This window comes from Atractosteus spatula, chromosome 6, assembly GCF_055471065.1.
Source record: "Atractosteus spatula isolate fAtrSpa1 chromosome 6, fAtrSpa1.hap1, whole genome shotgun sequence".
Classification (NCBI taxonomy): Eukaryota; Metazoa; Chordata; class Actinopteri; order Semionotiformes; family Lepisosteidae; genus Atractosteus; species Atractosteus spatula.
This window is the reverse complement of record NC_142711.1, coordinates 15520062-15662320: the sequence shown is the minus strand read 5'-3', so window position 1 is coordinate 15662320 and position 142259 is coordinate 15520062. Positions and strand designations below refer to the sequence as shown.

The window sequence follows — 142259 nt, the reverse complement described above, 5'->3', positions numbered from 1 at the left end:
AGTGTGGCTGTACCTGTCACTCAGTGTGCCTGTACCTGTCACTCAGTGTGCCTGTACCGGTCTGTCAGTGTGCTTGTACCTGTCAGTGTGCTTGTACCTGTCAGTGTGCCTGTATGTACCTGTCAGTCAGTGTGCCTGTACCGGTCTGTCAGTGTGCTTGTACCTGTCAGTGTGCCTGTATGTACCTGTCAGTCAGTGTGCCTGTACCGGTCTGTCAGTGTGCTTGTACCTGTCAGTGTGCCTGTATGTACCTGTCTCCTCTCTCTACGGTGGGCTGGTGGGACAGGAGACCTGGCTGCTGCTCCCACTGCAGTGCGTGAAGCTGTACGCGCAGATGGACACCTGGGAGGACAGGACCAGCGAGGCGGGGGGCCGGAGGGGGGCGTGGGGAGTGTTCCTCCTCTGGCCTCGGCTCGACCTCTCTCCCCCCCCGGAGCCCCCCCACGGGCCTCCCTCCTCGTCCTCCACCAGCAGCCCCTCCAGGACGGCAGCCAGCGACTGCCGGATGCGGTGGCAGAAGTCGGGGCAGCTGAAGACGTAGAGGACGGGGTTCAGCACGCAGTTGAGGAAGGAGAAGGTGGTGGCCACGGGCAGCCCGATCTCCACCTTGGGCCGCAGCGCCGGGTAGCGGTGGGCCATCACCTCCAGCAGGCACATGGCGTGGTAGGGGGCCCAGCAGCAGAGGAAGACCACGATGACGGCCACCACCAGCTTGAAGAAGCGCGCGGACGAGCGGGCGGGGCCCTTGCGGCGCACGCGCTGGCGCAGCCGGACGCTCACCAGGGCATAGCTGCCGCCGATGACGCAGAACGGGATCAGGAACGCCAGCAGGAACTTGGACAGGGTGGTGGCGTCCTGGCGCAGCCGGCAGGTCTGCTCCAGCGCCCCCGGCGCCGCGTGCAGGGCGAAGTTGTGGTAGCACAGCCGGCGCCCGTCCTGCCGCGGGATCACGGAGCGGAAGACAGAGTACGGCACGCTGTTGAGCACCGCCGCGGCCCACACCGCCGCGCACACCTTCCAGGCGGCGGATACGGACCGGTGGTTCTGGCACCACACGGGCCGCAGCACCAGCAGGCAGCGGTCCAGGCTGATGGAGGCCAGCAGGAAGCCGCTGACGAACATGTTGACGAAGAAGATGGTGGACTGGACCTGGCACAGGCGCTGGCCCAGGTCCCAGCTGTGCGCGGACGCCAGGTAGTGGGTGAACAGCGGCAGGGTGAGGGTGGCCAGGAAGTCGGACAGGGCCAGGTTCAGCACCCACACGGCGATCACGGTGCGCCGGATCCGGAAGCCCACCACCCACAGGATGAGGGCGTTCTCCAGGATGCCCACGGCGGACACCAGCCCATGCACCGCCACCACCGGCAGGTTGACCCGCGTGTCGTTGTTGCGGGAGTGGTTCAGCATGTCCCGGATCAGGGGGCAGAACTCCGACAGGTTGAAGGAGGACAGCTGAGACATGGCAGCAGGAGAGCTGAGGAGAGACAGACAGGGAGAGGGAGAGAAAGCGGTTAATACAGCTCAGAGAGAGAAGGGTTAATACAGCACAGACAGAGAGGTTAATACAGCACAGACAGAGGGGTTAATACAGCTCAGAGAGAGAGGGGTTAATACAGCTCAGAGACAGAGAGGTTAATACAGCACAGACAGAGGGGTTAATACAGCTCAGAGAGAGAGGGGTTAATACAGCTCAGAGACAGAGAGGTTAATACAGCTCAGAGAGAGAGAGGGGTTAATACAGCACAGACAGAGGGGTTAATACAGCTCAGAGAGAGAGGGGTTAATACAGCTCAGAGAGAGAGGTTAATACAGCTCAGAGAGAGAGGGGTTAATACAGCACAGAGAGAGAGGGGTTAATACAGCACAGACAGAGGGGTTAATACAGCACAGACAGAGGGGTTAATACAGCTCAGAGACAGAGAGGTTAATACATCTCAGAGAGAGAGGGGTTAATACAGCACAGACAGAGGGGTCAATACAGCGCAGACAGAGGGGTTAATACAGCACAGACAGAGAGGTTAATACACCACAGAGAATGTGGTCATTTCACAGAGAGAGAACTAAATGATCTGAAAATCCGGAAATAATAAAGATTTTAAATCACACATTTGGAAAATTACCCTTGACATCACAATTAAAAAGAATATAATACTAAGAAACACTCAAAATCGAAAGTGTTTTGGGTTGGTAGAGATTGCATAAACATCAGACAAGCACTGTAAAAACCTTCAAATAAAAAACACAGCCACCTACACAACACAGATCTGAGCCTCAGATAAAGCTAGATGGAAAAAAATAATCTAAACACACCCTTGAAAATAAAGAACCACAGGCAGCTCTCAGGAATCAAAGAATCAATTAGTCTAATCGGCTTCTGGGAAAGGTGGAAATAAATCAAAACCCTAAGAACTGGCCATCCAAAATGGATCATTCTGGAAACCCCATTTTAAAAGCCTCGACCAAAAGATCCCAGATACAGTAGCATTAGAACAAAGCCACATACAGCATGTGAAAAACTAAAAATAACTGGAATTGGCTGTAAACGCCGACGAAAACCCCTGAGACTCCCCCGTCCCAGAGCAGGAGCTACTGGACAAACTCCAGGCCCTCAGACCATGAAAGGTCTGTGGCCAAGATGAAGTCAACAACGAGATGCTGAGATACAGCAGCTCAGAGCTGCAGCCAGCCCTGCTGAAACTTCAGCCTCATGCTGAGGGCTGGGTGTTTCCCTGAGAGAGTCAAGAGCACACACAAGGCCCTCCATCCATGTGTGTGTGGAGACAGACTGAGGTGGGGAAGGTTTTCTGCAGTATCACGAATTCTCAGACACTGGCCTTCCCTACTGAGCACCAAGTCAGATCGGCTTCCTACCAAATCACCGCACATCTAACCACATTTACACCCTACACACACTTATGGACAAACATATCCATCAAAAGGCAACGGAAGACTATTTGCCTGCTTTATTGATTTCAATAAAAGCATTTGACTCAATTTTGGCACGAAGGACTGTTTTACAGACTTCTTCAAAGTGGCGTAGGAGATAAAGTCTGTGATGTAATTGACTCAATGTACTTGGAGAACAAGTGTGCAATGAAAATTGGAAACAAAAGGACAGAATTCTTTCTTCAAGTCATGGTTGAGACAGGGCTGCAGCCTGAGACCAGCACTGTTCAATATCTTTAATACTGAGCTTGCAACGGGGAAGCAGAATTCACTAAGCATTGGACTGCTTACACACTAACAGGAAACCTGGACTGGGTTTAGACTGTCATGAGACAGGTTAGTTAGTGGTGTATATGCTGAGGTCTCTAAGTCATAATCCCACCCAAAAGGAGGGAACAGTCAGAGCTCCTGGCCTACACTGATCAATATCTCTATCAATGAGCTAACAGAGCTGTGGGAACAGTCAGAGCTCCTGGCCCAGCACTGATCAATATCTCTATCAATGAGCTAACAGAGCTGTGGGAACAGTCAGAGCTCCTGATCAACACTGATCAATATCTCTATCAATGAGCTAACAGAGGTGTAGGAACAGTCTGAGCTCCTGACCAACACTGATCAATATCTCTATCAATGAGCTAACAGAGCTGTGGGAACAGTCAGAGCTCCTGGCCCAGCACTGATCAATATCTCTATCAATGAGCTAACAGAGCTGTGGGAACAGTCAGAGCTCCTGATCAACACTGATCAATATCTCTATCAATGAGCTAACAGAGCTGTGGGAACAGTCAGAGCTCCTGACCAACACTGATCAATATCTCTATCAATGAGCTAACAGAGCTGTGGGAACAGTCAGAGCCCCTGGCCCAGCACTGATCAATATCTCTATCAATGAGCTAACAGAGCTGTGGGAACAGTCAGAGCTCCTGATCAACACTGATCAATATCTCTATCAATGAGCTAACAGAGCTGTGGGAACAGTCAGAGCTCCTGATCAACACTGATCAATATCTCTATCAATGAGCTAACAGAGGTGTAGGAACAGTCTGAACTCCTGACCAACACTGATCAATATCTCTATCAATGAGCTAACAGAGCTGTGGGAACAGTCAGAGCTCCTGATCAACACTGATCAATATCTCTATCAATGAGCTAACAGAGCTGTGGGAACAGTCAGAGCTCCTGATCAACACTGATCAATATCTCTATCAATGAGCTAACAGAGCTGTGGGAACAGTCAGAGCTCCTGACCAACACTGATCAATATCTCTATCAATGAGCTAACTGAGCTGTGGGAACAGTCAGAGCTCCTGATCAACACTGATCAATATCTCTATCAATGAGCTAACAGAGCTGTGGGAACAGTCAGAGCTCCTGACCAACACTGATCAATATCTCTATCAATGAGCTAACAGAGCTGTGGGAACAGTCAGAGCTCCTGATCAACACTGATCAATATCTCTATCAATGAGCTAACTGAGCTGTGGGAACAGTCAGAGCTCCTGACCAACACTGATCAATATCTCTATCAATGAGCTAACTGAGCTGTGGGAACAGTCAGAGCTCCTGATCAGCACTGATCAATATCTCTATCAATGAGCTAACAGAGCTGTGGGAACAGTCAGAGCTCCTCAAGTTCAAGTTCAAGTTCAAGTTTATTGTCATTATACTCATATACAGGTATATGGTATAACGAAATGCTATTTAGCTAGCTCTCAGACAATACGTAGTACAAAAAAACAACAACAATACAATTGTATAATAAAAGAAAGACAGAGACAACAGGCAGTGTGCAAAAAACAACAACAGGCGATGTGCAAAAACAACAACAACAGGCAATGTGCAAAACAGCAAAAAGGTAACAGGTTATGTGCAAAAACATGCATCAGCAGAATGAAATAAAGGGATAGAAATTATGGGGAGTGAGCTTTTTGACATGTAAGGTAGAGGTAGATTTCAATGTGTGAGTCTTTGGTAAGAAAGAAGGCACTGTGAGGTTCAGATCATAGGTGAGAGGTGGAGTGAGAGTGAGAGAGGCTGGGAGTTTCACAGTTTGATAGTGCGGGGGTAAAAACTGTCTCTGAGTCTGGTAGTCTGGGCCCGAATGCTCCGGTACCGTTTTCCAGATGGTAGAGGGTCAATCAGTCTGTAGCTGGGGTGTGTGGGGTCTTTGATGATGCTTAGAGCTTTCCTCAAGCAATGTCTGTCATAAATGTCCTGGATAGATGGGAGGGCAGCCCCAGTGATGGACTGGGCAGTTCTCACCACCCGCTGTAGGGCTTTGCGGTCAGCAGCACTGCAGTTGCCATACCACACTGTGATGCAGCCTGTCAGTGTGCTTTCTGTAGTGCATCTGTAAAAGTTAGTGAGGATCTGGGGACATATCTTAGCCTTCTTCAACCGTCTGAGGAAGTACAGGCGCTGTTGCGCTTTCTTGATCAGACAGGTGGTGTTGAGAGACCATCTGAGGTCCTCGGTGATATGGACGCCGAGGAATTTAAAGTTACTGACCCTTTCCACTTCAGTCCCGTTGATGTGGACAGGGGCATGTCCGGTTTGCAGTTTCCTGAAATCAACGATCAGCTCCTTGGTTTTGCTGATCAATAATGTTCAATATCTCTGTTAATGAGCCAGCCAGGGGGGTAATAGAGTTCATACAGAGAGATGGATTAATGCAGTACAGAGTGGAGGGAGTGAGAGGGGCTGACAGATCACAGGGAGAGGGTACTGTACAGTATCCTGTACGGTATCTGCCGTATTGTTTGTTTAATACAACAGTTCCTGGATCTCTGTTAACTATCCATCTCGGTCTGCTGCTCCCTGTTATTGTGTACCCGTTGGATGTGTGAGGTATTTCCATATGGAAATCTGCTGTGTGGTATCACTGCTCTGATCACTCCCAGTGCTGAGCAGGTCTGTGTGGTTAGAAGTGGAAACAATTGACTACTGTGTGCCTGCTCGCGCAAAGAAAGAAACAGCTCCAGTCTTTCCATCTCCTCTCTCTCTCTGCATGACTCTCTTTACTGAGTCTCATTTACTACTGAGGGCTTATATTTCATCTGTCTCTCTGTCTCCCTTCCTGTTGTGTGTGTTTATTACTCTGTTGTCTCCTCTCTCCCACTGTGTCTCCTGTCCTGTTGTGCATGTTTATTACTGAGTGTCCAGTGTCTGTATTAACCCCTCTCTCTCAGTGCAGTGTTCATGTACTGGAGTGTCCAGTCAGTGTGTCTGGACTGTATTAACCCCTCTCTCTCAGTGCAGTGTTAATGTACTGGAGTGTCCAGTCAGTGTGTCTGTACTGTATTAACCCCTCTCTCTCAGTGCAGTGTTAATGTACTGGAGTGTCCAGTCAGTGTGTCTGTACTGTATTAACCCCTCTCTCTCAGTGCAGTGTTCATGTACTGGAGTGTCCAGTCAGTGTGTCTGTACTGTATTAACCCCTCTCTCTCAGCGCAGTGTTAATGTACTGGAGTGTCCAGTCAGTGTGTCTGTACTGTATTAACCCCTCTCTCTCAGCGCAGTGTTAATGTACTGGAGTGTCCAGTCAGTGTGTCTGTACTGTATTAACCCCTCTCTCTCAGCGCAGTGTTAATGTACTGGAGTGTCCAGTCAGTGTGTCTGTACTGTATTAACCCCTCTCTCTCAGCGCAGTGTTCATGTACTGGAGTGTCCAGTCAGTGTGTCTGTACTGTATTAACCCCTCTCTCTCAGCGCAGTGTTCATGTACTGGAGTGTCCAGTCAGTGTGTCTGTACTGTATTAACCCCTCTCTCTCAGTGCAGTGTTCATGTACTGGAGTGTCCAGTCAGTGTGTCTGTACTGTATTAACCCCTCTCTCTCAGTGCAGTGTTCATGTACTGTACTGCAGTATCAACCTCAAGTCTCTCTCTTTCTCTCTCTTGTCCTGGTTCAGACAACTTGGGGTGGATTAACGAACAGGCTGGCATAAACTGTAGCCTAGGAGCCCAGATTGATCAGGGGCCCCTGATTGGCCAGAATTGTTTTGTTTTATTTTTGTAACAGACCTGTGGGCCCCCATTGGTCCATAAAAACGTTGAATGATTTGTGAATCGACGATCGGTTAGATGCAATGGGTTGGCCGTTCAAATTTATTTTGGTGGATTTTATGTCACTGTTGTGTCGCTCTGTGGGTCCTCTCTGGTGCAGGTTTACAGTGGCTAGCCTCAAAATGTGTGATGGAAAACGTCACAGCAGGTTCAGGTTCGCAGGCTTGTACCCTCACCACATGGGCTCGAAGCCAGGTCTCCAGCGTTGCCCACAGGGGCCTTGCCGGCTGAGCTAGGGAAGACTCTCACTAACCCGGCTGGCCAACATGCCTGTTATGCGCAGGAGAGTACAGGGCGGTGCCGTCTCGCACTCGCGCAACCCGTGTCAGCCGTGTTACTTACAATATGGTAGTGGGGCGCAAAACCGAAAAACCACAGCGGTTAGAAGAGCAGCGTGACTTAAAAAGACCCCCAGATTAACTGGTTATTTCAAGTCTGCTGGATCGTCGTCCAGTCAGCCTGAGCCAGACCCCGAACCCGCGTTTACGGCTGACGTTGCAGCCACCGCTACAACGGCCGCGGTCGACAGGTTAGCTGCGGCTAGCTCTAGCCTGGGCTGGGCGCAGACCGCATCACCGCCGCTCACGACGACGAGCCAGCGCGCAGACCGGCTGGGAACCTGATTTATTGGCTGCACTTACATCACTTTACAGGCTATGGTACTGTGTGTGCGTGTTCCCTGCGTGTGCCGCGTCATATTCCGTTTGAATCGGCGGTAGCAGGCTCTTACTCCGAATGCGTCACTGAATTATTACAGTATTTTCTCTCGCCTTTTTTCTGCTAATTGGGATGGGTGGGGCCTCTGATCACCTTAATCCACCCCTGCAGACAACAGATCTCAGTCTCAGTTGCAGAGAGTAACAGCTAACCTTGCTTTTGCCTTTTTGGGTTTTTACTGATTTTACTCGTCTTATCAGATCCTGAACCTTCTGCATTGTGCCTGACCACAACTGCATTGTTGCTGGTGCAGCAACAGTCTGATCGGAGGAGCAGTTACTGTTGTCTCGGAGCTCAGATAAGAAGAGGCAGGTCTGCTGCACTGGAGATAGATCCCTATCTGCGACCCCGATAGCGCACAGATGCTGACTTCCTGTTGTGTAACTCGGTTATAACCATTTCCTGCTCCCATCTCTCTGACCCGCCAGGTCTCCTCCTCCTGGAGTCCCGCAGGTACCTCTGTCTTCCAGACTCGAGCGACTGTTTGCCCCGCAGCCTGACCGTCAGACCCCCCATGGTCAGCCCTGGGATGGGGGGAGACGTTCCCAGGAAATCAGGATGCGGGCTGAACACGAGAACGTCCAACCTGTTAGAACCGAGAGGAGGCTGTTCAGCCCCCCTGGACCATTAGCTGATCTCAGGATCTCATCCAGCTGTTTCCTGAAAGAAGCTTCAACAATAAGGCTGGGCAGCTTGTTTCAGACTCCCACCACCCTCTGTGTAAAGAAGTGTCTCCTGACCTGAAAGCAGTATCTCATCCAACTGTTTCTTGAAGGAAGCCTGGGCATCGTCTGGGCAGCTTCTTCCAGATTTCCCTTCCAAGGACCAGTAGTTGGCACTCTGTCCCCTGGAGCACAATTTCACTGTGCGGCCTGAGGTGCCATCCTACAGATCTGACATTAAACTGAGGTCCTGACTACTTGGGCATTAAAGACACTAGGGATGTGTGTTAACCTCAGAGTCCTGACTAAACTACACTCTGTAATCCCACAATCCCCCTGGTTCCTGTCTGCTGCCCTGATCTGTGTGCAGTGGGGCTGCTGTGTGTCACTTCACTGGGTGAAGTCCAGTACTCCAGATCACCCCCAATCCCCCTGGTGCAGTAGTTCCTCTCTGCTGCCCTGATCTGTGTGCAGTGGGGATGCATATCAGTAGGGGGTGAAGGATGCAGGATCTCCTTCTTTTGTGAAGACCACTGGGGTCCCTCAGGATTGACAGTGTTGTTCTTTGAGAGGTGATGCACAGTTTTTAAGTGGAAACCTCAGATATTAAAGGGGTTCGTCTGACCTCGTGTTTAAGGTTTGAGGCGCAGCCCCAACCGGTTACTGACCGGCCTTGTATCCAGACCTTCGGCCACAGCACGCAGTTAACGAGCTGCAGGCTCACTCATTCAGAAAGATGCTCATACCCCCCATGACTTCCTGTGCGAGAGAGAGCGTGTGCGCGCTTCTGTCTCTTCGATTTCTCGGAAATGTGAACTGCTGTAGCGATGGTCCGATCTTGTCACTGCTGTTTTGCAGACGCAGTGAGCGGTGTCTCTGCAGGCTCAGAGACAGCCTCAGGGTGCCCCGCCGTGTCAGTGGCTCTGAGGGGGAAGACTCGCTCGCCCACAGACATACACACTGATACTGAGCTCGCTAGCGACAAACCGGAGCAGCCTCACAGTGGTCCGGAACGCATGCGTCTCACTCGCGGCCCGCAATCCGTTTTAATCCGGCCCTTGCAAGACTTTTCCCCTCTCCAGCAAGAACTCCAATTCCCGAGAGCCCCTGGCTCCAATCGCATCACACAACAACTGGGTATTAATGTCCCCCCCCAGGAGAAAAACTAATTTGATTGGCTACGTTTACACAGATCTCACCGTGAATCTAGTAGCAGAACAACCGCCATTATCTTGCGCGTAACTGTGGTGATGGCTGGCGAGAAGAGAAGAAAAGGAGGCAGAGAGGGTGGGAAAGGTGGGAGAGAGAAAACCTGTTCGTTGAACACAGGGGAAACTCGTTGTGTCTAAAATGCCAGGAGACTGTGGCCGTTGTGAAAGGGTTTAACATGAGGCGCCATTACCAGACAAAGCACTGAGAAAAACACGAGGGCATACGTACTGTGGAAAGGGAAAGAAAAACGAGTTAAAAAGGGAACTTGATTATCAGCAGAGTCTGTTTTACAAAGGCCAAATCCCAGACTGAAGCATCAAGTTTTATCATGGCTGAAGAAATGGCTAAATCTGGGAGACCATTCTGTGAGGGCCGGTCTCTAAAGCAGTGCCTGGGGAAAGTCAGTGAAGCCGTGTGTCCAGAGACAGGGTCTGCTCTTGCGAACATCACTCTCACTAGAAGTACGATGGCTACTCCAGTGGGCGGGATTGCTAACGACCTACAAGGGCAGCTTGCAGAGAAAGCGGCCGAATGTATCGCATATTCACGTTGCATTTCCGGATTTTATGCCCGGATTAGACTTTTCTTGCATCAAAGAAAAGAGCTCAGGTTTCTGGCTTGGCAAAGCAACAGCAGGCTAACAGGTAATAGGTTTATTCCAGGCTGAAATGAGAAGAAAGAAAACACAACGTTTCGGCCGTGGAGCCTTCTTCAGGTGTGTTTCCACGGCCGAAACGTTGTGTTTTCTGTCTTCTCTTTTCAGCCTGGAATAAACCTATTACTTGTTCCTTTGCTGCCTACGCACGCTGACACAGCTCCCCACCTGAACTACTACAGTCGGCTAGCAGTTTGTGATGTAGACCTATCCTTATTTGTGTTTGTTTGTTTGTTTGTTTGTTTTTATTCATTTCAATTAATGTATTTATTTCAACTCTTTTTGTGCAATATAGTTACATTGCCAAAAATTACCTAAAATGTTTGATCTAATTTTTATCTTGAATACATTTTCTTTTATGAAAAATGCTCAACTATATTCTTCAATAGAGGAATACTGAAGCAATACTTTGTTTGTATAGGCTACATTCACTTGCATATGTGGAAAAATGTCTAACAGAACTGTAATCAGTATTTATCTCTGCATGTGTGGTCCGCAACACGATTAAATGTTTTTAGTTTGGCCTCCCTTAAAACTGAGTTTGACGTCCATGATCTAGAACATAAGACAGACCACAAACAAGGGGAGGTTCATTTGGTAATTAGGAGTTAATTGACTCCAGGATCCCATACAGATATTTATGCAAAGAATTGTTCCACACTTCCACCAACCTTTGTGTAAAGATGTACTTCCTCTTCTCAGTTTCCTATACACTTCTGTGATGTTTACAAATCCTATGGCCATCTTTGTTCCAGACTGAAGAGACTCAGTTCCTTCAGCCTGTCAGTGTGGGACACTCCCTTCGGACTAAAGAGACTCAGTTCCTTCAGCCTGTCAGTGTGGGACACTCCCTTCGGACTAAAGAGACTCAGTTCATTCAGCCTGTCAGTGTGGGACTCTCCCTTCGGACTAAAGACACTCAGTTCCTTCAGTCTGTTAGTGTAGTTCAGAAACGTACACAGTAGTCTAAGTGAGACCTTACTAGTTTATTACAAAATTTGAACACAACATCCTTTGATTTCAGTTCTGTGTTGGTATCCTGACTATGCGTCTCAGTCTTTTCCTGACTCCAGCCTGTTCTGGCTCAGCGCTTGCCCTGCTGTGTCTACACTTGGTCTGGAATGGTGTCCCAGTTCTCCCTGCGGCCGAGCGTACGCGGTGCGCTGGGGCCCTGGCCACGCCTGCGCTGAGATGAGCCCTGCACACTGCCACGCGCACTGAGGGCTGAGAGTGGGCCTGCGGCACACTTCATTACAGCCCATTCGAGCTTGTTCCACTGCACCCATCCCCTCTCAGGGCACGCAGAGCCCATCCTGGCTGGGCTTGGCTCTACCGTGCCCAAACCCGGGGCACAGCAGCAATGGAGAGAGTCCAACTGGAGTCACCGGCTCGTCTGAGGGAAGACACCTCAGGAGACCCCCCCCCCCACACAGGAGGCGACATGCAGGCTCCACAGAGAAGGACCCCAGCCTCCGCCCTGACCTGACAGAGCACGGGGGGGGGGGGTATCTGACAGCTCGAGTGGGCGCTGGCACACACGGCTCTCGCTCTGCCGAGGATCCGAGGCTGAGGTTAATGTGTCGGTGCTAAATGAGATAATTCCACCGCCAGGTACCCGTCGCAGGGCGCGGCAGTCATTATCCGCTCCACCCCGCTCCTCGCCCCGTGTCGCCCCGCCGGGGACTGAACAGCAACCCGAGGCGCCGCGCGACCTGTCGACCTCCCAGTTCCCTCGAGGAGCCCGCGGTTCGCCCGTTCCGCCCCGTGACCGGACCGCCCCGGGCTGACCGGGGTCCACAGACACGCGCCGGCGGCACTTCTTACCCGAGTCCGTGGGCAGGAGAGAATCGAGAAAGACCCGTCAACCGGTTCCTCGCGGCGTGGAAGTCGAGCTCGTGTAAGAATAATAATAATAATAATAATAATAATAATAATAATAACTGAAGGTTGTCGTCTCTCTCGCAGTCTCGCCTCACTGTCCTGCGCTCCGGAGCTGATGTAGAGTCGCTCTCTGCAGAACGAGAGAGAGACCGCGAGGGAGGGTTACTGGCAGCTCGTGACGCTAATTCACGCCTCGCGGAATCTCACCCGTGAGAAACGAGGTGTGTTTTCAGTCCTGGGCCCCGATAACGCGCTGAAAGTGCGCATCGGAAGTTCACTGCCTCACCGTGATGTTTTACGCCTTATCGGCCCAGAGTCACCACATCGCACCGGAGCACGCTAGTTTTCCACCGCGGGCTGTAGTTTACAGGTCTGATAAACCTCGCCTGCTGCCAGATTTGACCACGGTTCGTCACGATGTCTGGGTTTGCAGGTGTTTTTTTGGTTTTTTACCGTCACCGTTCGGCTGAAGCGTGCGAGGTGGCTCTCCGTGGAGTCTACATGTTCCGTCTGTATCTGTGCGGGTTTTCCTCCTGGTGCCCCAGTTTCCTCCTACATTCCCTCGGATGACTGCTGGGGGGTTGTTATCGGGGTCTCTGTCCCCGCGACCGGCGCTGTGTCCTCGCGGCGGAGCCGTTCCCGCGTGCGCGCGAGCAAGGGGCACCGTGGGTTTATAAAGCGCACAGACCCCCCCTGACGCGCCCGTGCCGAGTGGCGCGCCCCCGCTGTCATGAGACTGAGCCAGGGGTCCCCAGCCCCGACTGCCCCCCCAACCGCTCGGTACTGTCGGCGAGAGCACGCCGGGACATTGTGGACCGGGACAGTGGGGAGGGACAGTGGGAGAGGGACAGTGGGGAGGGAGGAGGGAGAGAGTGGACTGATGCCCTGGACCGCGGGAGCAGGAGCTGGACACAGCTGGGGTGGGAACACCGGGAATCTCCGACCCAGCGTGTTGATGTCACCACAGGTGGCCAGAGAAGCCCTTTGAATCCACAGACAGTCGGAGAGTGGGAGAGCAGTGTAAATCCTGGAGCGGATCAGACCGCTGTGCAGTGGGAGTGTGTCTGAGAGCAGTGTAAATCCTGGAGCGGATCAGACCGCTGTGCAGTGGGAGTGTGTCTGAGAGCAGTGTAAAGCCTGGAGCGGATCAGACCGCTGTGTAGTTGGAGTGTGTCTGAGAGCAGTGTAAGACCTGGAGCGGATCAAACTGCTGTGCAGTGGGATCATGTTTGAGAGTGAACTGTCTGTCCCACAGGCAGCAGAGGCATTCCTAACCCCTGCCAGAAGCCGTACAGTGTACACAGTGTGGTCCGAACCAGGGAAAGCTCAGCTTGTCCCTTCTGCTCTGGACACTCCCAGAGCGAGGGGGACTCCTGCCAGCCCACACAGGACACTGCAGTAACCACAGGGCTGCAGCAGTGCTGCTGGCGCCCCCTACTGAAACAGACTGTTATTACCTGGGCGTTAGTTAAATACATCTCCCTGCATGACACAGAAATAAAAAACCACCCGCAGTATAAAAGAAATGACTATTTATTTTGTGCTCTCCAGGAACAGTTATTCAGCCAGGGAAGATACCGGGTCACTGTGTGTCCATCAGAGTGACCGACTCGTCCACGACGTCCAGAGACAGGGGCCTGACCGTCTCGGTCAGCACCGCCGTGGTGCCGGGCTTGTATCGGTACTGACCCTCCCTGAGAGAGACAGACAAGAGCCCAGCAGGCACAGTCACCATGGGCTGTCTGCCTACACGTTACTGACCATGAACATGTGATCTGTTTCTATTCTCCACCCTCCCCTCTCACCCCTCTGTCTCCTCACACTCTCACTCTCTCACCCCTCTGTCTCCTCATACTCTCACTCTCTCACCCCTCTGTCTCCTCACACTCTCACTCTCTCATCCCTCTGTCTCCTCACACTCTCACTCTCTCACCCCTCTCTCTCCTCACACTCTCTCACCCCTCTCTTCTCACACTTTCACTCCCCCTCTCACCCCTCTGTCTCCTCACACTCTCTCACCCTTCCGTTTCCTCATACTCTCTCACCCCTGTCCTCACACTCTCACTCCCCCCTCTCACCCCTATCTTCTCACACTCTCACTCCCCCTCTCTCACCCCTCTGTCTCCTCACACTCTCACCCCTCTGTCTCCTCACACTCACTCTCTCACCCCTCTCTCTCCTCACACTCTCTCACCCCTCTCTTCTCACACTCTCACTCCCCCTCTCTCACCCCTCTGTCTCCTCATACTCTCTCACCCCTCTGTCTCCTCACACTCTCACCCCTCTGTCTCCTCACACTCACTCTCTCACCCCTCTCTCTCCTCACACTCTCTCACCCCTCTCTTCTCACACTCTCACTCCCCCTCTCTCACCCCTCTGTCTCCTCATACTCTCTCACCCCTCTGTCTCCTCACACTCCCCCTCTCTCACCCCTCTGTCTCCTCACACTCTCTCACCCCTCTGTCTCCTCACACTCTCACTCTCTCACCCCTCTGTCTCCTCACACTCCCCCTCTCTCACCCCTCTGTCTCCTCACACTCCCCCTCTCTCACCCCTCTGTTTACTCTCCCACCCACCCCTCTCTCTTTCTCATGCCTCCCCCCTCATCTGCCCCGATGACTCACTTGCGCCCCTTCTGGCCGGGCTGGTCATAGCCCCTCAGGTACTCGACCCCGCCCGCTGTGATCACACACAGGTCCACGTTGCTGCCGGAGCCCAGGTCACAGAAGATCCCGGCCACGATGGCGTCCCGGACCAGCTGCTTGGCCTCCTCCAGCTGGGAGAGGGGAAAGGTCAAGGGTCACGGCTGAGACGAGGTCATGTGACCCAGCACGCTCGTAGGGTGCCTGTGAGCTTGCCGATTCACAATCTCCTCTGGCTACTGTATGTCTAAGGGACTCCGAGAAATCGGACCTGTTCCTTCTACTGGATCGTGTCTCTGTGTCCTGACTAAACTCCACTCTGGGCTAGCACAGTCCGATCTCTACAGTCCTCCCATAATGCACTTTGTGCTGCAGTGTCAACTAAGCTGCACTGCTGCTACTAAGACCCGGCTCCCGGCCTGTCATGGCTGCAACTAAGACCTGGCCTGTCATGACTGTAACTAAGACCCGGCTCCCGGCCTGTCATGGCTGCAACTAAGACCCGGCTCCCGGCCTGTCATGGCTGCAACTAAGACCCGGCTCCCGGCCTGTCATGACTGTAACCAAGACCCAGCTCCCGGCCTGTCATGACTGTAACCAAGACCCGGCTCCCGGCCTGTCATGGCTGTAACTAAGACCCGGCTCCCGGCCTGTCGTGACTGTAACTAAGACCTGGCTCCCAGCCTGTCATGACTGTAACCAAGACCCGGCTCCCGGCCTGTCATGGCTGTAACTAAGACCCGGCTCCCGGCCTGTCATGACTGTAACTAAGACCGGGCTCCCGGCCTGTCATGGCTGTAACTAAGACCCGGCTCCCGGCCTGTCATGGCTGCAACTAAGACCCGGCTCCCGGCCTGTCATGGCTGTAACTAAGACCTGGCTCCCGGCCTGTCATGATTGTAACTAAGACCCGGCTCCCGGCCTGTCCTGATTGTAACTAAGACCCGGCTCCCGGCCTGTCGTGGCCAGTTTTGGGTCTGGCAGCTGTAACTGACAGGTGACAGGCGGGTGGACTCTGGAAGGACCCCAGCTCAGGACGCTGGGGGCCCCAGGTGGTCACTAAATGAAGGGCGTCAGGGGTTCCCACTCTTGGCTTCCTGCAGCATCACGAGGGGTCCAGGTCAGGTCAGGGGCGCCGGGGAGTGGCCGAGGGAAGGCCAGGACCAGGGCGGTCTGTGGTTCGAAAACGGTGACGAGATGGGGAGCTCACCTCCATGTCCTGCTTGTAGCGATCCTCGAACACTGCGATGGCAGAGGCTGCTCCAGAGCCTGCGGTCACATGACACAACACAGCAGCAGTCAGCAGCAGAGCACACTGCGGGCGCAGGGCCATACAGGGGTGCGCAGTGATGTTCTGGGCCATACTGAGCTACACTGGGCCATACAGGGGCGCGCAGTGATGTTCTGGGCCATACTGAGCTACACTGGGACACAATGGGCCACATTGGGCCAGGCTGGGCCATACTGGCATTTAGAGTGGCACCGGTGCCGTGGCTCTGTGGCTAAGGATCTGCGCCTGTGGCTGGAAGGTTGCGGGTTCGTATTCCGGCAGAGGAATCCTACTCCGTTGGGCCCCTGAGCAAGGCCCTTAACCCCAACTGCTCTAGGGGCACCGTATAAATGGCTGACCCTGCACTCTGACCTCAAGCTTCTCTCCCTGTCTGTGTGTCTCATGGAGAGCAAGCTGGTGTATGTGAAAAGACAAATTCCTAATACAAGAAATTCTACATGGGCACTAAAGTGATCTTATGATCTCTTATCTTATTATAATAATTCCTCACACTTCCAGCTCACACTTCCAGCTCTTTTCTGGAAACTCCAGTCATAGTGCTTTACAGGTAATGGGGATCCCCTCCACCACCACCAGTGTGCAGCCCCACCTGGATGATGTGACAGCAGCCATAGTGCGCCAGTACTCTCACCACACACCAGCTCTCAGTGGGGAGGAGAGCAGAGTGATGAAGCCAGTTCAGAGATGGGGATTATTAGGAGGCCATGATTGGTAAAGGCCAATCACAAATCTGGCCAGGACTCCGGGGTTACACTCCTGCACTTCTGCTAATCTTCTACTCCTCCACTGAATGGGGATCTAACTACGGGGACTTCAAAGAAAGAGTGCTCCTGAATTCTGCCTCCTCAGCCGGGCCAAGGCTGGGATCTTGATCCATGGAGAAAGAGGGCCTGCAGTCCATGGCAATGATGATAACAATAACTAATTACTAGAACACTCTGCGGCAGGGAGCAGCGATGACATCAAAAAGCGCCGTACCCATGGTAACGAAGGGCAGCCTGTCGAAGGAGCCGTGAGGGTAGATGCTGTAGAGGTGGGGTCCAGTCACGTCAACCCCGCCCACTATCAGGGAGGAGCCAATGTGGCCCTGGTATCTGCAATGCACAGGGGGTGATTGACAGTCAGTAAGACACGCCCACCCAGCCATACACAGCCTTTGTGTGCAGAGTGTAACCCGCTACACCAAACCATGACTCTTCCGTACGAACACACAGGAATAGGAATGGTCCCGCGCATGGCAAATCTACACTCTGCTATGATACTGCACTGTTTTATACCATGATTTAAAACTGCATTGTATTACAACATTCTCTAATACTGCACTGTATTACACTGTGCTTGTAGTACTGCACTATATTACACCATGCTGTATTGTATTACACCATGCTCTAGTACTGCACTGTTTTATGCCATACATAATAATGCACAGTATTACATAGGGCTCTAATATTGCACTGTATTGCACCACACTAATACTACACCGTATAATACCATGCGCTCACACTGCATAGCACTACATCATGCTCTCATACTGCACTGTATTACACCAGGCTCTATTACTGTACTGTATTACACTACACTCTGATACTGCACTGTATTACACCAGGCTCTATTACTGTACTGTATTACACTACACTCTGATACTGCACTGTATTACACCAGGCTCTATTACTGTACTGTATTACACTACACTCTGATACTACACTGCATTACACCATGCTGCAATACTGCATAGTAATACACCATGATTTAATACTGTATTATACCATGCTCTGAAGCTGCATAGTAATACACCATGATTTAATAGTGCACTGTTTTACACAGTACTTTAATTCTACACCTAATACTACACTGTATTACACTGCGCTCTAAAACTGTACGGCATTACACCACGCTTTATACTGCAATGCATTGTACTGTACTTTACTGCACACTATTAACTTTATTAAAACATACTCTACTGCACCACACTGTAGTATACTGTACTATATTGTTTCATATTGCACTGTACTACATGCTTCTGCATACAATACCCTTCATTACTGCAGCTCCGCTGTGCTGATTAATGTGAAAGTCACGTCACCGCCCCCTGCTGTCTCCTCACCTGAACAGCATCTGTTTGAGCTGCCTGGTCACCGTGACGACGCGAGGGGGCCGGCCAGTGGAGAGCGCGTGTAGCTCCACATTCGACGACATCATCTGGGTGGTGATTTCTGCATCCGCAGCCACGCCGGCCCCACAGCAGCTAAGGGAGGGAAGAAGTGACAACCCTTTACAGCCCGGAGACCTGACACAAGTGTCATGAACCAGAGGGCTCAAGTGGAAACTACAGGGAAGAGCATCAGAAATGAGAACAAGAGGTACTCTTTACTCAGAGGGTGGCAGGAGCGTGGAACAAGCTGCCCAGCCATGTTTTGAAGCCGATACCCTGGCTGCTTTTAAGACACAGCGGGGTGAGATCCTCTAGTCAGGACAAGAACCACTTCTTTACACAAAGTGGGGTTGGAGTCTGGATCAAGCTACTTACAGTAGCCATGTTGCTGAAGCTGATACCCTGGTTTCTTTCCTTAAACAGCTGGATGAGATCTCTGGATCAATTAACTTCTAACAACCAGACTGCATTTCTTTCTTATGTATTGCTCAACTATAAATACAACTCCAATTACAACTAAAAGTACAGCTACAGCTACAATCATAACTATGACTATACAGTTACTATACCTTGATTGTTCACCAGAAAGAGCCATGTAGAGGATCAGTACTCACTAGATGTTGGGGGCGATGTAGTGGATCTTCATACAGTTCTTATCAGCAACAACCATATCGTCTGTGGCTCGAGTGTCTGCACCAAGGATAACCCCATCCTGAGAGACCACAGGGAGAGGACATGTTAATACAGAGAGGTTAATACAGTACAGGCACACTGACTGACTGGACACTCCAGTACATTAACACTGCACTGAGAGAGAGGGGTTAATACAGTACAGACACACTGACTGGACACTCCAGTACATTAACACTGCACTGAGAGAGAGGGGTTAATACAGTACAGGCACACTGACTGACTGGACACTCCAGTACATTAACACTGCACTGAGAGAGAGAGGGGTTAATACAGTACAGACACACTGACTGGACACTCCAGTACATTAACACTGCACTGAGAGAGAGGGGTTAATACAGTACAGACACACTGACTGAACACTACGGTACATTAACACTGCACTGAGAGAGAGGGGTTAATACAGTACAGACACACTGACTGGACACTCCAGTACATTAACACTGCACTGAGAGAGAGGGGTTAATACAGTACAGACACACTGACTGGACACTCCAGTACATTAACACTGCACTGAGAGAGAGAGGGGTTAATACAGTACAGACACACTGACTGGACACTCCAGTACATTAACACTGCACTGAGAGAGAGGGGTTAATACAGTACAGACACACTGACTGGACACTCCAGTACATTAACACTGCACTGAGAGAGAGGGGTGTTAAGTCTGATCAGAAATGACTCACCTTATACATGACCCCAGCAATGGTGGTCCCAGTTTTCCGGGCTTTGGGGGCCTTGTACCCCCGCTGTGTGAGCTCCCCCTCCAGCACTGCATTTCTGCAGGACAGCGTCAGGAAAGACTCAGAGTCAACCAGAGCCCAAGAATCATCTGCCACATGTCCGCCATTATCACAGCCGGGGAAATGAGTTCACATACCAGCGACATAAACAGGTTATATACCAATAAACTGCTTCTGGATCTCCTGCTCACGACAAAGAGCTTCCTGTCTGCTAGGGCAGCTGGGAATCCTAACTGTAGGAGCTGGGCAGTGAATCAGTGTGACACAATAACAGGGATTTCTAGAAAACAGGACCCTACAGGAAAGCAGAGAGTGCAGGGCAAAGAAGTTTTATTAAAACAAGAATCCCAGCTGTTACATGTCCAGTCTTGATGTGATCTTGGGTATCTGGTGACTGACCACACACTGTTCTTAGTCTACATGTCCGGTCTGTGATCTTGGCCAACTGGAGACTGACTGCACACTGCACTGAGTCTACATGTCCAGTCTGTGCCAGTCTGTGATCTTGGCTATCTGGTGAGCACACACCCTTTTAAAATTAGCTCCTGTATTGGCTCAAAATTGGCTGGAAGGGAAAGTCCAAGACTGGAAAGTGTGGCGAGAGATGGCCTATAGAATCGCCGAGAGTCGGATCCGACTGACCGGATAACGTCATCATCATCATTGGCACAATATAGTCTTGAGAAAGACTGCCAGACTGATCAGATCTCCATCACTAAACGGACCCTGGTCTGTGTGGCTTTCTAAATAACTAAAGTTAGAGAGTTTATCCGAAAACGTCCCGTTTCTATTCCCTATTGGATTCGCTCTGGCAGGGAGAAGCTGTTGCTATAGAAATGTCCCGATGCGATATGGGCAGCTATCAGACCGTCGGTATTGGACACTTCAAGTAAGGGATTCACGATTCAGAGAACCGATTACAGTTATTTGGAGGTGAAAACGACAGGGTAACGTTGCAGCAACGCAACTATCACGTAGGTTTACAATCGTGGCCGTGGAAAACGACGATTACGCTGGAGAAACCCCACGAGATTTCGCTTAATCCCTGTGTGTGTCGAACCGCGTCATGGTCCGAACGGATAACGCACAAGACGATATGCATGTCCCCCTGTAATTACATATGTGTGTTTCCTCCTCAGTACACCCAGTACACGATGAGTAGAGAGTGAAATGCTTCATAATCCACGATTTTTAGCTCGAAACGGTGATAACTCTGTGGCCGATTTTTTTCAAACAAAATATCGGACTACCGTTTGTAACTACACTTTGTAAAGCGCTTCGAGATGCCGCTTAGACGGACCCCCCCTCCCTCAGTTTTCTCGTCAGTGCCCCGGTCGGGGCCCTCTAACTGAGGCCGAGGACCTCGAACTCACCTGCGGGCGTTCTCGAAGGAAAAGCCGCCGGTCTGGGGGAGGTCGGGCCGCTCACAGCGGAGCATCGTTCCGGACAGCGCGGAGCAGGGCGAGATGTTGGGTCCCCACGGTACGGCGGGCAGACGGGTTTTCGGAGAGGAGAGCGATAGTGACGGCTTGGGTTTCTCGGCCGCTTGCTCTGTAGCTGGACGCGGTCGTGCTCGTCTCGGGTCGGCAGTGTGTCAGCGTTTTAGCTCGCTGAGACGCCGAGACTTTCGGTTTCATTTCTGGCACATGGGTACGCTGATGGACTGAAAGTTATCGAGGAAGAAACGCTGTAGTGAACATTTTATTTGAAAATACGGTGTTCCTGAAAGAACGCTGTTCTTTTTAAATTAATATCAGCTTTACAACAAGTATTGACATGACTCTTCTCTCCTTTATACTCTTTCCACATCACTAGACGCGCTAAAGTTGAGAAAGAATACACGCTTTGTCTATTTTAAAAGTGGAAGAACAGTGTTGAAGAAACACCTTACAATCCCTTTTAACCTACAGTTAACAGTCTGGTAAAGCGCATGTACAGTCCAGTAAACTATTGTGAGATCAGGGTAAAAGCACAGTACGGTGCAGTAAATCACAGTGAGATTGTGGTAAAAACACGGTAGAGCGCAGTAAAGCCCAATGAGATCCAAGTAAAAGCTTAGTACAGTGCAGTAAATCACGGTACAGTAAATCACAAATAGATCAAGGAAGAATCACAGTACAGTGCAGTAAAACCCAGTGGTGTTAGGTTAAATATGGACAGCAACAGATATCACCCTGCAACTCACAGCTGGCAGCCCACGGAAGCTCAGCAAGTGTGAACCTGGTCAGCACCTGCCTGGGAACCTCCTTAGAAAAACCAAGGTTGCTGCTGGAAGAAGTGTTAGTGGGGCCAGCAGGGGGCGCTCACCCCACAGTTGGTGTGGGTCCTAATGCCCCAGTTTAGTGATGAGGACTCTATACTGTAAAATGGCGCCTTCCTGCGGATGAGACGTAAAACTCAGGTTGCGGCTCTCCAAGGTCATTAAAAATTCCCAGGCTTCTTCCCGAAAAGATTGAGAGTATTACCCTGGCCAAACACCCTGGCTAAATTTCCTGTTGGCCTGTACCAATCATGGCCTCCTAATAATCCCCATCTCTGAAGTGGCTTCATCACTCTGCTCTCCTCCCCACTGAGAGCTGGTGTGTGGTGAGCGTACTGGTGCACTATGGCTGCTGTCGCATCATCCAGGTGGGGCTGCACACTGGTGGTGGTGGAGGGGAGTCCCCATTACCTGTAAAGCGCTTTGAGTGGGGTGTCCAGAAAACTGTTATATAAATGTGAGGAATGATTATTAGAACTAGAGGCCACTCAGTGCATCATGATCATTTGGTTACTGGCCTTGCTGGGAACACCCCCCCCCCCCAAGTGTGTAACCATAAAAGTTTTAAAAAGGTTGACAGCAGCCATTAAAATCTAATTTGCATGTCTTTTTGGGTGAGCCATGGGAGAACATGCAAACTCCACACGTACAGGAGCCCAAGACCAGGCTTGAACCCAGAACCTTAGAGGTGAGGCTGCTGTGCCAACAGCCACACCGCAGTGCTCTCAGATCAGATCCCGAGAGCCGGCCACAGCTCTTATTACGTCCTTACACGGGGACGTGCGTGAGGAGTTTAGGCATCTTGTAAAAATCTTGGGCTGCACAGGCAGTAAAGGAAGGAGGGTGAAAAACACGTTTACTTCTGCAGTGACTCACAAGGACCTGTGAGGGTCAGGTCCCTGCAGACACACTGACCACCCCTGTGGTGATAAAAGGAATAATTCACAGACCTGTGGCATTTTTTAATTTAGAAGACATAAAAACAGAAGAAAACACCCTAACAAGCGGAGGCCATTCAGCTGGTAGTTAGTAAGTAATCTGTACAAGCTGTGTAAAGGCTGGGTAATTGCAGAATCCCTCATCCCTTTGGATAAAGACGTGCCTGCTGCTGTCAGAATGAAAAGCACTTCCACGTCATTCAGATCACCGGACTCAAAGTAAGTAAGACAGAGAGGCGGATACAATATCTGCGACAAAAAGGGAAGCCAGCCATCATCATAAACTTTATTTTATATAGAAATACCTTTTAAAATTGGCTTCGCAAATCGTTTTATAGATAAAAAATACAGAGTGTGAGAAGACAGCAGAATTACAGTTACAATAAGAGTTTGGAATACAGTAGGAAAGCAAAGGAGCAGACACAGAACTAATAAACTAAGACGAGTACTGAGGTTCCAAGCCATGATGAGCCTTATCGGTGAGGAAGAGGATTTTGAAGTTGAGATGAAACCTGACAGGAAGCCAGTGGAAGGAGTCCAGGACAGGAGTTACTGTATGTGATCACTTGCACTAGACCTGCTCAGGCCGAATTCTGGACATACTGTAGTTTGTTCAATGTGGGTTTAGATACCCCAGGAAGCAGGGCTTCACAGAAGTGAATCTGAGAAAAGGATAGAAAGAGAACCAGAATCTGAAGCCTTAAGAAGATTGTTAGTGACTTTAACCAGGGCAGTTTCTGTGCTGTGTAGTTGTCTGAAACCAGACTGAAGGGGTTCAAAGAGGTTATTTGTAATGGCTATTTAACTGAAAGGTTACAGCATGTTCTAAAATTTTTACAAGAAAGGGTGGGTTAGATATAGGGCAAAAATTGTTTAGTTCAGGTGGGTAGGTGCGTCAGCATGCGTAGGCTGCAAAGGAACATGCAATAGGTTTATTCCATGCTAAAAGAGAAGAAAGAAAACACAACGTTTTGGCTGTGGAGCGTTCTTCAGGTGTGAGTAAAAAATCGTTGAGGTTGCCCAGAGCCGTATTTGTTGTTCTTTGGCTCAGCAGAGCCCAGATGCTGTCCTTCGTCTTCGTGTTCGTGACGAGCAGCTCCCGCTGCTGCCTGACAGCAGCCAGAGGCCGGTGCTTGCGATCATGAAACCTGCTGACCACGGGGCTGCTCCTGGCCTGTTGAAACCCGAGAGAGAGAGACACCGCACACCGGGGCTCAGCGAGGACGCCCCACGGAGAGGGACACAGCAGACAGATGAACCCGCTGCCGGCCGAAACAGCAGGAGACGGACAAAGAGCCAGACCGACCACAGCCGCTGGAAAACAGAAGAGGAGAGTTGTTCCTTGTGGCTGAAGTGGGTTTTTCCTTCACGGTGGATGACGAATAAAAGATTGCAGTGGAACTTAGAGAACCTCCTCTCTGTCCTGCTGTCTGATGCAGTCACCTGCAGAATTTGTGGGTAACAGCAGGAAAACTGCCCCAGAGGGTGTCGTTAACTCCCGGGTAGGAAAATTCACACCTGCTTCTTCCTCTACATTTGAAGCAACAAATACATGTGTGAGTATTCATCCTGAAGATGTCCACTGGAATGGCTTTGTCAGTGTCTTTGAGGGGTTTTGATACATGTTTCGGATCAAGACTAAAGAGACTCAGTTTCTTCAGCCTGTCAGTGTGGGACACTCCCTTCAGACTGAAGTGACTCAGTTCCTTCAGCCTGTCAGTGTGGGACACTCCCTTCAGACTGAAGAGACTCAGTTCCTTCAGCCTGTCAGTGTGGGCCACTCTCTTCAGACTAAAGAGACTCAGTTCCTTCAGCCTGTCAGTGTGGGACACTCCCTTCAGACTGAAGAGACTCAGTTCCTTCAGCCTGTCAGTGTGGGACACTCCCTTCAGACTCGGTCTCTGGACTGAATCAACAGCTGTAGTGTATTTTCTTTTTATAGAGCTGTGAGAACAGATACAGTAGAGAGAGACACTTCACACACAGAGCAGGGTGTGTGGACCACAATGTGACTTCCCTCTTTCCCTGTGTCATGACGTCTGTCTTCTTCCTGTGCTGCTGGTGCCTGTATAGCTAACACTGAGACACTTACCACCATTTTAAGTCGGAGGTAAGGTGGGCTGTTCACTAACTAGTGCAAGGGTTAATTAGTTAATTAGGAGATGGGTCCTGCATCAGAAGCCATGAAGCTGATCTGGTGTGTCTTTCTTGTGCTGTCTGGTCTGAGCAGAGGTATTGTATCAGAGTTTCTGCTGTTGTTCCTGGGGTGTGTCAGCATGTTCTTAATGTCTCCGTCCAGATTCTCAGTGTTAATGTTGCTGCTGCTGTTACTAACCTCAGTGAAGCAGTAATAAGTGTGTTGATTGGTGTTTTTATTAAGACTGGGTTAGCAGACTCCAACATACCAGCAGTCTGGCCCTGCACCGTTGTGTAGAGCTTCTTCTGTGTTTGTCAAATCCTGGAGTGGATCAAACTGATGTGTGTGGGAATGTGTTTGAATATACTGTAAAGCCTGGAGTGGATTAGACTGCTGTGCAGTGGGAGTGTGTTTGAGAACACTGTAATGTTCGGACTGGATCAGATTGCTGTGTAGTGTGGTTGTGTTTGAGAACACTGTAGCCTAGAGTAGATCAGACAGACAGAGCAGTGTAAATCCTGGAGTGGATCAGACCGCTGTGCAGTGGGAGTGTGTCTGAGAGCAGTGTAGATCCTGGAGCGGATCAGACCGCTGTGCAGTGGGAGTGTGTCTGAGAGCAGTGTAAATCCTGGAGCGGTTCAGAGTGCTGTGCAGTGGGAGTGTGTCTGAGAGCAGTGTAAATCCTGGAGCGGTTCAGAGTGCTGTGCAGTGGGAGTGTGTCTGAGAGCAGTGTAGATCCTGGAGCGGATCAGACCGCTGTGCAGTGGGAGTGTGTCTGAGAGCAGTGTAAACCCTGGAGTGGATCAGACCAGTGTGCAGTGGGAGTGTGTCTGAGAGCAGTGTAGATCCTGGAGCGGATCAGACCGCTGTGCAGTGGGAGTGCGTCTGAGAGCAGTGTAAGTCCTGGAGCGGATCAGACCGCTGTGCAGTGGGAGTGTGTCTGGGAGCAGTGTAGATCCTGGAGCGGATCAGACCACTGTGCAGTGGGAGTGTGTCTGAGAGCAGTGTAAAGCCTGTAGCAGATCACACCGCTGTGCAGTGGGAGTGTGTCTGAGAGCAGTGTAAAGCCTGGAGCGGATCACACCGCCGTGCAGTGGGAGTGTGTCTGAGAGCAGTGTAAAGCCTGGAGCGGATCAGACCGCTGTGCAGTGGGAGTGTGTCTGAGAGCAGTGTAAAGCCTGGAGCGGATCAGACCGCTGTGCAGTGTCTGATAGAAAGTGGGGCAGTGTTGTAGAGGGAATATATTTTGGATTAGAAGTTGTGAGAAATCTTTACTCACTATCACCCTGTCTGAATTTTGTAGTTTCCACTGCCTTGTTCTTTAAATGAAAAGGGGAACACAGAGTAACTGAATTAGTTCCAGGTTTCTGGGGGGTATTCGTCTGTTTGGCTGCGGGTTGTGGTTTGTTCTGTGGGTGCTGAGTGCCCTCCTGTTGATGATGATGTGCCCTGGGGCTCCCAGGCTGACCTGGACAGCAGCTGCAGAGCCGTGCTGTGTTTAGACCTGGGAAGAGCCTGTGCTCACTGCTGTGATGTCTGAGGTGGAGGTGTTGGGGGGGCTGTCTGTGGGGCTGATCACACTGTGTGTTAGGCAAGATGGGTGAGTGAGGAGGTGTTTGTGTTAGGTGATAATAATAATAATAGTTCCTCACACTTATATAGCTCTTTTCTAGACACTCCACTCAAAGCACTTTACAGGTAGTGGGGATCCCCTCCACCACCACCAGTGTGCAGCCCCACCTGGATGATGTGACAGCAGCCATAGTGCGCCAGTACTCTCACCACACACCAGCTCTCAGTGGGGAGGAGAGCAGAGTGATGTAGCCAGTTCAGAGATGGGGATTATAAGGAGGCCACGACTGGTAAAGGCCAATGGGGAATTTGGCCGGGACACCAGGGTAACACCCCTACTCTTTTTGAGAAACACCCCGGGATTTTTAATGACCACAGAAAGTCAGGACCTCAGTTTTACATCCCATCCGAAGGACAGCGCCTTTTTACAGTATAGTGTCCCCCTCACTATACTGGGGCATTAGGACCTACACAATCCACAGGGTGAGTGCCCCCTACTGGCTACTAACACCTCTTCCAGGTTGCTCTTCCAGCAGCAACCTTAGTTTTTCCCAGGTCTCTCATCCAGGTACTGACCAGGCTCACACCTGCTGGGCTTCAGTGGGCTGCCAGCTGTGAGTTGCAGAGTGATATGGCGGCTGCAGACGAACAGTGAGAGTATCTGGGGAGTGAGAGTTTGCTCTGGGGGTGCAGGAGGTGTCAGTGTGTGTAGAGGTAGGTGTGCCTTTGTGGGCTGGGGTTGGGCGGTGCTGTGTCTTGTGTCCTGGGCCTCAGCACTGTAGTAAGTTTTCTCAGTTCTTTGAGGAGCTGTTCTCTCTGTGAGCTGTAACTCTTTTCTTGCCTCAGCTACTTCAGATTGCATCAGAATAACAAAAAGCTGCAGCTCTTTCATTTGTGTCCTTATTTGGAGATTTGTGGTCTTGATTGTATTCTTAGATTTGCTCATTTGATCTTCTGTGTGTTGCGCACTCTCCCCCCTGTGAGTCTGGCCAGCGTGAGTTCCTTGAACTGGGTAAAGTCCAGCTCCAGAGAGAAGGAGGCTCACTGTGGTGTGAACAATAACAAAAAAACAATAAAAGCTCATCTCTCTGCTCCCTGTCTCTGTGTCTCTGTAGGAGTCAGTCTAGAGGTCACAGTGTCTCAGTCTGAGACTGGAGTCTGTTCTCACTACAGCACTGTACTGTCTGTCTGAGACTGGAGTCTATTCTCACTACAGCACTGTACTGTCTGTCTGAGACTGGAGCCTGTTCTCACTACAACACTGTACTGTCTGTCTGAGACTGGAGTCTGTTCTCACAGGTACTACAGCACTGTACTGTCTGTCTGAGACTGGAGTCTGTTCTCACTACAGCACTGTACTGTCTGTCTGAGACTGGAGTCTGTTCTCACTACAACACTGTACTGTCTGTCTGAGACTGGAGTCTGTTCTCCAGGACTATAGCTCACATTGGCCTTCTGACCTTATTAATTTTCTTGTCTTTCTCTCTGTGTTGCAGTTGTCCCCACAGTGAAGATCAAGTCTCCAGAAGAGATGTTTCTTAACCAGACTGTCAACATCTCCTGTCTTGTTTCTGGCTTCTTTCCTCATAATGTCTCTGTGTCTTGGGAGCCCATGACACTCTCCAGAACTCCAGTGCAGGACCAGAACTGCACAAAGACCCAGAACCAGGATGGGACCTACAGCGCCGAGCTCTGGGCCTGGTTTCTGTTTAAAGCAGAGCTCAGTGGGTCAGCGCTGGCCTGTGTGGCCACATACAGAGGACTATGGACACAAAGACACCACATTGCTCTGAGAGAGATAAAATATACAGGAGGTCATGAAGAGGGTAAGAGACTGGGACAGGAGTAGAGGAAGAGGAGGGGAATGGAAACCATGGAAACTCTAAGCGTAGATTCTTTGAGGCAGGTGGTTAGCATTGCTACCTCTCACTGCTAGGGCCCTGGCTTGGTTTCTAAGGTGCTGTCTATGTGGAGTTGGTATGTTCTCCCTGTGTTTACACGAGTTTCCTCCTACAGTCCAAAGACATACTGGTAGTTTGATTGGCTACTGGGAAGGTTGACTCTGGTGTGAGTGTGTGTGTGTTTGTTAGTTACACCAATACCAGGCTGCTAATCATCCTGAGGGCAGATTGAAACACCTACCCCTGGGGTTATGGGAACAAAGACCTCCTCACTAGGGCCATGCTGAGATGTGCTAGAACAGTGGTTCTCAAACTTTTTGGACCAAGTACCAACCAAAGCATCCAAGTACCACCTACAAGTCATCATCTCATAGGAACCCCAGAAATTCTCAATGACCAACATGAGTGTGCGTGCACACACACTCACACATACATATAATAAATATTATAATATTAAACTTTATTTCATATAGCGCCTTTAAAGGTGGCTTCTCAAAGTGTTTTACAGAAAAAAAAACAGTAACAACAACTAATAAAAAAAGCACCATTTCAGTGAGAGGGGTGAGCCTGTTTAGTCGAGCAAAGCAGATGTGAATTAATTTTTCGAGCCTTGATACAATTCACAACAGAGTCTAACAGATTTTAAATCGTCAGGCATTTTCTTGACGGCAAAGGTCTCGCGGTGGATGTTGCAATGTGTCCATTAATTTCTGGAGCAACCTCTCTAATTCGTGCAACTACACCGTTATGTCGGCTTGTCATTGCTCTAGCACCGTCTGTACAAACTCCGACACATTTTATCCAGTCGATGCCATTCTCTTCGATAAATTCATTCAGAAGCTGAAATATGTGCTCTCCTGTAGTTCCTGTTGGTAGCGGTTTACAGAACAGAAAGTCCTCATGGGACATGCCCTCAAACTCGTATCTAACGTAAACGAGCAAATTGGCCAAATCGACTACAGGCTCATCTAATTGCAGTGAAAAACATCTGCTCATCTTAACGCGCTCTATCAGTGTACTTTTGATATAATCCTTCATTTTAATAATTCTATGAATGACTGTGTCTTTCAGGGGGAGTGGGGCAGCAGGTCGAGCTGTTTAGCAGCTTTTTCTCCACACATAATACGTGTCAGCTCTTTTGCCAACGGTAAATAAGGTTCTTCAAAAATAGTGTGGCTTACCTGCTTAAGCAATCCGCAAGCTTGCATTTTTCCGCGTTTCCGTTTTTATTTCCGTATTTATTTTAATAAAATAATAATAATAATAATAAAATATTTCATGCGCATGGGAGCGAAACACAGAGACGCTCGGTGTATTTTTCTTAAATTAACTTAGAACAGTTCTTAAATAGTTTTCTGTTATCTATCACGCTTTCCTGTGCTCACAAGATTACCAGCGTTCTTAGTACGTATTTCTATGCATTCCTGTGTTTACAACGTTGGCATTGTTCAAAAATCACGCACATTCTCCTTTCTCCCTATTTGCTGGAGATACAGTAGCTTTTCTTAAATACAATTGGTCACTTGCATCCGTAGCACGCATTCCTATAGAGTGGTATAGAATTACAGAGTATCTCTTGTGTCCACTGAAGTATTAGCGCGCACTGTATCGCAGTACGTAGGCTGCGTATTCGACACGTTTAAAATACAAAATACAAAATATGAAAACCCGTCCCGATTTTTCAGCGCACACGACACAGTTCCAGGGTCATTTGGCGTACCACCTGGCGGCACTCCGCGTACCACAGTTTGAGAACCACTGTGCTAGAACAATTCTGCACTGACAGAAAGAGACCTCTTTGAATTCTGCGCACTGACCCTCTCTCCTGCCGATGGGAAGCCCTGCGCCTTCTGGAAGGTCCTGTTCGTCACGCCAAAAATTGTTGTAACAGACAAATAAGTTCTGGATCCCGAGATGAAGTTTAAACAACTGAGTTTATTGCATGCAAGGAACAATAAGACCGAAGTATTGTTCGGAATATAGGTACAAAACTTCCAGTTTATATAGCACATTTCAACCGTTTCTGATGTAGTTTGTTACCATGGTAATGGGGGAGATCACAGTGTTCGGACAGTTCCCAGACGTTGACCACTCTTAATGGTCGGTTTTAAGTTCCCTTAGTTGGGGGAGTCTCTATCAATTCTTATCAGTTAACCCCCATCCCTGCAATAAATCAAAGCTTGGAATGTCTTGTGTCACAAGAAGTCCTTGTGCAGAAAGAAATCATTTAACCCCTTCTTCACAGCTTGTATCTTTCTTCAGAACTAAAGACTGCCTTTGACCAGAAGAACCTCACACCAGCCAAGCATGGTGGAGGTGTGATGGTTTGGGCCTGTTTTGTTGCCTCAGGACCTGGACACCTTGCTGTCATTGAGTTTACCAGTAATTCTGCACTGTACCAGAGTAAGAGGAAAACGTGAGACTATCTGTCCGACAGTTGACGCCGAACTAAAAGTTTATCATACAATAGGACAATGACCTTAAACACAAAAGCTAAACTATGACAGGATGGCTAGCGGTGCGTTACTGTCAGACTCAGTCTGAAGAGCTGCTGCACAGGATGTTCCGGAGCACTGAGACTCGAGCGTGGTCTGGATTGAGAGTAGGCCTGTCAAGCCTGGAGCATGCTGGGAAAAGTCAGTCGTCACTGGGGTCGATGCAGGAGCTACAGGGCGAGAGCTGGAGTCAGGACTGACCAGACCAGCAGGCTGCTGGAAGAATCAGAATTACTGACCTCTGGTGAGAGCTGTTCATATAGAGAACTGGAGGAGGTCTGTTTGCTACTTGGCCTTGAAAAAAAACATTAGTAGAACATTTCTGGACCCAAGCAATGAAACAGGTGAAAAAGGTTTAACCAAGCTGAGGGTCAATTAATTGGTTTATTCAACCCCAATTCTGGAAAAATATGGACTCTTTTTAAAGAGTCACACCATAACAAGGACTTACAGTATAAACCCACCAAAGGCCAACTCTCAATTAACTGAAGGACCTGTACAGTTGTTAAATATAGATTATACATTTCTGGCTCTGGCATAAACACATCATCTTAAACTAGGTGTGAACCAGATAATGAAAGAAACTGTGATAAATAACATCAGATTAATGCTGGGTGAGCCTGACTCTTCTTTCATGAGAACTCTTCTGTAGGGATACAAGCGAGTGACGGCGCTGTCCAGTGAAGGTTAGAGTTAGGTTTAAGTGTGACGAAAATGTCCATTTCCACAGAACCCTGAAGCAGACACACACAGGGGTGTTTCCCACAGTGCCCTGAATTCCGACAGTGTTAGAGAGAGTTTTATTTTCCAAGACCAGCTCTGGCCACCCCATGTTATTGCTATGAATGGGTGGTTTCCATAGGCAAATACTGAAATGTAGTGAATACCCAGTACCAATGAACCCATGGCTGAGGCTACATAGATCAAAAATCTTTTAAGCCTTTGGGTATTAATATTTCAAAGATAAAATCAACAGTTCTCATGTATACTGAATACAATTGGAATCAAAAATCATTTAAATACTTACTGCTACAAAGAGATTCTGTATTTTAGCAAGAATTCTTTTGATTAAAGCTTAAGATCTGTCTTGTTTATATATACCCTACCTGCTCTTTCTTTATTTATCTGTCATTCTACTTGTAAAGAATTCAAAGGTTTTTTTTCAGTTTTAATTGGAAAAAAGACATCAACTTCTAAAACAACGGTAGGGGTGAGGTTTTGTTGATATTAGTCATAGAGCAAGAGCGAACTGGTTCAGAAGGTGTAAGAGTGCTTCTGATCCTTTCTGTGCCCCAGAATCACTCGTCCACTGGGGCAGTGCTTCATCCACACAACTCTTCTCCTCCCACAGCTTAGTCTGGAAAACCAAACACACAGCAGTAAGGAATAATTCCTGAACCAAAGGAAAAATGATTTGACAACCAAGGAAATCTTCCCTCTTGTGAAAGACAAATGCATATCCACGATTTACTATCCAGTCCTGTATATTAAAATATAAGAGTCACAAACATCAGACTCGTATTACCACCCGTCTTGCCCAGATCAGAAAAGAATGGATTTGCTCTGAAATAAAGAGACAGGGATGCTGCAGTCAGTTAATAAATTAGTTTATTTGACAGGCAAATGCAATACAGGTATAGACAGCAGAGATGTAGACAGTTATTCTCTGCCAGAGATAAACATCCCAGCTGCACGATTTGAGTCACAGTATTTTTCATTCTTTGGTCTGAAAGGAGTGAAGGAGCTGAGTCTCATTAGTGTGAAGGGAGTGTCCCATGCTGACAGGCTGAAGGAACTGAATCTCTTTGGTCTGAAAGGAGTGTCCTACACTGCCAGACTGAAGGAGCTTAGTCTCTTTAGTGCTGAACAGAGTGCTGAGGAGACCTGATTCAAACATTCAAAATCCTGGGCCAGTTCAGTCTTTGAGAAGCCCAGTGCTTCAGTCAGGACTGTAAATCATTGAAAATCTGGACTCACTGTTTAGTGAATCCTGCACTTAGCTAGTCTTCTACTTCATTCATTCATTAATATGATTAGCAATGTAATCACACACATCTCAGACTCAGGATGAGAATATGAAAACTGCAAGATCTATTTATTGATCTGCCAGAATTATAAAAATAATTCATACAGATTGTCAAGAGTAGCATCAGATGTACTTTAAATTATGCTGCTTTCATGAAATGCTTGAATATAATTGTAAATAACAGGTGGAATGAAGACAGATGTTGACCGGCGTCTCGGATTCTCCAGTCCTGCAGATACCCAGTTCAACCACAAGGGGTCACTGTTGCTCCATGTGAAGAGGTCAACTCTGCTGTGAGAGCTGATCTGCAGAGGCTCTTCTTCTCTGTTCCAGGCACAGTCTCTGCACTCGCACTGCCAGGGGTGCAGAGACAGAGCTCGAACTCCTCGTCAGCACAAAGGAGGCAGTAACACTCTCTGCTAGCAGGGGGCGCTGTTCCTCGGCCGAATCTTGTCGTACACAGTCAGCAGCTTGGAGCCCGTGTGTTCACCTGAGCCCAGTTCTGGTATATCGCACTGGCAAAGGTTGAGAGGAGAAGAGAGAGGAGAAGAAACTTTTAATCAGAAACACAAGAGGGAGAGGGGAGAGACTACAGAGACACAGACAAGGAAAGACTGTAAGGAGGCAGAAACAGATCGACTCCAGTCAGACAGGGAGCTGTGCTGTGTGATTTAGTGTGTTTGGGCTGTACTGAGCACTGCGCTGTGTGACTCTGTGTGTTGGAGCTGTACTGAGCGCTGAGCTGTGTGACTCAGTGTATTATAGCTGTACTGAGCACTGCGTTGTGTGACTCACTGTGTGTTAGAGGTGTACTGAGCGCTGCACTGTGTGACTCAGTGTGTTGGAGCTGTACTGAGCACTGAGCTGTATGACTCAGTGTATTATAGCTGTACTGAGCACTGCGTTGTGTGACTCACTGTGTGTTAGAGGTGTACTGAGCGCTGCACTGTGTGACTCAGTGTGTTAGAGCTGTACTGGGCGCTGCACTGTGTGACTCAGTGTGTTAAAGCTGTACTGAGCACTGCTCTGTGTGACTCAGTGTGTTAGAGTTGTACTGAGCACTGTGCTGTGTGACTGGTTGTGTCAGAGCTGTACTGAGCACCGCGCTGTGTGACTGGTTGTGTTAGAGCTGTACTGAGCACTGCGCTGTGTGACTGGTTGTGTTAGAGCTTTACTGAGCACTGCGCTGTGTGACTCAGTGTGTTAGAGCTGTACTTAGCACTGCGCTGTGTGACTGGTTGTGTTAGTGCTGTACTGAGCACTGCGCTGTGTGAGTCAGTACATGCACATGCACATGTCCCCTATGAGGAAATCCCCTTTAACTCTCCTCAGAAAGAGATCATTTTAACTATTCAATCAAACCAAACCTACATCAGAGGTGAGAGGGAAGCAGAGCACCTGGAGAATATCCACAGAGAGCATGCAGACTCCACATACACAGGCACCCCTAGCTGGTTTTGAAGCAATGAGCTGTAAGGCAGTAGTGCTACCCACCAAGCAACCCCCAAATAAAAGCTTTCCCCAAACAAGGATTCGAACCGTGGACTCTGAAAAGTGAGCATCAACTAAGGTTCTGCTGAGTGACTGACAGGGGTTTCTAACTTGTGATCGAGGGCCAGCTGTCCAGGTGTGGTCAATACTCTCACACACCTGGAGACTGACCCAGTCCTGCCTGACTGACACAGGACTCAGCAAACTTCAAGCTGAATGACAAATCCCTAATATCATTGCTACAGCTTTTTTAAAAACTCGTTTTCACAAAAATTGTTGTTAAGTTTTAAAAGTTACCTTTTACACATGTACCTTGTTATGATAATGGGTTATTTATGAAAAGTAACTGTCCATAACACTGATTGTGGGTATGAATATTAATTAGTACTTCATCCAATAACATTGCAGCAGGATACAGACAGAAAGATATATACTTGCCTTCTCTCTGCTTGTCTCTGTGCCTCTTCAGATAAGCCACTGCCCCAATCACAGCCAGGACTCCAACCACAGAGCAGACCGCAGGAACAGCATAGTGTCTGGACTGGTCACTATTAGAGTGGTTTTTATTATCTGTTACAGAGATAGAGATTAATACACACAGAACATTAACAAGACAGTGTGACTGTTGAGCCTGAATTACTATTACAATATACTGTATTAAACTGCAGTGAAATAGAAAAACAGGAAAGACTTCTTACAGACATATTGATTAGACTAGTATGTTAATTGCACATTCACCAAACAGTGCACTCTCCTGGAGAATTCTGGGAGGGTGTACAAGGGTAACAGGGTTTTTGACAGTCCTGGGACAACACTGGGACACTGCTCAAGCACTACCTGGACAGTGCTGGGACAAGGCTGGGCAGTTCAATCTCAGTTTTATGAGGGGCAGTAATTCATGTCCATTTGGGGTGATTATTACTTTTGTCCACCACTACAGCTATAATAGCAGCATGTAGGAGCTCCAGACCTCACCTCTGTTCCTGCAGCACTCTGACATGCTGACTGTAGTTGTCTGTCTGCTGACAGGGTTAGAGGCCACACAGCTGTAGGTATTGTATTGTCCTTCTGTCTCCAGAGGGAGAGTCAGGGTGCTGTGGAGATCAGGGGAGTTGGTGTGAGACAGGGGCTTCACCTCCCCCTCTCTGTAACAGGACAGGGTCACCTCTCTGCCATTCTGCACCGAGCACAGCAGGGAGCAGTTCTGTGTGACCAGGGCTCTTCCTGCTGGGGTCTTTGTGACCACAGGCTTTGACACTGGACCTGTGACAGAGACACCCATCAGTTCAGCATTACTAGCAACAAAAAGAAAACCGAAAAACAAATAGGTTTTATTTACTTATGCTTATGTATATTTTGTTATTCTCTGAGACAATAAGTACTGTTGTATCTCATGTCTGCATTAATTTAATTGTATTTGACAATGCACAGTATTATAATTGTGTTGAATAATGTACTGTTTCCCTAATGAAATAGTGTAGGCAGGAGACCAGTGCTGATCTCAAAGCAGGAACCAGTCTTACACTGAGCACTGTGATGAGGAAACACTGGAAGATGTTTTTCGCCATCTTTTTATTACTACTTATATAAATAATTATTGGAATAAATGTTGTCTCTTTGAGGTGACTATAATAGTACATTCTTACTGAAAAACATTGTTTAAAATGTTGAACATTGCTGAACAAGTGTGATGTCCTAGACTTTGGGACAGAATAGAGAGATGGTCACCCTGTCCAGTTGTGGTCATCTTTCAATCTTCTTTTTAACTAATAATCTGCTTTGTACAGTTGAGCAGTCTGTCTAGGCTGACAGGACCAGATGAGAGCCCCTCAGTACTGCACACATCCAGAATATACTGTAGCATTCTAACTGTACAGAGCAAGAAACACTTAAAAGAGATGTGTACTCACCATAGACAGTTAGAATAAACCTTGACTGAAATTTATCTCCTCCGACAACTTGAACCTGGTACAGTCCAGAGTCATTGATGTCCAGGTCAGTGATGGTCAGAGAGCTGGTCGCTCTGTCCAGCTGAAGCCTGCTTCTAAATTTCTCCAGGAAATCAGTTCTACTGTCCCCATTGAAGGACTCTGCAATCACAGTTTCCTGGCTGACAGGGCCCCATGTCCACAATACTGAAGAGTCTTCCTGCAGTCCAGATGTGTTGACTTTCAGAGTGACAGAGCCTCCCACAATCCCTCTCACTGTCTGATCTCCACACTCCACAATACCTGAAACAACAACAACAGGTCCAATAGTAGATCAGTGCAATTCTCCATCAGCTGTCCACAGTACAATTTGACAGACAGATGGAAAGTCAAGATTGCACAAATATTCAAACTCTCTGATATGGCAAAACCTAAATTAAGTTAGGTGCATAAAATTACCTGAGCAGACCAAACAATTATTTGTGTCTCTGCACACTAAGCACATGGGCGAGAAGGATACTGGCTGGGGATGCAGCTGTGAGGCAACAGTGAATTTGAAAGAGCTACAGAGCTAAGAGGCTGAGATGTCCATGAATATGATATCCAGACATGTCCCGGTCACTCCACTAAGCTGGGCTGCATGTCAGAGAGAGGAAATCCCATCACAGATCCTGGATGGAGTTTGCAGCAAAGCCCCTCCTGTTGGTGATACTTCCAACATGTGGCAAAAGGTGAGTCTGGTCAGACAAGACGGATTTGGAAGGCTGGCTCAAGAATACCAGAGCGAATGTCCTTGCGTAGCCCAGTTGAAGTCCTGCCTTGTATTCTTTCTCCTCTCCTGGGACGAAAAGGTTTGGCATCCTCCCTCCTGGAGTGTTGTCTGGGCCCAGTGGCCGGGCTTCCAAACCCAGCATGGCCCTGTGTGCAGCTCATTGTCCCCCTGCCGCCGAAGACCCCGGTCCACCCCCTGTGGACACCCAGGGGCAACAGATACATGCCTGTTGCTGTGCACCACTTCACAGGGTGGCTGCAGGCTTCGGCCTGCCCCACCAGCAGGCAGAGACTCTAATAGGGGGGTTCATCAGCTGGTTTGGGGTACTCCACAAACCTCAGTCCTATAGAACTGCACCCGGGGCCCCAGCTGCCCCAAGTGCTCCTCACTAATCTGCAAGCCCCTGGGCTCCTGCTCGGGCCTCTGGAGGAGCTCATGGTCTGAGCCTGTGGCCCTAGGCAGGTGGGTCGGCCCAGGCCCGGTCGTCGAGCGGGTGAGTGGTACTAAATCCAGCGTGCAGGGCTGTCTACTGCTCTGTCTGGACTGGACGGCCGACTATATAGAGGAGTCCTGAGGGAGAAGGCTCCTGGGCCCAGTGGATCCCCCAGGCTGCCCCAGACCAGGTCCATGGTACAGGCAGAGGACTGGACAGCGAGCAGTCTTTATGTTCCTACAGACCCACAAACAGAAACTCAGCAGAGACAGACTAAATCCAGTGTATATATCCAGTCTCCTTTTGCGTGTCCAGAATGCTGTACAATAACTACAGTAATGCAACATTCAAATGTAACAATTCTCTCAGCTCAGAGAGTCACAATATTTCATCCCTCTATCACATTCATGAGGATCCAACTGAACTGCTGAAGTTATAATTGTACCACGCAAAAAAACACAGCATTCTGACACATAGGGGGAGGTTTCGTTCACAAGACGTGGCTTTGCTAACTCTCCCATACAAAGCAAAGTACAAATCAAAGCAAAAAGTTAAAAAAAGAACCAATAAGAATAATTACAAAACAAGGTTTTCATTGCTAAGTGTCCCAAATAAATCGGTTATAAAGGTTCTTTCTTACCTGAGAAACAGCAGATCAGCAGTAGAAGCTCCTGGAGCCCAGAGCTCTCCATGTCTGTACTCGCCCGAGCGCTTTTGTCTCCTACAGCATCACGGAGAGAGAGAGGCGGGGAGACATGACGGTAGACCAGTTACAAAACAGCTTATAAATCTAGTGATAAAAACCGTCAAACCAGGACACAGTAAATTTATCTTAATCTTTTAGACTTGCAACGCGTTTCTCTGTTCACTTTTGAGCTGTTATACAATATCCATGCCACCAGCACACTGCAGGTCAGTATAAGAAGTAAAGAATTCAGCCTGTTTAGGCCAATTTTATACTAATTTAAACTGTACAGAAGTGTTGTTTTCCAGCCCTGCAGGAAATAGGCCTTTCAGATGGCAAGATGCCCACTGTATTAATGGAAGCCCAACAATCCAGACATCAGCAGAAGCAGAGAATAGTTTAATCACTTCTCCAAGAGTACATGCCCCTGCAATCCAACCACACTACTGTCTGTGTAAAAGAGTGTCTCTTGTGAGTGCCTGGAGGATTTCATCCAACTGTTTTTTATTTAGTTTCCGATTCTTCCTAGTTATCTTTGTGGAAATATTTGTGTGACATCACAGTTGCGATATCACTTTCTCAGATATGTGAGGCAGGGCGTGTGCTGTCTTGTACTGCTGCCCTGCCCTCTGTCAAAACGGCCAGTAAAACAGATGAGTTTATTGCATGCAAGGAACAATAAAGCCGAAGTCTTGTTTCCCGCAAGAAACAACAAAACTGAAGTATTGTTCGATGTGCCGGTACAAACTTTTAGGTTATATAGTCCTTGCTTGCTGCTTCACACGTCATTCGGTGTTATGGTAAGGGGGGGGGGGGGTCATGGTATTTGGCCAGTTAAAAGACCCTGGCCAAATGGTCAGTTTAAGATTACGCCCCCAGGGGGTTCCTAGCTCGCATCTGGAATCCTCATCAGTTAACCTGCCATAAACCCCTGCCATAAACCCCTGTTGCTTAGAAGTCTAATTTTCAGGCAGAACTGACTGAAGTTAACCCTTTTTACATCTTGTCTCTTACTTCAGTGGTTTTTACCTACATCTTGTATTGAAGGGCAGAGCGGTGGCTCTGTGGTTAAGGATCTGTGGCTGGAAGATTGTTGGTTCAAATCCTACTCTGTTGGGCCCCTGAGCAAGGCCCTTCACCCCAACTGCTCCAGGTGCGCTGTACAATGGCTGACCCTGCACTCTAAGCCAAAGCTTCTCTCCCTGTCTGTGTGTCTCCTGGAGAGCAACTTGGGGTATTCAAAAAAGACAAATTCCTAATGCAAGAAATTGTATATGGCCAATAAAGTGATCTGATCTGATCTTAAGAAAGCGATCTTCACTGATCTGCTGCAGCGTGTTGAAAAGTAATTAAACTGCCTTAAGATTGTACAGTTTAACATATTTATAAATACGTGACCTTCATCTAGTCCTTACTGAGTCCAAATAGTAGAGAAATCTAACCTCATTTGACAAAGAACACACAAAAAAATCTACTTGGTCATTATTTACTTTAAAATGTCAGCCAACATTCAATAGGTCTGAGTGAAAAAGTAAGTGCATCTCAATAAAGAGGGTACAATATGTTGAATCAGGTGCACCAAAACATCTGCAAACGATTAGCTCATCATTAGAAAGTGATTTCCACCTGTACATAAAATCAGAAAATATTGTCAGTTTGATGTGGTGACACAACATGCCTCAGTCAAAAGATATTTGTGACAGAAAAAAGAACTCTTGCTGCTTATTAGTCTGGGAAAAGACATTTCAAAACAAGAGAAATCCATCATTTCACAGTCAGAATTCTAATCCATACAAATGAGAGAATTCTAGACCGATCTACAGGCCTCTCTTTACCACGGTAAATGTTAGAGTTCATGAGCCACCATCAGGGACAGATTGAGTAAGAGTGACTTTCATGGAAGGATAGCCAGGAGGAAACCCCTGCTCTCCAAGAAGATCATTGCTGCATTTTCATCCACTCGAATGAAACACAAGACTCCTGGAACAACGGGCTCTGGACACGTGAGTTAAAAGTGCAGCTGTTTGGCCATATTGCACCAAGGCACATTTGGAGAGAACCAAGCACTGCCTTTGCCCAGAAGAACCTCATACCAGCCATCAAGCATGGTGGAGGGGTGATGGTTTGGGCCTGTTTTGTTGTCCCAGAAAACGGTCCCAATATAATCTTTAGACGTGAACACTAAAATATGGAACGCTTCACAAATTTGCGTGTCATCCTTGTGCAGGGGCCATCCTAATCGTCTCATATGACTTGCAAGAAGCAATCAGCACAGGATTAGCAATCACCAAAACACATCTACAGAACACCCACGTAAACGTACTTGAACATCCATCCATGGACCCAGTTATAAGTTCCTTTACACATAGAATAATTCTGCAGAATCATCTTTTCTGATTATCTCCTCATACGATACTGCTATTTCTGGATTAGCACTGTCCTGTATCTGAAGAGCTGACCAGGTCCTCTCAGATCTGTAGATATCCAAGAGTGCACTTGGTGTAAGCAGATGTACTTGTCCTATTTATGCTCAGCTTGTCTCACAGACGTTATTAAAGTTCCTGGGCCCCTGCTTCATGACATGTTTTTAGAAAATCTAAAACTTCATTGAAGGCCTTTTCAGAAATATTGCCCTGTCTCTTTCTTGGAAAGCCTCATGGTCATCTCCAAGGTCTGGAATCACAATGTTGAAAATCGGGAAAATCAGCAGAATCTATTAATTTTAATTCCACCCATTTATAAGTGGCTTAAACATGTAAAGCAAATGAAGCTCAACACAGCATCAAACAGCTGGCATCAAGACTGCTTTATGTTTGCTAGTGTTGTTTAATGTTATAATCAACAGGATTATAATAGTACTTCCAGAGTACAATAATAATAGTAATAATAATTCCTTACACTTTTACTTTTAATTGCACTTTTCTGGACACTCCACTCAAAAAAACTTTATAAGTAATGGAGATCCCCCCCACCACCACCAGTGTGAAGCCATAGTGCACCAGTCCTCCAAGCACACACCAGCTATCATAGATGGGGATTATTAGGAAGCCAGTTCAGAGATGGGGATTATTAGGAAGCCTTGATTGGTAAAGGCCAGGGGGAAATTTGGCCAGGAGGCCAGGGTAACACCCCTACTGTTTTCGAGAAACGCCCTGGGATTTTTAATGACACAGAGAGTCAGGACCTCAGTTTTACGTCTCATCTGAAGGACAGCACCTTTCTTACAGTTTAGTGTCCCCGTCACTATACTGGGGCATTAGGACCCAGACAGACCACAGGGTGAGCGCCGCCTGCTGGCTACACTAACATCTCTTCCAGCAGCAGCCTTGGCTTTACCAGGAGGTCTCCCATCAATGTAATGGCCAAGCTCACACCTGTTCAGCTTCAGTGGGCTGCCAGTTGACAGGTACTCCTCTTGAGTTAGACACGTTACTTCCCCTGTCTGTTTTGCTTTATTATAGCACCATCTGTCCAGAATAGCTGCTGCCGATATAGCCAGCCTTTCCACTTTTCTCTTTCCCCTTCCTTAGTGTTTCATTTCTCTCATGAGAAATTTTCAGTTTGTCAAGGTGTGAAATTGATTTGCATGCATAATCTTCCTAACAGAAACAGCCTCAAGAGGGCACTGACAGCCCATGATTGAAGAAGAAGTCTTTTCACCTTGACCTGAAAGACTGAGGCAGAGATCTGCTGCTTCAGGCCAGACTAGCGGTGTGTTACTGTCAGACTCAGTCTGAAGAGCTGCTGAGACTCGAGCGTGATCTGGATTGAGAGTAGGCCTGTCAAGCCTGGAGCATGCTGGGAAAAGTCAGTCATCACTGGGGTCGATGCAGGAGCTACAGGGCGAGAGCTGGAGTCAGGACTGACCAGACCAGCAGGCTGCTGGAAGAATCAGAATTACTGACCTCTGGTGAGAGCTGTTCATACAGAGAACTGGAGGAGGTCTGTTTGCTACATGGCCTTGAAAAAAAACATTAGTAGAACATTTCTGGACCCAAGCAATGAAACAGGTGAAAAAGGTTTAACCAAGCTGAGGGTCAATTAATTGGTTTATTCAACCCCAATTCTGGAAAAATATGGACTCTTTTTAAAGAGTCATACCATAACAAGGACTTATAAACTCACCAAAGGCCAGCTCTCAATTAACTGAAAACCTGTACAGTTGTTAAATATAGATTATACATTTCTGGCTCTAGCACAAACACATCATCTTAAACTAGGTGTGAACCAGATAATGAAAGAAACTGTGATAAATAACATCAGATTAATGCTGGGTGAGCCTGACTCTCCTTTCATGAGAACTCTTCTGTAGGGATACAAGCGAGTGACGGCGCTGTCCAGTGAAGGTTAGAGTTAGGTTTAAGTGTGACGAAAACGTCCATTTCCACAGAACCCTGAAGCAGACACACACAGGGGTGTTTCCACAGTGCCCTGAATTCCGACAGTGTTAGAGAGGGTTTTATTTTCCAAGACCAGCTCTGGCCACCCCATGTTATTGCTATGAATGGGTGGTTTCCATAGGCAAATACTGAAATGTAGTGAATACCCAGTACCAATGAGCCCATGCCTGAGGCTACATAGATCAATAATCTTTTAAGCCTTTGGGTATTAACATTTCTAAGATAAAATCAACAGTTCTCATGTATACTGAATACAATTGGAATCAAAAATCATTTAAATACTTACTGCTACAAAGAGATTCTGTATTTTAGCAAGAATTCTTTTAATTAAAGCTTAAGATCTGTCTTGTTTATATATACCCTACCTGCTCTTTCTTTATTTATCGGTCATTCTACTTGTAAAGAATTCAAAGGTTTTTTTCAGTTTTAATTGGAAAAAAGACATCAACTTCTAAAACAACGGTAGGGGTGAGGTTTTGTTGATATTAGTCATAGAGCATGAGCGAACTGGTTCAGAAGGTGTAAGAGTGCTTCTGATCCTTTCTGTGCCCCAGAATCACTCGTCCACTGGGGCAGTGCTTCATCCTCACAACTCTTCTCCTCACACAGCTTACTCTGGAAAACCAAACACACAGCAGTAAGGAATAATTCCTGAACCAAAGGAAAAATGATTTGACAACCAAGGAAATCTTCCCTCTTGTGAAAGACAAATGCATATCCATGATTTACTATCCAGTCCTGTATATTAAAATATAAGAGTCACAAACATCAGACTCGTATTACCACCCGTCTTGCCCAGATCAGAAAAGAATGGATTTGCTCTGAAATAAAGAGACAGGGATGCTGCAGTCAGTTAATAAATTAGTTTATTTGACAGGCAAATGCAATACAGGTCTAGACAGCAGAGATGTAGACAGTTATTCTCTGCCAGAGATAAACATCCCAGCTGCACGATTTGAGTCACAGTATTTTTCATTCTTTGGTCTGAAAGGAGTGAAGGAGCTGAGTCTCATTAGTCTGAAGGGAGTGTCCCATGCTGACAGGCTGAAGGAACTGAATCTCTTTGGTCTGAAAGGAATGTCCTACACTGCCAGACTGAAGGAGCTTAGTCTCTTTAGTGTTAAACAGAGTGCTGAGGAGACCTGATTCAAAGATTCAAAATCCTGGGCCAGTTCAGTCTTTGAGAAGCCCAGTGCTTCAGTCAGGACTGTAAATCATTGAAAATCTGGAGTCACTGTTTAGTGAATCCTGCACTTAGCTAGTCTTCTACTTCATTCATTCATTAATATGATTAGCAATGTAATCACACACATCTCAGACTCAGGATGAAAATATGAAAACTGCCAGATCTATTTATTGATCTGCCAGAATTATAAAAATAATTCATACAGATTGTCAATAGTAGCATCAGATGTACTTTAAATTATGCTGCTTTCATGAAATGCTTGAATATAATTGTAAATAACAGGTGGAATGAAGACAGATCTTGACCGGCGTCGCGGATTCTCCAGTCCTGCAGATACCCAGTTCAACCACAAGGGGTCACTGTTGCTCTATGTGAAGAGGTCAACTCTGCTGTGTGAGCTGGTCTACAGAGGCTCTTCTGCTCTGTCCCAGGCACAGTCTCCGCACTGGCACTGCCAGGGGTGCAGAGACAGAGCTCGAACTCCTCGTCAGCACAAAGGAGGCAGTAACACTCTCTGCTAGCAGGGGGCGCTGTTCCTTGGCCGAATCTCGTCGTACACAGTCAGCAGCTTGGAGCCCGTGTGTTCACCTGAGCCCAGTTCTGGTATATCGCACTGGCAAAGGTTGAGAGGAGAAGAGAGAGGAGAAGAAACATTTCATCAGAAACACAAGAGGGAGAGGGGAGAGACTACAGAGACACAGACAAGGAAAGACTGTAAGGAGGCAGAAACAGATCGACTCCAGTCAGACAGGGAGCTGCTCTGTGTGATTCGGTGTGTTTGGGCTGTACTGAGCACTGCGCTGTGTGACTCTGTGTGTTAGAGCTGTATTGAACACTGCTCTGTGTGACTCTGTGTGTGTTAGAGCTGTACTGAGCACTGTGCTGTGTGACTCACTGTGTGTTGGAGTTCTACTGAGCACTGCGCTGTGTGACTGGGTGTGTTAGAGCTGTACTGAGCACTGTGCTGTGTGACTCGGTGTGTTAGAGCTTTACTGAGCACTGCACTGTGTGACTTAGTGTTAGAGCTGTACTGAGCACTGCACTGTGTGACTGGGTGTGTTATAGCTGTACTGAGCACTGCGCTGTGTGACTCAGTGTGTTAGAGCTGTACTGAGCACTGCGCTGTGTGACTCAGTGTGTTAGAGGTGTACTGAGCGCTGCACTGTGTGACTCAGTGTGTTGGAGCTGTACTGAGCACCGCGCTGTGTGACTGGTTGTGTTAGAGTTGTAATGAGCACTGCGCTGTGTGAGTCAGTACATGCACATGCACATGTCCCCTATGAGGAAATCCCCTTTAACTCTCCTCAGAAAGAGATCATTTCAACTATTCAATCAAACCAAACCTACATCAGAGGTGAGAGGGAAGCAGAGCACCTGGAGAATACCCACAGAGAGCATGCAGACTCCACATACACAGGCACCCCTAGCTGGTTTTGAAGCAATGAGCTGTAAGGCAGTAGTGCTACCCACCAAGCCACCCCCAAATGAAAACTTTCCCCAAACAAGGATTTGAACCATGGACTCTGAAAAGTGAGCATCAACTGAGGTTCTGCTGAGTGACTGACAGGGGTTTCTAACTTGTGATCAAGGGCCAGCTGTCCAGGTGTGGTCAATACTCTCACACACCTGGAGACTGACCCAGTCCTGCCTGACTGACACAGGACTCAGCAAACTTCAAGCTGAATGACAAATCCCTAAGAACACTGCTACAGCTATTAATTCAGCTACTACCATACTTCTGAAAGTAACCAATATTACTGTTAATTCAGTTTCTACAATAGTTCTAAAAGTAACACTGATATTACTGCACCTTCTGATACTATCATACTGCACGTCTGGTGCTGTTAGCTGAGCACAACAATACTGTCGTCTCACACAGGAAGACAGTCACACTCTGCAATGGAGCAGACTGTACAAATACAGGTCAATGAAGGTAAAGTTCAGGGCTGGAAGTATCAAGTAGTGATTACAGTAAGCACTCGGTCTTCTGCTGTCTTATCCATCCTGTGTTTCAGTGCTTCACAAATGTATGGGAGTAAAGCCTGAAATTAAAGAATTCAAATTTAATCTGACTGACACACTGACTGACTGACACACTGAGTGACACTCTTGTTGGCCGACACACTGATGACACACTAACTCACACACTGAGAGCTTAACTGACATACTGTACATACAGATTGGCACAAGCATCGACTAATGTCCTGACACGATAGCTGACCAACCACAATGATTACAACCAACCGACAGACCAACTGACACAAGACTGACCAACTGACATATTGACTAACCAACAGACAGAGGGACAGAATAACCAACTGACCAACTAATACAATTACAACCAACGGGCAGACTGATTGACACATGACAGACAAACTGACAAACCCATTGACCAACTGACAGACCAACTGACCGACTACACAAAGAATGGCCAACTGACAGACCGATACAAGACTGGCCAACTGAGAGACCCACTAACCAAATGACAGACCAACTGACACAAGATAGACAAACTGACAGACCGACTAACCGATTGACAAACAGATTAACACAAGATTTACCAACTGACACAACTGACAGAATTACAATCAAGTGACAGACTGCCCAACACAAAGAATGACCAACAGACCGACTAACACTGACCGACTGACCAACTGACAGACCTGCTAACCAACTGCCAAATCGACTAACACAAAATTAACCAACTGACACAATGCCTGACCAACATAGAGACCAACTGACACATAATTGATTTATTAAGACAACAGGTGACCAGCTGACAGACTGACCAACACAGTGTCTGACAAACAGCATTGGAGCATCATTTGTGTCAAAGGTAATTGTTACTACATTCAATAATTCATCCAGTTTTCCATTACATCACATAGTAATTAATCTTGTAATGAATCAAGTAAATATTTAATTGACCAGAAATCCATGAACAATGAATGAACAAACCACCTGATTTCAAAGCTACAGTATGATCTCATCCAGCGTTTCCTTGAAGGAAACCAGTGTAGCAGCTGAAACATGGCAGTGCAGCTTGTAGGAAATTGCTCTGTGTTTGCAGTTTTTAATCTACTCCATATAATTTCCATTTATGAACTCTCTTGTATGTTTCATTGTTTACTTCCTGGATGCAGCCAGTGAACTAGGGTGTCTTGCACTTTTTGATATATAAATTGTGTCTTTCCCTAGTTCCAAACTTCATGTGCAAAAAAATAAGAACAAACTGAAAATCTCCACCAGGAAATTAGAAGAGACATCCTGTAGATGTATAAATGAATCGCTGAGATTATAAAAATGCTTTATTTTATTAGCATACGTCATTTTTAGAACTTTATTACTTTTGGCATAAATGTTGCTTCAGTAGATTGAGCACCGACTGATCAGCAAGTATTGATCCATACACAGACTACAAGCGTAAACGTACAGGCCGTGAGGAATGAAGAAGCTGTTAGCAATGCACTCACGTTGTTAATCGGATAATCAGTTGTTTTTTCCGCCCATGCTTGGTGGAGTCTGCCTGAAGGGGGGGAGGGGCAAGGGGAGGGGCAGGGGGAGGGGTCTGTATCTTCAAACAGGAAAGGACACATGTTGATTGGCCAGTGAGCACCAACAGAGCAGGCAGCACACAGATTCCCCACATTGAAACAGCTGGGACACCCTTGCAGAAGAACCACCTTACATCCAGACTAAACCTTTCTGGCACCACCCGGCATTAGGATGTTTATTTTCATTCCTGGTTTGTGCATATCAATTGTGTGCAAGTCTGTTCCTTTGGGATGACAGACAGATGGACTGACAGACATGAAAGCCTCACACAGACTCCTAATGAAAATGGACGAATGTCAACATGGGGACAGAGTGACTGGACTCTGGAATGGACTGACCCAGAGACGGAGACAGAAAGACCCTCAAAATCTCCACCAGTAAAGAACAACATAACCCTGATCTCACAGCCCAACTGGACAGGACAAGTCTGATCACTCGTTATAAAGCCCTGTACTATCCCAGAGTATCATCGCAAAGCAGCCAAGTATTATTAGTGCCCACTCACTGTCAGGAATCAAAACACTGCCTCACAGAAACATGATTATTCAGCACCAGTGCTGTTAACAGGAACACTGACTATTGCTGTTTAAAAGCTGATTATAAGAATGATCGAGGATGGATAAAATAAAAGTACGGTACAGGGATCTCTAAGGGTGTGACGATATATTTCCCAAGGGAGGGATGATATATCTGACTCAATGGTTTTGACTGAACCTGTAATGGCCATTAGATTAGGTGAGTTCTCCCTGTGCTGACCTGTGCAGAAACCTTTTCTGTCACTCTGAAATCATTTCTGTCACTCTGAAATCATTTCATCCCCTTCATGCATCTTCAGGTGAATCATAAACATGCCGGTCCATTCAATAAGGTTTATTAAAAAATTTAACATGCCAGATATGCTTACTGCAGAGGGTCATTAGACTCATTGTCTGGACTATCAATCCCTGTTATTTCTGTTTGTAACATTTATAACTGGTTGTCTTCGTCACTTTGTCAGCCTGGCAGTCCGTGTGTCAGTAAGTGTGTACAGTACATGTGAGTGTCGCAGTGCGTCAGTCACTAACCTGGTCATTTCTGTTTGCTCTCTCAGCCTGTGTGCTGCTGAGGATGTGATTTATTTCAGTGTATTCGACCCCCTCATTTTCTGTCACTCCAGGGGTGGAGGAAGGACCTATAAAACAGACACACAGGAGAGAGTGGGGTTATTCCACTGTGGGGGTGGTCTGAGTCACCCCTCTGTGCCTGTGAGTGGGGTTATTAGGTCAGTGTTGACAGTGGTCTGGAATGACTGCGGAATCATAGACCTCCATCACACCAAAACAGCAAAGGTCTAGATTCACTCCAGACTCAAATCATCTGTCTTAGTAATGGTCTAGAGCCACTTCATTCACATAATCGTCTGTCGTAGCACTGGTCTAGACAAACTTCAGAATCATAGTCATCTGTTTCAGCAATGGTCTATAATCACTCCAGAATCACAGTCATCTGTCATGGAAATAGTTAAGAGCCACTGCAGAACCATGGTCGTCTATATTTATCTGTCAGTCTTTAAGGCTGTTTATCAAGAAACGGTTTGGTGAAATTCTCGTATGAAACAGCTAATAGAAACCAAAAGATCTAGATGAACTAGGATAAACCAAATGGCCTCCTCTCCTTCTCCTCATACTGCTGCTTCTAGTCACTACTGCTCCTTCTTCTAGTGACGTCACGACTTCTCATACTGCTGCTTCTAGTACTGTCACGACTTCTCATACTGCTGCTTCTAGTCACTACTGCTCCTTCTTCTAGTGATGTCACGACTTCTCATACTGCTGCTTCTTGTCACTACTGCTCCTGCTTCTAGTGCTGTCACGACTTCTCATACTGCTGCTTCTAGTACTGTCACGACTTCTCATACTGCTGCTTCTTGTCACTACTGCTCCTGCTTCTAGTGCTGTCACGACTTCTCATACTGCTGCTTCTAGTACTGTCACGACTTCTCAAACTGCTGCTTCTTGTCACTACTGCTCCTGCTTCTGGTGCTGTCACGACTTCTCATACTGCTGCTTCTAGTCACTACTGCTCCTGCTTCTAGTGCTGTCACGACTTCTCATACTGCTGCTTCTAGTACTGTCACGACTTCTCATACTGCTGCTTCTTGTCACTACTGCTCCTGCTTCTAGTGCTGTCACGACTTCTCATACTGCTGCTTCTAGTCACTACTGCTCCTGCTTCTAATACTGTCACGACTTCTCACACTGCTGCTTCAAGTACTGTCACGACTTCTCATACTGCTGCTTCTTGTCACTACTGCTCCTGCTTCTAGTGCTGTCACGACTTCTCATACTGCTGCTTCTAGTCACTACTGCTCCTGCTTCTAATACTGTCACGACTTCTCACACTGCTGCTTCAAGTAACGTCACGACTTCTCATACTGCTGCTTCTAGTCACTACTGCTCCTGCTTCTGGTGCTGTCACGACTTCTCATACTGCTGCTTCTAGTCACTACTGCTCCTGCTTCTAATACTGTCACGACTTCTCATACTGCTGCTTCTTGTCACTACTGCTCCTGCTTCTAGTACTGTCACGACTTCTCATACTGCTGCTTCTAGTCACTACTGCTCCTGCTTCTGGTGCTGTCACGACTTCTCATACTGCTGCTTCTGGTGCTGTCACGACTTCTCATACTGCTGCTTCTAGTACTGTCACGACTTCTCATACTGCTGCTTCTAGTACTGTCACGACTTCTCATACTGCTGCTTCTAGTCACTACTGCTCCTGCTTCTAGTGACGTCACGACTTCTCATACTGCTGCTTCTAGTACTGTCACGACTTCTCATACTGCTGCTTCTAGTCACTACTGCTCCTGCTTCTAGTACTGTCACGACTTCTCATACTGCTGCTTCTAGTCACTACTGCTCCTGCTTCTAGTACTGTCACGACTTCTCATACTGCTGCTTCTAGTCACTACTGCTCCTGCTTCTAGTACTGTCACGACTTCTCATACTGCTGCTTCTAGTCACTACTGCTCCTGCTTCTAGTACTGTCACGACTTCTCACACTGCTGCTTCTAGTACTGTCACGACTTCTCATACTGCTGCTTCTTGTCACTACTGCTCCTGCTTCTAGTGCAGTCACAACAGCTGTCCTGCCTTTTGCTTGGGAGAGCTGAGACTCCACTTTCCCAGTTCAGAGTTCACTGGGAGCCAGGGCCATGTCCCCCTTAACATACTTGTAGAACCTGCAGGATGATTGTTATCACTAGAAACTGCAAACATCATTGTCCCCATTCGTATGCAAACACAGTAACCTAAAACAAACACAATGCTGCACACTGCCACCTCTCTGACTTATCCTGCCAGCAGTGCTCTAACCCTGCAGCCAGGGCAGGGCTGGCCCATCAGTACTGGGATGGGAGTCCACCAGGAACAAGGAGCTGGCTGCCTGAAGTGGCGTTGACAGACCAATAGGTAACGCTCTTTGTGCAGTTTGTGCTGTGGTTGTTATGTGTGCTTGTACGTGTCCCAGCAGGTGAGAGAGTGTTCGATTTGTACTTGCATTTGGTCCATTTCTGTTAAGAAAACACACACCAAGACTTTCACAGACTGACAGGACCTCTGCTCTGCACCTGCTACCAGCTTTTCAGCTACAGGCAGTGAAGACAATCGCGCCCTATAATACACAAAAGCCCTTTTGTGAATGAAAGCGATCCAGTGTAATTAATCCTCTTATCACACACAGGTGAGCTATTCGCACCTCCAGAAGCTCTGTGGCTGTCAGACCGAATGAGACAGAGATCTGAGGCACGTGAATTCTTTGTTCTCTGGCACAGCTTTGTTGAGAAGACTAATAATCCAGGCACACTCGGTTAAACAAATATTAATTACAATGCCAAAACACAAACTACACTACACACAGCACACAAGTTACTCTGTGTACAGTATTTACAAACAAGGCCTAACATTCTGGTCACCCCGAAACCCCCAGACTGCTACTAAGCACTAAACTCCCTAACACACTTCCTATCCCCAGGACCATTAACCACAACTTTTCCATCCTACAGGATGATCCCTCCATTGGGGCCCTCTTTTCTGATCGCCCTATCATCTCATATCGCCGACCACCTAATCTGCGTAACCTCCTTGTTCACAGCTCCCTTGACCGCCCTAAACAACCATCCACACCTGGCACTTTTCCTTGCAACAGAACTCGCTGTATCACCTGCAAGTACACAGCCACCACCACACTCATTCAAGGCCCCTCAGGACAATTCCGGATCACCCAGACAGCATCTTGTACCTCCAGCAACCTTATTTACTGTATCTCTTGCAGTAAATGCCCAGCCATCTACATTGGAGAAACAGGAAGGAGACTCGGAGACCGCTTCAGAGAACACGTCAGGGCTGTGAAGATTAAAGATCTCTCCAAGCCCATTGTTTCTCATTTCACCTCTGACAGCCACGACCACTCTAATCTCTCCGTCTGTGTTCTCAAAGACGGTTTTCCGAACTCATACATCAGAAAGACCACCGAAACTAAAATTATTCTGCAGCTAGGATCACACATTCTCCCTTCCCTTAACGACAGACTAATGTTCTTTTAAATTTTCTCCATTCATTGGAAGTTTCATTTCACACCTCTTTGCACCCATTCTGACTTCACACCTCTTGATTGGCCTCTCTTTCTGTCCCCTACTCCCGCCTCTCACTCCTCCTCCCTCCTAACCTTTGTTCTCCCGCTACTTTACCTTTGCCTACTGCCCTGTCTCTCTCACACCTGAAGAAGGCTCCACGGCCGAAATGTTGTGTTCTCTTTCTTCTTTTTTTCAGCATGGAATAAACCTATTACTTGTTCCTTTGCAAACTCTTAATATGCCTACAGAGGCCACACAAGAGATGACTAAATAAGAATCAACCTACACTTAAATCTCTCTCTCTCTGCAGCCTGGATGCCACAGAATAAATGGGAGACTATATCCCAATCCATAAAATGCACCCTAATCAGGAAAGACGTTTCTAACTGAGGTACCAGGAAACCCAAGCTCCCTGAAAACACAGAATAGCGCTCTGTCTAACAAGGCTCGAATACTTGTCTCCAGTCAGGTTCTATTTGGATGATCATGAAGTAGGAGCTCTCGCCTGGCGCAAGCTTCAAGTCCCTACTCCTCCGGACTCCTCTCTCTTTTTCCTGCTCTCCTTGTTTCTTCCTCCTGCCTCTCCTACTTTCTCTTTCTCTACCTTCCCTCTTAATGTGAACTGACACTGAGTCTTTCTGCTCTGCTTCGTTGCAATCATTAATCCACAACTTACCTAGGCATACCAAGATAAACTCCCCCAGACCTCAGCAAACATCCTCTCTTTTTTGAAATTAGAAATATTTATTCCTCCCTGTGTCACAAACTTTATCTAAAATCTAAGAGACACTTCTCAAGTCACCCGAAGCTGTAACAATATTAATAAATACTTCATCCAATCACAGTGCTGCAGGATACAGACTGAAAGATAGATACCTGCCTTCTCTCTGCTTGTCTCTGTGCCTCTTCAGATAAGCCACTGCCCCAATCACAGCCAGGACTCCAACCACAGAGCAGACCGCAGGAACAGCATAGTGTCTGGACTGGTCACTATTAGAGCTGTTTTTATTATCTGTTACAGAGATAGAGATTAATACACACAGAACATTAACAAGACAGTGTGACTGTTGAGCCTGAATTACTATTACAATTTATTAACTTCACTGGAATAGAAGAAGAGAAAAATGTTTCTTACAGATTACAGTACAGACTGATTGATTATATTAATACATTAATTGCACATTTAGTCAGCAAACAGTCAACTCTCCTGGAGCATTCTAGGACTGTGTCCTATAATAAAAAATAATATAATAATAAACTTTATTTTATATAGCGCCTTTAAAGGTGGCTTCTTAAAGTGTTTCACAGATTGACAACAACAATAAAAATACACAAGATATACACAATGAGAGGAGACAGTAGATGGACGATAGTAGCTCAGACAGGTATTGAGGTGCCAAGCCATATTGAGCCTTATAGGTGAGCATGAGAATTTGGAGGTCAACACAAAACCTGACAGGAAGCCAGTGTAAGGACTCCAGGATAGGAGTAATGTGATCACTTGCACTAGACCTGGTCAGGATTCTGGCTGCCGAATTTTGGATATACTGGAGTTTATTCAGTGTGGATTTAGAAACCCCAGTAAGTAGAGCATCACATCAGTCAATTTGGGAGAAGACTAATGTGTTGATCAGCTTTTCAGCCACTTTTCAGTTAGTGATAACACAGGGCGGCGTAGTCTAGAGATGTTTCTGAGGTGAAATAAAGACGTTTTGACAATAAGTTGCACATGTGGGTCAGATGTCAAGCCTGAATCAAATATCACCCCAAGGTGTTTCCATTCAAGTTCAAGTACTGTACCATCCGCAGACAGGGTTACAGTATGATACGGCATTGGTTTTACAAAGTTGATTGGTGGGGGAGGGGTGTGCCAATAAGCATGACTTCAGCCTTGTCACAGCTTAGATGAAGGAAATTGTGAGTCATCCAAGTTTTTATGTCAGAGATGCAATAAGAGAGAATAGAGACAGCCACATCAGTGTCAGGTTTTGGTCAGGTTTCACCCTATTCAGGTTTTTCTAGGGTGAAAGGGTTTTGATAGTGTTGAGATAACTGGGGGAACTGCTCAGACAGGACTAGGATGATTGGATTAATTGGACTTGGGAGTTCAGACAGGGTTCGTACAAAGCTAGGACAAGGTTGGGACCGTGCTGGGCAGTTCATTCGCAGCTTAATGGGTGGCAGTAATTCTGTACTGGTAGGGGATGTAAAAAACTTAATCAACCACTAAAGCTATAATGGCAGCATGTAGGAGCTCCAGGACTCACCTCTGTTCCTGCAGCGCTCTGGCGTGTTGACTGTAGTTGTCTGATTGCTGACAGGGTTAGAGGCTACACAGCTGTAGGTATTGTATTGTCCTTCTGTCTCCAGAGGGAGAGTCAGGGTGGTGTTGAGATCAGGGGAGCTGGTGTTAGACAGGGGCTTCTCCTCCCCCTCTCTGTACCAGGACAGGGTCACCTCTCTGCCATTCTGCACCGAGCACAGCAGGGAGCAGTTCTGTCTGAATAAGGCACTGCTGGACTGGTTGTGTCCCTGATCTGAGTTTTTGACTTGAGGTCTGGAGACACGATCTGAAGAGAGAAAGACAACAACAATGACATATTTCACTACAGGGATCTGAGCATGGTATCGATATCACCAGTCCTGTATCATAGACATCATCATCCGATCAGTTCAGGATCAGAAAGCAATGGGGGTGTTCCTATGTGAAAGATCGATGAGTGTGGTTTGACCATTAGGTGGTATATAACGTGTGTGATTCGATGTGCAGTACTCAGTGAGAAAGTGAAAGTCCCCGGAGACAGGAGTCCAGGAAACCAGGAGTGTAGTCCTCCTGTATCCCTCCTATATCTAAACCCCTATATTGTACTGTATAAGAGTGCTAAATTATTATTATTATTTTCTTCAATGTGTTCAGATTCACTATGCAACCTGGATGGCCAGAATTGTCACAGAGCTCCATAGCAGCCAGGGTAATGCACACTCAGCCCTACACTCCTCTGTCTTGAAACCCAGCTGTGCTGACCACTGGATACAGCAAACTAGAAGACACTGGGAGTTAAACAGGAAGTACACCCTTCTAGGGTGAAAAACCCATGTGATGCAACATCAATCTCATTCTGAGGGCCAGGACTTTAAAGTGAGCTTATTCTGATATCTAATATCCACCACTGCCCAGGCCTTTCTCTGTCCTTCACTGGAGTCATGCCGGATCACCATACTGACCAGTAGTCATGAGCTGGACAGGCAGCCCCTCCCATTCTTCTTCTACAGAGCTGGGAGTCCTTCAGGTCTCGTGCTTTCTGTTTTGTTTACACTAATCCACACTTCGCACTTTATACCACAGTGCTCGACACGTCCACAACACCACCAGTAGTCACACGAGCTCATCTTTCAGAGCAGGTGGGAGTGCAGTCTGAAAGACCACTAAGGAACACACTCTGGCCTCATAGTTCTTCACAAACCAGACCCACCAGGATTTCCCCTTACCATCACCTATCTTTACTGTCAGTAGCTCTTTTCCACCTGAACCCCTCTGGAACCCAGGCTCCTACATGTTTCTCCACTCTTCGTCTCTCTGTTTTCTCTTTACAAACACAAACGTTCAACACCTACAGGAGCTGCACCCTCACTGCATCTCTGACGCCTTATCAGCATCCACTCCTGTGTGAGGGATCAAGAGAGCCCTCTGCTCAGTTTTCAAAGAAGGTTTTTCTTCCAAATGTTTAGATAGGTTGTTTAGGTTGTTCATAGCTGAAGCTCATCAGAGCACCAGATTCCTGCAGCTGTGACCTCTGCACGGCCTGCAACAGCCTGTCACACACATTCATTACATTTCTTACAGTGCCCAGTCCTGTCATTTACACTGAGGAGATGAGGGGCTGGTTCCACATTATTGAAGCTCAATTCAAGGCAGTTACACTGTCATGACATGAGTGAGAATTTCTAACTGTACTTACCGTAGACCGTGACGGGGGAATTTCTCATTGTCTGTACTTCCTGTAGACTGTGAGGGTGAATTTCGCTCTGACTGTTCTTACTGTAGACTGTGAGGGTGAATTTCTCACTGACTGTTCTTACTGTAGACTATGAGGGTGAATTTCTCACTGACTGTACTTACTGTAGACTGTGAGGGTGAATTTCCCTCTGACTGTACTTACTGTAGACAGTGAGGGTGAATTTCTCTCTGTTCTTACTGTAGACTGTGAAGGTGAATTTCTCTCTGACTGTTCTTACTGTAGACAGTGAGGGTGAATTTCTCACTGACTGTTCTTATTGTAGACAGTGAGGGTGAATATCTCTCTGACTGTTCTTACTGTAGACAGTGAGGGTGAATTTCTCACTGACTGTTCTTATTGTAGACAGTGAGGGTGAATATCTCTTTGACTGTTCTTACTGTAGACTGTGAAGGTGAATTTCTCTCTGACTGTTCTTACTGTAGACAGTGAGGGTGAATTTCTCACTGACTGTTCTTACTGTAGACAGTGAGGGTGAATTTCTCTCTGACTGTACTTACTGTAGACAGTGAGGGTGAATTTCTCACTGACTGTTCTTATTGTAGAAAGTGAGGGTGAATATCTCTCTGACTGTTCTTACTGTAGACAGTGAGGGTGAATATGTCTCTGACTGTTCTTACTGTAGACTGTGAGGGTGAATTTCTCACTGACTGTTCTTACTGTAGACAGTGAGGGTGAATTTCTCACTGACTGTTCTTACTGTAGACTGTGAGGGTGAATATCTCTCTGACTGTTCTTACTGTAGACAGTAAGGGTGAATTTCTCACTGACTGTACTAACTGTAAACTGTGAGGGTGAATTTCTCACTGACTGTACTTACTGTAGACAGTGAGAGTGAATTTCTCACTGACTCTAATACAGTAACTGTAGAGTGTGAGGGTGATTCTCTCACTGACTGTACTTACTGTAGACTGTGAGGGTGAATTTCTCACTTGACTTTACTTACTGTAGACTGTAAGAATGAAGTTCTTGATAAAGCGATTTGGTTTTGTTGACTCCAATACAAACTTTCCAGAGTCCTGTACAGTTAGATTTGTGATGGTGATCTGTCCAGTCCTGCTGTCCCGATACACTCTCCCTCTGAAGCTTGTTTCATGGTCAGTGTCACTGACATTATTTTGGATGGTTATAATACTGCCCAGGCCTGTGTACTCTAGACGTCCCGACAGTGTTATTGCATCAGGGAAGGTGAAGGAGTCTCCTGCAGTGAGTCTGACCTGCTGCTGTTCCTCGGACTGGGACACAGAGAGCCAAGGACCTGGGACAAACACAGAGAGGGAATAGGTGGGTATTAGAAAGTTAAAATATTGGACAATAAGCAACTTGCTTAAAGATTTAACAGTGCAATATACTCTCCAAAGGGATTTTTGCTTGGTGTCTGTGAGCAAATTACACAGCACACAAACACACCTATATACAATGGCACACAAAAAACACAAGAATTTGTACACCTTGGGTGTACACAGTCCAGCTGTGGCCCAGACTAGTTAGTACTCTACTATCTGGAGATCAATTCCAACTCTGAGCTCAATTGCCATGAAAATACATGCAGAATAAAGCTGGAGACGAGCTGAACTTGTGCCCAGTACAGTCCTGAGGGCTCAGCATTGCTGTTGTTCTAATTAGCATGAACAGCAGGGGGCGCTGAATCTGAACATTTCAATTAATCAGATCAGTGAGGTAGTAATAACAGAATTATTACTTTGTCTGTCTCATGCTTATATATAACTGGATGTCCCTAACAATTTAATGTTATTTTTAATTTAAGAACTGCATTTATGCTAAAATATACCAGATGAAGGTATTTACAGTAACTACTACTGCGGTACTCAATTGCAACTAGTCACGGAACAAATGAGAACAAGCAGCTGCAGGTTTGAGTGTGAACATGTATCGTATTGTAGCTGCTTTTATTTCCACTGATGAATGATAGAGATTCATAGGGAGATCCTTCGAACAAATAAAAGCAAAAACTTAGCTATTTTGGATTTATGTATAAGATATTAAGATGCTATTGTTTTATATATGAGATACAAATGTAAAAATGTAAGTGTTTTGCAATTTCAGGGGCTATATTTGTCGCTCTTCATCTACAGTAAGAGTTTTTTAATTTTTGTTTGTTGATCTTCTCTGTTTGAGGTAGTAAGATAAGTAAGTTACAGGTATGTTGAACAATGACTGAAAAAGGCCCGTAATACATATTCCTTACAGTGAAGTCAGTCATTACAAAAAGCACCAGCTGATGTCCAATAGTGTCTGCAAATGTATTTCTTAAATAGAATTAGCATTAATATAAGGTTTCTGGTACATGGGAGTGGATTAGATCTAAAATAAAAAAAAAACAAATTACATTTGCAGCTCAAAAAAGGTAAAGTTAAGAGACTTATTTTTTTTAAACTTAGGAGACTTCTGTTACAGATGTTTTCAGTTATTTCAGTTTATTGCTGTTCCCCTGACTTTCTGAGCCACTGGAATTTTTAAACAGCCTTTTGCTTTCCTCTCTCTGGTCTGCCTGCCAGTCCATTGAGGGCCAGCAGCATCACTGTGGCATACGCAGTCCTAAACATCCCTGCTGTAGACTGGGATGAGCAGTCTGTTCCTCTCCAAGACACCCTTCGCATTCCAGCTGTTTCAACACCATTATCACTGGACCACGGGAAGAGACTCTGTTCCGATGAACTGTCAAAACTGTTCAAAAACTGTCACTTGGAAAAATGTGCTGATGAAGGTTTTTTTCTTTGACGTTTCTGTAACATCACTTAGATTAGCCTCCACAGCTTCTTCACTGCCCAACAAACCCCCAATATCCCTGATCTCCCCTGAGAACCAAGATGTAGAGTCCCATCAGACTGAAAATACAACATATCAGTTCAACTGACGCCCAGATGTGACAGAACACAATAATACAGTCATTAATAATAAATTACACTTTTATTCATAAACACGTGTATTAAAAACCTTATTATTAATAAATGTGACTGTAAAGCATTTTTAGTTAAGTATTAATATAATTTTAAAGCGACAGATGCATTAATTGGAAGATATTATTTCCATATTATTCTAATGTGATGCAGTGTTCCATTTAGTACGCTACCAAGTTGAAGTGGTGGTTTAAGTCCATGCTCGTCTTCAATCACCTCTACAGGGCAGCAGCTGTTACTTTGGGTTCGTTGCAACTGAGAGCAGGTTTAGTACTGAGCTGTGGACTAATTTCAGTGGCCAAGTTCATTGCCTTAAATTAGTGCACTAGTTTAGCACGTGATGACCACAGGTTGAACTCTTGTTAGTACACAGTGCTTTCAGTTTGTTGTGATTGACCCCTGGTGTCTATAAAGGTCCTCACTGTAAGACCTTAAACTCTGAGATCAATTAAATAAAAACTTTCTCGATGGGTGGAATCTTCCTGCCTTTGTAACTTGGTTTAACTGAGATTCTCTGAGAGGAGGAAGGATCTCTGCGTCTTTATCTGGGAAGGGGCTGCATTTCGAATTCTTTATGGACAAGTTGCAGCTTAGAAAAAGGTGATGCTGTAGATAAACTTGAACTGTCTAGGGCAGTGGTTCTCAAACTTTTTGGACCAAGTACCACCCCTAATCCAACCAAAGCATCCAAGTACCACCTACAAGTCATCATCTCATAGGAACCCCAGAAATTCTCAATGACCAACATGAGTGTGCGTGCACACACACTCACACATACATATAATAAATATTATAATTATAAACTTTATTTCATATAGCGCCTTTAAAGGTGGCTTCTCAAAGTGTTTTACAGAAAAAAAAACATTAACAACAACTAATAAAAAAGCACCATTTCAGTGAGAGTGGTGAGCCTGTTTAGTTGAGCAAAGCAGATGTGAATTAATTTTTCGAGCCTTGATACAATTCACAACAGAGTCTAACAGATTTTAAATCGTCAGGCATTTTCTTGACGGCAAAGGTCACGCGGTGGATGTTGTAATGCGTACATTAATTTCTGGAGCAACTTCTCTAATTCGTGCAACTACACCGTTATGTCGGCTTGTCATTGCTCTAGCACCGTCTGTACAAACTCAGACGCATTTTATCCAGTCGAGGCCATTCTCTACGATAAATTCATTCAGAAGCTGAAATATGTGCTCTCCTGTAGTTCCTGTTGGTAGCGGTTTACAGAACAGAAAGTCTTCATGGGACATGCCCTCAAACTCGTATCTAACGTTAATGAGCAAATTGGCCAAATCTACTACAGACTCATCTAATTGCAGTGAAAAACATCTGCTCATCTTAACGCGCTCTATCAGTGTACTTTTGATATAATCCTTCATTTCAATAATTCTATGAGTGACTGTGTCTTTCGGGGGGGGGGCAGCAGGTCGAGCTGTTTAGCAGCTTTTTCTCTACACATAATACGTGTCAGCTCTTTTGCCAACGGTAAATAAGGTTCTTCAAAAATAGTGTAGCTTACCTGCTTTAGCAATCCGCAAGCTTGCATTTTTCCGCGTTTCCGTTTTTATTTCCGTATTTATTTAAAGTTTTTATTTCATGTGCATGGGAGCGAAACACAGAGACGCTCGGTGTATTTTTCTCAAATTAGAACAGTTCTTAAATATTTTTCTGTTATCACGCTTTCGTGTGCTCACAAGATTACCTGCGTTCGTAGGACGTATTTCTATGCATTCCTGTGTTTACAACGTTGGCATTGTTCCAAAATCACGCACATTCTCCTTTCTCCCTATTTGCTGGAGATACAGTAGCTTTTTTTAAATACAATTGGTCGCTTGCATCCCTAGCACGCATTCCTATAGAGTGGTATAGAATTACAGAGTATCTCTTGTGTCCACTGAAGTATTAGCGCGCACTGTATCGTAGTACGTAGGCTGCGTATTCGACACGTATTAAAATACTAAATATGAAAACCCGTCCTGATTTTTCAGCGCACACTATACAGTTCCATGGTCACTTGGCGGCACGCCACGTACCACTGCCGGTACGCGTACCACAGTTTGAGAACCACTGGTCTAGGGAAGCGAGCAGGAAATTCCAGAAGTCTGGCCAATTTCCACTTAAGAGGAAGAATGATTATTGTTTACTGCAGTGCTGAGTACTTTCCAAAATTACCGTTTACTCCACGAAGTTCTTTACTTGCTGTGTCTCGTGTCTGCAAGTCGACAAATCCAGACTCAAGCAAAGGAAAATTTTTATTAAAAAATATACTTTCATCACAGCCCGTTATAGACGCCCGATGAAAAGTGTTTAGAGAGACAGACACACCACATTCTGTTTTTTAAAATAAAATAAGGCTGCATTTTTATTACCTTTCTTATTTGTGTACAAGGTCACTTTTAGATAAAATCTTTGAGAGTCGGTATTTGGGTTTCTTCTGTTTATGTTAAGACTGTTTTCTGTGTTGTGAGTAACAACAAATAAATAAAGCTTTGTGGAAAACACAGAAACACCAGTAAAAAATAGTTACGACAGTCAGCTGAAATGTTACTATTTATAGGAAATTTTGTCTAATATAAGGTTTATGCCTGGGAGACCAGTGTTTTTCTGTGTGTGAACCTATTGTCACAGTGTGGGGATTCTGGAAGAGCTGCAAACCATCAGTTCAAATCACTGGCGTGAGGTTCACTGTGAAAAACTTGTATTCCCTTCTTGGGAGAGTTTAGCAGAGCTCGAGGGGTGTATATAATCCAAGAGTCTCTACAAGAGAGGGAAAGAAAAAAAATGTGCGTCTAGGCTGGAGAACCATGGACGATGTTCTGTGATGAACCAGGAAATATCCGTGTGGATTTCATCACTGTGGCAGTGGGGCAGCTGTTGGCTATGATCTTGTAATTGCATTTCCAGGCTGCTGTCAGGGAGGTGAGAGTTGCTCCAGGTAGTGTCTCTGAAGTGACTTTGTGTTGCCAATGCAATAAAGTTATGTTTTAAGCTGGCATTTTTAATTTTGGAATAATTTATTCCCCCTATAATGTCAGTGTGCTGCCTGTTGCTCACATGACCTGTGTTAAAATCAAGATACAACAGAAGAGCCGCACACAGACACTTGAACTCTGCAGGAGCCTGGACTGCTATGCCTCTGGAGTCTGTTCTGTATTTTTCTCAAACGTGACACAGATATCTGACCGGAGTGGGAAACAATTGATTGGACTGGATACACTGGGAAATGACTGTATTCTTAAACTAACATTATAAAGTTAAAAAAACATATAATTGTAATGCAGTTTTTTTTTGTAATGGAATGAATTTCAATGAACAAATTCTTAAATTGTGGTGGGTCCCTTCTTGTAACAGAACAAAATTCTTCATTTTTTGTCCCAGAGGACCGTCCTTGTAATTGATCTTTCCTAAGACTTAAAGATATGAACACTGAACCATAAGAAGCACAAACAAGTAGAGGCTATTTCACCTTTCTTCCTCCCTTTGAGAGATAGTTCCTATAGTAACGAATCTCAATTTCCTGCATGTTGCCAGACAGCACAGCTGTGTAATTTCTCTCTGGAGCCACCATTCTGTCTGCAAAGTGGTTTCCCAGAAAGGTTTATTTTTAGTCTCAATTAGTCTCAATTAGTCTCAATTAGCTGTGTTTGATTTGTAACACAAATTTGCTGGGACTGTTATCAGCAATTGTAGGGCTGTCCCTGCAATGACAGCACTGTCCGGCCACAGTAATTCAGGAAGAGAATACTGTACAATACTGTACACAGAATACTGTGTGTCAAATCACACTATTGTATCGTGCTTTACTGCTTCATACTGTGCTTTTACCCTGATATGTCTGGGTTTTACTGTACTGTATTTTTACCTTGATCTCACAGGGCGTTACTGCACTGTGCTGTTTTTACCCCGATTGCTCATGGGAAGTGTCACTGTACTGTGATAAAATCACACCGGATTGTTTACATTTTCTCACAGCGTGTGTCATGATTTATTACTATACTTTCTGTATGCTGTTGTTCACTAATTAAGAATTCGAAATTCAGCCCCTTCCCGGATAAAGACGCAGAGATCCTTCCTCCTCTCAGGGGTTGTCAGTTAATCCAAGTTACAAAGGCAAGAAGGACATTCCACCCATCGAGAAAGTTTATATTTAATTGATCTCAGGGTTTAAGGTCTTACAGTGAGGACCTTCATAGACACCAGGGATCAATCACAACAAACTGAAAGCACTGTGTACTAACAAAAGTTCAACCTGTGGTCATCACGTGCTAAACTAGTGCACTAACTTAAGGCAATAAACTTGGCCGCTGAAATAAGTCCACAGCTCAGTACCAAACCTGTTGGTACTGGTTGCAACGAACCCAAAGTAAATGAACAAGTTAAGGTTTATTCCATGCTGAAATAGGAGAAGAGAAACACAATGTTTCGGCTCCCTAAATTATCTATGATGGTCCTGAAGTTGCAATAATTAGCAGTGTACAGCCAGATAAGTTTGCTGTTGTCTACATCAGACACAATTCAAGCCATCATTCAGTCATCTAAGCATCCATACAACCACAACACTAGTGTGTCAATGTACACCATCATTCAGCTGATGCACATTGAGACATGCACAATTGAGCAACACAGCAGTACTCTGTCAGAATGACTGTTCACTATAGGCCAATATCACTACTAAACAACCACAATAGTAAAACTATCACTATCTCTGCTGAATTACAGCTAAAACACTGTATCAGCCCACATCATCACTCTGCCAAAGAGGCATTCACGTTGCTATAGTACTGTCTCTGAACTTCTGTGCACTCTAGGCTACTGTTGCGTATGAAAGTAGATTTTTTTAGAATGTTAAAACGTTGATAGACATTTCCGAATGCAAAAAATATTTCTAAGGTGAGAAAAGATATCTTAATCAATTTGTTCACATGGGGCTCAAAAGACAGGAGACTATCAGCTGTGACCACCAGATGCCTGACTCTGGCTGATGTGTGAATGTGGAAACCATCCACCATTACTGTGAAGCTCTCCAGGTTTTTCCAGCTCACATTTGCTACCCACTACTTTGGGATGTTATATTGGTTATAAGGGATGTTATTGTGGTAAAGTGTTATGTCTGTCTCGCACATGTTAAGGCGTGCCACTGCTGGAATACAGGTAATAACAGTTCACATTAGTGAACTTAAAAAGCAACTTGTGTTCTTCCAAATCACCTCCACTGCAGTACTTCCAGCTTAATAATTACTGTATCCTGTTAATGTTCAGTGAAAGAACTGAGGTATTGGGCTTTGGTAAAACTGGGTGATGGAGTGCATTGGTGGGGTAGTGTTTTAGTACAGAAAAGCATTACTGCAGCTAGAAAACAGTACATTGGAAATGACAATGGGATTGATGGTGTCACAATGGTGTCAAACACTTTTAGTTTTAATTTACAGCTGATCAGAGTGGCATAGTATTATAACTGCTTTGGAATTGCAAACTTCAACTGGAGGTCCCAGTAAATACATACACAAATACAAAAACACACCTGTGGAGCCACACATTCCTACTGCTAGGCAGAGGAGAGGAAGTGAGTCACATTCTGTGGAACCACAGAATCCCTAGACATACATATAACGTTTGCCACTCATATCTCAGAAAATCTAAATAGTGTTTTTCTAGCTGAGAGACAGGAATATACAAATGGTCAGAGGGGGTTTTCTGGTGAATAACTCTTGTTAATCATAATTCAGATCATAGGATGTACTTTACAAAGGCAAGATAAGGGTGAAGGAGAAGAGAGGGAGGTAACAGAGACAGAGAGGGAGAAACAGAGAACAGACAGAGAGAAGAAACATCACTCTACTCTTCTCTAAGCTTGTGCCCTGAGAGAAGACCTTGTGTTGAGAGACTTGGAGAGCAGATTCTTGCTTACTAGTATGACTTTTTGTACAGAGCTCACTGTCCTGTTTACTGTAGGAAATAGTTGTTCACTTCTGAGCTTCAAAGTTATAGGAAGGGAGATCTAGCCCTGGGTCATATTCTTTTATTTAGGAAATAGGATATTTCTCTTGTTGGCTTGTCAATGTATTATATAGTATTTCAGGTTTCAGAGACTGGACCCTGGTTTCTTTCAAGAAGAAGAGGGATGTGATCCTGGGATCAGGGAGCTACTAACAAACAGGATAGACGGGCTGAACTGGCCCCTTTTATTTGTAACCCTGCTCATGATCTTTCGACTCTTTGTATGAAGACTGTTACGGTACCGGTATCCAACCACCGAAGGGCACCTACACCCCCACACCTTGCTTCACCTACTCTGGTTAGGCGTGGGTTAACCAGGTCCCTCTTACCCATGACCACGCCACCCTCTCTCTCTAAGCCCAGCCGTCTGCATCCACCTTTGCTTGGTATTGGGTTGGACCTCTTGGTATACACTTCGGAGCCTTTTCTCGCTATTCAGCCTGCCTGCTGGTGTTCTGGACTTCTGCATTGCCTACTCGACCTTGCCTTTTGGATTTTGACCTTGGCTTTGAGGAATTGAGTGTTTTCCTGGTTTTTGGACACCGAGTTATTCCTTTGACTACGATTCCTGACTACCCCTTTTACGGCTTCCTGGTCTTCTCGCCACCCGCATAGGGACCATCACTGAAACCAGCGTAACAAAGACCGGCATCCTATTGACAAAAACCTGACTAAAATTGACAAAAAAAAATGGTTAAAACCATCCCCTCCCTGATTGTTTACACGAAAACAAACTTTAAAAAAAATGGTTTAAGAGAGCGTTGTAGCTTTGAATTATGGGAAAGTAAACATTAGTCCACTCTTGCAATTTCACAACTCTGGGAGGGTGGAATCAGAATTCAGTTTCTGCTTACTTTACACATACAGAAAATTATAATGGTGTAATTGGTTTCTTTGCAGAAAAGTAAACGACTGAAGGATTAGAGCAGTGTCTAAGCTGCTTCCCGTATGTAAGGACTTACAGAGCAGTGCTGACTGCAGTTATGTGTTCTTCCTCTCAGCTGCAGTTGTCTGACTCTTGTTTTGGATTCTTGTAGTATTGGAGACCGGTCCTGTTGCAATAGGAGCTACAGTCCCAGTACAGGAGAACAGTCCTGTTACAATAGGGGCTACAGTCCCAGTACAGGAGAACAGTCCTGTTGCAATAGGAGCTACAGTCCCAGTACAGGAGAACAGTCCTGTTACAATAGGGGCTACAGTCCCAGTACAGGAGAACAGTCCTGTTGCAATAGGAGCTACAGTCCCAGTACAGGAGAACAGTCCTGTTACAATAGGGGCTACAGTCCCAGTACAGGAGAACAGTCCTGTTGCAATAGGAGCTACAGTCCCAGTACAGGAGAACAGTCCTGTTACAATAGGAGCTGCAGTCCCAGTACAATAGAACAGTCCTGTTACAATAGGGGCTACAGTCCCAGTACAGGAGAACAGCCCTGTTACAATAGGGGCTACAGTCCCAGTACAATAGAACAGTCCTGTTACAATAAGGGCTACAGTCCCAGTACAGGAGAACAGTCCTGTTACAATAGGAGCTACAGTCCCAGTACAGGAGAACAGCCCTGTTACAATAGGGGCTACAGTCCCAGTACAGGAGAACAGTCCTGTTACAATAGAGGCTACAGTCCCAGTACAGGAGAACAGTCCAGTTACAATAGGAGCTACAGTCCCAGTACAGGAGAACAGCCCTGTTACAATAGGGGCTACAGTCCCAGTACAATAGAACAGTCCTGTTACAATAGGGGCTACAGTCCCAGTACAATAGAACAGTCCTGTTACAATAGGGGCTACAGTCCCAGTACAGGAGAACAGTCCTGTTACAATAGGAGCTACAGTCCCAGTACAGGAGAACAGTCCTGTTGCAATAGGAGCTACAGTCCCAGTACAGTAGAACAGTCCTGTTACAATAGGAGCTGCAGTCCCAGTACAGGAGAACAGTCCTGTTACAATAGGGGCTACAGTCCCAGTACAGGAGAACAGTCCAGTTACAATAGGAGCTACAGTCCCAGTAATGGAGAACAGTCCTGTTACAATAGGGGCTACAGTCCCAGTACAGGAGAACAGTCCTGTTACAATAGGGGCTACAGTCCCAGTACAGGAGAACAGTCCAGTTACAATAGGGGCTACAGTCCCAGTACAGGAGAACAGTCCTGTTACAATAGGGGCTACAGTCCCAGTACAGGAGAACAGTCCAGTTACAATAGGGGCTACAGTCCCAGTACAGGAGAACAGTCCTGTTACAATAGGGGCTACAGTCCCAGTACAGGAGAACAGTCCTGTTGCAATAGGGGCTACAGTCCCAGTACAGGAGAACAGTCCAGTTACAATAGGGGCTACAGTCCCAGTACAGGAGAACAGTCCTGTTACAATAGGGGCTACAGTCCCAGTACAGGAGAACAGTCCAGTTACAATAGGGGCTACAGTCCCAGTACAGGAGAACAGTCCTGTTACAATAGAGGCTACAGTCCCAGTACAGGAGAACAGTCCAGTTACAATAGGAGCTACAGTCCCAGTACAGGAGAACAGCCCTGTTACAATAGGGGCTACAGTCCCAGTACAATAGAACAGTCCTGTTACAATAGGGGCTACAGTCCCAGTACAATAGAACAGTCCTGTTACAATAGGGGCTACAGTCCCAGTACAGGAGAACAGTCCTGTTACAATAGGAGCTACAGTCCCAGTACAGGAGAACAGTCCTGTTGCAATAGGAGCTACAGTCCCAGTACAGTAGAACAGTCCTGTTACAATAGGAGCTGCAGTCCCAGTACAGGAGAACAGTCCTGTTACAATAGGGGCTACAGTCCCAGTACAGGAGAACAGTCCAGTTACAATAGGAGCTACAGTCCCAGTAATGGAGAACAGTCCTGTTACAATAGGGGCTACAGTCCCAGTACAGGAGAACAGTCCTGTTACAATAGGGGCTACAGTCCCAGTACAGGAGAACAGTCCAGTTACAATAGGGGCTACAGTCCCAGTACAGGAGAACAGTCCTGTTACAATAGGGGCTACAGTCCCAGTACAGGAGAACAGTCCAGTTACAATAGGGGCTACAGTCCCAGTACAGGAGAACAGTCCTGTTACAATAGGGGCTACAGTCCCAGTACAGGAGAACAGTCCTGTTGCAATAGGGGCTACAGTCCCAGTACAGGAGAACAGTCCAGTTACAATAGGGGCTACAGTCCCAGTACAGGAGAACAGTCCTGTTACAATAGGGGCTACAGTCCCAGTACAGGAGAACAGTCCAGTTACAATAGGGGCTACAGTCCCAGTACAGGAGAACAGTCCAGTTACAATAGGGGCTACAGTCCCAGTACAGGAGAACAGTCCTGTTACAATAGGGGCTACAGTCCCAGTACAGGAGAACAGTCCAGTTACAATAGGGGCTACAGTCCCAGTACAGGAGAACAGTCCAGTTACAATAGGGGCTACAGTCCCAGTACAGGAGAACAGTCCAGTTACAATAGGGGCTACAGTCCCAGTACAGGAGAACTGTAACGCTGCTCTGTAGAGGTGAAAAGGATCCGATGCAGATGCAGGAGTCGTAGGGAGGTAAGCAAGCGTACTGAGCAAATCCAGGAGCTGAGTCGTAGTCCGAAGGCGAAGGTAGGTCGAGATCCGGTAAAGGCACTGGTGGCCAACAATCCAAAATGTGAGACAGAATTGTGGTCGAAAAGAGGGCTGCAGGGTCAAGTCCGAAACAGGCAAAGATAGCAAACAATCCAAGGGACGAGACGAGATCCGAAGTCCGAAGGCAAAAGGTGTAGGCAGAATTCCAGGAAGGCAAAAGGGGGTAAGAAACGCTAGGCAGAGCAACCAGTACTGAACTCAATACCGAGCAACGGGAAGTAGGTAAGAATAGTATAAATAACCCGGCGTGCCGCACGGTAGAGCAATGCAGGTGTGTTAACTCGTGCGGCGGCGCTTGTTAATAGTAACCCGCTGCTGGTACTGATTAGCTCGCTTACGCGTTGATCTCTGCTGGCTGGTGGTCGTGACAAGAACAGTCCTGTTACAATAGGGGCTACACTCCCAGTACTGGAGAACAGTTCCCTTACAATAGGGGCTGGTGTGTGAGGGAGTGCTTTATGGTAGCCCTGTGCATCCAGTTCATGAAGGAGGGACAGGAGTGTGTGCAGTACTGCTGGGGTGCTCAAGGCACAGCTGAGCTCTTCCTGATGGGAATAATACAGTGTATAATATCACATAGTAAAAATGTGCACCATGAGAGTACTGGTTTAGCTAGAATGACTTGGGAACAGAATTTGCATGGCAGGGCAAGTCAATATGCAAATATTCCCCTCCCAGCCAGAAATTATGAAAATATTAACATCTAGATTAGTAACGACAAATCCACTCTTCTCCTCTTTGGTCAGTGTATTCGGCTGCAGTTCATGTGTGACGGGCTATGGTCGGGCTGGAAAATCGCCACATCTCCAGGGATGTTTCTGGGATCACTGAGTTTCTATCAGCAATCAGAATCATTGCTTGTTTTTATAAAGCAAGGTACATACAGGAGGAGACCCACTCTATGCACAAGAGTCCCAGATAGGGCTTCTCTCTTTCCTGACATTGTTTTATACTTCAATTTATATTTAGTTTTTAATCAAGTCTGCTGGGAACAAGTGGTCAGTACAGTGATGACCCGGAGTCTCACTGCTACAGCATGGTGTTCCCTGAATGAACAAGAGCAGCTCCCCTCCTCGTGACCTAAACCCACAACTGAGGTCTGGAGAACAAACCCCTTCAACAGAGCTTCAGCCACATGGCTGGGCAGCTTGTTCCACACTCCCACAACCCTTAGTGTGAAGAAGTGCCTCTTATCTTGACTGGATGATCTCATCCAGCTGTTTCTTGAAAGAAGCCAGGTGAGCTGGGCAGCTTGTTCCACACTTCCACCACCCTTTGTGTAATGTATAATCTCTTGTCCTTACTGGAGGATCTCATGGACCTGATTTTTGAAAGAATATTAGCTTCAACAGGCCATTTCTTGATTAGGTTATAGATGCCTAACTATAGGTGCTAACTCTCAATCCACAGCATCAGTAAAAGTGTAATGAAACCCAAAGAAAGAGTCAACAGGCAGTTTCTAGGAGACGCACATCTGCCTTCCAGTCTCTATCCAGTCTGTCATCTCCTCCTACTTTTCACTGTAACAGGATGTGTCAATATTTATATTGGCAGTATCTTGACACCAACTGCAGCCACACCCCCCTAAGCCACTAACGACTCCAGGATCCTCATCAAGAACAAACAGACTCCCTTAGTAACCCAGAGATACCCCTATAACTGAGACATGGGGGACATGATGCCTGTCGGAGGAGTGACCAGCCTGGTTTGTCTTGATTACAGACCGATGAGGGCGAAACTGCTGTGTGAGGGAGGTGGAAAGGCGATAGATGCTCGTTGATGGAACAGACTGTTTATTACTGTCGACTTCCTGATTTTCCTGGCAGCACCTGTCACTTGCTGTCCTGCCTCTCCTATGCCCGGTCTTCAATTCACTGACCTGTATTGAAGTCAGTGGATAGTTACAGTGCTACTGTGCGTCCAGTTCATGTTGTGGGGACAGGGGTGTGTGCGGTACTTCTGGGGCGCCCAGGGCACAGCTGGGCTCTTGCTGATGGGTTGAAAACAGACAAGCTCTGCTTTGCCTTCTGCTGTCGTAGATCTGTTGACAGTAGCAATGTGTTTCCATGGAGCAAGGCTCAGTTAAATATCATAGGAGGACTTTATTTAAACACAGACACCACCCTGTTAGACCTGTCTCTCCTCTCCTCTCAAGGGCATAAGGAAAGAGAGATGATCTCAAAGCCCATATCTGATCCACAAGGACTCGGCCACAGAGAGAGATGATCTCCCAGCCCGTATCTGATCCCAATCCTGTGGGCCAGTCAGCACTTTCCAAGCCTACTCTTCAATCTGCCTTTCATAATCAGCTTTTCATTCCATCTCATCTCCAGTTTTAGGTTGCTTGACTGTTGTACTGGCAGCACATTTGGTATGACAAAAGACAGGCACGGTAGAACATAAAGTCTGTCGATATTATCAAGAGGCACTGTCGCACGTCAATCTGCTTGGTCAACTGAGAGATGATTTCACCGTTAGCCAGAAGAGGCAGGGATAGCGAGAACGTTCACTGTTGTCACAGCTACAGTACAACACCTGCTGTCCCCTGCCCTGTGCTGCTTTGATCTGCTAGCTGCTGGCGTTTGAGGTTTTTTCTAAAAGCAGGAGCGGAGATGCGTGTGTTTGGCCTCTCGTTCGCAGCTGTGTAGATGTCAGACACTTGATCTCCGGGCTCCTCTCCCCTAGTCTGCGGTCAGCTGCTCAGCAGTCTTTTTTCTTGCAAAGCACCAAGTGACAAAGCATGATGAAACATAAGTATAAATACAGATTATTGTGAAATCTGAATACCTGGCGAGACACTAAATATAACCTTCGGTGTCGTAGGCCAGAGAGCTTTAAGACCCGAAGGAACAGGTTTCTGAACAGTTTCTTCCCAAGGACAGTGTGCCTGATTGTCAAGGACATGCAGACTGGCATGTCATATAGCAGGCCCACATCTACCCCAGCGCCGCAGGCACAATGTCTTTTATCATGTGTAACTTAGGAGCCATGCTTCTTATGTGAATTTTTTGTACAGGTTGTGTACAGTCTTTTCATAGTGTCCTGCACACAGTCTGTGTGTGCTTCAGTTGCGACAGAGTGACCTCTGGTGATCTGGTGCTCAAGGCAGCTTGGTGGTGCAGTGTCGCAGCAGTTCGGCCCTGGGTTCAATTCAGGACCGAGGTGCTTTATGGGTAGAGTGATGATTGATGTTTTCATGGGTTTCCTCCCACAGTCCAAAGACATACTGGCGTGTCAACTGGTTTCTGGGGAAATTGTCCCTAGTGTCTGCATGTATGTGTGTCGCTCTAGGGTCTATCCTGTCTTGTGCCCCTTGTTTGCTGGATAGGCTCCAGCTCCCCCGATAACCTGAATAATAATGCAGTGTGTGATCTCCTGTACCAGCCTGAGGAACAGACAGTGAGCCTGTCTCTCCATAATAATAATTAATAATAATTCCTCACACTTATATAGAACTCTTCTGGACACTCCACTCAAAGCACTTTACAGGTAATGGGGATCCCCTCCACCACCACCAGTGTGCAGCCCCACCTGGATGATGCAATGGTACACCCACCACACACCAGTGGGAAGGAGAACCGAGTGATGAAACCAGTTCAGAGATGGGCATTATTAGGAGGCAATGATTGGTACAGGCCAATGGGAAATTTGGCCAGACTAACACCCCTATCTTTTTGAGAAACAGCCTGGGATTTTTGATCTGATGGCAGAAAGACCTCAGTTTTATGTCTCATCCAAAGGATGGCGCCTTTTTACAGTATAGTGTCCCTGTCACTATACTGGGGCATTAGAACCCACACAGACCACAGGGTGAGCACCCCCTATTGGCCCTACTAACACCTCTTCCAGCAGCAACCTTAGCTTTCCCAGGAGGTCTACCATCCAGGTACTGACCAGGCTCACACCTGTTGAGCTTCAGTAGGTTACCAGTTGTATGTTGCAGTGTGATATGGTGATCTCCTGTCCTAGCCTGAGGAACAGACAGTGAGCCTGTCTCTCAATAAGAATAATACAGTGTGTGATCTCCTGTCCCAGCCTGAGGAACAGACAGTGAGCCTGTCTCTCAATAAGAATAATACAGTGTGATCTCCTGTCCCAGCCTGGGGAACAGACAGTGAGCCTGTCTCTCAATAAGAATAATACAGTGTGTGATCTCCTGTCCCAGCCTGAGGAACAGACAGTGAGCCTGTCTCTCAATAAGAATAATACAGTGTGTGATCTCCTGTCCCAGCCTGGGGAACAGACAGTGAGAGACAGCGTGTCTCACAATAGAGAAGAAATGGTTTAAAGGCAAGCGCTAGCAGTGTATTATGTGCAGACCTATGGGGTGATGTGTAATTCTAAAGGCTGAGTGTAACTGTCGGGAGAGTACATTTCCTGCGTTCGGGGTAGTTGTTTGTATTCCCGAGCGGTGTGAAATGAATACGTATGAGCAGATGTCTACTTTTAATATAATGTTTACTGGTACTGCTGGGATATTTTGTAGGTTTCTGTGCCTGTAAAACACACACAAAGACACATTCTTTGAAATCATACAATAAAGTATTATGGTATCGCACTGGCAACACTGTAGTCATCAGTGTAAAGAGAGCTCTTTGAATTTGAATCAGAAACCTCTGTACTGTAACGCCTTTGTGTGGTGAGGGCCTGTTGGTGTCCAGCTGTGCCCCTCTCTAGCTCACTTCCCTCTCAAAGCTCAAAGTCCGGTTTAACAGGAATCAAATACACAAGACAGGAAAATATACAATCATCCCCCTTGTCTGTGAAATTGAAATGCAGAAGTGCCTTGCTAGCATATTATTTATGACCTGCCTGATCTATCCTGTGTATGTATCAAGTATCTTGTGACACACTACAAGATTTTTGCGATCCATCACGAGTCAAGCGATACTGTATATCACCATGCTTCACCAAAGCACATGCTATACAAAACTCTCACGCATGCCCATTCCTAACAAGACAAAGGCATTGTGTGGTGCAGTGGCTCTGTGGCTGGAAGGTTGCCGGTTCAAATCCCACGGACGGCAGAGGAATCCTACTCCGTTGGGCCCCTGAGCAAGGCCCTTAACCCCAGCTGCTCGAGGGGTGCTGTATAAATGGCTGACCCTGCACTCTGACCCCAAGCTTCTCTCCCTGTCTGTGTCTCTCATGGAGAGCAAGCTGGAGTATGCGAAAAGACAAATTCCTAATACAAGATACTGTATACGGGCAATAAAGTGATCTTATCTTGTTAAGCGAGACAAAGTTATTCGGTTTAGCTCGCGTGTCAGTGCTGAATGCTGAATGTCAGTCGGGCAGCCCACACCACTCCATCCATTCACGGTCTCTCGCGGTAAAGGTGTCAGAACGAACGCTTCTCGGCGCGAACCACAGCCTCACAGCTCGAGCTCAAATACCGAGAACCGTGTCCCCCCACATCCCTCCACCCCGCGCCCACGCACGAACACAGGACACAGTACAGACAGCACCCGAACCCACTTGAAAAATCGCCTGCCATCTGGTTAGGCAGCAGCTTGAACAGAAGCGGAAAGGACTGGTGTTTTAACAGCGCATTAAACAATAATCAAACTACCCCCCCCCCCAAAAAAAAAAAAACACACACACAGCCCCTTCGCTTACAAAACTAGCAGATGTGCAGTCACCCACACAGACCCGTGTGGTTTTGCCGTCTTTCTACAGAGAAACACCACTCTCTTTCTTGTTCTCTTCATTTCTATTCGTTTCAGCTCACCCAGCCTCCATGAATATCTTTCATAACGAATCACATTAAAGGGGAACTTCAATGCTATTTGTCAGGGTTCGAAAGAATCAGCATTGATAACCACGATAAAACTCAAATGTAAACAGTAACTTGGAAAACCTCCAATTTACATCATAAAGTAGACGAAATTTCCTGCCTTATAGTACTTTCACACAAGTTTGTGCCTAATTCGATTTTTTTCTATGCCATCAATGAATTTATTTTGTTTCTGAGATTGAATAAGTGGTCTGAGAAATTGGAACTGCAGTTCCCCTTTAACTATATTCACTCATTCTAATATAATGGACTACGCCACAGAGGGAATGTGTGGAGACTGGAGGAAGAGCGGCTCATCGGGCTCAGGGACTGGAGGCTATGAGGTACTTGTGCTGGTCTGGACTACAGGTGTTTGTGTCATGGGCTCTGGGTGAGGGGTAGACAGCCCCGAATTGCTTCTAATTGCTAGAGAATAAAAAGGGTGGCGATGTAGGTGAACTGTCTGGGCTGGTCTGTTGATGACCTGGTGGTTCTGGAAGGTGAAAAATTGTGTGTGCGCGTGGGGGGTGTTGCTAGGTAACGCAGTCAGCTACAAAGCTAAAGTTATCTTGCATTTAGAGGTCACCCTCCATGACATTTATATCTATGACATAGACAAATGTCTTCATTAATAATTTGGACATTTTCACTACAGTGGAAATCAGACATGTATCCGTGAGATTTGAAAGGAAAGGCTCCTGAGGAAAGACAGGAGGTGTTTCCCGTCATTCTGCTGACAGATAACCATCTGCTTTATCATGAAGGAAGCAGAAGTCTGGCACATTCTGCAGAACGAAATGACTTCCTCTTCTGCAGAGCACACAGAGATATAAATACCTCACTTCTGCAACCGAAAAAACAGCAGACTGACAAAGCACCTTTCAAGGCCCTGGACACCTGTTCTCAGGTGAGCTGTAGAGATGGATTCAAGATGGCCACCCAGCACACGAGCTGAATCACAGACTGCCCAGCCACACGAGAACAAAACAACACCACAGCAAAACACCCGCCACCAGCCTTCTCCTCCTACTGATGTTATTCACTCGTCTGCAGTAAAACCGCCTGGTGTTTTGGGTACAGAAAAACAAAATATGTTTCATAATAACAACCTCAATAACATGGCTGTTGTTCTTGTTCAGTTAACTCCGACAAGTTAACTGAACTGTCCGAAAGAGCAGACAGCAGAGTCAGTGACAAAGAGGACTTTTGATATAGATGGCAGAATACTCTTTAAAGCAGATTCGAGAGGGATTTTATTTTTATTTCTCGCTAAATCTCACTCCGTTTGCTGTTACTGTATGAAGCAGCTCAATGCTAGTGCAGCAGGGGTGTGGGTTTGAAAGGCTTAAACTTGCTATTCTGAAGGTGTTTCTTCTTCATTCTCGCCTCTCTGAGATCATGACATTTCGAGGACGGGTTTTTAGACCTGGAGGAGTGATCCACTATCTGGGGGAGTGACCAGGTCTAGAGGACATTTAATACTTGTATCAGGATCATGATTTCCCTGTGTGTACTTCTTAGAGTCCTAAGCGGTCAGAAATACTCAGGGATTCCACAGACTTCTTCAATGCAACAACAAATCCAGTCCTAGAACTCCCCCAAAAGCACCTACCAGAATCTGAACAGCTTCCTGTCGTTACTGGAGAAAGGGAAGTCAGCAGATTTAAGTACAAAAAGAGATTTAAAAAGCAACACAGTGGAACAGGGCTCAGCGTTGCAGAGCCAGTTACAGGAACGGTGGCACCCCCCTCTGAGATCTAGCGAGTGTGAAACTCGGCTGTGGCAGAGGACCGGCCTGTAGGTGTGGCGGAGTATCCCCTGGCCAGGGAGAGGTGCTGTGGGTGCTCGGAACCCGGGAGCAGCACTGGTGACAGATCCACCCCTCCACAACATCAGCATCAGCGGAGCAGAATGAGATACAGATGACCGAAAGACATAAATATCGAAACCTGGGGCCGCTGGCTGCTGTTAGTCATCGCAGCAGAGAGGAAAAGTAAACGACTTTCACAGCCACAACCCTGGGCCTGGCCTGGAGCTCAGTGTGAAGCCCAGGGAATACCACAGCGACACAGCGGGATTACCCAGAAATTCACCGGCCCTGCTGTCCCCCAAAACTGAAAAACCAGAACGCTTTCGGTTTTCGTTCCAGCTGTGCGTGTCGGTGAATTGGGAGTGTTTCGGAAAGCGTATTCCATCCTGGACACACGGGAGTGGAGGCTGGGCAGGGGCTGCCTGGTCTGTGCCTACTGCGACACTTTTCATTCCTCGGATTCCACACAACCTGAGGCCCATGAGAGCCACTCTGATTGTGCGATCAGGGTCACAGCATCACAACCGTCACAACTACTGGACCAGCAAGAGGCCCCGCTTGACTGAGCCTGTGCTGGTTCCAATCCCTGCTGTGCCACATGGCTGAGAGGGAGAGCTGAGGTGTCCTCTAGGTCTCTAAAGACACAAGTACAACCTCCGGTGGGCCTGTGTTCCTCAGGACATAGGTGTCAAGTCCAGGCCAGATCTGACTCACGTCCTGCTGCTGCTTCCCCTGGAAACAGCAACATTCCCACAAGCTCCCAACCTGGCACTCAGACTAGATCGGGACGTCTTTCAATCAGTCTCCCAGTGTAATTCCCAATCACGTTGATTAGTTCCTTCAGGCAAGTCAGATCGGACTGCTGACTCATTGCGCCGTCACTAGAACTTCACTCAGCAATTCCAGCGATCGCCTTTCTCTTTCTCCACTAAAATATTATTGATCTTTTCTTTCCCTTGATCTCTTGAATCAACGATTCAGAAGACTCATTTCTGCTACGTTTTTGTTCCCTATTCTTTCTTGTTCAGTTTCCTTCCCTGCGCGTGGGTGTGATGTTTTTCATTTATTTATTTTTCCCACAGCCCCAACTTGCCAGCCTTTTGCACTCTTTATTTTGTCTGGGAGGCATGTGCCCTTCATTTGACTTTTCTTTTAATAAATGCACTCTTTTTGGGTTAATTAATGTCCTTCATCCTGTCACTGAAGCACATTCATGAAAGCCCCTAACTCTGGTATCTGGTTGCTCTTTTCTGGACTGATTCCAGAACAGCAATATCTTTTCTATCACACAATTTGCGCAATATTCTAAATGAGACCTGCAGTAACTGGTGTGTTATACAGCTTTAACATAACATCCCTTAATTTAAGTTCTACTATTAATCATACACCCCAGCATGGTCTTTGCCTTTTTAATTGTGTCCCCACGTTTTCTAGAAGATGTAAGTGATGTGTCAACATAAACACCTCCGTCTTTTCCCCTGCCCTTGTCTACAGTAAACATCGTCGTCCAGGTGTCCTGACCTCCAGATCTGTTTCCAAAACACTGCGCTGCACACTTGTTCACTCAGCTGACTAAGATCTGTGTCACTTCAGGTGAGACTCAGACATAATTATTTATTATTTTACCACATCCCAAAAAAATAATACTTGCATGCACGAGCGTTTAATCATTCAATCTGTTAAGGGCGCAATGAATGAATTAGAAGAATTCCAAAAATATGTTGCATGAAATTACACAGAGATTCCCAAACCATTGACTGAAAAGCCGCATCACGAAGCCCATGGGGAGTGTGAGAAGTGCTCTTCTGGAGACAGAAACGTGCACTCTCACGTGTGATTTCATGGTTCGATCACCTTTCTGATGAATGAGCTCATATCCCGGAACATTTCCATGTGTTATGGAAATCGATTTGCCTCCATAATGTATCCTTTGGGTGATTTGAGTACCCAAATCACCTGCTTCCCCCAGCTTCACTCTGTCTGTGTACGGGACGGCACCCACTGCTGTGTGCTGTGACTAGAGCGATCGAAAGAGCCGCTGCAGGACTGCGCTGGTGCTCTGCAACTTCTATAATTAACCAGCGGTGGAGGAGCCTGGTAAGCAGCATTGAAACCGCTGGTAAACACCTACGTTCTCGCATTTCTCCCACTTTTAAAACGCTTTTGTTTCCTTCACACACACACACACACACACACTGGAGCATCTTATTTCGCTGCTTCTCGCAAGAATCAGCTGCAACAACATGCCAGGGGCAGCTTGTTCCACACTCCCGCCACCCTTCAAGTAAAGAAGCCCTTCATTCTTAAAGCACAGTACCTGGCCAGTATCCGCTTCAGTGATACTGCCAGGGGATGGCTGGTGAGAAACTCCTGGAGAATACTACAGCGCGAGTGCAGTTTTGACTTCCAGAGATTTGTCAAATAAAAGAGGGCCAGCTGCTCGCAGTGAGAATTTTCATGGTCTGCGGTGTCTGGGCTTTTTTTTCAGTCAACCGTCAGCTTTGTAGTAACCCAGGTACCATGTCACAATGATGGACTCCTTTTTAAATGTAGGAGCCAGCAGCACTGAAACCTAGTGTTACTGCTGACAAAATCACTAATAATGTGTTAATGGGTTACTTCTACACAGGTATAACGGGCTCTTAGAATCTCCTGCCTTCTAAAAACAGGAACCCATCTGTGTGTAATGTGGCTGCAACGTTATGTGTGTGGGACAGAACCAGACTACAAGCTCTGAAGAAGTGTGTAAAAGTCTTGCTGAAGCACCTGCCTACCGAGTCCGAACCCTCGACCTCGCAGCAGGGCTCAGAAAACCTCCCGTCTCTGCCGGGCCGAGACCATAGCTGTTTCAGCTACAGCCGTTCAGCACCTGCAGACGCGTTCTCTCTCTCACACACACACACTCCTGCTGAGAATGCGTTTGACAGCGCCATCAGCGCCCTGGCCGCCAGCACGGAAACCTCTGGGCTTCGTCTCCGATAAACATCTCCATTTCTTTCCGCCCGGCAGCAAGCGTTAAATCTGGGGTCACGAGTTTCCATTTTCCACTCTCTGGGAAGATTCTCCCACCCTCCGGGATTAAGGCCCAGAAAGCTGCCCCCCAGGGCCCGCTCAGCCGAGTGCAAGTGGGCTGACTGGAGTGGGCCGGGTGGGGCCTGCTGCACCTCCCAGAGGACTGGATGGCTCAGTAGGGACCATCCAGCAGGCCTCACAGCGCTGGGCTAGGTTCCAGGATTCAATTCCTGGGGTGCTGTCTGTGTGGAGTGTGCATGTTCTCCATGGCTGTGAAGTGTATGGAGCCTTGTATCGGTCGCTTGTCGGGATAGACTCTGAGTTCCTCTACACAACTACTGGCTTTAAAAGACCTGCCCCTGATGCTCTCTCCTCCCCCATTATTGGCTCCGTATTTCACCTACTAAGACTAAAACTGCAAAATCAGCACAGATACATTTCAGAAAAAAAAAACTTGAATTAGCAAAAACAGCTTAGATCACCAGAGCTCTGAGGTCAGCACGGTCTGGAAGAGCCACTTCCAATTCCCTTTTGTTGTTTTTGTTTTTCGCGAGTCTGTTGGAGGTCAGCCCTCACAAAGTAGAGGACACAACTAGAAACTACCAAGATGTGTGTTTAAAACCAAGGACAGAAGGCACTTCCTTACACAAAGTGTAGTAGGAGTGTGGAACTAGCTGCCCAGCCATATTGTTGAAGCCGATACCTCGGCTTCCTCTAAGAAACAGCTGGTTAAGCTCTTGTGATAAATTAACTTCACTCGTCCCTCAGTAAATGAGTACTCTCTAAAACAAGCAGTACAGAAAACACATCTATTTTGGTTAGAGTCATTAGAAGACTCAAGTTCCTCTGCTTATATGAGCTCCAAGCTTGTGGCTTGTTCTTCTGCTTTTTTATTATAACTCTCTTCTTGGGTGTTGTCATTTGCATGCATGATGAAATTTAAATATTTTTTTGCAATTATTTAGTAAATATATTCTAATATGAAAACCGGTAGCTCTAGATACAAGCTGATTTCTTTATTTCATCCTGCTCACTGTGAACTCACAGACTTCTTATCAGTAAACCTCAGAACTCCTCACATTCCCTTAAGCAACATTAACAGAAATCGTAAGGGTATTATGGTATAGATTAATATCGTGAATGTCTGCTTTGTAAAAATAATATTGATTCACAACTTTTGGCATTTTCTATAGTAAAATATTTTATTTTATAGACACTATGAATATCACCAGAGAGACGGCTATCTACTGTACATCACCAGACAGCATGATACTCTTATTTTTATGGGTTTGGGATTTATCCTGTCTTTGAATGCACAAGATTTATTAACTAACATGATAATTGTGAACAGCGAGGGATGAATTGATTAACTACAAAACTATCTAGATGGGCTGACTGGTCTCCATGTGGTTCTAACATGATCTTCCAGTAGATATTAGCTGCCTTCAATCAACAAATAATAATAATTGCTTACACTCATATATAACTCTTTTCTGGACACTCCACTCAAAGCGCTTTACAGGTAATGGGGATCCCCTCCACCACCACCGGTGTGCAGCCCCACCTGGATGATGTGACAGCAGCCATAGTGCACCAGTACTCTCACCACACACCAGCTCTCAGTGGGGAGGAGAGCAGAGTGATGAAGCCAATTCATAGACAGGGATTATTAGGAGGCCATGACTGGTAAAGACCAATGAGAAATTTGGCCAGGAAGCCAGGGTTACACCCCCACTCTTTTTGAAAGACGCACTGGGATTTTGAATGACCACAGAGACTCAGGACCTTGGTTTTACTTCCCATCCACTGGAAGGCACCTTTTTTACAGTACAGTGTCCCCGTAACTATACTGGGGCATTAGGACCCAAACAGACCACAGGGTGAGCTCCTCTGCTTGCCCCACTAACACCTCTACCAGCAGCAACCTTAGTTTTTCCCAGGAGGTCTCCCATCCTGGTACTGACCAGGCTCACACCTGCTGAGCTTCAGTGGGCTGCCAGCTGTGAGTTGCAGGATGATATGGCTGCTGCAGCAGGTGAAGACACCTAGTTTCCTCACTAATTAGCATTAGTTTTATAGTCATTACGTGTGGCTTACCATTACCAATAAAGCATTTCTAAACCTGGATATTAATCTGCTGTTTCCAGGAGATGGATTATTAAAACTGCTATTTTTTTTTGAGTGGCAGATGACTGAACTGCACATTCTCTCCTCCTCCTACAGAAGAAGAACTACATCACAGTTTACATTTGAGGTGAGTTTTTACACGGGCTGCCCTGAAACCAGGGTATCGGTTTCAACAGCATGGCCGGGCAGCTTGCTCCACACTCCCACTACCCTTTGCGCAAAGACGTGCCTCCTGTTGTTGATTTTAAATGCACTCCCACGTGGTTTCCAGTCATTAAGATGTTCGATTAGCACAGATTTAAAAAGGGAAACTGGCTCAATATTCTCTCTGAAGGAGATTGAACTTTTTTGCAAGGAAGAGTGGGATAAAACTGCAAAGTCCAGGTGTGCAAAGTTGATAGAGACTTGTTCACAAAGACTCACTGCTGTAATAAATGCAAAAGGTGCTTCCACAGAGTATTAGTTGAGGGGGGGTGTGCACATTTATGCAACCAGTGTGTTGTAGGTTTTTTAATTTCAATTATTGTTCCTAATAATTATGGTTTTGTCTTGAATTTTGTTGAATGCAAGGTCACATTAAAGACGGAAAAACGTCTGACATTATCTTGATTTCCGTTTTACACCACACAAACCTGCAATTTCAATAAGGGTGTGTAGACTCTTTCATATCCACTGTACCTCAGGCGAGCCAGCTGGCACGAGTTAACACCAGGTACGAGGGGTTTGAAGCACAGACAGGCGACGGGGGGTCTGATCGGGTGACAGCACTACCTTCTGTCTAGAGCTCCTGCAAATACTTCGTTTGAACTGTTTCCCCGTCTCCCACCGCCATATCGCCGGGGGTACAAAGCAGAATTCTGCTGTGCTCCTGAGTGAACGCAGGGAAACCTCTGTCCTTCCAGGGGAGCAAACTCATCCTCTCGTGTACGAAACCGACGTCAATTTAATTATTAACTCTTATTCAAACAATGCTCGGTAACAACATCAGGTATCCTGGAGATGAACAGTTGGTTTATGAGCATTATCACTCAACTGTTGACAACTGTCACTACTTGTAAGCGCATTCAAACACGCAAACCGTTTCTGTCGTAAAACAAACGAACAAAAAGAGCCCGGAAAATAATAATCAGTAATGCAGACAGCTTAAATTGTGTGCAGTGGTATTGTTCTTGTTAAAGGAGACGCCAAACAAATCGTTACAGCCTAGCGATGCGCGGGTTAACTCACACCCGCGGGGGTGCGTTTTTACCCGCGGGTCGGTGGGGGGGCTCGGGTTAAAAAAAAAAAAGATTTTAGATCGGGTCGGGCGGGTGTGGGATCGTTTCTCACAACCGCGGGCGGGTGCGGGTGAAAAAAAAGCCAACTCGCGATTCACTACTACGGACAGTACAACCAGCGAGGAAATCCTTCAGTAACCTCGGCTCCGTGAGGTGGGTTTCCAGGGGAACAGACTTCATTTCACGGGTCCCGGATTCTGTCCGATTAATTTCTCGAGTACAGTCGAGTGCAGCGAGTCGGGAGACGCGGGAGGAAATGCTCTAAGGGTCTATCTACCCTGACAGAGGATAAACATAACTCACAAGGAATTGTAACGAGCTGCCAGGTCAAAACTGTCTACAGTTGATCCAGCAGCAGAGTTAGATAAAAAGATCACGTACAATTTTGTAGTCCCTGGGCAGGACACAGCCAACAAAATACAAGACATAGACAATAAAAACAAAACGGCAAAGAGTCACACTAGAAAATAAATACTTAACAAAGTCTACGAAGCTACACACTTTTCTAAATGGTTTAACTTCATTAACACATAGTATAAATGGTACTCATCAGAAGATTTCAGATGTCAAATTCAGGGCAAACGAGTACAAGTGGGTTTCATTAGTATAGAGACTAAAAAGAAGAGGCATTAAAATAGATCCTTGAGGATCGTCAGCAAATGGAGAATTCATATTATTGACCCTAGTGCACTGCCTACTACCAGTTAAAAAAGACTTGTGCCACCTTACTGAATTTGTGGAGAAATTAAGCATTGAGATTTTAGAAGAACATCACGATTAACCGTATTCCGAGAATGTTAAGCGTCTGAGCAAACTGTCCGAACTCAAGCTTGCAGGTGACCTCAGGCTCTTAACAACAGGAATAAAATTGTATGCGCGCCCTGACATTTCATTAAGAGTCACCGCGTTTCTGAAGGCTACGTTTCTTTCCAACATATTTATTTTTTCTATATATATATATGGTACCCTTTTTGCACTAAAGGGACACCTAGGCTACCTGAAAGTGACCGCATTTGGAAAATCGGGAGGGATACCTGAGTATATAGAAGAGGTACAGTATTTTTATATTATTGCAATTGAATTTTATAGAAAAAAATAATGACTTTGAAGATGTTGGTCTGGCGTTATTAACACGAGGGCGCAAGCCCTAGAACCCGAATCCGTTTCACTAACAAAAGGACATACAGTGAAAGATGGGCTATTTCGAAGTCGCAAATGTGAGATATAAAGTCGCAATTCTGAGATACCAGAGCGCGTTTTTTTTTACTCCCTGGCGGAAACGGGCTTCCATAGATACCTGAGTATATAAGAGCGGTAAAGTATTTTATGTTATTGCAATTTATTTTTATAGAAAAAAAAATGACTTTGAAGATGTTGGTCTGGCGTTATTAACACGTCTTTTCACGACGTGTTGAAGTGGCGTCGCACTCTTCAGTCCGAATTAGTCGCGCTTCGGGAGGAAACAAAAGCTGAGAAACGTGAAGAAAAAACATACATGTGGATCTCACTGAACGTTTAAGAACTTTCACGGTTACGTTCATGAAAGGACGGGACTAAGAGCCGGTTCTCGCTCAGCGAAGAGATCAGTCCTACACTACAGTTGGATCCGCTCCTGGCGAGTCCTGTTAAACGAGTGATCGCTCGCTCCCTTCACTCAATCAATAAGAATAATTACAAACCAAGGATTTCATTGCGCAATGGCCCGAATACCTCGGGTGCAACGGTTCCGTCTTACCTAAGAAAAAGCAGATCAGCAGTAGAAGCTCCCGGAGCCCAGAGCTCTCCATGTCTGTACTCGCTCGAGCGCTTTTGTCTCCTACAGCATCACGGAGAGAGAGAGGCGGGGAGACAAGACAGTAAGAGGGTTATATTACAGTAACAAGTGAACTCCAATTCAAATTCGATGTTCTAGTAGCATGACTGATGAATTACAATGCAGACAAATTATTTACAATCAACAACATTTACAGACATTTACACTATATGCATGTTATTGGACATGTACATTCATCACAGAAAACAGAAAATATTATTGGGAGACAGGCTCACTGTCTGTTCCTGACAGGAGATCAAAGATCTTTATTAGTAGCCTTATTACAGCAAATGCTTGTAGAGCCTTTAGTATATGCAGATATTCTGGGGAGTGAAAAGAACTGAAATGAAGGAAAGATATCTATAAATGGAGTGTGAGTCTTTAATGTGTTCTGTCACAAGGGGTCCTCACATGAATAGACTTGTTGTATTTGTATTGTAATGCTGCTCCACACTTGTGGTTCTCAGAGGGAAGCAGGGATACTGAGGAATTGGGGGACCAGAGAATTAGTTGTAAAGGCACATTAAAGAAAAAAACTCTTGGATAAAGTGCAACACACAGAAGCCTGCAAAGCACATAAAACTTACCTTTATAGCATTAGATACAATGTAGCCTACACACATTGTAGCATCAGCAGTTATGTACACTCACCTGGTAAAGTTTAAAAAAAATAACATTAAATTGTCAGGGACATCCAGTTATATATAAAAACGAAAAAGTAATAATTGTATATTAACGTGGCCTACATATAAACTCACTGATCAGATTAATTGAAATGATTCAGTGCCCCCTGCTGTTCGTGCCAATTAGAACAACAGCAATGCTGAGCCCTCAGGACTGTACTGGGCACAAGTTCAGGTGGTCTCCAGCTTTGTTCTGCATGTTTCTTTTCAGTGCAAAAGACCTAAAGCTGAAGATGATCTCCAAACGGCACCATAATAACTAGTCCACAACTTAGTATGTAGCTGTGTGCTAAATCTGAAATTTGGTGTGTGGTGTTCGTGTGTGTGTCCCAGTGTTGTCTGGCTGGCGCTGTGATTTGGGTGACTTTGATTTGTGCTGTTGTAGCTGTGCTGTCCTGAGGCTGGCTGGTGTCAGTGAGCTTCAGGTAGCTCCTCTCTGGGGTCAGCTCTCGGCTCTGCAGGGCCCTGTGGTAGTACTGTAGGAATTCCAGCCTCCGTTTTTCAGTTGTAGTTCATGTTTCATTCCTCTCTTCTGGGTATTGATTAGTAATGGGTATTGGCCACATTCAACCCTGCACCCATTGTTAGGGGTTTTTCTCTGTCTGTGGAGGATGTTCTTATAGAACTGTGTGTTTGTATATTCCTGGGGGGTGTATGCTGCCTTCTTCTTCAGTAGTCTCACTGCCTGGTTCAAACTCCCGGATGACGAGCTGATTGTCTGTCCCCACTCCCAGGAAGTAGTGGTAAAGTGGATCAATCCATCTTCTAACCACTTTATCCAATGCAAGGTAGCAACAGGGAATCCAATTCCAGCAACCAACAGGTTCTAGGAAGGCTACACCCTGGATGGTACGCCAGTCCACTACAGAGCACACAGGAACACGTGCACATGCACACACGCCAGTTATCTCAAGAGAAAATTAATTACCAACATATCTTTGGAGTGTGGGGTAAAAAAAAAAACAGAGCACCTGGAGGAAACCCATGCAAACACGAGCAAAACAAAGAAACTCAACGCCAGCAGTGCCAATACTGACCACAGCGCCATAGTCATCTGCCGCATCTTCATCTCCAGCCTTAACAGGGTCACTCGCACCGGTGTCAAACAGAGGTCGCCCTGCTGCTGTAGGTTATACGCTTTTCGATTAAAGACGGATCAAGACAGATGCGATATAAAAATGAAGCCAAACAAAACTGCTACAAACTTAGCGAAAAAAAAATTACAAATGTACTAACCCTGCCGACTGTTCTGCACCGGAACATAGTTCTGTGGAGCTCGGTTGTTCTGTTCCGGTTCGGGTTCACGGCTCGGCTTGGCTTCCTGCCGGTTCTCCGATTCTTAACAAAGGGTCTGAGAGTGGAGAAGACACCAGGGGGCCGTTTCACAAATCAGGTTGACAAAAGCCAGCATTTTCAGTTTCACGAAGCAGAACTGAATTGTACTGTATACGGTTAAGTCACTATAGCACCACATTCTCTAGTCTTAACGTGCTCCGAGGCAGGCTCGCAGACCAATCAGTCCTCCTCAACAAACAACGCCGTCGTCACCTTTCTTCAGGGGTGCACTTGACAGAAGAGCTTTACCGACGGAATGAAAGACTGGAGTCGCCCTTTACAGATCGGTGGTGATTTTTATTTGAAAGATGCCGTTTCAGCCGAGAGAGTGTACTTTACATTCACGATCTCTTAAGCCTGTACGTTGTTACTACTGCTCTTCATAGCTAAGCGTTAAAAGAGACTCAATGGCCACGCATATGGCCAGGACTTCTTGTGACGTTTTTACTGTGTCGGCGACTCAGCTCTTCTGTAAAACCCAAGTGTGTTGTGTGTCCTGTCGTGCAAGAAGGAAAATGTCGTTTGCACGAAAACACTTTTTGCATTCATTCAGAATGTTCTCCTGCCATACAGTAGTGAATACCATCGAACAGGTTTCATTAAATAATTGGTAATATTCTCATATTTAATTCTATCCAATGTAAGTGTAGCTGACGTTCCCCGTCGCTATGCCCTGTGATCTAAACACTATGATAATTTCCTCATATAATAGGTTCTCTGGACGGCTCGAACATCGTGATTGAATACCATAAAGGACCAAACGAGATTGATTTTTAACAGAAGATCAATTCATAGCATCAATGTACAGATAAAAATATAACTCTTGCCCCCAAAAAGTGATTTTTACCTGGCTTTCGCCTTTCGGTAACTTGGGAGACGGGAGCTTCTCTTGTACTACTTGCTTCACACCACGAAAATGTCGACAATATCCTGATTAAGGAAAACATTCATTATTGTGTTGTTGATGAGTCCTCCTCCATTCTTACTCTGCTCACGCTGCTGCTTGATGGCCAGTATTAGCGAACATGTGCATCCGGGGGATTGCAGCACTGCGTACTGTACAGGACGGCTGTGGATGATATTCTTGTATTTTGTCTTCCCATTGAGGTCCAGCTACTGTAAATGCATAAATGACTGCTGCGCAAAACGATATTGTACAACCACACCATGGCTTCAAGTGGAGCTCCACTTCAATATCTTAGCAATATAAATCAAGTAATGTCAGCGCATGCTTGCTTGTGCACATCTTGTAGTCTGCTTTACCTTGAGATATTTCATTGGATTTCATAAATAACTTCCACATTCGATTTATCCACGAGTCTTTGCCAGACATCTTCTCTGGCTTTTGCAGTGGCTACAGAACAGTAGCTCCTGGCAAGTACAACAGACTTTATGCTCATAGTTTTCCATAAGGAGCTGTTCATGGTCACGGGATTAAGACGTACAGTATGTTCTTTTAACTTGCTTTGGCTGGCGGGGGTGAAGACTCGATGCTCGACCCTCCTGCGTTTTGAAGTGCGGTGTGAATGCGCAGTTAGTCAGATAGTTTAAGCCTGTGGCTGTAACTGGGATAACTTCCACTGGGGTCTGCCTCCGTGAAAAAGACTTAACTTGAACTTGGTTCTATCTGCTTCACTTGAGAAAATGCTGAATTAGTTAAACCTGTGGAAAAGCCCCTATGTCTAATCCTTACTTATAAATCTATATACTGTATGTCTGTGGATCACTTTAAAGAGCAGCTTGGAGGGGTGAGCCTTTGAGACATCGGCTCAAATCACCACTGCTCTACCCTTGAGAACTAGACTGGGTTGTCTTTGTAAATCTTCTCACATGTCTTCACCTGCATGAAGTGATGACTACATTAGCCCCAGGTGCAAGGGCAGGTGGGATAGCCCCACTGGCTCTTGCCTTCTGTTTCTACAGGAGAGCTGACTGCACACTTCAGAGAGCACAGGAGAGCCAGCAATGAGCTGTGGTCACTCGGGAGACTGCAAGCAGCACCACAAAGAAGGGGCACGTTCATATGCTCTAGTCTAGAACGTATACTCAGCAGGCTAGATCTCCAAGCTGTGCTGTAGTCTAGAATGTATACTCAGCAGGCTAGATCTCCAAGCTGGTTTGACTACCATCACAATTTCTGCAAGATCTTTGTCAGGAATTGCTATCCCCCGAGTCAGGAGCTGGCTGGCTAAAAGGCATTTGAAATTGAGGAAAAAGGAAATATAATGGAAAATATATAATTGGGAAGAGAACCTCAATTCCCACTTGCCTTCTATTGGGGCCTCTGTCCCTGCTGGACGTTTCTCCTGCAGTGTCCACTGGGAGTGGCAGCAGGGCCCCGCGCAGCTCACAGGAAGTAGTGCTGTCGCCATGGGAGGAGCTCAGTGCCAGCCCTCAGCCACCTGGAGACAACCAGCAGCCTGGGAGAGTTTGTCCGAGAGGTCAGGGGACGGAGTCTCTCGTGACCCCTGTGTGCCGCAGGGCTCAGAGCAGCTCTCTTGGCGGTGAGGGTTTGAGCGCTGTGGAGTGGAGCAGGCGAACAGAGATGATGGTACTGTGCTGGAGCAGAGTGTGTCTGCTGATGATGACGGGGGCTCTGTCAGGTAAGAGCACAGCACCTATAGGACTCCTCTGGCAGTACACTTTACACTGTAGAGTGACCAGAGGACCAGACTGATTGCTATGGAACCAAAGAAAGGCTCCAAACAATAGAAATCACTTGATTAGAGAGTTCGTTTGAGTCATAAGCCAGGACTTCTTCAACAGGGACACAAACCATAGACTCTCAGATTAAAAGTCTGATACTCTAGTGACTGAGCTATCCAGACTCTTTATGGCAACCATTAATGATAGTATTGTTCCCAATGGAATGGTAGGTCCTTTATTTTGCAGTATGCTTTCTTTCATGGGGCTACAAATACATATGTTGGTTGCCGTTTCTTTATTCTGTTTCCATACAGATATCCCTTACGTAAGGGGAATCTTAGCAAAAGGATATATTTCACACAAGTGGAAACTACATGGACCTTGTTGAAGCTGACGCCCCAGCTTCTTTAGAGACACAGCTGTGTCGCGAAGAGAGCCTCTAGTCAGGACAGGAGGCATGTCTTTACACAAAGGGGTGCTGGATAAGGTGCGACATCATTACATTTATATTTGTGGGTGAATCCATTTGCGCTAAGGGCACGGGTGTTTTTTACGAGATGCTGTATTTCTTTTCCATTATTGAGGGACAGCTCCATCACAACTCCCAGTGGGCCACACAAACAAGAGGGCTCTCCTCGTTTGAGAGGAGGGTTCAGAAACCGCCCTGTCAACTGATCTTATTTAAGACAGGAGAGCAGCACTGTGGAGGCGCCTGTGGGGGGTGCGCAGACGCCCGCTGCCCTGCCCCCCCTGCGAGTGGAAAACAATGTCTCTCTTCTCTTGACTCTTTCCTCAGCTGGTGGTCACTGAGTGAAACCTGCCAGACTGAAGCAGGAAGCTCTCCGAGCATCAAGGATGTGGTCAGTCGCACTGTGTGTGAGAGAGACACTGCGGTTGTGTTTGTATCACACTGTTTGACTGTGATACTGCGAGCCTGAGAAGCAACAACATGGCTGGGTAGCTTGTTCCACACTCCCACAACCCTTTGTACCGTACAGAGATGCACTTCCAGTTCTCAGTGTTACATTAGGTTCCCTGTAGTTTGCACTCTGGTCCTCTGCTTCTCTAGCCCCTAAAGACTTAGGAAATTGGCTTCCTGAGACTGATTGGTATGGGCTGTTCTTGTAACAGAAAGTCAGTAGAAACACATACATTCAAAAATATGACAAAAGATCAACTCCCATTCTGTCTTCTGGATATTTCGCTCTTGTAGTAATAGATTCATTTCGTCAGGACTCCTACAGACACAGATATATGTACAGTATATAGGAAGTGTAAAATGTATGATTTGTTAGAAAGTTAAGTGCAGTCAGCAATACCCCTTGTAAGTTTAAGACCTCTTATGTTCCTCTGTTCTGTCCCAGGTCCTTGGCTCTCTGTGTCCCAGTCTGAGGAACAGCATCAGGTCAGACTCACTGCAGGAGACTCCTTCACCTTCCCTGATGCAATAACACTGTCAGGGAATTTAAGACAAAGACTCTTAGGCACTGTTATAACTGTCCAAAATCATGTCGGTGACACTGACTATGAAACAAGCTTCAGAGGGAGAGTATATTGGGACAGATCACCATCACAAATCTAACTGTGCAGGACTCTGGAGAGTTTGAACTGGAGTCCACAAAACCAAATCGCTTTATCAAGAACTTCATTCTCACAGTCTACAGTAAGTTCAAAAGAAGTTTGTCCATGATTACAATTACTTAGGACTGATTAAAACTTACGACGCGACAGATGTTGAGGGACTATTCTTAAAAAAAGACCAACAGACATTGTTTTCTTATATTTAGCTTCTTTAAGTTGGACAGAACTATTTTAACACTTTTCTATAAGCCATTTATAGAAAGTGTCTTAACATACTGTCTCACTTTTTGGTTTGATAACATCAGTACCATTAATTGTAAGAGGGTGGGAAAATCAGCGAAGATAAGCAGCAAAATCATTGGGGCAAATCAACATAAATATCCTGTACAAGCAGAGGGTAATGAAGAAGGCCAAGAGCACTGAGGAGTGTTTCATCCGCTCCACTGTGAATTCCAACTCCTCCTCTCCGGACACACCTGTCCCAATGTATAGCAGTAACAAACCCAGGAAATCTCTCATCCCCTCTGCAGTCTCTCTCACACAATGTAAAATTACTCTAAACTCCCGGAGCACTCTCGCCCTGAACTCTTTGGTGGTGATGTTCTGTTTTGTATGGCTGTGTTGGAAAATTTCCCTTTGGGGAAAATCAAGACAAACTCTGCTGGGTAAACATCGTCAGTGCCTTTGCAATTTTAAATACAGTAGGTAGATTCAATGAATTCAACTGTGGTGGAACTCAAACCCACAAACTATGAAAGACTTAGCTCTCTCATTGTCTATAAGTACAACACACTATCCATTGTGCCAAGGGAACTTAACAAATATTAGACAATAGTCTACTCAATTTAATAATACGATAATCTCTGTAATAAGATCTTAATATTTTCAGGGTGGCATCAGAGTTTTAATTTGAATTCCCAGTGTTCAGGTCCTGTCTGGGCCTGTGTGTTTGTTTATTTTCAACTCATCTCAATCTTGAGGACACATGCTTAATACACAAAAAATGACTTTAAAAGGTCATTCAGAGAATATAACTGTAGTTCTTTTAGAAATAATGAAAGAAATAGTTTCAGCTTTGAAAACTCTCTCACGGCAGGAAGACATTGTTTCTCACTCACAGAAGTCAGAAGGTGATGCAGCACTCTGACTGCAGTTTAGATCTCAGTGGAGCTGACAGACTAACTCAACATCACAGCAGGGAGCTAGCGAGTACATCCTGGAATTACATACTGTACGGGTGTGTGTCCAGCTGTCGGTTTTGAATCGGTCTCTTTTTTTTCCCTTGTCAGCTGTTCTTTTTCTGAAACAGATCTGTTACAATTCTGGCCACTGGGGATGCATTGAGAATCTGTCTTCATTGAAGAAAATAACGATAATACTTCAGTGTATTTACACAGTGCAATGCAGGATTGTACTGTCCATCCACTACAGAGGTGCAGCCAACTCAGGTCTCCTGGACTCCTGTCTCCAGGGACTTTCACTTTCTCACTGAATACTGCACATCGAATCACACACACGTTATACACCACCTAACGGTCAAACCACACTCATTGATCTTTAACATAGGAACACCCCAGTTGCTTTCTGATCCTGAACTGATCGGGTGATCAGTAGTAGTGGGCAAAAGTATTAAAGTATAAACTGCCCAGCACAAACATCATCCATCATCTAGGAGCAGTAGCCCAGTTGTGTCTCAACTCTTCAAAGCCCTTTCACCTTTAACCTTTGTCACGTTCTGTTTGTTTTGACTCCCCTCCTGTGCGGGGGTCTATTTTTGGAGGTGGGTGGGTCCCTAAATTGGGTCTCTCTCTGGATGGATTGAGGAGAGTGGTCCGGTTTTAAATGTTGGCACGAGACGTCCGAAGAGGGTGTGTGGAAGAGGGGGTTAGAAGCAGAAACAGTGAAAACACGAGACTTATTGGATTTGTTTTCTTGGCTGTGGTGTTTTCTTTTAGTTTTCCGTTATAGCTTAATTTAGATAAAGTAGACAGATATATTGCAGAAGACTTCGCTTGTGCTTTGTCACCCCCTTTCTCGGGAGACAGGTTTAGAGGGTATTGGGTTGTAGTAAAGTGTAGTGTTTTTTGTTTGTGCATTTCGCTCCGTTAAACCCTGGCTCATATGTTAGTCCCCAGTCGCCCCTAGACTGAGCCATACTGGGGATGTAACACCCAAATAAACAGTCCCAGAATGCTCCAGGAGAGTCAACTGTTTCCTGAGTCAATGTGGAACTAACGTGTTAATCTATTCAATAGGTCTGTACTGTAAGCTGTAAGAAACTCTTTTTCTATTGCAGTGCAGTTTTAATATATTGTAATAGTAATTCAGGCTCAACAGTCACACTGTCTTGTCAATGTTCTGTGTGTATTAATCTCTCTCTCTGTAACAGATAATAAAAACAGCTCTAACAGTGACCAGTCCAGACACTATGCTGTTCCTGCGGTCTGCTCTGTGGGTGGAGTCCTGGCTGTGACTGGGGCAGTGGCTTATCTGAAGAGACACAGAAAAACAACTAGAATAAAGGCAGGTATCTCTATGTCTAGCAGGGACACTCACATGCGTCACCTTCTTTCACTACAGCCATTGCAGGTGACCCTACCTATTGAGACACTTTCAGGAAACTCCAGAGTGTAATAGTCATTATTTGCTGTTATACATTTTTGAGGCAATAACTGCATGTCTTTCATCCACTGAGCTTAAGCAGCTTAGCACGATCACTGGAGAGGTTTTCTGCAGCCTCTTAGCTCTCACCTGTTCTTGAGCTGTGCTGACCTGTTTGTTTTTCAGCATGTAATGCAACTCGAGATTGACCTGGCCAGTCTAAGACTGTCCACTGTACTCTGATGACCTCCTGGGCTGCACTGCCCACATGAGCAGGGAAGATATGTTTGTAAAGATCAGATCCATTCTGCTGCTGCCATCATCAGTCACATCATCCACACAGTTGATTTCACCAGAGACTGAGGATTTTGAATACTGGTATAAGGTCCTCTCCTAGTCTTCGGTTTTCAAGATGTGTCAATATGAACACCAGAGTCTTTTTCACATCTCACTTCTTATAGCTCCCCCCCCATTTGTATTTATAATTGATCTATTAACTTCATGCAAAAACCTGTATTTGCCCACATTACACATCATCTGCCGGGTGTTTGCCCAGTCTTGAATTTTATCTGCATCTTTCTTTCATTTGCTGCTCCTGCAATGTTTGCCAATAAGGGTTTGATGTATTCTGCTTTGAAGCTGGTTTACAGACACTAGGCAAATTCAAGAGATGATAAATTAACGAAACATGTGAAATTACTGCATTTGAACCCACCACTGAACATTCAGAGGGTTATGACTTGTCATGTCACGCTGTATATCAGCAGATTTTCCCCTCTTCCTGTGTGAAATAATTAAGCGCTTGCGTGATTGAGGACCACACACTCTCTGCCTGTACTACAGATAATTATAGAGCATCTTCTGGTGTGCAGTTATACTGTAGTTACAGGAGAGTCAAATCAGCCCACTGAACAGGCCAGGACAGGGCAGGCGCAATGGGTGCAGCTGCACCCGGGCACAGATCTATGGGGGGCCCGTTGCTGACCTCATTAAAATGACAGCTTCCCCCCCGAGAAAAGACCACCCGTAAAATAAACGAACAGGAGTTCGTATGTCAGGGGCGGGGAACGCTGTGTATTATCCAATAGCAATATGAGTCTGGCGTATTTTAAAATAAAACACAATGCTCTATTTGAAAACACGGCTGTACGGATGATTCGCGATTGGTCACTGGCGCGTCGATTCCACAAGATGTAGAATTGGATAACGCGACCTGTTCTCCTGCAGGACAGAGCAACAGACCAGCTTACATTTAGCTAAACCATGTTCGTTAGTGTGCAACATGAAAGCGATCGAGAAAATGTAAGTCGGGTAGCCAGAAACGCAAAGAACAGAAAAAGTTCACTTTAAACTTTTCCTGATTGCTTACTGGACACTGTCATCAGTGAGACAGGAGAACGTTTTTCTTTCTTGAGCGAATTCAGCCGTGTTTTTGGCATTTTGTTTGACAAAAAAATACCGGAGATAATTCAACTGAAACCTGCAACGAACTAGCCTTGTTTTTAGGAGACATTCATGGCGGGGATCTGGCAACTGAACTAAAGTTTGTCTCAGCTGCTCCCCAGTGAAGTCAACTCTCCGTCTGAAGCACTGCAGTATTTGGACAAAGAAAGATATGAAATCTGCGTTTCCGAACACAGCGATAGCATGTCTATAGAGAACAGCACCGCAGGGCAGGTGGATTTCAGGGATGTCATCGCTAAATTTGCTCCGACTAAAGCGCGACGAGTCAAGTTGAAAACTTTTAAAAGAACTAGTTACTAAATATTAGTTCAGTATGTTAGCCCGTTGCCCGTTTGAATTCTGCTCTTGCTCCGTGTGCACTGGCGGAGGAAGAAGGAAGCCGGGGTCTTTTGAATTGCACCAGGGCCGGTACAACCCATACTTGGGTCCGGGTACACATTGCCATGAGTTCACATTCCTGTCTGATCTCACCTGTATGTCTGTATCACTACCAGGAAGATTTACTCGGTCTCTGTTCCACAGGGATCAACGAATCTACCAGAACAGAGATCGTTTACGCTTCAGCCTGCGTTCAACAGGAATAACGACACTCCAGATGTATTTGGGAAAGTTTCGTGAGAGCTGGCCAGGGGGAGGTCGGGCTTTCCCCGCCTGGGGGAGGGTCCGCCCCCTGGCTGAGGGAGGAGAAACTGGGGACCCCCCTGCAGAGAGAGAGGAGTGACCAAGGTGCGCCGCGCAGGTGGAGCAGAGGTAGAGGACTGACGCAGATCAGCTACGACAGCCGACAGCAAAGAACATGGCTGCCGCCGTCACTCCAGACGTTTTGTTAAGACCTTTACAGAGCTGCTGGGCGATTAAATCATTTACATGCTGCCCTTAGACGTCTGAGCGCCCCAACCCTCCTCCTCCCCATCCTCGTACTGCTGGAGAAAGATCTCTCCAGCTCCTGACTCGTATCCCGGACCATTCGCCATTCCCAGACTGCGCTCCAGTGAGGGAACTCTGCTCACAGCCCTGCAGGTGGACAGAGGGGGTGGAGTTGGGATTTCTTTGTGAATTGTATAAAGACATTTCAGAATGATCACAATTACACTTGCAGATTCCATGCTCACTTGTTGTGGTTTTTATGTCTCACAGATTAATTCAGGTGTCATTTTAATATTAAATATGGTATTGTAAAAATTACTTCCCATTACTCAGAGCTTAGCCAGCATTGATCAGCAGAGGACAGTTTAGTGCTGTCAGGAGGCATTCTGCAACAGTTCACAGAAACCACCACAGACTCTTCACAAATAAGCACTTCCAAAATTCACCAAACTCACAAAACATATTTTGTCCCCAGGTCAGGCTACGTCTTTCTCCAGTCCCTCTGTTGGGCAGTGCACTACAGAGAATTTGCATTGCTCTTCCAGACAGCAGAATGACCAACCTAGCCACCCTTCCTGGCTTTTAAACTGACCCCGGCCAATTGTCTTCCAGCAGCTGGTCAGGTGGCTGGGAGCAGCAGCTGATTCCCCAGAGGTTTCTGGGTAATGTGGTCCAGGCAAGGCTGCTGTCGGTTGTGATCTTTCAAATCCTTTTCACTCTCCAGCCCAGTTATCTGTGTGACAGATCTACAGCTGATTTAAAGAACCCTGTGATGTTTCTCACTACCTTCCACCCAGTTTATTCCCCTGACTCTATGACTGATCTAGAGGCGATTGAAAGAGCCTCATGTTTCTGTTTGTTTACAGAGCAGACCGACCTCCTTGCTCTGCTGGTCTCTACATCTCTTGTGCATTAAAACAGCTAAAATAAAGTTTGACCTAGAAGTCCTATTAGATCTTTGTTATTCTTCGTTTTTAAAGTGTGTTATTTTTAACTACAATTCCTTTATCTGTCCAGTTCCTCTTCTTCCCTTTCCTGGGGGTGAGTCTTGTGCATGAAAAGTGCTACATAAATTATTCCTACTTTGGGAAGAGCCTGAGGAAGTCTTGGGAAGTTTCCAGCTGCACAGAGCACTCAGCTGTCTCTGACAGCAGAAGAGAGAAAAATTGAATCATCTTAGAGACAGAGCAGTAGGTGAATCTTCTGACTGGTGGGTTCCGGGTTCAAGTCTGCCACAGACACTGCTGTTGTACCTTGAGGGAGATGGCTCCAGTCATTGCAGAGAAGGACGGGCATTCTGTCCAGTGGGGAGCCACAGGTTCACAGTCAGCTCAACACTCATCAGGAAGAGCTCAGGCCGATGAGCCACTGTGGTTTCTGGTCTGGACTTCACCTGCTGTATCATGACAGACTTCATTTTAACAGCACGGGAAACTAAGCTGTGAAGTTCAACACATTTCATGTGATCCAGAAAGAGGGAGGAATTGGTACTCTGACCAGATATTATTACATCTTCATATGATCATATTATTACATGTATTACTGGTACTCTGACATGACAAGTCGCCCTTCACAGCAGACAGCCACTGCACCAGCTGTCTCTTCACTGAGGGAGGTTTCAGGTGCTGCTCCACAGGAGCTGGTTAGGCAATAGGCAAAAGACAAATGGAGGCTGATCACACAATTTGAGGTCTTGTGTTACATAAACACTTGTAAAAACTGTTGCAACGTCAGATCATCTATTGGCGTCACAACTGTGGCTCGTATTGAAAACCGGTGCCCTGTCACTCTCTGCGTGTTCCTCTTGACGTTTGTATGTACTGGCCTGCAGCGACTGGAGGAGAAAATAGCCGCAGTATTTCCGGACTGAATTCAGAGGCCATGTCACAGCGTGGCAGGGTTACAGGCTGTGACAGTGAGCTCTGACAAGCCACACAGAGAGAAGAAAGACAGGTGATCAGATATGATGGGGTTGTGCTGGAACAGACAGTGTGTGCTGATAATGTGGGCCGTGTCAGGTAAGAGTCTGCAGAGCCCATGCTGCTGTGTGATACGCCAGGCTTACTTGTCAGTTTATTGTATGAATTTATATTAATTAGATTATCTTGAAAGATAATATCAGTTTTAAAGGGAGGTGGCATGTAGGTGTAGTGGTCAGCATTGCTGCCTCAGAGCTCTTGGGTCCAGGGTTTGAGTCTGGACTGAGAATCCTTCCATGTGGAGTCTGCATGTTCACTCTGTGATTGCTTGGGTTTTCCCCAGCTGCTCTGGTCTCTGCTCTCTTCTTGAAGATATTCTGCCTGGGTTAGTTAGTTAGTGTCTGTAAATTGTGCCCTGTGTGTGCGTGCATGAATGTCTATATGTATACTTAGCACACATGTGCACATGTTTTCAAGTGCGTATGTGTGATCATGTGTGATTGAGGAACAAAGGTTTATTCTTTAACATGCCATAATAATAATAGTGAAGAATCTGGCTTCATGCGCTTCCATGCAGCAAGTGAACTCTTATTGTTTTAGCAGGTGAAGCTGTGTGGTGCACAAGCTAGTCTCCTGTGTGTCAGGGTGACCCACTGAGGTGACAGGAGGATGGTCCCTATGCAGTATCTAAGGGATTAATCAAGGGGCAAAGTCTGGAGAGGGTTCATGGGGAAAGGGCAAGAGAGAAGGTTTCCAAACCAGAGAAGGGCTAGGCTGAGGTCGAGGTTGGGTAGGCAGATCCGAGAGTCAAAAGGAAGAGAGCGACAAGTAGGCTTCCAAATCAAAGGGGCAAGACAGTAGACGAAGTCAAGGGTGAGTTCCATGGTAGGTAACTAGACACCAGAAGACAAAGAGATATGACGGCAAGGCAGATGAACAAACATACAACCAATACCAGATGCTTCAGAAGGGTTTAAGTACTGTGTGAGGAAGAGGGTGCGTTGATTGAAGAAGTGTCGTGGTTGGCCGATTTGCAGGGGCGGTGTCGTTTGGCAGAAGTGCTCAGGGCTGGAGAGTAATTAGTGCGGGTGCGTTTCCGTGTGAGAATGTGGTGAGTAGAGGGTGTGACACTGCGTGAGTACAGGGAGAAGCTGTTTCTGGGTGAAATGTGTTTAAGTCTGTATTACTTTATGGCTGGTTTTGTGTCAAACATATACTATCTCCACGGTAGATAGAAAATTACAGCATCACCATCATCACAGCATCTCACAGCTGAGCCCAGCTTAATACAGTAGGGTTACAGCAACACCATTGTCATAGTAGCAGAGGAGAACTCATTATCCTCATGTTGATTCAGAGCTGCTGCATAGTACAGCACAGCTGAGGTCAGGCAGACCTGCAGGTACAATTGCAACAACATGGGCAGCTGGAATTGTGGTTAAAATCATAATTGAAGTCTCAACATCATTCACAGTAACATTCCGTGTAATTACAATGTCAGCAATACATAGTGACAATTGCATAGCTGTCAGTTAAAAAAAACAGCACTGAATATTTCTTCACAGAGATCTGAGTTTCACTATAAATTAAACAATATGAATTAAAGTATGTACAATCCATACTTCAAGGGTTTAATGATCCCTTTATTCCTTATTTTATTTGCTGTATTGATTAGAATTGATAGGAATTGCCTCTCAAGGTGTTAGGAAATAAAAAAGGAAATAATTGCGAGTATTTCATTGCTGTGAAGTCTGAATGACAGAAGATGTTTCAGTCTTCAGCTGTGACAGTAATAATTCTTCTGCTTTGCGCTGTGTGAATCCTGAGCTAAAGACTGAGTTCTTTTATAGCTTTAGTGCACAGCTGCAGTCCTAGGGAATCAGAGTCCAGCTGGTTTTCTAGTGAAGAAAAGTGTTAATATGGTCCAAGTGAATTCATGATGTGCCCTGTAAGGTCATTAAGAGTAGAAGTGGATGAAAACCCAGAGACACTGCATTTGTCCAGGACTCCAGTTCAGGTTCTACTAATTCAGACCAGAATCTCTTCAGCGCCTGTTCAGGTGTAGACATACTCCTCACCAAACCCTTTACTACACCCCATAAGTCGTGAGGGTCACTACTGGATCCACAGTCGATTAAAGGAATTCATTTGGTTTGGACTGAAATGTGAATCGCTTTAAATTGATCAATAATGTGGTGTTGCTAATGCGCCATCTTGTGGCTTGATTAGGAATAGCTGCAAATCCTGAGCCTTGGTCTTTTGCCCTGTGATCTAAGAGTGACAGGATGTCTGCATTCTGAACTTGAGGAAGATGGATATAAGACAAAACAGCCCTAATTGAGTTAGGGATTAGTTACAAGTTAAGTTAAAGATAAAATTACAGATCAGTCAGTCTGATGACTGAAACTCCCATATGACAATGACACCCAGCCTAGTCCAACAGCTTGAAGAGTTATTGTGTCCAAATTATCCAGATAATGAGCACAAAGTCCAGCGTATTTGTGTTACAGCTATGCTTTGACACTAATAATTTTGAAATGTGATGTCATTCACCTGAAACACAATTCTGCAATATGCTATATGGTGGTTAAGAGTTTGTCATGAAACTTTTTAAAGTTTAATCCCTTACTATGTTTCAATTGATCGGAGAAAGACTTCATGGCCAAACATTGCCTTTCTAAATAAACCACCCTGTGGCCAGGTTTAGAATGGCTGTAATTACAGTTGACCTGCCTCTTAATTGCGCTACAGGCCCAGTATTACAAAATAATAACTTTTATTTATAAAGCACCTTTACAATCCTAGGGATGCAGTACATAGTGATAAAGAAGAAAAACAGAAAGAAAATATAATAACAAGTAAATAATAAAATAATAAAAAACAAAGGGCCCAAGACTGAACCCTGAGGCACACCAAAGACTGAACCTTTGAGGACCAAAGGAGACAAAATGCTTCCTGCCAGTTTCAGCACTATGATTAGATCAAAAACTAGACTGAAATGGCTCAAACAGATCATTAGCTATCACATGAGCCTGGAATTGACATGCAACCACATGTTCTAAAGCCTTACATGGGAATGGTAAATTAGTGATTGGTTTGTAGTTCAACATTATATCAGAATCCAAGCCAGGATTCTTCAGTATAGGAGTGATTGTTGCAGTCTTTAAAGCAGTGGGGACCAGACCCACTGAGAGGGAACTGTTGATGATATTGATAATTAACAGGCAGATGTATGGCAAGCAAGCTTTCAGTAAAAAGGTAGTATGGGATTTAGGCAACAAAAAGTTGCTTAGCAGCTGTTAATAATTTTTATAAGTTGATCTGAATTAATTGATCTAAATTCAGAAAAATCTGGTACAGAGTTCATATCAATGTAGAAGCTAGGGCTCCAACAGTTGTCTGAATCAGACAGAAAGCTAAGGCTTGATTCAGATAGTTGTAGATTTATAACATCAGTCTTGATTGAAAGAACTACAAAAACTTCAGGTCAGGGGTGGAAGAAAGAGCAGTCAGGGGGGTTAATGAGCTTAATAGTAGAGAAGAGCACATGATTTCCTAGCCAAGAGCTGATTGTATCTCAGATATAGGAGAATATGGCAAAAGCATGTGGAGCTCTATAGACTTGCAGGTGTTTATTATAAGTCTGAATGTGAACTATTGGGCTGATTTTTTACGTAGGCACCCTAGAAGCGTCTGGTTACTTTCTAAGAGTGCAGTTCAGGTGAGCACTGTACTGAGGAGAGGAGCACTTGAAGGAAACTGAGTGAGATTTAACAAGGGCAAGTTTATCTAAAGTACTAGCCGACACAGTGAATTACTGACTAGGTCAGCTGTCAAAGATGACCAGTCTTGAAAAAGGGAAGAACTAAAGATAGCATTCAAGAAATCAAAGGAGTTCACAGATTTTAGATTCCTAAAACAAACTGTGCATTTACATATCACTGAAGAAAGTGGGAAACAGACATCAAATAACACAACATCAGGATCAGAAACCTGTAGTTCAATGTCATGGATATCGTGAATTATTGAGACACTCTGGGCAGAAGCACAGACCAAACCCAGGGTTTGGCCACAGGTATAGGTGGGAACGTTTACCGGTTGAGGGAGACTGAAACAGTCCGAAGTGAATAAAAAAAAGTCAGAACCAAATCGACAGTCCAAGGAGGCAACCTGAATATTAATACTGGGCAGGTCATAGGACTTGCTCTCAACAGCTCAGCTAATTCACATAAAAGACACAGGGCAGGACAGAGGAGGCTGATAAACAAGTACAGTCAACAATGGAGTGAAGCCACAGAGTTTAAGAGGAAGGTGTTCAAAGGAGGTGAATAAACAGACAGCTCTTTGATAATTAGATCCTTCCTGTGGACTACAGCCAAACCACTGCATCCCTTAGAGTGGGGTTTCCCTGCAGAAGTAAAACTTGAGGGAACACTTTGATCTAATGAAGCAGTTCATTAGGCTGTTTCCAAGTCTCAGACAAGCACAGACTATCAACACGTCGATCAGTAATTAAATCATTTAGAGTTTCAGTCTTCCGAGTTAGAGAGCAGATATTTAAAGAATATCTTTAAATCTAATGTCATGTTGATGTACCTGAACAACATAAGGATTCCTCAGACGAAGTAGCAGCTGCAGGTACAGGTAACACACTATCATGTTCCCGTGATGTAGGAGCAGCTCGCCGTTTCTGTGGTTAAGCTGATTCTACCAGATGGTGGAAATTGAGGAGACGCCTGAGTGTTAACAGTCTGGACACCTCTGTGCAGGTGCTGTGGACATACAACACAGCCCAGATCCCTGTCACGATCGCAAACCCCTCCTCTTAAGGGTGCTCCAGCCCTTTCTCGTTCTGCCTCATTCCCCGCACCTGTTCCTTATTCCAGCCCCTTTTCAGTTCCCCCTTTATAAGCCAGACGCTCACCTCAATCGAGGCTCTGCATTGGTTTCCATATCGTGCGAGCCCAGGACCTGGCTCCGCAATGTTTTTAAGTTTCTATGCCTGTTCCTGTTCCCCTTGCTGGTTCTGTTTTTAATCCTTTGTCTTGGATGGATCACCTGGCCATGGACTTTTGCCTGTATTTTGGATTCGCCTATGGACTGATTCTTTGGATTGTTTGCCTTGGCCACACCTCTCCCGTACACCAGCGCACCAAGGACACGCCCCCTGTCTTCATTCCTGTCTCCTGCATGACTTTTTCCCCAGTGTTTCCTCACTACTTCGGATTGTGTCGCCTGCATAGGATCCGGAAAGAACAGTTTCGTGACAATCCCTGTGCGAACGCAGGGCAGGAGGAAAGGACAGCAGGGAACAAAGGGCAGGACAGTTGTGGTTAAATTATTAGGTAATTGGTAAAGCGTTTAGGAACTCTCATTTTCACATGGGTGTAATTAAGTATTTGTTTGGTGTAAATAGACTGGGCATTGGTTTGTGAGTGCTGTCTCTCTGTTAGTCTCTGGCCTGAAAGGCAGGACATCAAGCCTCTTGGTTTGCTTCTTGTTGCTCTTGTATGTTTGTGTGACCAGACCTGCCTGGTAGGACAGGGTCTGTCAAAGACTCATGTAGACTCCAGGAGTTCAATCTTGTGTGCAGGTACCCGTCTCTTCATTCAATGTCTCTTGTAAGATTGTAGACTTGGGTCTCAGTATTGTGGTGAATTTGTAACTTCTGTTCTGTTACAGGTGCTTGGCTCTCTGTGTCCCAGTCCGAGGAACAGCAGCAGGTCAGACTCACTGCAGGAGACTCCTTCACCTTCCCTGATGCAATAACACAGTCAGGACGTCTAGAGTACACAGGCCTGGGCAGTATTATAACCTTCCAAAATAATGTCAGTGACACTGACTATGAAACAAGCTTCAGAGGGAGAGTATATCGGGACAGCAGGACTGGACAGATCACCATCACAAATCTAACTGTGCAGGACTCTGGAGAGTTTGAACTGGAGTCAACAAAACCAAATCGCTTTATCAAGAACTTCATTCTCACAGTCTACAGTAAGTACAGTCAGTGAGAAATTCACCCTCACTGACTACAGTAGGAACAGTTGGAGAGAAATTGACCTTCACAGTCTACAGTAAGTGCAGTCAGTGAGAAATTCACCCTCACTGTCTACAGTAAGTACAGTCAGTTTTTATTACATATAATTTGCAGCAGCCCAAAATGGGGCTCTTCTAGCCAGATGCTGGGAAAATAAACAACCTTATGCTATGGCAAAGATAGAGCTCTCCCCGTGGGAAGCTGGAGGGAAATAACAGCTCTTCCCACAGGTCTATGAGGAGAATAGGTAGCAATGACACTGCCTCTTGGCCTGAACTGGAGAGGAAAATATTAGCCACAGTGTGGCCCTCCAGCTGGTGCCGGAGCAACATGGTAGTTGGCAGCAGTGCTGCCCTTTCTTCCAGAGCTGGAGAAAAATAACAGGTTTGGTAGCAAACCTTCACACAAGGAACAGATTCATTCTTTGCTGACTGAAGGCTTGGCATTCTGACAGAGTCCCTCCTTGAATTCAGCTCCACCTTCTTCCCTCCTCAGCACTCCACTTATACTGTCTGGAGCAGGATCTGCAGTTGATCCTGCTCCACTGATTGCTGGTGTCCTGTCAACCAGCCTGAGATCTGCGTACCACCATCTTGGGCAGGGGAAAGAACAAAAAATGTGTCCATGGGAATGACACCTCCCCTTAAGGACTCAGCCCCACATGGCATTAAAAGATCTAGGTGTACAGTGTTGCACCTAAACCCAGCTTTCTAACTGTAGATCTTTTCTAGTGTTAATGTCAACCAGCTCTTTGGCGTCGGTCCACTGTCCTCCTGTGGACCCTCAGGTGATCACCCTGCCCTGTACAGGTTTTGTGCTGCAGTGTAGACTGAACTGATTATCTCATGGCTCGAGAGTATTGGATTGGCCCATGTGAATGTAGAGCCATTCTGGATGTGAATTCTTATATCGCCCCTAGAGGATGTGAGAGATGGTGGCTGTATTTCAGGACACAATATACTTGGATATCTAGCAGGTAACAATAGTGTTGATGCACCATCCCATCTGTTGGTGGCTGCTCTTTGAAATGAAAGCTGATCCCTGAAAGAAAGGTATGAGCATTAACCCATGGAGTACCTATGCAGGTCTGTCAATGATATCCTGTCTTCTACTCTTCCTTATCCAAGAGCAGGTGAAGAGGAGCAATGAAGTATTCCTGCATTTAGAACTTCCAGGCAGTAAAGGGACAAGTGACCCTGTAAATACTGATCTTTTTAATCTGATTCACACATGAAGATCCTGATTGCTTTCTGATTTTGTACTAAGCAAATGATGTCCATGATAAAGAACTGGAGATACTGACACCATACTGATTGTAGGAGTGTTGCACCATGCAGTGAAGGATGTTGTTGCTCTTGTCTCTCTGTCTCCCCAGATCGCGTCTCCAGACCTCAAGTCAAAAACTCAGATCAGACACACAGCCAGTCCAGCAGTGCCTCATTCACACAGAATTGCTTCCTGCTGTGCTCGGTGCAGAATGGCAGAGAGGTGACCCTGTCCTGGTACAGTAAGGGGGAGGAGAAGCCCCTATCTCACACCAGCTCCCCTGATCTCAACAGCACCCTGACTCTCTCTCTGGAGACAGAAGGACAAGACAATAATACTTACAGCTGTGTGGCCTCTAACCCTGTCAGCAGACAGACAACTACAGTCAACACGTCAGAGCGCTGCAGGAACAGAGGTGAGACCTGGAGCTCAGTGCTGACTCTGTAACATGAGATAAACCTGCTGGAGCTCTGGAGTGTCTGAACAGGTCTACAGCAGTAGTTTAAGAACTGTTAAATGAAAATTACTATTCTTAATTATAACTTAATTTTGCGCACTAAGAGATTGTGCTTTGTGCAGTTTCAAGTTGCAATAGCAGTCTTTATAACCTGGGGTATACTGGAACACAGAGAACATCTTTTTTCAGTTGCTATATATAATTACAATGCAAGATTATTAGTAGGATTAATTGCTTTTGTGATCAGTTTGTCAGTATTAATAGCCATATTAGACATTTTCAGGAACAACAATTTCAATCCTCTAGCAATTTGTTGACCTCTTGTCTTTTTGCAATGGTTTAACCTCTGAACCGTACCTTCCTATCGTTCATATAGACTCCAGGGGTCTTGCTTTGAGACCTGTACCTGAAGTGTTTTTAGGATGGAAGTCATTCAGCATCTCTGCAGCTGGAGCTCAGAGCACAGGCTGGACTCTATAGTCCAGAGATTGCAGGTTCCAGTCTGGGCTGTACCATCAGACCTCAGTGACCAGGGTTTCCCAGTCACCTGGGTTTGACTTGGCTCAAACTGCACTGCCAGTGTTCAGTCAATTACCTGCGATTCTTTAATCCTAACAGGGCTCTGGGTCTGATTTCTTTTATTCATCACACAAAGTAAACTGAAGGGTTAGCACTCACCTGAGATATAGCTGAGATGTTTGAATTTACAGGGCCCTACATATACCACTACCCCTTTATGAAGTGAATGCAGATGGAGATCTGAGTAATGGGAGTGTTTCCTCTCTTTCGCAGGCTTGTACACATCCTCTGACCAAGGTAAGGACCAGCAGTGAAAGGCATGAGCTGGACACAATCTAATGAGGAGCTGATCATAGTCACTAGAGATTAAGCACTGAGAAGATTTTGGTTTGTACATGTAACCATTATTCTTGAGAATTCTGGCGACTGATTGGTCTTAATTAAAAACAGCTGGTTATTGATGTTAAGGAGAGGCAGCTCAGTAGGAGAGAGTTTAGTAAGACAGGGGACAAGCGTGTGAAATGTTGCTTTTATTTCCTTGTCCGAAATACTGGGGGTTTGTAACTCTGATGTCCAGCTTCCCAAAATGAGCACATGATGAATTCTGAAAATAACTTGCAGTGGAATGAGAGAGCCAAGAAGGTTCTGCACAGGTGACTTTCTTCAGTAAATGAATTAAGGGAGGAAATTAAATTTAATGCCCATATGACTGTGATCATCAGGACACTTTACAATAGAAAGAGATTAAACCTGCTCTTAAATGGCAAATTCGTTTGTCAATTCCGCAGTACACCTTTGCTGAGACAGCATAAAAACACGAGAGATCAGAAAGGAGAAACACCCATCTAGCCTGCTTGGCAGTAGATCACTGATCCCAGGACCTCCTTTTGAAAAGTAATGTGCAAATTACTGAGCTTAAAACAAGCAGAGGAAGGACAACATGTCTTTGAGAACTGGGAATGTAGTCCATGTGTTTCTCCTCGCCCCTCTCTCTCCATTCTTCTCCCAGTTTCTACCAGTGGTCTTTATCCCCTCAAAGATAACCCCCCGCTCAGTCTCTTTCTTGGTCTCTTTGTCCAGCCCGTCCTGGTGTGGAGAAAGTGGTGAGACTGGCAGTGTTTGTACTGGTCACGCTGGCAGTGCTAGCCCTGTGTGTTTGTCTGCACAGAGAAGGAAGAACCCCAGCTCGGGAGAGGTGACTTGTGTTGCTGTTTATAAACTCCTTCTGCTCAGACAAAAATCTCAACATCCAGTGTTTTTCAGCAGTAGCCTTTCAATGTTTCCCATTCTCTAGTTATCTGGTTTTACAATTTTCATGTACTGCCCAGCACTTGTCTATATTAAATGTCATCTGCCCAGTGTTTGCCCAGTCCTGAATTTTATAGCGTTCTTTCAGAATTTCAATTCTCACTTGTATAGTGTTTACTCATCCCTCTAATTTGGGATCATCTGCTGACTTAATTACTTTACTAACTACGTCAGAATCTTGTAACACTCACATGCATGAAGAGCAGTGGTCCTAATACAGTGCCCTGAGTATCTAATTAAGAGCAGTGATTGTAATACAGACCCCTTTGGTACTCCACTAATTACAACATTGATATAATACGACAAGCAGTTGTTGAAGTACAGATCAAGACAATACTTAATTTAATAACCTTATTTTATGAGCTGTTCTCTCAGATTCCTATTTTCAATGCTGCTTGCAATTTGAGAATTGTTTATGGCCAACTTTATCAAAAGCCTTCTGACAACTTGAGCACACCAGAAAACATGCCCTGTAAAAGGTTGGTTAGGCAGGACTATTCTAAATCCAAATTGACTACTTCCTAGGATATTATTCCCATATACTTTAGGCGATTATCTAGTTTAGTTCTGATCGTTTCCTTAATCTTACAGGTAGACTTCGTGGTCTGTCATTACTTGGTTCAGTCTCTCACCTCGTGTGGATTGGCAGAGCATTAGTAATTCTCCATTTCCAAGGCACGAGCTTGAAGAATCAATTGCTTCTGAATAACATCCTTCTCTCCGATAATGTAGTTTAATTCTTCTCTTCTTCTGTCTGAAGCAGAGAGCTTTTTTTCTAAAATATTAATTTAGCCAGTTACAGTTACCCCCAAATTTCCCATTTTAATACTAAAGAAAAGACATATTTACCCCCATCTCCATTGGGATCTTTTTCTCTCCTGGCTGTTCTTGGCAGGATGGAATAAGCTGGAAGGGGACCGCAGTTGGATCCTGCAGAAGAGACAGAATAATCATATTTATCCTCTATGAATACATAGCAAGCCTTAATTAAATAATTCTCCGAACTAAATTTCATTAATCTTTAAATCATGATAGAATATTGTATCAATATTTTTATCAATATATATTTAGAAATTAATCAAATTGAACAATTTCAATAATTTAGGTTTCTTGATTAATAATTAATTGATGATGAAAACTTGTAGAGGGCCTTTCTTCATTGTGTGTTGGCTGCTACTGCTAACGGTCTCTTCTTATTCATAACCTTTCTTTCGTTCATATTTTCAACATCTGTTTTACAGCTTCGAGATCTAAGCCTCTCTTCACAGCTCTGGCGAGAAAGACGGATCCATCACAGGATACTTGGAGCGCCTGAAAATGGAGGTTTTACATTGAGAACTAAAGCAACAGCGACACCTAGCGGTGTGCCACTGCATGCAGGGGTTTATTTTGAAGATCACCAGTATCTTTAAATGACCTGCATGAAATTGAACACTCAATACGCTTCTGTACACACACAGGTTAGAAACAGCCCAGTCTTTCAGGAAGAGACAAAATACTGCAGAAGCAATGTACCAGAATTTGTCTCTTTTAGAATTACAGCAATACATTTTTCTGTTGTCAGCTACATATGTGCACACAGCACTAGGGTTAGGGATAGTTTAGAGCTGTACTAAAGTAGGGCTTCTGTTTTCAAGGGATTCTATTGAGGTGCAAAAATGTATTAACTCCATAAGAGCTTTCAAATTAAAGGGTTTAAAAGGGGGGTATCTTACCCTTAATCCACCTGGTGCTGCAATTTCTTTCTCCTTCTCCGGATCTGTGTGAAGAGGGGTAGCACTTTAATTCCAGTTTGTAATCAGTGGTGGTTACAGCAAAAACAATCACCCACAATTTTCCTCTCTGCTGCCCTGATCTGTGTGCAGTGGGGCTGCTGTGTGTCACTTCACTGGGTGAAGTCCAGTACCCCAGATCACCCCCAATCCCCCTGGTGCTGTAGTCTCCATCTCCTGCTGTGATCTGTGTGCAGTGGGGCTGCTGTGTGTCACTTCACTGGGTGAAGTCCAGTACCCCAGATCACCCCCAATCCCCCTGGTGCTGTAGTCTCCATCTCCTGCTGTGATCTGTGTGCAGTGGGGCTGCTGTGTGTCACTTCACTGGGTGAAGTCCAGTACCCCAGATCACCCCCAATCCCCCTGGTGCTGTAGTCTCCATCTCCTGCTGTGATCTGTGTGCAGTGGGGCTGGTGTTTGTCTCCCAGGAGACACCTCACTGGCAGGTACAGTTTTTTCCATCCCCTGCTGCTGCACCTGTACCCAGGATCCCAAAGAGTGTCTGCTGACTGTCCAGGTCTCTTCAAAGCAGCAGCACCCAAAGAGCTGGAAGAAGCTGCCAAACTGGTCCCATTAAGCCAGTAAGGAGCGGGTGCAGAAAGGCGCTGAGTGTTACCCAGGTGGGGCTGCACTTCACTGGGGAGAGAGTGGGTTGGGTTGGAAGGAGCTTCATAGATGCAAGAACATATTGTTATTTTAAAAAGTTTAAGATCTACCGGAGTTTTAATAGCTGTCTCACTGATACTTCTTGACTAATGGAGAAAACTGTTCAGATTTTTTATTTTCACCAAAATCCCAGTGTCTTCATTAACAACACACAAACGTACCCGTAGAGACTGTCGGTATTAGACAGACTTTGTCTTTTAAAGTCAGGTACAGCCGTCAGTCCCATTGCGGGATGATCATACAATTCGGATAACAATACAGGAACATTAACACCTGTCAAAGGAGACTGAGCTATTCTCTGTGTTACGGCCAGGGTCTGCGGTCCGTGTCGGGTCTTGTAGTAGACCCTATGCGATGAGGTAAGAGCTGGAGGAAGCAGGGGGGGGTGGTATGGGAACACACAGGGGTTTACTGGTGCACAAAATAACAGTGACAGTCCATGAGACACTGAGCGGGAGAGACAAAGAACGGCATCCAAATCCGAGCAGGTCCAAAGGCAGGTCAGGGCACAGTCCGAGAGTCCATCAACAATTAATCCATCCTCTGACACGACAAGGTTAAAATCCCTGGGAAGGGGGGAAAACACAAACACACGGAAAACATGGAGGTCCTAGGATGACAGGGCGAGGTCCTCCAGACCCCGGGCTCAGGAAGTAGGAGGTGTCTGGGATGAGGTCTATGCCCTCAGGAGACAGACGTAGGGTTTCCTGGTGCTAGGCGGGCCTCGCCACATCCTTACCCTAATGTTGAGCCCCGGGGGCTGGAGGATCTAGTCTTTAAATAGCAGTACACATAACAGGGTACACCTGGGGAACACAGCAACAATCACAGGACTAATGACAGGAGTAGTGGAGCGCCCTCTAGAGGAGGAATGTCGGCAGTGAGACTCTGAGGCTGGATTCTAGCAGTTTGATATACAGTATAAGGATTAACATGTATAAACTCAAGAAAAAAACGTAATTCTTCTATTTACTCTAGTTGGCTAAGTGACACCCCCAGCAGTATTAAGTACAATATAATCAATCATTGATTCAGGCATAAAAGAAAAACCGAAAAGGGGACATCTCAGATGAAACCACAGTGAAGAAGAGAAACTGACCAACTAACAGAAACGGAAATCCCAGCCATTAAAATGCACGATGAAAGTTATGCCTAGATTGGGAGACAAGTGTACCAGTTGTTTGTTGGTATCAGAGTTTGATTTATATTTCGAGTGCTGAGCCAAGTTAGGAAACAAATTAACAGATTAATTCCAAGAAGAAGAATAGAGAGGAGGGTTGAAGCAGGAATATTAAAACTGCGAAGGAGAGAGCAGAGGGTAGCAGGGATATTGACCAGTGAGGGAGAGAGGAGGAGCCAGGATATAAAATGGAAAATGGTAGCAGGGTCATAAAGCACATGAGGACAGAGCAGGTGAGAAAGTTCCTTTTTACTGACCAGACCATCTTAGTTTGGAATCTAATCTCTTTCATCTTTTCTGTGTGTTTTAAATAATTAACATCATCTTACAATCCAAACATTTTCTAACTGCTTTATCCTATTAATTCAGGGAGGACACACTGTACTTCTCCTGAGTGGAGTTTAACCAGGACAGAGGGGTTTACACCGCTGCTCTTACAAACAGCGTAAACAAAACCTGGTAGATGTACAATATATTGTGACAATCAACCTTGGTAATGATTGCCCAAGTTTGAGTTACAGAAAAATAAAACGTGTGTGAAGTGAGTCGGATAAAATTATTTTATATTAAGGCTCTGGGAATAGACAGGACCGTGCTGGGGACATTAAAGGATAATACGTACTGAGATGGACTGCAAAATGTTTAGTAAACAATAAGCAAATACATAAAATAAGTCTTTCCTCCTTAGTGAAACATCTCCTTTCCCTGAGTATCCAGTATTAATTCCAGTTTAAAAACGAGCACACAGCCTTTGCTAACCGAAATAGGTAATTTTTCCCTACAATTTAATTTGATCCCAAATTCCGTTCACGAACAAACCTAGTTCTCGAACGGATGATATTCCAATTCCAAGAAGCACAATCAGCCATTTTCTCACTTTTCTGTATCAAAGTTTAACTGCACCTGAATGCTATAGTATTGTATATACATAATGCATATACAATATACATACGAACACAGGACTGGACCCGCCCACTCATGAGAGCGGCTCGATTGAGTCTTAAAGGTGCAGGACACAATTAAAGGACAGTTCGAACACATGCAGGGGTTTTATTTATAAATTTCTCATCAGCTTTTAATACCACCCAACCACACTTGTTAATAGGGAAATTGCTCTCAATTTTTTGATCGAGAGCTTAATTTTGTAGCTTGGATTTTAAATGTAAGTAGAACAGTGAAGCAGTGCTGTCTTGCAGCAGTGAAACCCTGGGTTCAAGTCCTGGGGTGCTGTCTGTGTGGAGCTTGAATGTTCATCGAGTGGGTTTCTTCTGGGTGATCTCAGAGTTCAAAGATGTGCTGGTAGGTTAATTGGCTTCTGGGAAAATTGGCCCTGCTGTGAGTGTGTTTGTATCTATGTGTGCCCTCTGTCCCATCTAGGGTGTACCCTGCCTTGTGCCTGTTGCTTGCTGGCATAGAGTCCAGCTCCCCCATAAAGTGGGTAGGAAATGGATGGAAAAATAGACACAACAACTTGTTAGAACTTTAAAAGTGCTTGTTTAAAAGAACAGGTACTGAACCTATTTTATTGTTAACATTTTATTAACCACACATTCTTTGCTCTTGGGCTTCTGCAGATTCTGAACTGGCCAGATGGGTCGAGTGTTGCCTCGTCTATACTTGTTTCTATGTTGCCTTGTCACTTCCTGATATCACCCTCTGAGCCTGTCTCACGCAAACAGACATGCTATCCTGAGGACGCAATGTCTCTCTCAGCTAAAACCTGCTGGCTCCTTCTCTGCCTGACTCTGCTGCTTCGCCCTCAAGGTAGGATACAGGCTTAAATAAACCAATTAGTCATTTCTCTGTAAATGTAATTATTTCTTAAACAATCATGATGATTTTAGGTAAAGGGGCTTTAATGGTTATTTGGGCCTCAAAATTAAGGAAGTGAGACAAATATTTCACACAAATTTACAGTCCGCCTTACGCTTAGTTAAACTGTGTAGCAAAGGTTCTCTTTCTAAAAAGCCACATTTTTATAGTTTTTATAGTGTAAATATGGTGTCCTCTCAACATATTGGGACAGCAAAGTCAGACCTTATCTGTGCTTTAAAGTTAAGCAAATTGTATTTGTGGTCATGAGATAAACTTAAATCTCTTTAAGGCAATCAGACTTCAGTTTGCTCTTCCGCACGTAAAATGCTGCTCAGGGGCATTTAAACCCAGAGCTTGACTGGGCCAGTCTAACAATATCATGTCCAGAGGGATTCTCTCTTTCCCTTGGCCTCATGTTTTGGGTTGTTGTCACACTGCCTGGTGAAGTGCTATGGAAGCAATTTCTCCTACATGAGCAGACAAGATGCTTCTGTAAAGATCCGATTCCTTATGCCCCTGCCATCGTTAGTTACATCATCAATCCAGGCCTCTGAGCCAGGTCCACAGGCAATCATGCACGACTAGATCAAGACATCTTGTCCACTACAGAAGAGATGATGTCTTCGGAAATTATAGCTCCTTTTTTTTCTCCAAGCAAAAACCCCTCTGCCAAGTTTTTCTTGGTCTCATCTGTCTATAAAACTTTGTTTCACAACTTTCCTGGCTCATCCTGACAGATTACGCTGAAGCATGTGAAAGTCATGTCCTAACCCTTACTATCCTCCACACCATAATCCCTCTGAGCACCAGATCTCCTGGCCTCCTGTGTGAATTAAGCTGCAGACACAGGCCTTAGGCTCCAGTCCCTGAAACACCCAGCATCAAATTCCCTTTTTCATCTGTTCTGTGTCCTCTTCTCCCAGGATTAGTTATCTGTGTGTGCTACACTCTTCCTGTGCACTTACCCGCTGGAACTTCAAAGCAAAAGCCAGCAGCTAAGAGGAATTATTTATTAATATCCCATTAAAAAGATCACTACGTTTTTCATTTAGTTCTACAATCAAGCATTTTAATGTCACGGGCTGAAGATAGTGTTAATAACATGTCTGAAATTCTTTTCCTTTTGTTTTATTTTGTTTGTATGTATGCTTACATTGTATTATAACCATTGAAAAGTACAATATTTTGAAATACATTATATGTTTATAATTATTCTGTAACAATAACCGGCTCTTTTGCCAAATGTAATAATACAGGGGTTGAACATATCCTGATATCAGCTTCAAACTCCTGATAACGCATCTTGTAAAATCAGTGTGACAGAGACACAAAACTAAAAGGCATCCAAATATTTATTTGCTTAATTAACATTTAACATAATCACAAGAAGTCTGGGTCCAGGACTACTACAATTCAAAGAGACTCTCAGTGGTCCTTCACAAACCCTTCTGCAAACCTGGGTTCAGGGAGGTCCCGCTGGTTTCTGTACAATATAAGACCCTCCCAGCACAGTCTGCTCTTTAACACTGACGCACAACTGGGAGAACTGCTTCTCTGAACTGGATACTGCATCACCGAGACACGAGCTCAGCCTAAGGAAATTAATATTCCTCCAAATATAAGCACACAGCCCTTCATCTCTGTATTTACCTCTGGTCCTTTGTAAAGTAACACCAGTTGTGTCCCAGTTCAGAGAGCCAGCTGAATTTCTGGAGCTTTGTTGCCATAGCAACAGTGAGACAGTATGTTAAGATACTTTTAATAAAGGCCATGTAGAAAGTGTTAAAATAGTTCTATCTAGCTTGAAATAGCTGAGCTTCCGAAGAGAAAAGAGTCTCTGTTGACCTTTTTTAAAAATGGTGTGAGAAAACGTGTCTCATTTTAGGTATTTCTCTATGAGCCCTGACAAGGGCTGTGTCGTCAGCATACGTATTGAGATGTCTCTGTGTGTGTTTGCTCTTACAATCGTTAGGGTACAGAATATAGAGTAGGAGGGACAAGACACAGCAGGTGAAAATACTATCCAGAAATAAATAGAATCGGGGGAGAGGTGTGAGTAATCTGTAAAAAACTGGATAAGATTAATCTGTCATTGAGAGCTGGTGGATGTCAGTACTTTTGCCTGGGACTGTGCAGGTGTGAGTGCTGCTGGGCTGGTCAGTGACAGAGCTGCTGGTTTCTTTTCCAGGAGCTGTGATGGGGGAAGATGTGATCACTCAGGTCCCGAGTCTGGTCACTGGGACTGAGGGGCAGTCGGTCACTCTCAACTGTACTGTCCGTGATACAAGGGCTGGAGCAATAAGGTGGAGCAGAAACACAGGCAGAGCCAGACAGTCCTTCTTCAGTACAGGAAGTGACATCAGAAACCCCCGCGTGTCCTTTATATTAGAAAACCATCTAACAGACAAGTCCATCAGAATAGACAACCTGACCCTGGGGGACTCTGGGGTCTATTACTGTGACAAGTACAGACCTGGTTCCTCCAGTGAGATCGCAGTCCCAGGACCAGGAGTGACTCTGACAGTGACAGGTGAGTGTCTTCAATCTCACTCCACTCTCTCCAGGATCAGAGCTCTCCCAGGGGCAAGAACAGATAACCTCAATAACCAGAGCTGCTCCAGTATTCACCCAGGCCTGATCCTGAGAGGTGAAGATACTCTACATCACACTGGAGAAAAGACAGGCTTTTAAAAATCTCCGGAGAGAAAAAGGTGTTGTAGTCACAGTGAGTCAGTGTGAGTCAGTGTTGTAGTCACAGTGTGTCAGTGTTGTAGTCACAGTGTGTCAGTGTGAGTCAGTGTTGTAGTCACAGTGTGTCAGTGTGAGTCAGTGTTGTAGTCACAGTGTGTCAGTGTTGTAGTCACAGTGTGTCAGTGTCAGTGTTGTAGTCACATTGTGTCAGTTTTGTACTCACTGTTACGCCCTGACGAGCTCCAGCACCGCATTAGCTCCACCAATTACCAACGCGCATTCCACACACGCTGGAGACTCACCGGGGCCATCCTCTACGAGATCAGGCCGGGCCTATCAGGCCAATTAGGGAACCTCACACAGCTCAGACATTGAGTCACTAACCCTGCTTTGAGTTTGTCTCAGTTTTGGGATCTCAGAAGCATTTCTCAGTGTTTCTTAACCCTCAGTTTCCAGTTCCTCTGTCATCATTGCCGCTAATCATCTCTTCATCACCTCAGGCCTCTGCTCTGCCTGCTTCAGCTGCGCAGCTACTGCCTCAGCTGTTTCCTCAGACTCAGCTCTGTTTGTCCTCTTCAGCGCTGTCATCGAATAAATTATCTCGATTGCCGCATATCTTGGCTCATTGACTCTAATTTTCACTGAGCCCGTCTCAACACCTTGTTGGGCCCGGCGTAACAGTGTCAGTGTGAGTCAGTGTTACAGTTGCAGTGCGTTAGTGTTGTTGTCACAGTGTGTCAGTGGGAGTTATTGTTGTAAACAATGACACACCACATCCCTGCAATTCTTATGACCAGGTAGGGTGTTATGCTGTGCTGAAGCACATCTTTTAGTACGATCTTGTACCGTACTGTTCTTGTACAGCTCCAAATCTGAAATTCACTCCTTGCTTTAAAAAAATACTGTGGTGAAATTTAAATGAACGCTTAAGTATGCTTTTCCCTTTTTTAAAATGAGAATTTGATTTATCTTCTCTAGATTATAAAGAGAGGACAGAGACCCAAGCTCAAATTTCCCTGAATTATTACAGACTATTGAAAGTTAATAATACACAGAAAATGTTAAAATCATATTTAGTGCTCAGTTGCCCACAGGAAGAGATACTGTATGACCTTTCTCCCTGTAGAGCAGAATAGGGGTTGATGTAGTCTCCCCAAGTCTACAGTGGGGGTCTCTGGCTGTAGTCTGGTCTTCTGCTGTTTCCCTTCTCTGTTCTCTCTTGCACCAGGCACAGGGTGGTTTCTGAAACCCAAAGGATTTAAACCCAGTCCAGCAATCAGAGCTGTACTGGACCTGTGTGCTTCATCCCAGCCAGTGACACGGACACGTGAGGGGCTGAGCGCTCACACAGTCTGATCGCGACACAGAGACACAAAGCACACCCCACAACCTGCTGTCCACCCTCATGAGCACAGCTCCAGGCACAAACACAGTCAGTGGCTTCATGAGAAGACCTGATCCACAGGGAATTATAAGAAAGCCAAAAGAATAAAAACCTAAGAAAACCAGAAGGAAGTACGTATAAATATATTTGGGAAAATAAATGGAAAAGGAAATATTATAATTGAAAAGGAAAAAGAACACTACTAATATAAGTTATACTGCAGTTATTAGTTATTTGAACTTGTTATTAATGCATATAAGCAAAACGTTTTACACTACCACTCTGAGAAATTAAAAACTCTGGACTTTTTAACTCTGGACTCAAGACATATCTGTTTAGTCAGGCTTTTTATCAATGATGTCTCTTCTTCTTTTTCCACTTTTATATCTATCTTTATTTCTATATAATGTTGTTTTGATTTTATTTCTCCATTTTTTGTGAGTTTTGTGTTTTTACCTTGTAAAGTGCCACTTTACCACTGCAGGGTGACAAGGGCACTGGGATAACTCCTTCTCACCCCTGATGTTGTAACCAGAGTGCCAGTCAGCCTCTCTCTTGTGCTGCAGTAAGACTACACAGTCCAGAGCTCCAGGGCCCTAGTGCTGGCAGAGTCGTGGTGCCAGGAAGCATCACTCTGAACTGCAGTGTGACTGGACCTCAGGGCACGGTTCTGTCCTGGAGAAAGAACAGCGATCGAATCAAGGAGGAACCGAAGGGACAGCTCAGCAGTGTCCTCACTCTGGACATCACAGCAGAAGACATCAGAAATAACATCACCTGTGAAGCATCACACTTTACTACCAGCAAGGAAAAGACCATACAACTCAGAGACCACATCGGCAGTGAGTACAGTAATACTACTGACAGAGAGAGAGGGGTTAATACAGTACAGACACACTGACTAGACACTCCAGTACATTAACACTGCACTGAGAGAGAGGGGTTAATACAGTACAGACACACTGACTGGACACTCCAGTACATTAACACTGCACTGAGAGAAAGGGGTTAATACAGTACAGACACACTGACTGGACACTCCAGTACATTAACACTGCACTGAGAGAGAGGGGTTAATACAGTCCAGACACACTGACTGGACACTCCAGTACATTAACACTGCACTGAGAGAGAGGGGTTAATACAGTACAGACACACTGACTGGACACTCCAGTACATTAACACTGCCCTGAGAGAGAGGGGTTAATGCAGTCCAGACACACTGACTGGACACTCCAGTACATTAACACTGCACTGAGAGAGAGGGGTTAATACAGTCCAGACACACTGACTGGACACTCCAGTACATTAACACTGCACTGAGAGAGAGGGGTTAATACAGTCCAGACACACTGACTGGACACTCCAGTACATTAACACTGCACTGAGAGAGAGGGGTTAATACAGTCCAGACACACTGACTGGACACTCCAGTACATTAACACTGCCCTGAGAGAGAGGGGTTAATACAGTCCAGACACACTGACTGGACACTCCAGTACATTAACACTGCACTGAGAGAGAGTGGTTAATACAGTACAGACACACTGACTGGACACTCCAGTACATTAACACTGCACTGAGAGAGAGGGGTTAATACAGTACAGACACACTGACTGGACACTCCAGTACATTAACACTGCCCTGAGAGAGAGGGGTTAATGCAGTCCAGACACACTGACTGGACACTCCAGTACATTAACACTGCACTGAGAGAGAGGGGTTAATACAGTCCAGACACACTGACTGGACACTCCAGTACATTAACACTGCACTGAGAGAGAGGGGTTAATACAGTCCAGACACACTGACTGGACACTCCAGTACATTAACACTGCACTGAGAGAGAGGGGTTAATACAGTCCAGACACACTGACTGGACACTCCAGTACATTAACACTGCCCTGAGAGAGAGGGGTTAATACAGTCCAGACACACTGACTGGACACTCCAGTACATTAACACTGCACTGAGAGAGAGGGGTTAATACAGTACAGACACACTGACTGGACACTCCAGTACATTAACACTGCCCTGAGAGAGAGGGGTTAATGCAGTCCAGACACACTGACTGGACACTCCAGTACATTAACACTGCACTGAGAGAGAGGGGTTAATACAGTCCAGACACACTGACTGGACACTCCAGTACATTAACACTGCACTGAGAGAGAGGGGTTAATACAGTCCAGACACACTGACTGGACACTCCAGTACATTAACACTGCCCTGAGAGAGAGGGGTTAATGCAGTCCAGACACACTGACTGGACACTCCAGTACATTAACACTGCACTGAGAGAGAGGGGTTAATACAGTACAGACACACTGACTGGACACTCCAGTACATTAACACTGCCCTGAGAGAGAGGGGTTAATGCAGTCCAGACACACTGACTGGACACTCCAGTACATTAACACTGCACTGAGAGAGAGGGGTTAATACAGTCCAGACACACTGACTGGACACTCCAGTACATTAACACTGCACTGAGAGAGAGGGGTTAATACAGTCCAGACACACTGACTGGACACTCCAGTACATTAACACTGCACTGAGAGAGAGGGGTTAATACAGTCCAGACACACTGACTGGACACTCCAGTACATTAACACTGCCCTGAGAGAGAGGGGTTAATACAGTCCAGACACACTGACTGGACACTCCAGTACATTAACACTGCACTGAGAGAGAGGGGTTAATACAGTACAGACACACTGACTGGACACTCCAGTACATTAACACTGCCCTGAGAGAGAGGGGTTAATGCAGTCCAGACACACTGACTGGACACTCCAGTACATTAACACTGCACTGAGAGAGAGGGGTTAATACAGTCCAGACACACTGACTGGACACTCCAGTACATTAACACTGCACTGAGAGAGAGGGGTTAATACAGTCCAGACACACTGACTGGACACTCCAGTACATTAACACTGCACTGAGAGAGAGGGGTTAATACAGTCCAGACACACTGACTGGACACTCCAGTACATTAACACTGCCCTGAGAGAGAGGGGTTAATACAGTCCAGACACACTGACTGGACACTCCAGTACATTAACACTGCACTGAGAGAGATGGGTTAATACAGTCCAGACACACTGACTGGACACTCCAGTACATTAACACTGCACTGAGAGAGATGGGTTAATATAGTCCAGACACACTGACTGGACACTCCAGTACATTAACACTGCACTGAGAGAGAGGGGTTAATACAGTCCAGACACACTGACTGGACACTCCAGTACATTAACACTGCACTGAGAGAGAGGGGTTAATACAGTCCAGACACACTGACTGGACACTCCAGTACATTAACACTGCACTGAGAGAGAGGGGTTAATACAGTACAGACACACTGACTGGACACTCCAGTACATTAACACTGCACTGAGAGAGAGGGGTTAATACAGTCCAGACACACTGACTGGACACTCCAGTACATTAACACTGCACTGAGAGAGAGGGTGGAGAGTTAAAGGAGGAGGGAGGAAGACAGTGAAGAAATAGAGAAGCCACAGCAGGAAGTCAGAGAGGAGAAGTGTTTAAGCCCCATCATTCTCTATGCTGTTTCTGCAAAAATAAAATTAACGTCACCTTTTCCAGGAACAGAAATAGAAATAAAGAGTAAGAGCCTGCTGGCAGTTTTGAATTAGTGGACTGGCGAGTGTGAGTCCCTGTAGCCCTCTGCCGTCTCTCAGGATGAGCTCTAGACAGGGGTATGTAGATGCCACCAGCATTTAAACCTGAGGACAGTAGGCGCTACTTTACACAAAGGGTTGTGGGAGCATGTTGCCATTCTGGGCTGTAGGTTGTGAGCTCTTTTTTACTAGGTTTTGTGGTTGGACAGCCAGTGTTTTCTTTTTGCCATCTCTTTCTCTGTGTATGTTCACACGGAGGAAGCTGATGTAAGAACATGACCAAGGTCACAGACGAGAGGAGTCCATCGGCCCATCTGGCCTGTTCAGTCATTAATTGATAAGCTCCCTGCAGCTCAGACACAGGTAGGAGCAAAGCTCTTCATCTTCCTCACTGTCCCCAGGCTCTCAGACATAGGCAGGAGCACAGCTCTTCATCTTCCTCACTGTCGCTGGGCTCTCGGACACAGGCAGGAGCAGAGCTCTTCATCTTCCTTATTATCCCTGGGCTCAGACATAGGCAGGAGCAGAGCTCTTCATCCTCCTTTCAGTTAGCCCAGATCTCAGGCAGGCAGGTGCAGAGCTCTTCATCCTCGACTCTCTATGTTTCTCTTGCAGTCTTGTTGTACACAAGTATTTGGGGCTTAAATTTCTGCACTTTCTGCTGTTGTGCCAAACTGCCTGATAGTCTCTCTCATTTTCTACCTTCTCTCTCTTTTTCAGTTGCTCCCCTACCCAAAATTTCAAAGGCGGCCTCAGTGAACCACACAGTCACTCTGACCTGCTCTGTTCAGGGCTACTACCCCATGAACATCAGTATCACCTGGAGCCACCAGGGCGGCGCTGCAGAGTTAAAGGGTAACCCACTGCACGATGGAACCTTCAGTGCTGAGAGAAACCTGAGTCTCACTCTGCAGGACAAAGACAGACTTACAGTGAACTGTACAGCAGAGGTACTGGGATTGAATTCACCCAGGATGACCCAGTTCGTACTGGACACACAGGAATCTTCAAGCACAGGTGAGATGCAACAAGGGAGATGGATCAGACTCAGAGCCCAGCAGTCTGATCCTCTCCAGGGCTTTCTGACCCGATGCATCTCCTGCTCCTGCATCCTACAGGACAGACACACAGCCAGCCCACAGCTGGCACCAAGCCTGGAGTGGAGCAGACTGCTGTGCACTGGGAGTGTGATTGACAAGACTGTAAAATCTGGAGTGGATCAGACTGCTGTGCACTGGGAGTGTGACTGATAAGACTGTAAAACCTGGAGTTGATCAGACTGCTGTGCACTTGGAGTGTGATTGACAAGACTGTAAAACCTGGAGTGGTACAGACTTCTGTGCACTGGGAGTGTGATTGACAAGACTATAAAACCTGGAGTGGATCAAACTGCTGTGCACTGGGAGTGAGACTGCCAAGACAGTAAAACCTGGAGTGGGACAGACTGCTGTGTACTGGGAGTGTGACTGACAAGACAGTAAAACCTGGAGCAGATCAGACTGCTATACGGTGGAAGTCTGACACCCAAAAGTAACATGCGTTGGGAAGGAAAGTCATGTGCTCCTTGGGTTTTATCTTTCACTTGAAAGATTTTTGCCCAGGACATTAAAATCTCTCATTGCTGGTACTGAGTTAGTACACTTTCGGTCCATCCTCCGGACTATCTGTGCAGATTTACACTGTGGTACTATCTTAGCACACACAGTTCTACCTGTACCTAACAACTCCTGTCATACTGGTCAGTCTTCCTGGTCTGGTAAGGCAGTGTCTGGTCACTGTGTCTGTCCACTCTCTTCTCCTCTCTTAGTTTCTGACCTCTTGTCCACTTCCTGTCCACCTGTCACCCCCCCCCCCCCCCCCAATAGTGATGTTCATGTGTCCTAATCCCAGCCTTACTGTCCCTGGTGTCTCTCCCCAGACCAGCCTGATGCTTCTTCTTGTGTACAAGTAGCAATGAGACTGGCAGTGTTTGTACTGGTGACACTGGCTGTGCTGGTTCTGTGCGTCTCCTTGTACAGAGCGAGAGGAGCTCTCCCAGGAGGCAGGTAAGAGACACAACCTGCTTGTGCTGGCTGATTGATTCTTTCACTTCTCTAACATTGACCAGTTACTTAATCAAATTGTTTGGATGATACCTTGTGTTCAGCAAATCCCTGATGCCTCTGAAATCACTTACATCTCTCCCTGTGCACAGAAGAATGTGACTGTGTTATAAAAATAAAGACGACTATTTCTCCACTGGAAAGGTAAAAACAGATTGAACACGAGGGGGTTCTCCTGAGGGCAGTGTGCTGTAGAGGTGATCTTTTAATATGTGGGACTTTGTAAACAGACACTAAGCAGCTGTGAGGTAAAAATAGTGCTCTTTCACTTTTACATTTAGGGAACAGAAACAAAACCCTGGCTCATACTTGTGCTCTGCGTACACTTTTCCCCAAACTTCCTCTATAATATATAGTGCATCTTCTCTTCTTCAAAACAGAACCATCTACCAAAGAGACTTGATCAACAGGTCAGGTCGTTGGCTCCTCACTCCCTCCTCCCTCTGGTGCAGAGTAACAGAGGCTCTGCTCTCTTCCTGAACGGCAGAGGTTTCCAGCTCAGAGAGTTTCACGTCTCTGCACTGCTGTGTTGGTGTTGCTGTGTGCCGGACTGAACTGCTGTTCTTTCTGTCTTCTGTTCTCACACAGGACTAGGGAAGGAGCAGAGAAGGTGACCGAGGAACGAGACACAGAGACAGTTTTCTAGACGAACCTGTCTGCACTCTACACCTTGAACACTCAACACCACTGAGCTCCACACTCACAGCCCGGCACACTGATTAACCCTGTCTACACTCTACACCGTGAACACTCAACACTACTGAGCTCCACACTCTCAGCCCTGCAGACTGAGTGACCCTGTCTACACTCAACACCACTGAGCTCCACACTCACAGCCCTGCACACTGAGTGACCCTGTCTACACTCTACACCTTGAACACTCAGCACCACTGAGCTCCACACTCACAGCCCGGCACACTGTTAACCCTATCTACACTCAACACCACTGAGCTCCACACTCACAGCCCTGCACCACCGAGTGACCCTGTCTGCACTCTACACCTTGAACACTCAACACCACTGAGCTCCACACTCACAGCTCTGCAGACTGATCCAAGTATTTCATCCAGCCATTTCTTGAAAGAATCCGAGATATCTGTTTCAACTGTTAGCTTGTTCCACATACCCACCACCATATGTGTAAAGAACTGTCTTCTGTTCTCAGTTTTAAATGCACATCAGTAGTTTCCGCCTGTGTCCTCTGGGTCATCAGTAAAATGACACAATTGAAATATATCATTTTATTAATCTCTTGCCTGTTGGTTTTGTGTGTGAACCATGTTAAGTGCTTTTAATATATGAATGTTAATTCAGTGAAATCACAGCTGAAGTATAAAATAAACAGACCTTCTCCCTGGATTACACAAGACTTGATATGATAAAGTTTTCTTTGTAAGGAGAATTTAAGTCACATGTCTAAACTGTGAACTGTGTCTCTGGGGCTCTGTTTCATACTTCATTCTCACTCTGCTTTTGCACATGTGTGGTAACTGCTGCACATCATCTCAGGCCTTTTCACTGAAACTGAGTAACCCTTAATTCACTCATGTCAGGGAAACAGCCAAGTGATTTTATTTTAATTACTGTCTTCTTATATGTATCTGTTTAATTACTGAACAGTACAGACTAAGGTATTCAAATTTGAAACATTTATCAATTTGTTAAATGGTTATTCCTTTAATTTATTTATTGTGTCATCATAGATTTTTAAATCTAGATTTAGATTTTTAAATCTATGATATATTTGGTGTGTAATTAGTCTAAATTCAGTGTTTCCCTCTATACAAGCGGTACAGAAAGTTTCCTTTGTTTTTATCTCTATGACTTCGACTGTGAACTGCTGCTCCATTTTCTCTGTCCTCATACCGTGGCTAAGCAGCTGTTGCTTCAGATTCTGCTTACATAAAGATTTGCAAAACCAAGCTGTTGTGTCATCCAGGTGGGGCTGCACACTGGTGGTGATGGAGGGGAGACCCCATTAACTGTAAAGTGCTTTGAGTGGAGTTTCCAGGAAAGCGCTGTATAAGTGGAACAAATTATTATTACCTGAAATGATTGTGGGAAACAGTAAAGCAGTAAAGCATTTCCCGTCGTGATACATTATTAATCTAAATGACTGAGGTCGATTTAATGTGTTTATCTTAGTCGTGGGTTTCTGCAGGAAATGCAGGTCCTCTGGCCACACTGAGAGGGGCTGTACGATCGTCAAGACGCCACAGCAGTGGTACTGACGCGCAAAAGGCCAGGTCAAACTTCAACCGCTCTATAAACTTAGTTGTCATTTGTTTCTCTTTCTATATACATTTAGTAATGGGACATACTGAATATCGGTAACATATTGATACATTAACGTCGATACGTTATGCATTAAAATATCATAATATTGTGGCGCCCTCGCCTGGCGTTGCGGCCGAAGAGCGCCCGGCTGAGGTGCGCGGCGAGGGGCAGGACGGGAGGAGGAGCCGCAGGGGGACGGAGGGCTACCGGCCAGCGCGGGTTGACCATCTGGTGCGGTTGCACATTGCTGTGGGCTGTTGGGTTCTCATATACAGTAGTTATCCCTGGTTTACACCCTTTTATACCCGTACTCACTTAAACGCCCTATCACATGTCCCTAGTTACCCCAAGTAACCCTAGTTATGCTCTAGTTATAATTATATTTTCCGCTGATTTTGCTCCTGTGTCAGCAGCAAAATAAAGAGCAGTTTCCTTGCTAAAAAGAGCCTGAATTCTTGTCTGTATTTTCACCGACCCCGTCTCGCTACAATATAATTCAATTCGGTTCTTAAAGGTTTGTAGACTTGTACTTTGAAATACTCAGAGGATTCGCTAACAGGAAGCACAATTGTGTTGCCATCTTCACACAATCGAATGACTGTGCTGGTAATTGAGCAGAAAATAATAAAAAATAATAATAAATCACAGAGCGTTCCCTGAAAGCACCACATGTCCAGGCGGACGTGAGGTAAATACAGTTCAGCCCAGCTGAGGAGATTCTCAGGGAAAACTCCTACGAAATACCCCATCACGCGATACTTCAGGCACAAACAAGCTAGCAAAAGGGAAGCACCCGAAAAATAAAAAACAAGTTTTTATCGAAATGACGAGCGATTTGCTCGGACCTGAAGGGAAGTAACCGCCACGGGAAAAGATTTTTTGGAAATTCCAACACTTAGCTGTCAGAGATAAAGGCTGAGGTAACGAGAAGCATGATTCGGCTATCTTAATGATCAGGAAAAACCAATACTCGGTAAAAAACAGACCTAAAAAGTCTGCAATTCAATTTCAGCTGGTTAATGCACGTCTGTAAAAGACGAACCGCCGGGGAACAATATTTTTTTTTAAACATATTTTTTTTTGCCTCGCACCTCATGATTAATGCTGAGCCGGGGTCCCCCAACACCTGGCATGGTGCCCCTTCGAGCCAGAGGCGCGTATACAGCCATAGTCCCACACCTTTCACCCAGAGCGCCGGGCACAGGAGACCGACCTGCCTGGCAGCGGGCTGTTGGGGGGCTGTTGCGCTCTGCTTTTTTAACTCGCCTCCCCTGCGGGAATCCGTTTGTGGAACTGGGCGTATCCCTAAGATGGGTCTCTCTCTGGATGGGTTGAAGAGAGCGGTTTCAAATGTCGGTACGGGACGTCCTGCGAGGGTGTAAGAAGGAGAAACGGCGAAAACGTGAGACGTGTCGGATTTGTGTTCTTACCTGGGGCGTAGGGTTGGGATTGTTGTGGCACCTGTTTTTTCTGTTTTTGTTTTCCGTTATAGCTTGGTTTAGTATCGAGTAGTAAGTTAGCTTGCGGAAGACTCTTCTTTGGCTTTGCCACTCCTTTCTCGGGAGACAGGTTTAGCGGGTAATTGGGCTGTAGAACAGTGTAGTTAGTTGGGGTTTTTTTTGTTCACTTACGGCTGTGTTTTTTTTTTTACTTCATAGCGTTTTCCGCCATCCTACACGTAGTTGTGTGTATTTCTGTCCGTTAAACCCTGGCCCATGTGTACTACACTGAGCCATATCGGGTACATAACGGGGGTCAGGGTGTCCCTTTCACTGTCAGACAGCCCAGATGGGGTCCACCTCTAGCACTGACTGCACAGCACTCTGGGGCCCCCCCAGAGCGGCTTCTGCCTCCTCCCCACCATTCCTGGTCAGGGTTCACAAGAGCAGCTGAACCAAGAAACACTTGCGCTTTCACGTCGATATGTTGCTGGACACGCAATCGAATGACCGTGCTGGGAAACGGGCTGAAAGTAAAAGGAATAAATCTTACTGGATTCCCAGAAAGTGCCACATGGCGAGCACGATTCTGCTCAGCTGACGGGACACCCCGTGAAAATTCCCACACAATACCAGATTAGACCAGCGACTGAAAAATACTAGTGTCAGAAGTATTGTGAACTTCATCTGAAACATTAATACAGACAGATCAGAAGGGTTAAAAACAACAAAAAGAGGCCATTCAGCTCTGAGTCATCTGGCCTATGCATCGTACTTAGTAGCTCAGCGATCCAGGATGTCATCTTGTTCCACACTCCCACAACTCTTTGCGTAAAGAAGTGCCCGCGATGCTCAGTTTTAAGTGCACTTCCATGTAGCTTCCGCTTGTGACCTCTGGTTCCTACAGTATTTCCCTGTTGATTCTGAAGAACTCCGCAGGGTTGAGTTGGCCTGGGCCTTGTCAATGAAGAGACCTGGGCATCCTGATGTAACTGCTCACACATTCTCTGTGTGCCCCTCAGACTCGCGGGCTTCAGGGACTCTGTTGCCCTTACTTGCCGAGAGCCCTCCTGATGTTCATTACGGTCCTGACGTTCATCACCAGCACGGTGGCCAGACTGAAGCAGAGTGTTCATGTGTGTTACTTCTGTTTCCGAAGCTGGCGTGCCGTATTGCAGACGCCGAGACGCTGCAGGCTGGAGACCGCGTGATGTCCCGTGTGTGTTTGTTTAATATTGAATGTTCTTGCTATTGAATAAGCGAGCAGCTAAGAAGATCTTTTATCAAACCAGCTGTCAGTGTTATACAACTTTACGACAAAAATTATACCAGCACTCGGGGCTGCAGAACGGCAGCGGCAAGGAAGAGATGAAGCGCTGAAAGAATTAACCAGCGCAAAAAGGCAGAGAAAAAAGAAAACCGGCGTAAACCGGCATAAAAGAACTGAGGTGGCGAACGCCCAGTAACTCAGCTAATACCAGAACCTTAAATAAAGCAGGTATATAATGGAAATAAAGCTAATACAGAAGTAATTAAATACACTTAGTGGGCCGCCCACAGTGAAAGTCTGCCCGAGGGTGGTCTAACAGCCCCGGGAGACGCGCTGTCCTGCGTGTGTCTGCGGGACCGATCGCCGGCGGAGTCTCAAGCGCCTCAGACTGCAGTTCTTATTCCAAAACCATTCAGTTTCCCGTTACAGGTTGGGCCCAAATCTAATTTGTCTCAGCGGAGAGCTTTTTCACCCAGCTGGTGTCCTGCCTCTTGGTTCTGTGGATTATCAGACCGCTGGTTCCTTCCAATAATGTGCAAATGGAAATTCATTTGTAGGGTTTTTTCTTTGCATGATGTGCATTTTGTCTCACGCTCAGTAAGCAATGGGTGGCTATGCTGACTCCACTAGAACAATGTTAAGGAGCTGAAAATAATGTTTGTAAACAGTCCTGCACCAGCTACTCTCGGGAATATGTGCAATCGAATCGCTCTCTGCTAATTACATATATACACGTAGTTCATGTGGCAAGATCTCCCTGTTCTGCGTCTCCAGACTGAGTAGCTTGTTCCAGACTTCCACAGCCTTTTGTGTAACGACGCTTCTCCTGTTCTCGGTTTTAAATGCACTTTCACTTGGTTTTGACAGAAATAAGATAGCGACCTTTTAATCAACGCCTTGAGCGCAGAACTGGCGGGGTTTTGTTCGCTACATTGCCCCTGGAGCAGAATAATTCCAAATCTCAACGATGAAACCGTCAAAAGGGTTTAACCAGGCCAGTTAATTGGACTATTAACCGAACTTTTTCGGCTTGAATGAAGCCCGTTTTGGCTGCAGTCCAGCTCAGTTATTCTCTCGAACAGCGGCGAGTTGTGACAAGCCCGACACGTACAGTATTTGGCGGGTGTGAGGAAAAACACAGACTCCCAATCTTCTCTCCTGCCTGCGAGTCCGCCATTAGTCTGTTTACAGTCGTTTTACAGCGGTCAGTTGTATAAATGTAAATGATGTCCTCCTGGGATGGCGGTCAAGACGACCGAGTCACAGGGTGAGAAAATAAAAAAAAAAACTCCATCAGAACTAATTCACAGCTTGTTACACAGAAGAAAGTGGAACTCTCTCTCTGCATCACCACTACCGCCCCATCCTCTTCCTCTATTGAAAGGGGGTCTCTGGTCTCCTGTTCTCTTCTCTCCCAGAGGAGGGCTGTATCAGTCCTGCCTCCGACACAGTGTCACACTGCGAAGAGACCCAGGGACAGCGGGCACAGGACGATGCAGACACCGTCTCTCCTGGTTCTGCTCTCTCTTGCTGGTGAGTACACGGAGAGTCTTCCTCGGGCATTTAATTTCCCCGCTGTGCCCCCCTGCTGGACCCCCGGCGGTCTGTCGGACTGTCCGTCGACATCACGCAGGAATAAGTTAAGATCAATCGTTTTGTAATTTACCGTTGAATTATCTGCGTATTGAAAACCGGAGTTTAACCGGCGAGGTGTTCAAAAACTCTACAAAGATCAAATATTTTTATTCAGATTTTGTGGATTTTGTCAGATGAGGAAATCTGAACACCAGGAGAACAGGATCGCTGGTTCGTCATAGACAAGTCCAACAGGACGGCTCTGAGTGTGTTCGTCGCAGAAAAGCTCAGTCAGGTTTAACATCTTGCAATTCAAAAGTTCTGAAAAACGATGGTTATTTCATGGTATTATAATTTTGTTTCGTTTTATTGATTTTTACTCTATTAAAGTAGGATTCTGCATTTTTAAAATCATTGTTTTCAGTCCAGTCTATGTGTGTTCGCCCGTTTGCAAGAACAAAAATAACATTTTCTTTTTCAGTAGAACAAAATAAACTAAAACAACTAAACCTAATGATCACAAAGAAGTCTCGCAAACTTCACGGGTGAAGAAAACAAGAATCCTCATGTTACGACAGAAATGTCAATCAAGACAAATTAAAAGTAAATCAATCTGAATCACTGATGGTTAATTATGATGGACCTTGTTTTTACCTTGTTCTTCAAGCTCTGGTATCAACAAGCTCTAACACGCCTGTGCCACTGGCTGCATCGCGTGACGAGTTTGTTGGGAAGTTTAATACGTTTGTTCCAAAAAACGCAGAACAGTGATTTTCAGTTTAGGGTTTCCATAGGGAAGTTTCTGACTCAAAAACACAATTGCAGAAGTTCAAAGGAGCTAGATGTTTTAAACACGACAAAATAAATTTATACAATTAAAAAAAAGCATGTAGAAGCGATGTTCAGAGAGGAAGGAAATATGTTTATGCGATCAAATAAAAATTCACCCGCAGGTCTGGTCTTGCCTTAGAGTCAACTTCACGTTCCGGATCAGTCTGTTGTTATAGATTGACAGTGGTTCTGCTAAATTAACTCGTTTTTTAACGAGTCCGCCAAGGCGCAGCTGTTGTGTGAAATATTGCGGTGTTTAAAATTATGGATTGTAACTCAAATTCTGTTGTCACAGATTTAATAATAATAATAATAATAATAATAATAATCGGACTCTTACTGGGAGTACAGCTAGAGATAATACTTGGGAATTATTTGATTTCATAACGTGTTGAAAATGGTTTTAGAAAGCACGTTTCCTGCTGGGGCTCCAAATGCCTCTCTGACCTGCACCCTAGCCCAGCGGGAGAAAAGGAACGGATTCTCTTTAGCGAGGATACAGAGCTGGACTCTGTCGTGATTAAAGACAAGCAGGGTCAATAATCGCCTCACCGGAGTGGACGAGCTCAGAGCGGCCGAGCGACTGTGGTCCCTGTGGGTCTGGTCTCTGTCTGAGCTGCTGCTCTGTGGGGTCCAGCCCCCTGGACGAGCGGTGACCGTCACTGGGCTTGGGACTAAAGAATCGGTTCGGTACAGAAGCGCTCAGACCCAACAACACCGTGACCCGCAGTAGGCGACACTGCGAGGACCAGCCAGTGTGTCTCCACAGTGCAGGGAGAGCGAGGCGAATGAGCTGTTGTTGTCTAAGAGATGAATTAAATTACACGACATCTGCCACTTGGTCATGTGGAAAATTTGTAATTAATTTGGGGGCATCTGGAATACAGACTCAGAAAAATCCGGGAACAGTTCATAATGACTCTGGGGAAAACCCGATAATCCCAGAGTAATCTCTTCAGATAAAGCCTGGAATATATAAAGCTAAAATTCCTGTGTGAATAAGTCAGTGTTCCTCTTTGGAGCCACTGCATAACCTCCCAGTTCCCCATCATATCAGTATCTGCTTCTGCACATCCAGTAAGCCGGTGTTGATACAGAACCATGCTGTAGTTGTGCAGTAGTGTCCTGGGTGAAAGGGTGACACTGGCACCGCCGTTGTTTGTGAGTGACCGCAGGCCTGGGCAGCAGGTGCCCACAAGTCTGGGCAGTCGGCCGAAGGGACTGGACCAGCGGTGTGACCAGCCCGTTCGGGGCGGTATGTGACCAGATGCTCACCCACCCCATCCCCCAGGGGTGCGCTGGTGAGCTCCAGCAGAAGCCACCGGCCTCGGAGGGTCAGGGCGCAGCTGGGTTTCTGGGGTCTCTGCTGGTCCCCGACCCTGAGCCAACTGGATCCCTTCACTGGGGGGGCCGCTCTGCCACCCCCTGGGTCAACAGGCCCCTGTGATCTGGGGCAACTCTGGGTTCCTGTGAGCAGACTGACTTGGTGCTCTGGTGCAGAGGGATGTTCTCCTCCTCAGAATTCCCAGTTCTGCCCGGGATTGTACCTTTTTCAAGGGATTTTAACGCATCTTGCTGGACTATCATTTCCCGGGGCTGGAGTTTTGCACCCCCCCCCCCGCTACACAAAGCTGCACAAAGCCTTCTGCTGCCCCTGGGGGGATTTCTCACCTCTCCGGGCAGTCCTGGCTTCCAGGAGAAGTCTGACTGGCCAGCAACACAGCGCCCGGGAACTGGGTCACTGCAGGAGAGCAGCAGGAGACCATCAGGGTGCAAGGAGGTCAGGCAGCAGATCTCTGCCCTCGTTCGGGCGCAGGAACGCTTCTCGAAGTCACGTGTGGGCACCTGCGTGTCTGTGTGGCTGAGGCCAGCGCTCAGGGTGGAAACTGCACCCCCAGACCACGGGGTGGGGGGGGGGGGGGGGCGGATGTACAGTCTGCAAGACGGAGTGGGAGGTTAGTAGGGCAAGGCGTTCGTGAGTGTGGTTTTGTCGCCTCGCTCATTTCTCGTACGCCCGTTCTCGCTGGAGAGCGCGGCGACCGCGGGGGACAGGAAGAGGTCGAGGGGCGGGCGGGAGGCCCAGGCGGACCTGCCGAAAGCGAGACTGGCCGGCTGTCGCCGCACACGGGGCTCTGGGCCGAGGTGTTATTTCCGTACGCGTAAATGTTACAAACCTGCCACTTTGTGACCAGTGTGAAAATCCCACATGAAATATTCAGACACAGAATGTTGCAGGTGCATGCACCTCCTTGCAATGAGTTCCCATTAGGTCATATTACTAATGATGCACGCAGCATTTATTACAGTGAATATTTGTAATCAAAACCAGAATGCTCCGTCCCGATATTTTTACGGATGTTAAAAAGGCACAAGAGGCGCATAAGGAATGATAAAGATAAAAATCCTAAAAGTTGTTGGATGCAGAAGTTTTTAGCCCTTGAGTTGGTTTTTTGAGGGGATTAAAACCAGTTGTGAGTCATAAGAACACAAGACAAGCGACTGGAGGCCATGGAGCCCGTCTGTCTCGTTCGGTCATTAGCAGTTAATTGATCTGAGGACCTTTCCCAGCTGTTTTTTGAAGGAAACCAGGGTATGAGCGTCAACAAAATTGGCCAGGGCAGCTTGTTCCACACTCCCACCACCTGCCTTTACAGGTGCCTTTACCGCTGGGGGGGGGGGGGGTGGGGAACAAGCTGGCCAGCTGCTACCACACTTTCCTTAAAAAGACAGATGGGAGAGGTCAAGTTCAATTCAAGCTTTATGACCCTCTAACGGGGGTTAGCCCAGGCTCAGCGGGTCAGACGATGTCGGGTAGAAAACGTGGAGGAGACGACCTGGTGCTAGGTGGCCAGGTTGTCTCCGTCTCCGACGGACATCCGGTCTCTCAGTGCTGATCTGGGAGGAAAGGGTCACCCGGAAATATATAGCCCCCCACAAAGACACACCAGAAGGACAAGCAAAGCACAGGGAACCTAGGAACAGGACAGAGGAGGAGCGCCCTCTAGCTGTAGAGGGAGTGACAGCAGTTGTTTTATGACACCAGATAAATACAATGATAATGTTTCTTTATTAGCCCTATACAATTTCTTGCATTAGGAATTCATCTTTTCACATACCCCAGCTTTTCTCCATGAGACACACAGACACAGAGAGAAGCTTGGGGTCAGAGCGCAGGGTCAGCCATTGTACAGCAGGGTTAAGGGCCTTGCTCAGGGGCCCAACGGAGTAGGATTCCTCTGCCGGCTGCAGGATTTGAACCAGCAACTTTCCAGGCACAGATCCTTAGCCACAGAGCTACCGCTCCGCCCAACAATAGAAACGGGGAACATGAGCATTAGCAACAGTGAAAAGAGATGTTGCAGCGTGGATTGGAGTATTACCACGTTTGTTACTCCTACACCCCAGGACAGAGAGGAGGAGTGGGAATTCACAGCGGAGGGGTGAGACACACTCCTCAGGGCTCTTGGCCTTCTTCATTACCCTCTGTTTGTAGAGGATATTTAAGCTGATTTGATTTTCCCCAATGATTTTTCTGCTTTTTATTATATGATATCTTTAATATATAAATATATAATTAAATATTTATATTATTTTTACAGTTAATTCCAACCTATTATGGTGTCAAACCAGAAAGTGAGACACTATGTTAAGCACTTTCAATAAATGGCCTATAGAAAAGCACTAAAATTGTTCTACCTTCAAAAAGCTGGAGTTCCTAAGAATAAAGAGTCTCTGTTGGCCTCAGATTGATTAATTACTAAAGATCAAATGATACAGAGGGGCTGAATAACTGTTCTTATTTTCTTAGTTCTCTTACCTCTATCTCTGTTAAACATTCACCTGATCGTTATATTCTTTACCGCCAATGCAACTGACGGAAATCTCCTCCTGCATGTGGTTCTGTCTTGTACCCTGTGTTTCTTGGCCAGGAATAAACAGGGTCTGATAAGGGGGGAGTTTTATTATTATACTTCACTGACAGTTTTACTAGTTGTACTGATAAAAAGTCAGAAAGAACTTTCACTGTCCATGCAGCAACAGGGTGCAGAATATTTGCATTTAACATTATCCTTTCAAATATTTCTCTGCATAGTCAAAATACGCCGACCGCTAGGCTGAGCTCCTTTGCGTAAATGAGTTTCCGTTTGGGAGAAAATGAAAAGCACTGTAGACCGATGGAGCAAGGCAGGGAATACCCTGAAAAGCCCACTGCAGGGCACACTCAGATACAAACACGCACAGATTCACACCAGGACCAGTTTTCACAGCAGCCAAGCAAAGCATGAAAGCACATCTTTGTGCAGTGGGAGAAAACCGGAGCACCTAGTTGTCTGGTTTTAACCTGTGCCATGCCAGCAGTGGATAAACGTGACAAAAATATAAGTTGGAAACCTATTATGGGGAAACCCACCCAAACAAGGGGAGAGCATACAAACTCCACGTAGATAGCACCTGGAGGAAACCAGCTGTCGTCATAAAACACGCAAATCCTGACATTTGCCTCCCTACAACATACTTTCTGTTTTTGGACACGTGGAGTAAGTCCAGTCAATGGATCAGTTCTTGTGAGGGCAGCACTGTGACTGCAACACAAGACTGGGGCAGGTTCAGACTGACAGAGAAGATCCAGACTGGTTGTGGAAGTTGTCTCAGCTCACTGCAAGCCCTGACAAGAGAGGCTCTGAACACACCCACAACTCTGAACCCCAGGAATGCCAACAGCTCAGCAAGGGAGTATCTATTCATTGGAGCTTGGTAATGCCAGTCCTGACGAATGGAGATATCACACTACCCCACCTACACAACACACACAACACATAAACACAGATTACACAAAACACACAAGACACAGACCCAGACTACATAACAGACACAGCTACTACCTCATCTGAACAACAAACACAAGACGCAGACCCAAACTACACAACACAAACAAGACAGAGACCTCAGACCACACAACACACACACAACACAGATCCCAGACTACATTTTAGTATACGTACATACAGAGCTCTTGTTAGATTGTGGGTTTGTTGTACCATTACAGAATGACTTCAGAAAATGTAATTGTGCACCTTCAAACCTAGAAGCCTGTTTACAAGCATTAACAGTTTTAATCAAGCAATTAGACCAGCTATGTAACTGATAGCTCTGGTGGAACAAAGCCGTAGACAACCTGGGACCCTGTTATAAAACTTTTATCACGAGTCCATCACTTTGCTTTTAGATCATGTGCTAGAGACTTAGTTTCTAACAAAATCACAACTACATCTAATATCAGAGTATAAAGGGATGCAGTTAATGGTCATGCAAATGCCCTCTCTGTAATTAGAGAATAACATTTCACTTTCCCAGAATAAACACGTTTCAGCTGAGAGACTCTTGCGTCATTATGACCAGGACAAAGACAATTCAGGGGTCTCAAGTCTCTTAACCTGTGATTAAAATTAAAATGGGATAAAAGAATATTCACAGTCTCGGCTTACACAATGTAAAGTAAGAACTTAAGACAGGTCTCAAAAGAAAAGGAGACCATTCATCCAGCCTAGCCTGTTTGGTAGTTAGTAGTTATTTGATCTGAGGATCTTTGTCAGTTATTTTTTTAAAGGAAGCAAGTTATCGGTTTCAACATCATGGCTGAGCAACGTGTTCGACACTCCCACAGCCCTTTGTGTAAAGAAGTGTCTCTTATTCTGTTTTAAATTCACTTACACATACAGAAGTTTCTACTTTTTTCCTCTCTTTCATGTTTCACTGTTGACACTGAAGACGTCCACTGGGTTGACTTTGTCTTTGAGGAATATGAACATCTCGGTCAATGTTCAAAGCCCCTTGTTTAATTTGAGCCAAGCGAAATACTGCAAAACGGAACAGACTAGTTCTGCATACAAATAAAAGTTTCTGCTCTGATTCCTAAGCTCTTTCAAAGGAATCAAACTGTATGGTGGACTCTTCCGAAGGCACACAAAGGTTTAGTTATATCAGAGCTTGTTTGATTAAACATTAGCCTAATTATCTATCCCTGCAAGCTGACTTTAACCATTTTTACGTTACGTGCTCATGGTGTAAATTGAAGAAAAAGTAGAAGTAGTGCAAAGTGTTCACTTGAATTGAGAAGTGATCTTCATACATAAATGCTAAAGATACAGACCCACTCCTCTACAGTTTGCTTTAGAAGGAAGATGATTCAGTTTGATAAGTTCAGTGATTGGCTAGTATTTTAATGGGGAACAGCTTCTAACTTGGCAGGGCTAAGCAGGTGTGTGTTTGGTCAGGTGTAAGCTGGGCTGTGTCTTATTGAGCAGGTGTGAGCAGGGCTGTGTCTGATGGGCAGTTATGAGCAGGACTGAGTTTGATTAGGCAGGGGTGTGAATAATTGCACAGGGGTAAGTACGGGTGTATCTGATGGGCAATTGTAAGCAGGAGAGAGTTTGGGCTGGGGTGAACAGGGGTGTGTCTGATTGCGCAGGGGTAAGCAGGGGTGTAAGTGTGAGCAGGGGTGTATGTGATTGAGGAGGTGTAAGCAAGTGTGTGTGAGATTGGGCTGGGGTGAGCAGGGGTGTGTGAGACTGGGGAGGTGTGAGCAGGGTAAGCGGGGGTCCTTTCTGAACCCGTCCTGATCTACCTCAGTGTTTTAGATTCTGATGTAGTTAAATGTGCAACAGTCATCACTGCTCCGGGCTCCTGAAGGAACCCAGGAGTGTCAGGAGCAGTTCAGGAGCAGCTCCTTCAGGAGCCCGGAGCAGTGATGTCACTCTACCCCTCTCATCTAACTCTGCTGAGAATCTGATCCAGAAACCACATCTAATGGCCTGAGAGCTTCCAGAGAAACTTCCCGAATGAGGAAAACAGTTCAGTTTCACCGACAAACAAAAGCTATGTAACTTTTCATAGACAAAGTTAGCGGTTCCATGGTGTAATGGTTAGCACTCTGGACTCTGAATCCAGCAATTTGAGCCCAAATCTTGGTGGAACCTGAGCAGTGTGTCTTTCTTCTGCAATTTCCCTCAAGGGATCAATAAAGTATCTATCTATTTAAAAACTCCTTTAAACAACACAACAGAACCACATGGAGCCCAGATCAAGATGACCATCTACATCCAGAGTTTGTTCAAGTTCTGGGAAAGCACATTCTCATCTCTAGCTGTACTCTCTTCTAGTACCATGGGTCCAGTCGTGTCTCAGAGCTGAAATGTTTCCCTCTGTGGTGTCTTTCACACGCTGATCATCAGGGCAAAACTGTCTCTGCAACTTGATCCCCTTGTTCTAAGACTTTCTCACACTTCTCAGCAACTGGCGTTATTGAACAGAAAGAATATGGTAAACAGCTTGTTTCTATTCTCCAGCTTGGATTTGTATTTTACTCCGCATAGCACGTCTGTTTTCCCCTGCAAAGATTGAATCCACATGTGAAACTGTATGAGATTCAGAAGCTGTGAGAAATGGATGAATATTAGACACCGTGGTGAGCCTCGTACACACTAACTCTTTCCAGAGGAGAGAGACTCAGGGAGCCGAAACACAGGGGAGGAATAAAGAATGCAGAAGAAACTCAATCCTGTGATTTTTTGTTTTTGACATCATCTGTAATCAGAGCAGTCTTTTATAGAAACTTCCTCGTGGCTCAATGACAGTAAAGAGCTCATTGAAAAGGGAATAAAAGTCTAAAAGGATTTTATCTCAGACCACTGATTCATGAGACCCATGGGATAGGAGGCAGAAGGAGGAAGGAATGACCTGAGGGGGAAGTTCTCTCAGTTAACCATTAACTATAGTGGCAGAAGGGAAGGTGCTGTTGTCTGGGAACCAGGTGGGCTATAACAGCTTGAAAAGGGCAGATCCATTAAAAAACGCTCCAAGCAAACAACAGCTCTGTGGCGATGGCTATATCCAAATGGGATCTCAATAAACTGCACTGATTTGAAGGATAATTGCCAGTAATATCCTGACAACACATCGATTTTCTTACAGTACATGAAACATGTGGTCTCTCATGTCGGTTCAGTGTCTTGTGGCCTTAATTATGCTTCTCTGTGCTGTTCACTCTGTGAAGCCTTACCAATGTGTAAATTAATGCATTAGCCAGATCTACCTGTGTCGCTGCCTTCATTGACATCAGTGCCAAAAAGCATACCTCCTGTGGGGTCACTGATGTCGACTGTCTTTCTCACAACAAAGCACACTGAGGAAAAGGAAAAGATGTTGCTGTTTTACAGCCCACAGTACTGATGGAGCAATCCACATGTAGGTCATTCCCACTGTTTGCAACAAGATGTATGTCTCCCTGCATGTAAAACTATAATTATTATTGTTACATTGCAAATACGTTAATTAATAATGATGAAACAAACTTAAAACTGTTAAAAAGGCAGCCAGCAGCTACGTAGGATCCATGTTTAATCCATCAATGCATTTGATTTATTTTTTTATTGTGAGGCAGACTAGACCCACTGTGCCCATGTGTCACAGACACATACTGTAATGAGCATCTGTTCATGGTCAGAGTAAGCAGTGACAATGGGCACCATCCACGAACTCTTACTGATACTCTAGCAATGAGCAGAAAATATTAGGGTTCAGTGTCCCCTGTGCTTTACAGATATGGACTTTATTGCTGTTTGACTTAATAATCCTGTTACTGCAGTAGGAAGACATTCTGTGTCTTGAACAGGGGAGACTGAATCAGTTTGTTCATTTCAGTTTGAACCACCGAGAGGAACCTCAGACCACTCTTCCATGTGCAGCTATTTCCAAATACATGCCTTGATCGCTCTTCTCTTTTCCAAAGACGTCATGGTGTCTTCCCCATCAATTGAATTAATAATAATTCCTTGGATTTATACAAGAAATTTAAGTTCAGTTTTTTTCAAGTGCTTTTAACTTCAAAGAGCCCCAAAGCGCTTTGCACTTCCTTCCTTCCAGAAGTGCAGACCCGCCTGGGAGACACACAGCAGCCCCACTGCACACAGATCAGGGCAGCAGAGAGGAACTGCTGCACCAGGGGGGTTGTGGGTGATCTGGGGTACTGGACTTCACCCAGTGCAATGACACACAGCAGTGGTTAACACTACTATTTTTACAAATAGCCATTTGATCTTAATGAACAGCACCTCCTAGAGCCCAGTATCTCCTGTCAGTGAACATAGGAGCTGTGGATGTTTGAGTTTCATCTAGATCACTGGGCTCTGGAGGCTCTGTCACTTTGGACACATCTGTACTGCAGGAGACTGTAGTACTGTGGACAGTTGACGGAGAATTGCACTGATGTACCTTTGGACCTGTTGTTATTCCAGATGTTCTTGTGTGTGGAGATCAGACAGTGAGAGGGAATGTTGGAGGATCTGTCACTCTGACAATTCACATTACGGACATCGAGAGAGCCTACAGAGTGGAGTGGGATTTTGGTAATGAGACTCAAAGTGAACGGATGGCAGAGCTGAGCAAGTCTGAAAGTAAAACTGATTTCCTGGAGAAATTCAGAAGCAGGCTTCAGCTGGACAGAGCGACCGGCTCTCTGACCATCACTGACCTGGACATCAATGACTCTGGACTGTACCAGGTTCAAGTTGTCGGAGGAGATAAATTTCAGTCAAGGTTTATTCTAACTGTCTATGGTGAGTACACATCTCTTTTAAGTGTTTCTTGCTCTGTACAGTTAGAATGCTACAGTATATCCTGGGTGTGTGCAGTACTGAGGGGCTCTTATCTGGTCCTGTCAGCCTAGACAGACTGCTCAACTGTATAAAGCAGATTATTAGTTAAAAAGAAGATTGAAAGATGACCACAACTGGACAGGGTGACCAGCTCTCTATTCTGTCCCAGTCTAGGACATCACACTTGTTCAGCAATGTTCAACATTTAAAACAATGTTTTTCAGTAAGAATGTACTATTATAGTCACCTCAAAGAGACAACATTTATTCCAATAATTATTTATATAAGTAGTAATAAAAAGATGGCGAAAAACATCTTCCAGTGTTTCCTCATCACAGTGCTCAGTGAAAGACTGGTTCCTGCTATGAGATCAGCACTGGTCTCCTGCCTACACTATTTCACAATTATAGTACTGTACATTGTCAAATACAATTAAATTAATGCAGACATGAGATACGACAGTACTTATTGTCTCAGAGAATAACAAAATATACATAAGCATAAGTAAATAAAACCCATTTATTTTTTGGTTTTCTTTTTTTACTAGCAATGCTGAACTGATGGGTGTCTCTGTCACAGGTCCAGTGTCAAAGCCTGTGGTCACAAAGACCCCAGCAGGAAGAGCCCTGGTCAGACAGAACTGCTCCCTGCTGTGCTCGGTGCAGAATGGCAAAGAGGTGACCCTGTCCTGGTACAAAGAGGGGGAGGAGATGCCCCTGTCTCACACCAGCTCCCCAGATCTCCACACCACCCTGACTCTCCCTCTGGAAGTTGAAGTCCATACTCAGGCCTACAGCTGTGTGGCCTCTAACCCTGTCAGTGTCCAGTCAACCAGAGTCAAGCCTGAGACTTACTGCCCTGGTAACGTTATAGAAAGCTACTATTCAAACATTTTTAAGACAGTCTTGAGTTGGAGTAGTTTGTCGCTTTGGTGAATGGGTCAAAGGAAGAATTAGACAGATGGACAGAGATTTGTAACCTGTTAGCTCTCAAAACTCAGAAATATGTCCCTGGTGTTTGGAATATAGAGACAGAGATTGATATGTAGAATACGAATACAGGATGAAAGTCTATGACTAGAATCAGAAACCCAAGATTAGATTACAGACCTGGGATTAGATTAGACTGCAGCCTGTGAGCTAAGGTTAGGATCCCGGTATGGGGCTGTATTAGAGTATTGGACCAGAGCTGCAGGGTCAGTACTGTATTATCAGAGTGAAGGTGGCTAACCAAGGTTTACTGTTTTACAGGCTCTGACGCAGAAGTGAGATTCAGAAACAGAGCTTGGGTTCTGGTGTCTTGTGCTCTCCTGCTCTGCCTAACACTAATGACAGCTCTCTTCATTCTTATGTGCAAGAAAAGGAGAGCCGAGCGGCAGAGTGAAGGTAAGAAATTTACAAGCATGTCAATGAGCATAACAGTGAGAGACAGAGCACTGTCTGTGGTGATACTGTGGTGACTGTAGAGCACAAGAGCTTCACATCAGGAGCACAGACTGGAACACAGTGACCCTCAGCCTTAACCACGGCAGAACAATGAGACAAGAGTATAGTGCTGTGTAGACAACTACAGTGACAAGTGTGGAACTGTGTAGATTTTGTGTAGCAGTTGTCAGACCGTTGTTGCTGTGTGAGTAAGAGGTACACTAGACTTGTCCTTTGGTCAGACTGTACTGTAATCGTTGCAATGAAAATGGTTTTTGGTTTGAGTTTTTGGAAGGGAGTTCTAAAATATAATCAGAGATCACATTGTCTGCTAAATATGCTACACACCAGTGTTTAGAGAATACAGATCCTTAGCCACAGAGCCACTGCGCCGCCCCAGAGCACCAGGCTTTAGTGAGAGATCTCACAGCAGCAGGTGCTCTGAGGGTATTTAAACCCTGCTCAGTCTCTCCTCGGCGTGCCGGCATTGACGTTCATCGCCACACTGCTGAGCCACCTTCTGATGTCCCAGCGGAGCCCTGCTTGTTCCTGGCTCATACTGCTCTTGGGCTCCGTCGGGCTGTGCTGTCCGGGGGCTGAGTGTGGACTGGAGTTCGGGACCCTGCTGTGGACCCGGACCTCAGCAGAAGACTCCCCGGTCCGCCCTGACGGTGCACGCTGGCATGGTACAGCTGCACCTTGAGGTTGAACACCCCTGCTGGGAGTTTCCTGCCCGGCTTCAGTGCCAGACTCCTCTGCCCCGCACCGCGGCCTGGAATGATGCACAGCTCCGGCTCCTGGCGTCTCCCCCCGCCCGGCCCTCCTTCACTGATTACCAGTCCCTCAGCCCACCTGCATCCGGCATCCTGGGCAATCCCGGCAGAATGTCCTTCACCCAGAGGTGGCCCTGGCCTGTGAAGCTCGTGGAGCCTGCCCGCAGGTTTCCTGGACAGTCTATGTGCCAGCCTGTCTCGTGCCTGGGTGCTGTGAGCCGGCCACTCCCCCTGCACTGTAGGGCCCCTGCTCTTGGGTCCGTTACATCATTCGGCGCTGCCTGGTTGTAACAAACACATCACGCAACACACACCATACGTTACAACATTTGCAAAACAAGGTCTCACAGGCCTAAGGTCTACAGTCCCAGAAACCCAGACTGCTAGGTCTGTAACCTGAAATCCTATATAACACCTAAACAGGCCAATTAGAGGAACATTCAGCGTCCCAATCTAACAGAGTCCAACCCAGTGCCAAATCTATAATCCTGAGTGTCCCAGAGTGACAGGGACTCAGTATAACAATTCTACAAATGTATCACCAAATTCAAGACCAGAACAAGGTCCACTCACCTGGTATTTTTGTTTCCTTACGTAATTCTCTCTCTCTTCATCTCTTTTCTCTGACCTTTCTCTTTCCTGTGTCTTTATATGAT

At 45.9% G+C, this 142259-nt stretch overlaps 7 protein-coding genes, 1 long non-coding RNA gene and 1 pseudogene across 13 annotated transcripts in view; 3 read left to right on the top strand and 6 right to left on the bottom strand.

The window, feature by feature from the left end:
- Positions 1–12107, bottom strand: part of LOC148832276 (prostaglandin D2 receptor 2) — a 14207-nt gene extending 2100 nt beyond the window's left edge. The window contains exons 1-2 of the mRNA XM_088919496.1: positions 12080–12107; positions 230–1474 (exon numbers count right to left, since the gene is read on the bottom strand). Coding sequence (XP_088775622.1) covers positions 265–1461 — 1197 coding nt within the window. The 5' untranslated portion in view covers positions 1462–1474; positions 12080–12107 and the 3' untranslated portion in view covers positions 230–264. The remainder of the gene's footprint in view (positions 1–229; positions 1475–12079) is intronic.
- Positions 12108–13653: 1546 nt separating this feature from the next.
- Positions 13654–21294, bottom strand: LOC148832275 (proteasome subunit beta type-7-like). Its single transcript, XM_088919510.1, has 8 exons — positions 21028–21294; positions 19598–19691; positions 18836–18933; positions 18174–18314; positions 17048–17163; positions 15989–16047; positions 14761–14912; positions 13654–13830 (listed from the first exon to the last, which is right to left on the bottom strand). The coding sequence occupies exons 1-8, from the start codon at positions 21090–21092 to the stop codon at positions 13719–13721; spliced, it is 837 nt and encodes a 278-aa protein (XP_088775636.1). The 5' UTR covers positions 21093–21294; the 3' UTR covers positions 13654–13718.
- An 11257-nt stretch (positions 21295–32551) lies between these two features.
- Positions 32552–38307, bottom strand: LOC148832274 (SLAM family member 5-like). 2 transcript variants are annotated; one of them, XM_088919506.1, is made up of 4 exons: positions 38248–38307; positions 36385–36705; positions 35450–35737; positions 32552–35044 (listed from the first exon to the last, which is right to left on the bottom strand). In XM_088919506.1, the coding sequence occupies exons 1-4, from the start codon at positions 38297–38299 to the stop codon at positions 34791–34793; spliced, it is 915 nt and encodes a 304-aa protein (XP_088775632.1). In that variant the 5' UTR covers positions 38300–38307; the 3' UTR covers positions 32552–34790. The 2 variants fall into 2 exon arrangements, with proteins under 2 accessions (XP_088775632.1, XP_088775633.1); XM_088919507.1 differs by lacking the exon at positions 32552–35044 and having other exon boundaries at positions 35283–35737; positions 38248–38303.
- Positions 38308–40474: 2167 nt separating this feature from the next.
- On the bottom strand, positions 40475–40572 carry LOC148832273 (U6 spliceosomal RNA; annotated as a pseudogene).
- A 2969-nt stretch (positions 40573–43541) lies between these two features.
- On the bottom strand, positions 43542–84542 carry LOC148832272 (SLAM family member 5-like). 5 transcript variants are annotated; one of them, XR_016091263.1, is made up of 6 exons: positions 84341–84536; positions 57008–57319; positions 54313–54615; positions 52922–53057; positions 48498–48604; positions 43542–44491 (listed from the first exon to the last, which is right to left on the bottom strand). XR_016091263.1 is itself a non-coding variant. In XM_088919502.1 (6 exons), exons 1-6 carry the CDS (start codon positions 84390–84392, stop codon positions 44396–44398), a joined length of 1002 nt encoding a protein of 333 aa, XP_088775628.1. In that variant the 5' UTR covers positions 84393–84542; the 3' UTR covers positions 43542–44395. The 5 variants fall into 5 exon arrangements, 3 of the variants coding, with proteins under 3 accessions (XP_088775628.1, XP_088775629.1, XP_088775627.1); XM_088919502.1 differs by having other exon boundaries at positions 52926–53057; positions 84341–84542; XM_088919501.1 differs by having other exon boundaries at positions 44408–47452; positions 52926–53057; positions 84341–84535.
- Positions 84543–86158: 1616 nt separating this feature from the next.
- On the bottom strand, positions 86159–87362 carry LOC148832271 (uncharacterized). Its single transcript, XR_016091268.1, has 3 exons — positions 87284–87362; positions 86338–86452; positions 86159–86224 (listed from the first exon to the last, which is right to left on the bottom strand). It is a non-coding gene; the product is annotated as an uncharacterized LOC148832271 (long non-coding RNA).
- Positions 87363–87461: 99 nt separating this feature from the next.
- On the top strand, positions 87462–106138 carry LOC148832270 (uncharacterized). Its single transcript, XM_088918112.1, has 8 exons — positions 87462–87489; positions 88749–88877; positions 88946–89039; positions 89879–89942; positions 90447–90487; positions 103180–103508; positions 104927–105232; positions 106067–106138. Exons 1-8 carry the CDS (start codon positions 87462–87464, stop codon positions 106105–106107), a joined length of 1032 nt encoding a protein of 343 aa, XP_088774238.1. The 3' UTR covers positions 106108–106138.
- A 6247-nt stretch (positions 106139–112385) lies between these two features.
- On the top strand, positions 112386–123726 carry LOC148832269 (tyrosine-protein phosphatase non-receptor type substrate 1-like). The gene is made up of 6 exons (XM_088919497.1): positions 112386–112483; positions 114723–115064; positions 117176–117451; positions 120980–121276; positions 122178–122304; positions 122950–123726. Exons 1-6 carry the CDS (start codon positions 112420–112422, stop codon positions 123005–123007), a joined length of 1164 nt encoding a protein of 387 aa, XP_088775623.1. The 5' UTR covers positions 112386–112419; the 3' UTR covers positions 123008–123726.
- Positions 123727–127455: 3729 nt separating this feature from the next.
- LOC148832268 (CD48 antigen-like) overlaps positions 127456–142259 on the top strand; it is a 22176-nt gene continuing 7372 nt past the window's right edge. The window contains exons 1-4 of the mRNA XM_088919499.1: positions 127456–128880; positions 139047–139367; positions 139986–140267; positions 140657–140791. Coding sequence (XP_088775625.1) covers positions 128841–128880; positions 139047–139367; positions 139986–140267; positions 140657–140791 — 778 coding nt within the window. The 5' untranslated portion in view covers positions 127456–128840. The remainder of the gene's footprint in view (positions 128881–139046; positions 139368–139985; positions 140268–140656; positions 140792–142259) is intronic.

Excerpts from the sequence above, each read along its gene's own strand:
- LOC148832270 (XM_088918112.1), top strand. The coding sequence starts at position 87,462 with ATGTGCATCCGGGGGATTGCAGCACTGC. Across the intron at positions 90,488-103,179 it reads AGTCTGAGGAACAGCATCAG|CTTCTGTTCTGTTACAGGTG; the intron begins GTCAGACTCACT and ends GTGAATTTGTAA. Across the intron at positions 103,509-104,926 it reads CTTCATTCTCACAGTCTACA|ATCGCGTCTCCAGACCTCAA; the intron begins GTAAGTACAGTC and ends CTGTCTCCCCAG.
- LOC148832274 (XM_088919506.1), bottom strand. The coding sequence starts at position 38,299 with ATGGAGAGCTCTGGGCTCCAGGAGCTTCTACTGCTGATCTGCTGTTTC. Across the intron at positions 35,738-36,384 it reads GTTTATTCTAACTGTCTATG|GTCCAGTGTCAAAGCCTGTG; the intron begins GTGAGTACACAT and ends TCTCTGTCACAG. Across the intron at positions 35,045-35,449 it reads AGAGTGCTGCAGGAACAGAG|ATAATAAAAACCACTCTAAT; the intron begins GTGAGGTCTGGA and ends TCTCTGTAACAG.
- LOC148832275 (XM_088919510.1), bottom strand. The coding sequence starts at position 21,092 with ATGCTCCGCTGTGAGCGGCCCGACCTCCCCCAGACCGGCGGCTTTTCC. Across the intron at positions 19,692-21,027 it reads TCCTTCGAGAACGCCCGCAG|AAATGCAGTGCTGGAGGGGG; the intron begins GTGAGTTCGAGG and ends GCTGTCCTGCAG. Across the intron at positions 13,831-14,760 it reads CCCGGCCAGAAGGGGCGCAA|GGAGGGTCAGTACCGATACA; the intron begins GTGAGTCATCGG and ends TGTCTCTCTCAG.
- LOC148832272 (XM_088919501.1), bottom strand. The coding sequence starts at position 84,392 with ATGGAGAGCTCTGGGCTCCGGGAGCTTCTACTGCTGATCTGCTTTTTC. Across the intron at positions 57,320-84,340 it reads GCTGATCTGCTTTTTCTTAG|GTCCTTGGCTCTCTGTGTCC; the intron begins GTAAGACGGAAC and ends TGTTTGTCCCAG. Across the intron at positions 47,453-48,497 it reads GAGCAAACAGAAATGACCAG|ATACAGACCCCTCCCCCTGC; the intron begins GTTAGTGACTGA and ends TCCTGTTTGAAG.
- LOC148832269 (XM_088919497.1), top strand. The coding sequence starts at position 112,420 with ATGTCTCTCTCAGCTAAAACCTGCTGGCTCCTTCTCTGCCTGACTCTG. Across the intron at positions 115,065-117,175 it reads AGTGACTCTGACAGTGACAG|TAAGACTACACAGTCCAGAG; the intron begins GTGAGTGTCTTC and ends CTTGTGCTGCAG. Across the intron at positions 121,277-122,177 it reads ACAGGAATCTTCAAGCACAG|ACCAGCCTGATGCTTCTTCT; the intron begins GTGAGATGCAAC and ends GTCTCTCCCCAG.